Consider the following 121896-nt stretch of genomic DNA (forward strand, 5'->3'; position numbering starts at 1 on the left):
GCTGTCGTGCTGTGCTGAATTTCTGGTTCCCTACATGTGTCCTTGTGCCAGCACAAGCCAAGAGGCTCTGTGGGGTCATGGGCTGTGGAGGTGTGCTGAGCACCACTCCTGATGGGAATACCCCAGGGATGTTCTTCATCTGCCCTCCATGCTGCCCTGATGGCTGTGTGAAAACCGAAACAGAAGAGATCAGCCCCCCCTGGCATCAGCATTTTCTGGAATATCAGCCGGATTTTGTAGAATGCTCTTTTCTCCTCTGTTGTATTCCCTAGGGCCTGGAAAATAAATGGGAAAGGCTATGCAGATTCCACTGGGACAAGTGAGGTGGGTCAGGACATTTACATCAAAACACAGGGAAGATAGAGGCTGGAAACTCTGCTTCCACTTCCCTGGGGAAGGCCCAGATCTGTCCCTGGAAAAGGGGTGCTTTTCTATCTGTGCAAGACTTAAACTGGGAAAAAAAGATGCCCAGAAAGCCCAAGGGTATCCCTCCTGCAGTTACCAGGACTTGGAAATGTCTCCCAGCAGAGGAGTGAGTGAAGATGCAGAGGGAGAGATGATACCTTTCATTAAATCAGTGGAGCAGAGCAGCTGTGGAGCAGCAGAGCAGGAGCAAAAGGCAGGCAGCCCCTCTGAGGGGGGCAGGTCTGAGACAGAGATGGCAAACCACATAAACACAGTCCCTAAACACAGCCAAGCATCAATCTAAACGCTACAATTACAAAAATATTGCCCTTAACAATTTGAAAACGTCACTTGCAGGATGTACAATTAACCCTAAGAAATCAGCGAGAGAAAAACTGATTGGGTAGAAATTCCATAAAATGGGGGTCAACACCTTTTCTGTTTTCTCCATCAGGATTTAAAAAGACATAAAATCAGGGATATAAAGGCCAGCAGCAAGAAATAAGATTTTTTTTTCAGCCAGCAGTAAACAACACACATCTTTCAGAAAATGAGACATGTCCCAAGGAATTTGAAATGGATCATTGCCTTTCATGAAACATTAGATGTGTCTGGAAGTTAACACTGAAAATTAGAATGCAGAGAATAGACAGACCACAGAAAAACATCATTAAGTGCAACGTATTTACTATCCTTTCACAGTGGGAATAGGAGCATTATTGTTTAGGTAAGTGAATGGAAATTCAAATGGAAGACCAGACCAAATCTACCTAGTTTTGGTTTGGTTTTTATAACAAGATGAAATTTCCTGCAATGTCCTGTATTACTATATTATGCATTACTGCCTGGAGGAAAGTTTCTCTCTAAACAAATAGATGAAAATATTTTGAGAGAGATCACAAAGGAGCTTAGAGCAATGAGCAAAAACCAAATAGACAGTGTAAGCATGATTAATTTGTTTCTGCCTGCTTCTCCATTCAGAGAGGGATGAGCTGGGGAAAACATGGTTTATTTGCAAAAGGAACAGATTCTTATCACGAAGAGAATGGGGGCAAAACTGCTTTGAATTATTTTTGTTGTCTTTTGTGCAACAAATTCTCTGACAAAAAGATGTAAAACTTAAATCTCCCGCATGCTGGAATGCTCTCACATTGCTATTTCCAGCAGTGGGCTGTGCCCAGATGCCTTTGTTCTCCATATCTCCCTTCCCCTCTTTGTGTGCTCTTTATTTATGTTTTTCTACCTGTTGGATAACAAATTATTGTGCTACATGAATGGGAAAGACTGGATCTCTGATAAAGGGCTTAGATGAGAAGAGATAGTGCTGGTGGCTTGTTCGATGAGGTTCTTCTTAAACAATTTGTGCCACAACAGGAGCAGCCTCAGGTTAACAGCCTTTTTTGAGTCTCAGACATTGTGAATGGTGCAAAGGTGAGGGAGATGAGGCTGGGAGGTGAAGGCTCTCAGGACTCTGCCCTCCTGGCCCAGCTGAGCAGGTGGTGGGTGGTGCTGAGGGGTCAGGGACCCATTGCCATGGTTCAGCTTCTCAACCTGGTTTTGCTGCTGAACTGGAGGTGTAAGAACCATGCCCTGAATGCAGGAGCAGGAGCTCAGTGGTTCCAGGTGTCCTACTTTCCACCCACCCCTGCCCTCATTAAGGAGAAGCTGTGCTGGATGACTTGAAAACACTTTGTGTACGGCCTGGCAGGAATTTTCCTGAATCCAACCTCAGTTTTGCTGTGCTGTTATTTCTGGGTGAGCAGTAGAGATGCTGCTTCTCCTGTGGCCTTCCAGGGTAGCAGCAGCTCCATCTCCCTGTTCCTCAGGGGGGACCCAGCCTCAGCTCTGTCCCAGCACAGGTTCTCCCATCTGCTGCCATCTCCTGTTGTGCTTTTCTGTCCAGGTTTGTCATAACCTGGCATTTGTAATGACAGTGAGCACTGCAAATTTATGTGTGCTTTGGATTTCATAGGGATCTGGTGTCATTTTGGTCTTTTTTAGAGCTTTGCTACTCTGTTTTGTCCATGAGAATAAATCCTGATTGTGTTGATGATAAGTCCAGCAAGGGCAGCTCCCAGATGAGTGGGAAAACATGTAAACATCAAAGATTTGGAGGAAGGCAATAGATTTTTCTCAAGGTTTGTGTGATTTTATGAAGTGCAGAACAGCAGTAAAAAATTTATTTTAAACTATAGTTAACCTGTGTGGCTGAGATGAAAAGAGGTTGAATGAACCAGCCACAGGACTCTGGGTTATGGCATTTCTGTTCTTCAAATCACAATATAACCAGCTCTAAAGAAAACAGAAACACTGAAAACAGTTTTCTGGGGACAAAGTGAATTGCTTATTGCTCAGCTGTGGTTTAGAGGTTTGCTCCCTTTTCCTTCCCCCATTTATTGCTAAGTTATGTCTTCCCTCCTGGTAATTCACAATAAACACCTCAGGGATGGAGGGAATGATTGAAAAAACATGAAAACGTTGAAAAACCTTGATTCACTGCCAGCAAACCACCTTCCACTGCAGTTAAATATCTGTTTGCATTTGAATATTTGATGGAATCTGGTCGAACTCAAATGAAAGTGTTGCTGGGAGAGAGATAATGCTCCGGCAATCTATAGTAATGATCTGAAGTGGTGCCATTTACAGCAATGGCCCTGCTATGGCTGCTGCATTGTTAATGAGACCACAGAAACACACAGAGCCCATTAATGATGGGGAAGAGCCTGCAGGGAGATGGGCACCCGCAGCTCCAGGGGGCCCTCAGCTCCCATCTCTGTGCCAGATGTGGAAATTTCCACTCAGCCCCTGGCACAGGGATTGCCACCCACTCACCCTCCCAGCTGGGCAGCATCCCTAACCCATTCCCCTGTGCTGGGATTACTGAAAACCTGGTCCTTCTGCAAGGGCCACAGCGAGGAAGAAGTTGAAAGGCAGGATTTCCTATCTCTGATGGCTTCTGAAATGAGTTTGCCTGCAAACCACTAATCCCTGAGCTACTAAACAGCTTCACTCTCCCATACTGTGACAGTTTTCTCTCCTGCTTTTCTCAAACAGCTACCACAGCCAAGGATGGATCAGTTATAGATTCCCTCACAAGATATAAAACCCTAAACAAAGTGAAAAACTCACTTGACTTAGTGCAAGATTCTAAGATTAAACCTGGAGCTAAAGCTGACCCAGAAGTCATCTCTGAACTCCTGCAATGGCTAAAGATGTGAATCCTTCACTTCTAAGCTGGGTGAAATGCTAGAGGTCTGGGGAAAGCACAACTGGTGAGAGGACAAATGGTGCCAAAATTCTTCCTCAAAGAAAAGAGGAGCCAAAGGAGGAGGGTAATCACATCTTTTGAGCAGCTGGCTTCAGTCCAAGGGAAAAAGAGATGTAAGGCTGTCACCACTCCCTGCAGCACTGCTGAGGGGGTATTGGCAGGGAGAAGAAAGCAGGCATTGCCTCACAAGCTCACCTTGATCTTCTGAGTAATTGCATTTCCATGAAGTGTCACTTCTTGCTGGCCCACAGGTGTTCCCAGCTGTGTTTCTGTGTTTGCTGCCTGAGCACTTAATACCCCCTCAAAGGGGGGGATGTGGAGGCCCTTTCATTGAGCTGTTGCCAGGCTGAAGGGAACAATTCTCATTTCTTCCATATTTTCTCCCTGCCTCCATTCCATGTGCAGCACCTCCAGTTAAATTGCTGGGAAAATACGGGAGAGGGGGCTCTGCCCACTGGGTTTTTGTTATTGACACTGTAAATAGATGGGGGGAGTTTTCCACTCCAGCTTTCCCTGGAGTGGGGAAACTCCCTTTTCTCCTGCAGGAAAGGATTTAACCAGCACAGAAACTGTCCAAAGGGAGATGCTCTTACCTCACATGGCAAAGAGCTGATGCTATACCTGGAGAGACAGTCCATGTGTAGGTCACTTACAGATCTGCTCCTTGAGAGGTTTCCCTGTGTCTTCTTCTGAAATATCAGGCTCTGCCCCTCACCTGGCATGGAATCTGACATGAGACAGGTCCTGCTCTAAGCTGATCCATTTGGGCACTGGTTTCCAACAGTTGAGATCTGCCATCAGAATCAAAGAATGACATTTCTTTAGCAGTGACCATTTAAATCCAAATTATTTATTCAGGGAATTTATTAATTTAAAGAAGAAATCGTAAGTTGATCAGAATCTGAGAAATAGCTTTCCCTCAGGACCTGCAATACTGATCTCAGCCTTGTGCTGGCATGTGGGGTGTTTATTCAAGCTTGGCCCTTGAAAAGGGTCACCAAGCCCCTGTCCCAGGGTATTTCTGTTTGCTTTCAATTGCAAATGAACATTGGAGAAGGACTTAATCTCCAGTTTGCCTTGTAGAAATTGATTTATCACTTAATAAAACCCTTGCTGTGATGGGGAGAGAGCAGGCAGAGCCTGAGCAATAGCTCCATTGTGCTGTCAGTATAAATTAGAGCTAAAGATGTTACTCTTTAACTACAAGCTTTGGGGTGTCTGTGTTTTTTTACAAGTGCAATTTTCAGCTGACAAAAGGCATCTTGCACAACAGATTCTTTCCTGTTTAGGTCTTCATCCCACACAGTTTTCACAGCCCTGCTGCCCTCTGAATCTCCTGCAGGCAGCAGCATGCAGAGAAGAGGGGATCAAACTACAGGAGAGGCAGAGTGTTTTCTGGAAATTGTAGTGCACAGCTATTGATGATGATTATAGGGAAAGGGCTCATTGATTTACACTCTACTTTCTGAAAATCTGAGGTTTCAAAAGAACCAGGGAAAGGAAAAAGTAATAAACTTAAGACATCTGTCCTTTGTTATTAGAGAGGATAGAGCTGGTTTCAGGTGTCTGAGGGAGTCATGTTAAACTCCAAGACAGAGTTAAGTCTGAAGAAAGAGCTTTACTTCTAAAGTACAGACCAGCTTATTTTTCCTAGGCTCTCACCGCAGCCTGAGTAGCTGAAATCTGGAATAAGATTGCATCAGCTCTGTAGAGATGTCCTGAAACAAAGGTTCAGAGTCAAGAGTAAGAGCAGGGACACATCTGGGTTTCATCATTTGGGAATTGCCTGAATGTGCTGTCAATCTCCTCCTCTGTAAGGAGACCAAAAAGATGACACAGTGAGCAATGCTCAGTCAGTAATACTGAAATACCAGATTTGGATAGAGGGAGTGGTATCAGCTCTATCTAAAGCTGAGAGCTCTTGGTCTCCTGCCTGACTGCAGATGGAAGGATCCTGTTGGCACAGGTTGGACATCCAAGGGAACGGGGAGTGTCACAGTGACAGCCTGGTGTTTGTGTGCAGAGGAGCTGAATTAATGTCAGTGGTGGCTATCAATCAAGGAGGCCAGGCCTAGCTCAGGGATTTCCATGTCTCTTTTTAATCCTGCAGCTTGTTAACATCAGTTTTGTCTTTTGCATTCAGCTTCTGAGAAGCTCCCATGAATTGTAGATTCCATAATTCCTGATTTCCCAGCCCAGGGCTCGGAGGTGGCATCAGCCAGCCTGTAATTCCCTTGGCATAAACAGAAATTCTATAAAATAATTCTTTTATTTAATATTATTAACCAGGGCTTATGGGGTTAACTTACTATGGCAGAAAAACTCAAAGAGGAGAGGAAGATTTATTTATAAGTTAACATTTATATATATATATTCATTAACTTGCTAGAATCTATATTGGGAGCCTTTAATACGTTCCTCAACAGCTGAGAAATTTCTGTTCAGCTCATGAATTCATCAGCACAGTGAGTGATAATGAGCCTTTTGCTGTAGGATGCAAATCCTACAGCATCCCTGCATCCCTGGTGAAGGAGGGACTGGGAATCCAGGCTCTCCCTGATTCTAAGGCTAGACTGAGAATGGAAATAATAAATTAACCCCTGTCATTTTTGCTAAATGTGTCTGTAATGAGTCATATTCTATTTGAAAGGTAAAAGTATTTTAAACAGAAACTAAAATGTGGACCTGATGTACTTAATTACTGTTAATCACAGAAGAATTAGGACTCATCAAAGGTTTTCTATAATTTTGTTAAATATTTCATACAGTCTGTTTGCTCTGGCAGGACAGAGAACAAAATGTTAGGAATATCTTCCAAGTCAACTTCTTCTAGAAAACAAATAATTGAATTTGCAGATTTATTTGCCTTTATTTCACAGTACTTTTGAGATATCTTATTTCACTCCTTACTTAATTCATTTGTAGCAACATCTTTTCTTTATTCTTATAATTATTCACATCACAGTGATGGTGGAACTATTTTACAAAACCACTTTGGTTATCTTAGTCGTGACTTACCACAACTTTTGCATATTCTAATCTACAAATTAACATTTAACAAGCATTCAAAGGATTTTATACAAATAAAAAAGTAAATATGTGAGGGTGGGGTGTTTGTGTGTCAAAAGTGACTTGCTTTGTATGGAAGAAAGAGAGGGCAGAGCTGCCCAGAGTAGCAGCCTGTCAGCAGCACCAGTTCTTGCTGTTCTGACCACTAGGGACCAAGATCCTCCAAAATCTCACTCTCTTTCTGTCTTAATTTTCAAACAAAATACAAATCTATTTTTTAAAAAAAAAAATTATACTGGAGAGACAGAGATTTATGTGCCAGTGAACACTTTGGTATTCTGCACATGGAAACACTGACCATATTCAATTTTTTTTTGTCTTGAAGGTGAAAGAGATATTTTCTTTTTTGAAGTTCCCCATTGCCTTGAGAACACTTAACAGAAAATTTCCCTCCTTGCACTAATAGGACAGACATTTCAAATCTATCAGCTGAAGGGAAGGCTGCAATCTTTCATTAGCAGCTGAAGAATGCACCACACCATCCAACTTCAAACATTCTGTTAAAAATATAATTAAGTCATCTTCTAAGTAATAATAATAATGATATCTTGTATTTTCCCAGATGCTTTTATCCCTGCAAAGAATATATTTCAGAATTCACAGACCTCCTCCTGTCTCCCTTTATTAAAATTAATGTTGAAAAAATGCCATAGCTGCTTGGATGATACATTTATTTATTTATTTATTTATTTATTTATTTATTTATTTATTTTTGTGGCCAGCCCACACACCTGTGGCATCTGTTCATCTCCTCATCCCAGCTCCTCTCTCCCTCCATTCCCTGGGAAAATGATGCAGCAGAGCAGGAAAATCAATATAAAGTATGCCCCTTTCTACTTTGTTTATTTATTTGCTTATATCTTTTTTAAGAGAAGTTAAAAAAAAAAAAAAAAAAACAAAAACAACTCTGTCTCTTTCTTGGTTGTGCCTTATGAGGGATTTTAAGGTAATCTTTCATCAGCTTTCCTTACCACCACAGGAAAAAGTCTCCTTCTCTTGCATCCTTACTTCAGGCAACTGAAGCATGAAATGGGAAATCTCATCTGCAGTGGAGAGCAAATGTGTCACCTTATTTATTAATTTCGTGATCAGCTGAAGACTTTGATTTATTGGACAAGCCCAGCCAGAGTGTTTTTGAATAGAAGCAAGAATAAAGACTAGCTGTGGAGAAGGTTGCTGAATATTTTCTTTTGATTATTTACACAGAGATGCAATGAGAAATGTCATTTAAAAATCAAAAATAAAACCAGTACAAACCCAGAATCCCTTATGTTTTTTTCCATCCTGTGGGAAGTTTTTCTCCCTTTTTCTTTGCCAAGTCTCTCATCATGGCCTTGGTGCCTTCACATTCCAGGCCATGCCTCTGCCTGCAGGTTGTGGAGTGCTGTACCTTGGATCTGTTTGATTTAGCTAAACTTGGCTGCCAGCATGATGGGTTGAGACCCTGGAGTCCTGGCTTCAAGGTGCCATTGGCAAAATGAGCAGAATTTAAAATATTTGCAAAGTGCTGTGAGCTCTCAGGCACTCTCAAAGTGCCTGGTATTTTCTTTGCAAATGGCATTTGCGTGTATCTGAACATTTAAAATCTTGCAAGAGAAGGTGAAGTCACCTCAGCCAGGCAGGAGAGAGACTGAGAACATTCATTTCACTGCATTTGGGAAACAGAATACATAAGCACTATCTTTCAAAAATTTACATTTTCCTCTTTCTACAGCAAACATACACTGAACCAGTTTCATGTAAATTACTTTAAACTTGCAATAACAGCAATATATCCAAGAGAATGGTGAAGGAGTTCCTTATACAGTGCTGGAGATGGAGGTCTCAGGTATAAAATCAGAAGAACAATAAAAGTACAGAGGTGGCCCAGGCATGGATGTTGGCTGGAGTGGGTGCATGTCCCAGAATCATGTTCCTACTTCATTTCCCCAGGGCTGTTGGATGGGTTTTAATTATGAGTGGACATCTTTTCCTGCATCTGATCTTCATCCAGATGCTAATTCAGAGAAATATTCTGGTCTGGTTTCTGCAGGGGAGTTGGCTAAGATCATCTTGACAGCCCCTCGTGGCACTGTAATCCATAAGCCTTGCCAATAAATCACACCATGGCTCCAGTCTTCCCTGTGGAATCACACATGCAAGGGGTGTGATGAAGAGGATCAAATCTAGCCCTGATCTTTTTTCAAAGCTCCCCTTTTAAGAGGAAATGCATATAATGAGTGATTCACCCACCCCACTTGACCCAGCGTTTTATCAATTAGTGGGGAAGCACAGACTGTCCTGTCGGATGTGCACGTATGCAAATCTCCTCTTTTATTCCTGTAAGGCAATTAAACTCAGAGGTATAAAACAATTATGCTATAAAGTTTCCTTTTTCCTCAAGGGAAAGCCTGTGGCATTTAAAAAGCACATATTTAGAATTTTAAAGCCATTGTTTTTGGTGATGTTTGAGGGATGTGTGGCTAGAGAGTTAACTGAGTTAGATGGCATCAAAAAGAGCAGGAATGAGTCCCTGTTTGACAGCTTGGAGAAAAACTGTAAATGTGAGACATAATTTATATGTATTTTAAAAATTCAACAACAACAGCAAATAATTCAAGGGACTCTAGCCAGCTGGTCTTCCTTCTAAAACTGGATACAGCAAGCAGGAAGTCTTTGCACAGCAACGATGACATGCAGGAGCCTTCTCTATAAATTTACACATTCATCAAGCCTTTGTGGAATAATGAGCTACAATCTAGCCAGCCCGGGGCAGTCTGCTGTAATTGTTATGATTTGTTTTCAAGATACAGTACAAATTCCTTGGTAATCTTTCCTGAATTTTAATAAGGGGAAGGGAAGGCTTAATTAAAGGATCCTTTGTACCTTCTATGGCAAATGGCATCTGTGAGTGCTTCATTCTGGGTCTTATCTCCATCGTGCAGCCCCCAGCTCTGCCTTTGTGCAGGGTGCTGGAAACAGACCCAAGGAAGGAAATACCCCTGCTGAGAGGGTTTTGGGAAGCACGAACCACTTTGGCATCTTCCGTGGAGAGGCAAGGATCAGAGCCCTTTGATCAGCCCTGATGCATTAGAGCATTTATTGAAGATAAATGACATTTATCTCCAGACAAATTAATGGCATTTATTTCAAGACAAATTAGGCAATACCCAGTTTACATATGAAAGAATCACAAAACTTTTTTTTTTTCAAGAGATATATATAACACAATTGACTTCTACCAAGAGCAGTCCCTGGTGTCAATAGGGACTTTTGTGTGTTACTGTAAATGGGCTTTTATTTTCACAATGAAATAGGGAAATGTATCTACCAATAGAAGCTGTCAGTAAAGAGGTGAGATTCTCAGATGCAGCTTTGTACAGGCTAAATTGATAATTTATTTGGAAATAAATCCTCTTCACCCACAGTTTCAAGAATAAGCAACTTTTATGATAGCAGTTCGTAATTAAGGCTGGGTGCCCCAGCTTACAAGGGCCTGAAAATCCAAATAATAGGATGGATTTCTTCACTAGTATGACCCAGAAAATTGCTGGGATTTCAGAGCAGGATGTGTCTGAACACAGGCATAAAGAATTCAAAAAACTAACTCTCCTTGATTTAATGCAGAAAGAGCAAACACCAGAGGCATCTCATGGTGCCTTTGCTCCCTCCTTGCAAGTATATATTCTTATGTACCTTTTGCTGTAAGAAATTCAAAGTTTGGCCAACATCTCATTCTTACTGTTCAATGATGCCTGGTGTAGCTGTGAAAGCTCTCCTAATTTCCTCTCTTTGTTACATTCCTACTCCCTTCTTTCCTATCCATCCATCCTGTATGCCTGTGGGCTGGGAAGCTGCTTTGGTGGGGATGCTCAGCTCTGAGTTCTTTCCTGCCCTGTTAATCCCCCTTAGGAGCAGGCAGGATGTGATTATTAATCACTCACTGTAGAGTCAGGAATGTAATCTCTAGATAACATCCATCCCACTTAAGCCTGCCCTTAATGCCAGTTTTTGGAGAAATGTCTTGGGACTATGTGTCTTCTGTTACACCTTGATATGATCACACAGGAAACCTCATGGGAGTGAAGAGAAACTCTGGCAGGCCTGATAGCCAGGCTTTCATTTCTGTCTGACTGCACACTGGTGTGATGCCATTGCTTCAGCTGATGGGTGTGTGAAAGCCTGAGCTGTGGACAGAAGGGTTAATTTGTTGAAAGATTAATTAATGCCCTTTGTCTTTTTCCTCTCCTCTTTTTGTCCATTTGCATCAGAACTCTGTCAAGAAAACTGCTTTCCTCTACATCTGGAAGAATTCAGTTTGTATTTTATTTCTATTGCACTTTTGTGTCCTTCCAGCTCTGTTAGCATAGATCAAAACAATCTAGGAGCATGTGTTCCTATCAGATTTAATGTGTAGACTTTCTTAAATCTCTCAAAAGACCTTTCAGATCTAAGCCTACATTTAAGTAAGTAATTAATTATTGCATAGCCCTTCCAAGGAAAACACAACTTGTTTTCAATTTAAAGTGCAATTCTGGCTCTTTTGAAGTCTCCTCTCTGTTCATTCCAAGCTAGGGATTGTGCAAATTTGATCTCAGACTATACCTGTCAAATCATCAAAAGGCATTGGCGTGTCAGGAAGAGTCTCCAGTTCTTCACTCACCTCTGTGGAGTTCAGGGAATTCAGCCACACACATCAGTGTGTGCAAAGCACTGAACTAAAACCTTTCCATAAAACACTTAAAACACAGTATCTTGCCTAAAAGGACACAGCCTTCCTATAAAAACAGGGGGAGAACATTTAACAGATCCTCTGACACTGTGAAATGTCAGGCAGGGGCAGGAGGGAGTCCTTGGGGAGGGAGAGGATTTGGAGTGAAGTGTTTCTTGTCCTGGTTGGTGAGTCAGGGACAAAAGCCGGCAGTGATTTTCTGAAGAGAGGAGGTGTCTGTGATTCAGCTGTCATCTTCTCTGTTCCTGGCCACCCAGTGCCCTGACAGGGCAGGGAAATATTTCCCAGCAGAGCTGGGGTGAGATATCTCTTTGTACTGGAAAACTCCACAGCTTGTCATGCAGTAAATGGAGCTCACCATGCAGAGCATCACCTGCTGCCAGCCCAACAGAGGCACCAGAGCAAAGCACAGGAAGCCCCATAAATACACAGAAAGAGCAGAGGATGAGCATGGGGCTTGTTGTGTTGGTTTTTGAAGGACAGGGTGTAATTCATCACTTGGGGGCAATCGTGAGAGGGATGTTTAAATTCCTCAGAGAGCACAGAACTTATAAATAATAATGAACAGAATAAAATGCAAATGGCCTGGAAGGAATCAATAGTCATGAATGAAATCAGCCCTCAGATCCTAATTGAAATGAAAATGAGATGCATATTCAATACGTGCTTAATAGAATATACATGATATGAGCATCCTGAGCTAATGAACAAGATCTCTCCATCATGCAGATACACACAGGCAGGACCCCCTCCTAGAAGAATGCCAATAGATGCACCCAGCCTCACCATACCTCTGTGAATTGCTATGTATATATACATACATATTGAGGATAATGGAAACAATGAACTTTTAACCTCTGCTAGGTTTCAACAACAAACAACCACAAAAAGAGCAGCTGTTGTTTCTGAATATCCATGAAACAGTGATAGGTTTCTGAATATCCATGAAGCAGGGCCAATTTTGCATATTGCTCCAAAATTAATTGAAGCTTTTGTTTGTGTCAGAAATAGCACAGAATAAAGCCAAGGCTTTATTCTCCTTTGTATTTCAAGCCGTTATGCAGTAGCTGATTAGGTGCCCACATGCTAATTGCTCTGGTTCCTTGGTAGCCCTTCCTAGGACCTCACTGACCCACACAGAAGAGTGGGAGCTGCTGCTCTTTGAGTCTAATTACAAACAATTGAATTATTTCCTGCAAGAGGCTGAGCTGGGGATCTCATCTCAGCAGAAAGCAGATGTGCACTTCTGTGGGAATGACTGGCCCTGATATGCTAAACACTGGCACAATCCCTTGCAGTAAGAAAAGAGATCCCTGCTTAAAACCAGATTTTTGGTGCTTGTGACTTGGAAGGACGAGCAGCAGAGACAGGAACATCAGTGTCCTTTGCTGCTGAAATGCTGATTGCCCTTTGCCATGCTGGGTGCCTCACCCAGAAATACAGAATTAGACATTCTGCTCTTGGGATAAAAACCCAAAAGACAAGAATTCTAATTGGAATTCTGCCACAGTTCAACCTCTCTGCCTCCAATTCCTCATCTCCACCCCACATCTGTCCTGAGGGTTGAGTGTTTAACGTTGCAATGTTTTGAAAATGTTCTAAATGTTTTGTGCTAAATCCTATCTGAAAGTACCTAACTGTTAAACAGATGGAGCATTTTTTATTGCTTTGCAAAGCAAATGTCATCTGTATTGAATTTCTTGCCTTGTCTGCTAACAGAATTCTTCTCTCTGATTTTATTTTTCCATTCCTGTGGAGACTGGGTTGCTGAGGAGGGAGCTGAACACAACAATTTAAGGGCCAAAAATCTATTTCTTGCTTTAGCATCCAGTATTAATGTTACTGCCTCATCACCACTGAACCAGAATCTCAATTGAATGTCAGACTGATGAGGTCTTTATCCCAGACCCATTATTGGATGGAAACACATTCTTTGAATCTGCACTCTATGACTGGATGGGGGCACTCACTGACAGGGAAAAAAATGTGTTCTGAGTGTAGCAGAAAGCTGAAGTAAAATCATCCCTCCCTTAACACAGCCCAACAGCTCTTCTGACTCACAGGAGGCTTTGCCAAGGGCCACTCAGCTAAGGGCCATTGAGCTGCCATAGAAATCCCTGTGGGTTTTGCTCATGGGAAAAACGGCTGGAAATGATCCCTGGTGCAAACTGCACGAGTGCAGCTTGTGCTGCTGGCCCTTGCTGAGAGCTGAGCACAGGAAAATGCCTGCAGGGAGCAGGGCAGTGCTGTCACCCACCTCACTCTGCCCTGTCCCAGCATCTCCATCCTCAGACATGAACACAGCACCCTGGGGGGACCTGTGACCCACAGCTGTTCTCACAGCCAGCTGAGTAATTCTTCCTGTTGTATTCCTTTCTCTTCCAGCAGATGGTTGTCTGTAGCTGTTCCTTTGCAATTTTCCTCTTTTTTAACTGGCTCCAGGCAGTGGAAAGCCAAGAAAAGGGAGAACATTGAGATGATGGACGTGTCTTCATCCTGCCACCCTGCTAACCAGACCTGGTGCACTGGGTTCCAATCCTTCCTCCCTGAGACCCTGCAGCCCCTGCACCTTTGAGCCTGGGAGGACTTGAATCTATTCTAGGCTGCTGCTGCCAGGTACAGATGCTATCTGTTAGGTTTTACTTTCCCAGAAATTCTCCTGATTCATAAAACATTCAGGATTGTGGACCCCTGTTTTGTCTAATCTTTCTTTCCTGCTGTGAAGCTTTTGGCAGTGGAAATGTGCATGAATGACTACAGAGCTGATCTTTATTAATATCTTGGTTGGCCAGAACATTGTTGGATAAGCCATGGATAGTCCTGGGGAGTCTGCAAGGCATTAGGAAGTGATTTTCCAGATGAGAAAGAAAGAAGGAAGGAAAAATCTGTTTTGAGCTATACACACAAATTTCCATGGATGCAAAAAAAAAAAAAAAAACCAACCAAAATGGAGAAGAATTAATTCAATTAAAGAGCATTCAACTTAAGCCTTGTTTCGGGAATTTTTAAGTGATAACTCATGTAGCTACACTGCATGGAGTTTCCTTGGAGTTTTTTTTTCTTTGTGTTTCTTTTCCTTAAGTAAGACAATCCCTCAGTTAAAAGGAACAGAACTCTTTGAAATAATTGTTGAGAAGTAATTCCTCTTGCTCTTCTCCTTGGGGAGCAGCACTCCAGGGTGGATGCTGGTCCCAAAGCAGCTGGAGACATCTCAGCTCTCAGGATGTGGCTCTCAGCACATCCCTTAGTGCTGGCATGAAGGAGAGAACTACACACATTGGAGAATGGCTTTGCATGAAATACAGTCACTACTCAGCTGAAATTCCCCTCCTTTTTGGCATATTGAATATTCACATGTGATATACACTCATACATCTATTTCTAAATCCACCTCATACTACTTAGAATAGGGGCAGGAGTCATTCACCTTATACACAGAGGTTGAGGGAAAGAGGATTCTGTGAGTTTCAGGAAAAATTCTTACAATAAAACCTGATCTGGAGTCAGTAAAACACCCATAATTGTCAGCCCTTCCTTGCTACTGGCCCCCTTGTTCTATTTCTACACTTTGTATGAGGATTATCAATTTTCCCTCATCTTTTGGAAGACTTTTGTTGCAGTGACAGTATTAAGATCAGTTTAGCATTTGTTATGCTGGTTTCAGATTTTTTTTAAGCACAAAAGAAATTTATTTTAAACAGTAAAATTACCAGATGGGAAGCTAATTTAATAAGTTGATCATATCTTTTCATTTTAATTAGAAGACTGCACATAGAGCTGTCTTCTTGAAATACAACCTGACACAACTGCAATAATCCTAAACTGCCAGATCTGATATTGTTTTCCAAGTAGGAACTAAAGAGTACTTTAATTTCTTTAAAAGTACATTGGAGAGGATAACATTTCATTGACAAAGGCATTCTTTAAGGAAGACTGACTCAGGCACTACGAGACATGGAAAGTGAAAAAGTTAAAACCAACTGAGTTTAAAAACTGTTATGACCACCAAATGAAATAAGCAAATAGAAACTGCAAAGGAACAGCCCAGTTTTGCCACCTAAACCTTTGTTATTTTTCTATAAGCCATGGGTAGAATGCTACTGCAATTCACAGAGCTTATTTTAATATTCTGCTCTGTCTACACATATTTCATGGGCTGGAGTAACTGGGCTTTATCTCAATATTATCAAGGTCTTTCCATCTTAAATATAGTGTACAAAACCCAGTGACTGGAACTGAATACTGTATGGAGAGAATAAACACCCACAAAATTTCACCAGTATCTGATGAAAATCAAGATGTACCCTCTGGAGAAAAGATTATGTAGACCAACCCCCAAACATAAGTGAATGTTCTATTTTTACATATATCTGCTTCCTAACTCTGTTTCCAGTGAAGGAAATAATAAAATATTTTTTAAATTCCATTTTTATCCATGAGAACCATCTTGGAAACTTATTAATGGACAGGAAATGTTGGTCAATAGTAATGTGTTTAAGAAGCACATTGCATTATAGTCATTTTACCTGAGTTTAGGTTAAGATTTTTAAGCCACCGAAGAAACTATTTCTCACTCTTTTCTTGTCAGAGATTGAGTACCCAGAACAATTCAGAGGGGAGATAACATTTGCCGAGTTTAACATAGGGGAAAGGCTGTGGTAGAACATTTCACAGGGAAGTTTTGGGTAAAGTTGCCTCTAATTTTTTTGTGTAGTGGAAAGAAAGGTCCCCACCTCCAGATATGTTTGAGTTACAGGGACAACAGTGATTTTATCAAGAGGAAATGGGAGCTAGGGAAATATTCCTTGTTTCTAAATAAAACCATTCATTTTTCTCCCACCTCCTAATGCATGGGATGTTGTCAATATGAAATATTATTCTTCAGCTGCCTCAGCATACGTCTGCTACACAAGCACTTTCTTGGCTTGATTTCATTTCAAAGCCCATTCAGACTCTGTTCTCCCTGTGCTATAGTTCTGTAACTGATTCAGGTTTCAAGAAATATTTTGCTGTTTTCCCTCAAGAGTAAAAATCAGAGCTGGGTCCTGTGGGCAGTAGCAGATTTTCACATGAGCTAGAGCCAAACCTTAGGGTTCATTCCACACACACACTCTATTGTAAGAATTTCTAGCTTGATTGAAACAGGCACAAAAGCATCACCTACACCTGTCATCAGCACAGCACTTATCTAGGAAGAAAGGCTTGCAGATGAAAATGATCCTGGGAATAATTGCAAATCCAAGATGAAAAAAAATCAAGTGACCTCCTTTTAAATACCACAGAAACATATTGGCAAACCTTTACCGTTAGACTGGAAAATAAATATCCACCCACTCATGGTCAAATTTCAAATGAACATGATCTAACTAATCAATTTTTGTTTATTTAGCATGCTCTAACTACTCAAGTAAATCTAAATTAATGGCATGAGTAATTTGATTCATTTAAGACCTTGCATTTCCTTTCCTTATGCTCTGCTGCTCACTGCTGTTTAAATGAGAGCAGCCAAGCCATTTTCTTCTGTGGGCCACACAGACAATACACTGATCACCAGAATTTGGGTCCCAGGTGCCCTTTTCAGAATTATCCTCTCACATGCGGCATAGCCAATGATTAAATGTGCCAGATAGCTTGGAGCTCCAGAATAATTCAAACCTGAGATTTCCAGCAAAGAAAAAAAATCATGTATACAAAAGAGAACCTACCCAGTGCTATTCCCACCAGTGGGAGAGGGAACAGGTTAGTTTGAGGTTAACAACAAGGCTTTGGAGGCCTTGGCATGTGGCATAAATGTCTTCTGGCACACAGCTGAGCCTCTGGGCTGTTCCTCAGCCTGAGTGACATGTGATGTGTGCTCCTGCCTCTGCTGGAATTCATGCAGTGAGACATTGCTTACTGGGGATTGCACTGGAGCTCAGTATGCGTGGGATCGATTTTATAGGGGCTGAAGTTTGTACCTCACAGTGAAACCACTACCTGATAGTGGTTTGTACCTCAGGGCCTGTGATTCCTTCTTTAATAATCAGCTCTGCTCTCCTGCAGGCCTCCTTCCTCCTCACAACACACAGAACTCCCCATGTCTGTCCTGCCCCATGAATCCACATGCTGTGATGGTTCTACACATGCACAGTTCATATCTACTCCACTCTTTTCTGGGAATATGGTTCTGATACACAGGGTGACCACAGCAGCTTTCTTTGCTGTATAGCAGGTAATTTGCGTCAGCCTTTGTCTTAAGAGCCTGGGGCTTTACATGCTCAAAGCAGGTTTGCTTGGCAGGAATTTAAAACATTTCTTATGTCTTGCAGGAGTTTTTCCACTTACAGTTTGCTAAAGTGGGGTCTAAGGAAACAATCACTCCATTTTGACGACTCTTGTTTAAACTGGAGTGGTCTTATAATCCAGCCCATTCCTGTCAATCCACACTCATGGATGAGATCCTAAAGTCCACCTTCCACCTCTCCTCACATATCCTGCACCCCTGACACTCCTCTCATCCAGCAGCTTCTTCAAATAGTTAGAGGAGAGGGAGATGGAGAGGGAGGAGGAGAGGAGAGCTCCTCCACAGACCTGGGCACCATTTAACCCATATCTGGGGTTTCTGGCACCCCTGTAACTCAGTTATTCAATTAGTAACCAAGAACAACTGCATTCTTCTTTCATCCCGTGGTAAAGAAGGCTGGTGCTGCCTGTTGTAACTTTATTTATATCTTACCTACACCCCCCTGCTCTCTCTCACAAGCAAACCAAGGAGCAAGCTGGAGGGTTCTGCATGGAGAAAGGGAGTTCTTCAGGTAGGGGTTCTGATAATACTGTGTCACTACCCAGAGAATATCTCTTAGAGCCTGTCTTTTCTCTCTCAAGAGGCTTTTTTTTGATAGATCAGGCCTTTTTATGGAAAGAGAACTCTTTTCACCTCAAATTTTGTAGGTTTTGCGAGGCTAACTTGGATCCAAAAGGGAAAGAAAAAAATTACTTCCACCAGAGTATTTCTGGGAGAGAGCAGTCACCCTCTGAGTGCTCTCAGCAGCTCTGTCCTCTCTGTGTTGTGCTTAAAATTGCTCAGCAGTGAGGGAAATTCCTGGAGCCTGGACCCCTTAGCCCAGCTGAAAATGGTGTGAAAGATGTGAGGGTGAACAGGCAGGAGAGCAGGAAAAGGCAGAGGGGTTTTGGAGCAGGAGCAAACAGAGCTGTTAAAATGGCATATTTTCTAACTAGCCACAGAACTGCTGACTCTGGTTTGGATTATTGTTCCTTGCCTTCCATGAGCACTAATAGGCTATAAATAAACCCACAAAACCTTACTGCCAGGGAAAGCTAATTTCTGGTGCATTTACTGATGTTTAGGGCTTTCTTTTCACAGCAGATGAAATCACTGGAGTGTTTGCTGTGATTTGGTGTATAGTAGCTTAAATCAGAGCTTTGCTTGGACCAACTCCCAGCCTTCTCTTTGTTGCTGGATCAGGGATCTTAGGGTGAATTTGCAAGGGGCCAAAGAAATTTAGTGCCCACACTGACTTATTTTGGTCATCCAGATGCCCACATTAACCTTACAAATGCAAACTTTTAAAAAGTACACACTGTTTTCAGAAAGAGACTTACTGAACAGACTTCTAAACCAGGGAGATTTTTTTTCCATGGTATCTTACTTGAATTCTTCCTTTGGATTTTGGTCTGTGCAGCAGGGGAGGGGTGCCAGTGCTGAGAACACCTGAAAAGCAATTAAAGGCAGCAGCTGCTGAGGGACTGCTTCTTTATTGCCCTCCACTGAAAAGGTTCATGGAAAACTATTTGCTTTCCCTGAGCTGCTGGAGAAAATGTTAGACAAGCTGTAGCTCTGTGCAGAGGTTTGTGCTTGCTCTCACCTCTCGCATCCGTTTGATATCTGAAAATCTATTGACAAATTATTTCCTATCTGCTTTTCACACTTGCTGGATTCCTGGGATGAGAGAGTCTTTATTTCTTTGCAGGGCTGCACTACACTCAACTAGATTAGAAAATGTTACTTGCTGATAGATTTTTTTTCCCCTTTTAGCTGCCTACAGAATGCTATACCGAGGTGCACTGAAAAAAAAAATAAATTCCACACCAGAGATATGATTTTTCTATTAACCTTCTCACCCCAAACTTCTTCAGAGACATTAATTTTTCTCTCTGGATTTCTATAGAATTTTTCCATAAAAGCTGAAGAAGTTTGCAGAAATCAGCCATTCTTAAAGGAATTTCTTCATGCTCATATATTTATACATTGCTTTTAAAATCAGATTCCTTTTAAATATACAATTCTACTATAGATGAGGCCTTGTGAGGCTCAGTTGATATATTACAGAGCCCTTCATTACCAGGCTTTGGTGAAACCCAGCTCTGCTGTGTTACTGGTACAAGCTGCAGGAAAAGGCATCCAGGAGCTGCTATCACAAGTGGTTTTCTATAGAAATCTGGTGTTTAACAAGAACTGGAATGGTAAAGGAAATGGTGTTTTGGGGACTGGGATTCACCAGCCCATGCGGAGTGAGTCTGCAGCACTTCTTGGTCGAGTTCACCAGCAAACCAGCCTGAAAAACACCACCACTGGTATGAGCAGGGATGTGAAGGCAGCCACAGTTAACCAAACTTTATGAAGTATAGAAAAAATCCATTTCATATGCAGATCTGCAGAAGAGTTCATCCCCATTCCAAAGGGAGAGTTGCCACATTTTGATTGCACCAGCTCTTGAAGAACAATATGTAGTGCTGCCATCAGAGAGGTGTTTGCAATCAAACACAGCCTAATGCAACCCTGACTCTTGGCGTTTTTGTTTTCTTTCCCTTCCCTATTCTTTCTCGCACTCTTCTTTGTGGTTTATTGTGTCCTTTCAAGCATTAATTTCACAACAGATAAATAAAATTTCCTACTGACTGGGGTGCAATGGCAATCAGACCAGGATTTACACTTCCAGTTTAATAAAACCAGTGAGAATGATTTGTTAAACCAATGCAAGAAAAATGCAGGAGGGGAATTTCAAGGATCTCTCAGTTCATGGGCATGATTGCATGAGATGGAAGTAATAACTTTGATTTCTTCTGATCTAAGCAGTGTTCTTGTGACCCTCACACAGTTACAGTGGTCCTACATTCCTTCTTTATAATGGATTGATATTTATTGCCTAGGATTTGGGATTTTTGTCCTGAAATCTGGAGAACTATTAATTTGAAGATAACTTATGGCTACACATAAATCTAATTATTCAAGACAGCTTTCAGTAAAGGGCCAATGTGGTAATGACTCCCTTAAATTCTGGCTATGAGTTTGAGCAGGCTGACTTATTTCTGTTCTGTGGGCACCCAAAAAATTATTAATCTTACAGCAACGGTTAGGTATCAATGCTTTGTGCTGTTAACTATTATATTAGAAAATTGGGGATTCAGAAATCTCTCCAATTATTAGTGGTTGCTATGGAGAGTGGACTAGACCATGATTTTTACCAATGTGGATGTGTTTGACTTCACACAACTTTCCTTCTCCCTGGTGTGTTATTGATGGTGCTCTGTTGCACTCATTCTTCAGAGAAAAAAGTAATTCACCAAATAAAAGAGTTTTCACTGATGTCCACATTTCATTGTGTTGTAATGCTGTTATTTTCCCCTTAAATTTTATCCATCCTTTGTCTAGTATATGTGGGTCTTTGTGGACAAGCACAGGGAAAAAAATACTCTGGAGACTCTTCAATCTTCCTTAGTTACAACAAAGAGCAGAACTGCATGTAGGGGCTGTAAGGAGGTGTGTAAAAGGGATCATGATTTGGCAGACAGAAGCCTTGATAGGTTTTCTTATCCCTGTGCTTTTAAAAAACTTATTTCCTTTAAATCTATCCCACACCCCATCCCATGGCAGCTCAGGCTGCACGAGCCGACAAACACAGACCCTGTTACCAAGGCAGCAGCAGCACACAGACACCCTGCTGCTACCATGACAGCAAATGTTATGTGGTTTAAATATATATGTATTTGTTTGTGTGCACACATCTGTCCTGGCTTTACGCCTAAATCCCACAAGTCAGTGCCAGAAGCTGCAGTGATTTAAGACCATGGAGTTAGGCTGGATGTAGTGAAAGCTTAAGTTTGCTCCTTGATGGGAACCCTCTTATCCAATTAAAACTGGGAGGGCAAGGACAGCCAGAAAGCCAGGAGATCAGACAGATCATCCAGGGAAAAGGAGTGCAAGTTGTCACTCTCCATCACAGCTTCCCAGGCAAACAGGGCCAAATCCTTGGGGCCACTGTATCCTACAGGGAGTCTCCCAAGTCAGGGTTCTCCTTGGCCATCTCCAAGAAATTCCCAACAGACAGAGTAAATACTTTTCAATTTTGCCCACAATCCAAAAGGCTTGTTGCATGTTATGTTTTTGTCCAAATAGATACAAATATTGCCCCTCATTATCCACAACCCCTGAAATATTGTGGGTTTTGATTCTTTTTCCTTCAAATAATTAAGCCTGTTTGCTGTTGGCAGCCATCACATTTGCCTATGTGAAGCCAAGTCTTTCCAAGTTTATTAGATCTACTATTTCCAAGAAATAGTTTTCATAAGCAGAGGTGCCCATTAGTTCTCCAGCTATTTCCTGTCTTATCCCCAGGTTGTTGCCCATGCCAGATTCCCATGCAAGGGTGGTCTCATGTTACAGAAAAAGCCTCCTTTTCTCTGGAGAACACCAACTTCTCTGACCCCACACAGATATAATGACGACTTTAAAACACAGAGTGCAGCAATTACCCATGCTCGTGTCACAAATCAGGTCCACAGAATTATTTATTGTCCCTCTGCTTTTAATTTTATCCTTGTTCTGCATCTTATAAAGGTCCCTGTCATGCTGCCAGTGTTTTGGTGCCTGTTATTTATTTTATTTACTGTTGAAAAAATGAAAATATGTGTAAATCCATAAATAGCTAATACAAGAAATATTGCTTCTGTGACATAAGTCTGAGTCTTTCATGGCTCTTGCATCAAATGAATGGTCCAATGGGTCAGGCAGCTTCAGCCAATCTCCCAGCACCCATGACATTTAAATATAATTTAGCTTTCAGGGTTAGGGGGGAAGAGGGGAGGGGAAACTGAATGAGTTATGAAAATACAAATTAAACTGCATTACTATTGCTTTACAACAGCCTGTGCCATATTAAATAGCTGACATGTCTGTTCCAGGACCTTGTCTTGTTACTTTTACATTTATGTAAACTTACTTCAGTTACAAAGAGAGCAGGAAAAGAAAAATCAATTGAAACAGAAGACAGAGATTTAATTTAGCTGGGGGAAAATCAGATCAAGGAAGGCAAATGATGAAGATAAAAGTAACCCCTGTCCCAATGTAGAGAGAGAGTGGCTGTCTGATGTTCATTAGAATTAATTAACAGCATTCTGCTCCTCTGGGACCTGGGGGGTTGAGGAGGTTGGGATTTGCTGCTGTTCCAAGAATGAATTAGAAACACAGACCAAAGGAAAAAGGAGCCAGGGGTTCTCATCATTTAGGACCACAATGGGTTAGTGGATCTAGATGTGGATGGACAGAAGTGAGGTGGTTTAAGCACAGCCCTTCCTCACCACAGCTGGGGTGGAAAAAGGCAGTGACTGATGGATTATTGTGCTGACAGTGTACCTGGGAAAATAAGGTTTACGTGATCTACACTGTGCATGCAATGTCTGCCTCTGCCTCTGTAAAAATCATGATGTCCACTGGCTGATTTGAATGAGATACCTGAATAATCTCAAAAGATTTTAAGTTCCCAGAAGGAAATAGTGTTTAAGCTCCCAGAAGGAAATAGCAGGTAGAAAAGTGTTTGTGTCTATGTTCAGGCTGATATTGGGAATGAACTCACATTCCTTGTGAGACACTAGAGAGCCAACATTAGACAGAGCTATCATTAATATCCCAGCACTGCCAAGCCCACCACTAACCCATGTCCTTGTGCCACATCTACACCTCTGCTCAATACCTGCAGGGTTGGTGACTTCACCATGGCTCTGGGCAGCCTGTTCCAGTGCTTGACAACCTTTGGTGAAGAAATTTTTCCTCATATCCAATCTAAACCTCTCCTGGCGTGACATGAAGCTATTTCTTCTTGTCCTGTCCCTTGTTGGGTGGGAGGAGAGCCTGACCCCCCTATGGCTACACCCTCCATTCTGGGAGTTGTGACACCAAAAAGGTCACTCCAGAGCCTCCTTTTCTCCTGGCTGAACCTCCCTCAGCTGCTCCTTATCAGACTCATGCTCCAGTTCCTACACCAGCTCCATTTTCTCTGCAGACTCTCCAGGCCCTCAATGTCCTTCCTGTAGTGCAGGCCCCAAACTGACCCCAGGATTGGAGGTGCAGCCTCACCAGTGCCAGGTACAGAGGGACAATCACTGCTCTTGTCCTGCTGCTCTTGTCACACTGCAGCTCACACAAGCCAGGGTGCTGTCAGCCTTTTTGGCCACCTGGCCACACTGGCAGCTCATATTCAGCTCCAATCCAGATGATTAAACCTGGGATAATCCAAATACCAGACACAAAATGGCAGGAAAGAGGTTTCGTGAATTCATGTGGGTTTTATGAATTCATGGGGGTTTTTTCCTCACATCTTTCCCCAAGAAGTCCTGCCAGGACCCTGTGCCCACACTTGGTGTGTGCCAGAGAGAGCCAGGCCAGGAGTGTGAGCAAACCAACAAATTTGCTTCCAAAAACACAGGAGGCAGCTGAGTGTGGAAGGACACAAACTTTGTTTGTTTGGCTTGGATTGGAAAGGAAGGCTCATTTTAAGCTTCACAGGGGTTTTTTTTGAGGGATGGAAGAAATCAGCCTTTACCAAATGCAGGGAAAAGCTGGCTTTTCAAAACCTGGAGAGGATCAGGGCCTAAACAAACAGAGCCTCTGAAATTAAATCATGCAAATGTACTTGACAGATTCCCTGTTCAGAAAATGGTGCCCAAGAACAAATAGTTCTTTGGCTGTTGAAATGTTACAGGGTATTGGCAGCCTAAAGAAATGAAAATAACCCCCTGAATCAAGATATTCTGCACCCCCTGAGCTGCTGTGCTCCTGCCCTGTGGTCATGGGGTGGGACCACTCTCAAGGTGGTGATGACTGAATGATTTATGAAGCCCCTTTTTCAAAGGATGCATTGAAAGGTGCATCTGTGTAGCTGATCCCAGCCAGCCATGGCATCAGTCTCTGAAGACTGTTCCACATGTTGCCTGTTCATTACATAAAAGCAGAGTGTGGGCCACTGGAGTCTTTATTTGCTGCCTCTCCCTGCAGTTTAGAGAGGGGAAAAATGTGAGCAAGGTACATGGACTGCTCAATTCAGCAGTCAATAATATTCAATAATATTCAATAATATTCAATAATAAAGCAGAGACCAAAGGGGATGGGGACAAACCAGAATATCATGTTGATGTCCTGCTTAATCTGTCCCCCAAACCTGCTGCAACCTCAAGACTCCAGAACTCATCCTTCCAGGTAAGCAAGCTGGTTCCATTAGATTAGGAAGATATGATGCTGTTGGGAAAAAAAGACCTCTTCCTTAGGATCATTTGGCCATGGAACAACATGCATAAAAAGTTCCTTAGCAAGACACTGACTTGAAAAGCAGGAAAAGTAGGAGGAAGGAGAAAGAAGCCTCTTGGACTGCACTCTGACAATCTGAAAATTCACCAGGCATTTCGACTATCAAGCTATCCCAAAACACATGAGCAGTGTGAAGCATGAAAGTAGAGCTAGATCTGAATTTGATGGGTCAATATCTTCAGTGATTTGATTGCACTAAATTCAATCTTTAGTTCAGAGAGGTGACACAGAGCTGAAAATTGAAGCTCAGTTACTGAAATTGAGTCTCAGGAAGGCAAGAAAGCAGCAAGGCATAAAAGGAAAAGAAAATAATTTCTTAAATAACTTCCCTTTAGATTCTTGTAGCTAAAGCCAGTGTTTGCCAAGAGATAATCCATGCATAGCTCTGCCTCCTTTGCTTTGGGAAGGGACTCACTGGGGCCCAGACTTTGAAACCCCAGCACTCAGCAGCCAAGTATGGACTATGTTGCTGAGGAATTTCTTTCATGACTAATCTTGCTGGCTGTTCTGATAGCAGGGGGAGCCCTTCCCTCCTTGGGGGAAAGGAAACTCAGCCTGGGCCATGATTTGCACACAGCAGGACCCTGAGGGCAATGGTCAGTGCATAGTAGTGTGATGCCATGGAGATGTTCACCTACCAGGGGCAGGTGCCCACTTGTCACTGGGATGGAGAGGGAATGGATTGAAGATAAACAGCTCTCAGTGTGTTGGCAGAGACTCCAGCCAAACTAGGGATTGTCTACAGGCTGCTTTAATTTCCAGGACTGTCACCTATCTGGGAACATTTGCTCTCCAGGAGCCAAGGCCATGGCTCTGTGTGATCCTTGGAGCCAGCTCATGTCTCAGTATGAAGAGTCCTGTTTTGTCCTACGAAAACATAAAATTTTGGTCTTTCCTGCACTCAAAAATATTCAAACAAGAGAAACTCCGAGTTCAGCCCTCTGCAGGAGCTTTGGGATTTCCTCCCCTCCCTGGGAAAGCTCTTGCAGGCATGGTAGAGATTATCAGTAGTAGTTACAACAGTATTTATGCATTGTATTTTAAAACATTTTGCTTGAAGCATTCTGCAAAGAACCAATATTACGGTAATAAGCAACAATTTAGAAATGATCATCAAAGTGGAAAACCAAGATAGATATAACATAAAGAGCCAAAGGGCATCATTAGAAGGAGGGGGAGGCTTCCCTTTGGAATGCAGCCATGATGCAGAAAATGCCTATTCAGAGCTAACTTTCACCTGATCCTTCCTCCCTTTGAGAAAAATGTGCATTAGAATTAAATGTTGCAATTTCTATGTTAGAATTCAGAAAGCAAACACCGCCATGAGCTTCTGCTTGTTCTGAGATCTTGTTAGCCCTGCTTGTCTCCTCTTATTCCTTATTCATCTTTAACAGGTTGTAAAGGAAAACACAGCTCTCTTGACTGCACCAGGGGTCAACAATATTTTCTGCTCTTGCTTTAGTGAAAGATCAGGATTTTCATGGACTTGGACCACAATTCTACTGTGTATGACCACACAGTCGAAAAGCAGTGACACAAGCAGAGAAGAGCAATACCTCTAAAGTATTATTATAGACACAATTTACCATGCTTCTTATGTTACTGTGACTGTACAGATTCTTACAGCAATCAACACTTTTTATTAAAGCCCATTTTTAAGAGAACATTCATTTTCACTGGAGGGAAAAATGTCAGACATATCTGTTTTCCTTAAAATCTGGGCATATTATAAAAAATACTTGGAGTCCTAAAGGAGAATATTTTAATTTTCAGCTGGAAAATACTGACCCAAGTGTGAAAATATTTGTTTCATACAGAATAGGAAAAAAAAAAAAAAAAAGTTTGGTGAAGTCTTTTCCTCTGGGTCATCTTTACCAGGTTACTGCTACAAGCTACATTTTTTTTTTCTTTTTTTCTTGACTTCTCTCGGACATCCCTTCAAAATTCTGCACTTTCCCTGGAATTTCCCATCCCTGCAGTTTTAACTCCACTGTGCCTCGATGCAGCAGGAGCCTGGCAAAGCCCCAGAGGCTGCTGCTTTGGGGCAGCAGCTCTGTTGTGCTGTCAGCTGAGAGTCCTCCCACCAGTGATGATCTCTTTCTAAGGCAGCTTTTACATCAGTTTGTAGGTGAAGGTGTCCTTCACTCTGCTATTTACAAGGTTCAAAGATAAAACATTTAATATTCTCATCAAATTTCTCGTTTCAGACTTCTCCAAGCTTCACCCAGTTAAGCTGAACTGGGCATACAAACTATTCAGTTCATGTGAAATTTCTGATAGAATATACAGGTTTTTTTTTTAAGAACATGGAAGATGGGACAACCATGACACTAATTATTTTGCTGCTTAAGCATTCTTCCTGTTTACATGCTTTTGTCGTGCATTAAGATTGAGGGGTTTTTTAGCATTTTGACATTAATTTTTAACTATTTTCCCCAGAACCACACACAAAACCATCTGTATTATAAATCTCCTTTTTGTTTCTAATATATTTTAAAATTTCTGAGTTCTGAGAGATGTGGTTCTCCCCTTTTGATTCTCACAGAAGTTTTTCACCATTCTTGATGGGATGATTGATCTCACCTCTTATTTTTCACATGATCCATTGTATGGATATATATATAATGTGCACATATACATTCTATATGTTTAGTTTTGGGCAGCTGGCTGCCAGTGAGATTCCCTTAGCCAAGGCTGTTGGGGGGTGGCTCTGGCCTCATCTACTTGAGACAGCAGCAGCTCCTCAATTTTAGGATCCTATTTACCTCTGCTGGACTGTGTCTGGTATGATTGAATTGTGCTGGTCATTGAGTAAATGGTGTAGATAATTTCAAAATCATTGGCAGAACATCTTCTGGAGGCACCAAGGCTGATCCTTTGTGAGGCAGCAAAGGCATCTCTGAGTGCATCCAGGACTCTTTGCTGCTGATCCAAGTGGCTGAGCACATCCCTGCCTTTGAGAGCTCGATGTGGGAGGCATTTGGGCTGGCAGGCAGAGCCAGCCCTGCCACAGGGGCTGGGGAAGGCTGACCAAGAAGCCACAGGTTCCCCCGTGCCACATTGTCAAAGGCAATGTTCCCATTTAGTTGCTCGCACTCACTGTCTTTCAAGCCTCATTGAACCCCAGCAGGGGTAAAAAAGCCTCTGTGACGAATGTGATCCTCCTCTGCAGGACAGAGACGTTTAGAGGATGTCACTGCCACCACTCTGGCTGGGGGTAAGGCTGAAATAACTCCTGTCCACCCCATGATGAGAACAGGACGGAGGAACGCCGCTAACAACAGGCAGCCGTCAACACTCCCAGCTCTGCTCTGAAATGAGGCCACTGGGCTGCCTCTAAATCCTGCCACATGTGGGTGTGTGGTGCTGTGAGCTGCAGGTCTCTGGGCTGTCTGGAGCAGTGTGGGGCCCTGCAGCTGTGCTGCCCATCTCCTGCTGCTCCTGCTCACAGCTCAGCTCGCTTTATGTGTGACATCATTTCCCCATAAAGAAGGGCTGATTGTAAACCCAGATGGAAATGGATTTGCATGAAATGCACTTTAATTAATTAGCTAAATGTTTGCAAAGTGCTTTGAAGATGTAAAACTCCATACAAGTGTTCAAGGGTTCTAATAATAAAATAACAATAATTAATTTCCTCAGGAAGCGTGTGTACAGCATGTGCTCAGAATATTCCTATCCAAGAACATAAAAAAAAAAATACCCCACTTTACCTCTGACATTTTATTGAGGACTGAGTACGGCAATAAAATAAATTAATTCATTTATTCATCCATGGAGACTTCAGTTTGGCTCTAGTTTAAAAAAGAAAATAGCAGCCGTAGTGCCCATTAGTCAATGTGACAGAACAGAAGTATAATTTACAGCAGTTAAGCAAGACAGGGCTGTTTAGCAACGAGGCATCTGATAAGGGGACCAAGTATCTCTGCTTTCAGTTTTCCTCTAAAAGCAGTAGGGCCCTGCAATAAGGTGGCCTGTAGTGGCTCAAAATCTGGATGTTGTTCTGACTACATTAAATATGAAGAAGCAGCAGAAACCTGGGCTGTTACAGATGATTTTACACATTGGTCCTGGATGGGGTCTGGGAAATTCTGCTCCCTTCCCTTGGAAGAAGTGTTCATTTTGGTGCTTGCATTCCTTTGGATTTGATTTCTGCAAACATTTGGTCAGATTTCTGCATGCAAGAAGTTAGTGAGATAAAAAAGCCATTGCAAAAGCTCATGCAAATATGCATTTACCAGAGGATTTGCATCTCCAGCCAAGGCTTCCATTATTTCAAGGTCTTTACAGCAAACCTTCAGCTCAAGAGTCAACCTTCAACAACCTTCCCTCCCTGTGCTGCACCACCAGGATTGTGTTCTCTAAGGAAAACTGGGCTAGATCATCCTCACTCTGAAGGAAGAGTTGACAATGCAGTGCCCCTCCTTCAGCCTCCTGACAGCTTTTCCCTTGAAATCACTGAGACTTGTTAATTTACCCGTGACATCCCACCAAATGCATCTGCTGGAGCAGGTCACCACAGAGACTCGAGGGCAGGGCAGAGAAGATCTGAGGATGGGCTGATTTCCCCCTGCATTTTTCAAGCTTTACACAAGTGCAGAGAAAGTTTGTGTCATTAATCAGTAGCTTATACCCAGAGCATTAGGGATTTTAAAGCTGAGGAGATAATGTGACAAATGAAAAAAAATGATGTGAATTAGCAGAAAACTGACTTTTCCCCTTGATATTAATTCATTTCTATGGCAAGGGTGCACTTTCAGAGTGCAATCAAATTCATGAAGAGGTTTTGATGGATATGGAGAGACAGGAAAACACCATTTATCACTTGGAAAAGCTTCACAAAGCACAAGAAGGGCCCCTTTATGGAGCCATAACTGCAGGAGATGTCATCTGTCAGGGAGCTGCACGATGGCTCTCCCTCCCCAAGTGGGGATGGGCAGATTGCAAGTGAGGCTTTAAACTTCTCTCCAGAGCCTCAGTTCAGGAGTTTGTTTTAGTGTATTTTGGAAATAAAATCAGACAAGAAAAGTGGAAGTTGGGCTGCTTTCTACAGAGGGACTCTGCCACCCAATTCAGCAAGGAATTGTGCGAGATTCACCTGATTCATCTGTCTCAGAGCAGAGTTTTATGACAAAAACCATCTGTTTTGTTCCCTGTAGTTATTATTATATAACAAGAATCACTAAATGAGACACTCAAACAAAAACAAACCTGTGCTTTATCTCCATGCATTTAAGCAGATTGAGTGAGAGCAAGTGATTTTAGATGTATCTCTAACCTCCTTACCAAAGCAGGGAAGATATTCATGCTCCACCAGAAGTAAAAAGAATCATTCAGAATAGGTGAGGCCAGCTATTTTTCCCAAATACTTAACTGTTTGCCAAAACCTGGAAGAATATTTGACAGTCATCAGCATGAATTTTCTTGAAGAGGATGCCTGGAGTAAGTAGAAAGACCTGAAGATTTTAAGCATGCAAAACTAATGTAACTTCACCCTGACTCTGAATTCATCCTGCTTCTGGAGAGAGGCAATGGGGAATTTGTAATCTCCATACAATCTCAACACCCTGACTGAATAAAAAGAACACAACTGACCTGCTGCATTTGACCATTATGTTATTGAAAAATTCCCACCTATGAACTAAGGGATTTAGCCCTTGGAAAACCTACTTGTATTTGCAGAGCCGTTTCCTGACCTTTTCTGTAAGCCAACGTAGTCGTGAGCAGTAAGATCAAAGGCCTGATGAATGTCTGATGCGAAGAGAAAAGAAAAGGCTTCAGGCTCTTTCCCTTAGAGACTGATGAACACTCATTTCCAGTTAATTTAATAGGGTATATGCTGAAAAAGGGACTCCTGTGTACAGTACATTGAACACAATCTCTTATATTTTCTCTGCTTAAGTGGATGGTCTGTTCTAGTGAGCCTCTATCTTAGCAGACACTAAATATTATGTTTGTCAGATGAATGTACCTCTTCAGGAGCTCAGTTTGCAGGCACTGAGTGCACTTCAGAGGGCAGATGTTGATTCAGAATGCATACAGAAACCCTGCCTGGTTTGGGACAAATGGGAGAGGTGACCTGAGCCTCCAGTGAGGTAAACCAGCCAAATTTAGCTGATTTTGGTGCAGCAGCAGTGACTGTGGTCTCTGATGATGCATGCTAATTTCCTGTGCTTGCAAGATGGTGAGCAAGGTACAGGGAAGGGAGAAAGTTCTTAGAGGGGAATGGGGCATTTTACTGCATTTTACTGCAGTAAGTAATTACCAATTTAATTATTTCATATACTCTCTGCCTTTGATGGTTATCATCAACATACAAATACTCTGCAACAGCATAATTTCTCTGGCAGCAGCAAATCAAATGGTGATTGAAGCCATCAACCTTGTAATCTGTGTCCCTGCTTCTTTTGTCAGGTTCCTTTGTGGAGCTCAGGTTTGTGTGGATCTCTCCCCTAAATCCACTGAGCAGAGTCAGGGCCACAAAGCAGACTGTTCTCTGTTCTTTTTGGAGCTTAAATGAAGGTTGGAAGAGTAATAGAATGTCCTGCATTGGAAATGATCCACAAGGAGCGTTGTTAATCTATTTCATTGTAGCTGGGATGGTCGGGGCTGTAAAATGGTCCAGTGCTTAACTGCACTTTTATAACCCTGTACAGAGACAGAGTGATGCCAGAAAGCCTCTGCATTTACCACTGCAGAGGAGGAGGAAGGAGACAGGCTCCTAAAAGTGCAGTTTACCAGGGGAAGCTGCAGCAGCTGTATCTGTGCTAACACCAAGCTCTTCCCTCAAGTTCAGCCTAGGAGTCACCCTCCCTTTTTCCTGAAACTCAGACAATTCTACATTGGATCAAACACATGTGAGATGCCACCAGGCTGGTCTCTGACAGCTGGAACAGCTCCAAGGATACTACAGACTGCTTCAATCCTAGCAGATCTGAATTGCATGAGGAGGAACTGAGAGCTTGCCATCGTTACCCTCTGCAAATCAGGACTGCAGATGTCCTGTCCTGTTCACTGCTATCACTTCAATGTTCTCTTATCCTCCATTCTGTTTTCTCTTGATTTATTCTGCAGTCATGAGCATTTTCTTGCCACCTTTCTTCTCCCTGGATCAGGGTAGAATGTGGCCCTGGCTTTCAATAGCCACCCTACCCCTCAGGATACCTGCTGTGCCTCACAGGCACTGTCCCTGTTATCCAGCTAGGACAGAACTTTGCCTCCAACCTGGAAAATGGAGGTGCCAGCAAAATGAGGAGCTGCAGTTCTTCTTCTCTCTAAATCCCATTCTTGGTCTCAGTGGTGATAAATCAGTGTTTAAAACACTTTAGCTTTTCATCATCCATTAGAGTAAACATCCGCTGCTCATCTGTTTTCCTTCTGCAGGATCATTGTCTTCACCATCGGAATTAATTGATTTCTTTGTGTTGGGTTGGGTTTCATAAGAAGACTAAATATTCCCAAGAGATGAAAACATGAACTGAGTGGTGTATGTGTGTGTGCAAAACAGATTTCCATCTAGATAAAGGCAAAGTGAGAGTTCAATACAGAGCTACTGTTATAGTCCGGGAGACACAGGAAAACCACAAAATTGCCCGATGTGCAATATGGGAACAGGTTGCTCAGAGAAGCTGTGGCTGCCTGACCTTTGGAATTGGTCAAAGTTAGGCTGGATGTCCCTGCCCATGGCCTAGATAATCTCAGAATGTCCCCTCCAACCCAAACCAGTCTGTAGTAATATGGGGCCTCTTAAGTAGGTACAGAAATATTTATTTTATAAATAAAGTAGAAATCCATGATGGAAATTAAATTGTTTGAGAGAGATCAGACAACAGACAACATAAACCTTAAGAAAACTGAGGAATTCTGGATGTCACTCATGCTCTCCCTTCTGAACCATGTTATCATCTGAATGTGTAAGAAAACAAAATCTACAACAAAATAAGCTTCAATCATAAGTCAGTGAAGCTGAGGGGTCAGCAGGTCTCTCAGTTCCTCTCATAATCAAAACCCATAAAGACAAGGAAAGTTCCATTTCTGTCCAGTGAAATGCCATTATTGTGTCTGACAATGACAGGTTTTGCATACACAGACACACAATGTACATGCACACGCATACAAAGCTGTTCCATAATAACAGGTTTTCTGGCTTGGTCTCAAAGCTGACATAAATAAGACCAGGAGCTTCTCTCCTGCTATTTTATGGACTGTGAATAAGATTGCACTTGTCCTGATGATCCTTCCATTTGGCCATCATTCCTAACCATCAGACAGAGTGCCCTCACAAAGAAAGGACATATCCATACCCAGGAGTCTGTCAGATGGAGTCAACACATCACTCCAAACATACCCACAGTGAACTAACACATATTTTTCTCCCTTGTTTAATTTAAAATAGTTTTTCTCTTTCCCTTCCATTTTCACCTGCTCCCTGGATGGAAATTGCACTGCTGGGAAGGCAGGGACACCAGCTGCTCTGTAGCTCTCCCCATTCATCTCTCTTAGGTCCTGAATCACTCAGGTGCTTTTGTGATGCTTTTTGTGATAAGCACCTGCTTGAATCCATCCTTGTTCAGTGAAACATTTAAAACTCATTGTAAGCCTCACTGACATCAAGCAGAGTTAAACACAGTTAATGCCATACTTAAAATTCAGCCCAGTTGTGTAGTGCTCTGCCAAATCATTATTTGGCACTGGATAGCAATGCAGGCCTAAGTGACCTCCAAAAGGCTGCTCATTATAGCTTTTTATAGCAGTTAGAGGCAAATGCTTTAAGGTGCAGTTAAGGAAATGTACCCAGCTTCAGGTCTTTGCCACTCACAAGCAAAAGTTCAAGGAAGCTGAGAGGAGAAGGTTCATTTTGTTCTCCAAATGTGACATAAACTCTGAGGAATAAATGCACAGAAATGCTGCTTTTAAAATATTGAGGTTAGCAATCACTCCCAGCTGCCATAAAAGCCAGAAAATTTCCATATGCTTCATTTTAGCTGCCTAAAACCTAAACTCATGTTACAAAACCTGAAGGTAACTTAGGGATGTTTGCTTGTAGCTGCCTACCTACAATTTCCAACACTTGGAGATTCATCATCTAATAAAATTATTTGAGTGGAAACCATTCAGCGCCTCAGTTATGTTCCTGACTTTTCATGACCAACTGAGATAACTCATCACTAACACAAGCAGTGCATGTGCACATCAACACCAGCAGGAACAGCCCCCTTGGAGGGTGTGCAGTGGTTATTTATGCCAGAGAACAGGGATTGAGGAGTCCAAAGCTGTACCTACACCATCAAGAACACAAAGGCACTGAAACTGCCTGACTCTGCTCTACAGAAAATCTGTCTGAGCCATCTGCTCTCCAAGAGTTTGAGGACCAGTGCACAACTGGAGTGGCAATGCCTAATGGGAGGTGTCTAATGGGCAGATGAAGAGAGCAAGCTAAACAGCTCAGTCTCTGACTATTAAAAGCTGGCTTTGGTTGGACTGCTTGCCTGAACTGCCAAAAGTTCAGCTATTAGAGGGCTCAAGATGCTTATCTAAAAATAGGTTTAGGGTTTTTTGTCAAATTTCAACACTTTGGTTCTTTCTAACCCGCTATAAAATCTGGCTGATCTTTGGATCTGCCTGGAGCCCTGTGAAGATCAAACTAAGGCAATGAGAGCCACAGAAAAACAATAGATTTAGTGATGGGAAGTATTCAAGCCTCTCATTTATTTTCTCTGAGATGCAGCCCCTGGTACTGATCTCTAAAGGATCAGTATCTCTAAAGAATATCTCTAGAAAGGATTTCTTTAAATAATGTCAACCAGAAGCATCCCAAAGTTCTTTCAAAGTGCAAGGAATCTCTCAGGTCAGATATTAAATGGAAGAAGCAAGACCTCAGCTCCAGCCATGCTGTCTGCAGGCAGAACCCCTCAGGTGCCACTTTTTCCTGCTCTTGAAGGAATTTATGCCTTGAAAGAGCTCCATTGGAGCGCAGCTCCTCTGCCTGGCAGTACACTCACCATGAGCTCAGCAGAGGTGACTCTGCACCATTCCCCTTGTTCACAATATCTGCTGAGATGTTTATATTTGGCTCTGCCTGTGTGCGAAACCCCTCCCCAGCCAGGACCCTGCAAAGAGCGTTGCTGCAAAGCATCGGTGGAGCTCCAAACTGGTGAGATGAGTGGTGAGACAGGAGGCACAACCTCCACAGGAGGGAAATGACGACAACACAGCTTGTGAAGAGCGGCAGATGCCACCCTGCTCACCCAGAGCTTGCCAAAGAGCTGGTTTGTTTGAGTTCCCTCCACTGCCTTTTTCCACGTACGTGATTGCTCATGCACACAAAGCCAGTGAGTGACTGCACGGGGATAAACACACACATGCTCCGACCCAACCACACCCTGCTCCTTCTGCCAGCTGGAAAAGGAGGGCTGGAGTGTTTCTTGTTTTCCCTCTTTCTTACCCCCACAGAAAAGTCTGGGATACAAACAACAACCTGTACAGAGAAGATAGAGCGGTTTAAAATGGACAAAAATACCTGAAACAATCTCATTGCTTTGCCCAGGAGGAGCTGCTATTTCACTTCAATGCCTGCTGAAGTGGATGTCTCCCTTAGTCTCAGCAGTGATTTTCGTTCCTTAATTAATCAATTACACATGTAACTGTGGTCCATTAGCAAGGCAGATGACTGTCTTCAGATGCTGATTACTGGTTTCGGAAGAGCCCAAAAATATTTCAGTAGGATGAATAAATTTCCTCTATGAGGTTTTAATGGGACCATTTAGCTTTTTTTTTTCTTTTTTTAAAAAACAAGAACTGAAATGGGTGTAATAAACCAACTCCACCTACATGATACACAGGGGAAAAACAACAGGCCCCAGTTTTAGACCCTGTCTGCACTTAATTGTACTTGGAAGAGTATATAATGGAGGACTAATGGTACCTATGTGTTTAGCTCACTTAGCAGTGCAGAGGGGATGATTTCCTATACACAGTATAGCACTTTGATTGGCTGTTTTATAAGATAATGATCAGGACACATACATTAGTAATAGACTGCCATGGCTAGTATGTCCTGAGTTATAAACCCCAGCTGGTCCTGGTCATAATTATTAATAATAACAGTAATCTGCATTTCTAAATCATATCTGACCCCAAGAGCTACTGTTTATATAATATACACATTGCACTAAGTCTAAGTTCATAATTGTATAAATATAGGGGTATTATTTCAGTATGGGGACACATTTTCAAAGAAGAAAGGATTCAGTTCTTAGAGTAACTCAGTAACACAAAATTACAGCCAGGATTTCAGTACTTAATTTTATGATATCTTCCCATAGTATGCACATTGTGCCTGTTCATTTCATTAATCCCGTATTGACAAGAAGAGCACAGGACTTTGATTTTAAATCTCATCTGAGAGTCTGAAAGCCTCTCTTCTCTAGCAGCTGCTTGCCCCTGGGTCACTGCTACTATTATATGATGATTTATATTTACATATTCTGCTTGGAGGTTGCATTGTATTTTCTTGCTCCTGTTTTTCTTCCTGACACTGAGGATAAAAACAGCAATCAACATGGGACATCAGCAAGGCCTCACAGCTGGCCCCATCCCCATTACCTTCAGCCTTTCCTAATGTTTCACTGATTATTTTCCAAAACGAGAGGCTTAAACTGTGAAATTCCTGAAAAATTAGTTCTGAGCTCAAACGCTAAAAATACACATTTCATGTAATGCTGGAAAGGAGACAGGGTGATCCCCACTCTATGTTTGCCAAAGCATCTCTGAAATCCAAATAAATTAAACTTCTTATTCAATCAGTGTTGCCAAGTGGATGGGTACAAGCAGCTCCAGTGGTGAACAAGTAAATTGGCTGTATTCTGGGATTTATTCTGGTAGGCTTTTTACTTGGAAGGGAAGCATCACAGCCTTTTATTCCTGCTGGACCAGTGTCCTCCATCCCCCCTGGACACATCTGCAGAACTCCTGGTGCTGTCCAAAGCTTTGGAGTCAACTGGGCTTTGGCTCCTTTTTCCTTTAAGGATATTTAGATTCGACTCAGGAGTCAGAAGTCAGGAATACATGGATAAAACATCCCCAAAGCTGGGATAAAGGCAGTAAGGAGCAATTTGCATTGTAAAGAAGTTTTATAAGTATGCAGCCTATTAATAACTGCCTCCACTTGTGACAAATGTCACTGGGCTGATTTGAGCTGCTTTGGAGGCGGCACAGATACAATTATCCGTCACCCCGGAAGATGCTCTCCAGAAATTATTCACATTTGAAGGGTGTTGGGATGGGGATTTCTTTTCTTTTGTTTACCTGATGAGCAATTTCAACCCAAAGGTCCTGCTTTTTAAAGGTTTCAGACTCAGGGTTACTTCTGCAGGGCATTTACATCTCCCCAACCCATCAGCTCTGTTGTGCTTTGTGTTGCACAATGTTGAAAGCAAAACATGAAAAGAATTAGAAATCAGTGGAGAAGATTTGGGCATTTGGGCAGCTGTGATGGCCAAGGAAAAGGTTGCTGTGGCACCTGGAAAGACAGGAGTCTGTGAGCCTTCTTCAGAGAAAAGTTTTGCAATTACCTGGCCCTCATCATAGTTTGACACTTCTGAGCTATCTTCTACAGAAGAAGTGCTCTGACTGAACCCAAGACATTTGGAGGAGAAAACAAACTCCCACACAGGCAGAAAAATCGCTGTAATTCACCTGAGAAGTCACTCTCAGCAAAAAGCCCATGAAACAGATCCCATTACCCTGTCCTCAAGTTGGGAACAAGGGGATCAGAACTGGTCACATCTCTGGATGTGGCTGTATGGGGGAGCTGTCAGTCCTCAACACTGCATGAATCACGAAAGTCAGGCAGCAAAAATCAGCAGTGAACATTTCAGCTCCCTCCATCTGTCCCTGCAGATGCACTGCAGAGCTCCATCTCCTGCCACCTCCCAGGGGCTGACTCTGCTCATCCCCAGTCCCATCCTGCAGCAAGCTGGGGTCTTGCTGGAATCAATGAACTTGGTTCTTTGCAGGAATTGGCTTCCAAACAAGGTGTTGTGCCAAGTGACCTCACACCCATCCCAGTCCAAGCAGGGACCTTAGGCCAGGGGAATGGTTTTGTGCCCAGGGACAAAGGCACCAGTTCCTCACTGACACCCAGCCCTCCACACCTCTCAGCAGTTCAAGAGACAGCAATGGCACAGTTACCATCACCTTCACATTTCTGTTTTGTTACCTCCAGTACAAATATCAATTACACTGTCTGACAAGGAGAAAATGAAATTGCAAAGTGTTAGGCTGCAGGTATTTAGGCCAATGATTGGGGCTGTCTTTAAAACACTGTAATGACACCATCCTGGATGGATAAGAGAGAGATGGGGTATTGTGTGCATTCCTACACTTTGAATTTAAATTAAAATTCGCTGTGATTTAAGATGTTATCTCCTTTGAAAGTCTATACTTTCCTTGGAGAGAATAATTATTCTCAGCTAATAATGTGAGTTGCTAGGCTAGTGATTAGTGTATTTGCAACAGGGTAAATTTGCTTCTTATTGATGAAGACTCAGGTGCGTTATTTACTGTCTGATAATTTCAATCTGGAATTAATCTTTGGCTTGAAAGGACACCTATTCTTTAAAGCTCATCATCCCCTTGCCCTGCTTTTGCTTATGTCTTCAGTTTTGAAGGTACATGTTCATGATTTGCAGAAGTCATTACCAAATGCTTGGAAGTCCACCAGGCAGGTTACCTAGATAATTTCTTTTACGAATAGTAATAACAACATCAATAAATAAAGCTAAATCATGCCCAGAGGAAAACAAAGTAGTCAATTGTGAGTTGTGCTTGCAAAGATTGGTAGTAAGAAGGTAGCAAGGTCATAAAATAAGCAGGCAGCATTATCCCCCATGTCCCATTTTGAAACCAAATTAATCAGGCCACCATCCAAGGACTTTACTCATAAATGTGATGCCACACAACACATTCTTGTTACAGAGTCAAAGGGGAACACAAGAAATAATAGCTCAGGGCTATGACCACTGAGTAGTTCAGGACAGAAAATTTAAGTGCTTTATTCCTTAATGAGCACAAGGGCAGACATCAAACTAGACCAGGATCCCTAGGTGCAAACAGAAAGATGGAGATTGTCCTCCACACTGGTTTAGTGCCTTGTGCAGTTATTCAAGAGCCTATTGAGAGCAGGGTCACTGCACTGCAAATGTCTGTGGGACAAATATTTCACCTCGTGCTCATTCCTTGTCATGCAGGAGGAAGCCCTGGCTGAGTAATGCTCAGCCCTCACTCACCCCTGCCATTATCTCACAGACTGGGGGAACTCATTCCCAATGATTATGTTGCTGATAAGGGAATTCCCAGGACTACAGTGGCTGAACACATTGGATTTACATAATTGTTGAATTTGCAGGCAACCCCAACAAAGGAAGCGATGAGAATCTTGACTCTGCATTTCAGAAGGCTGATTTATTGTTTTATTATATATATTATATTTAAAGAAAATTATATATTAAAATTTACTAAAAGAATAGAGAAAGGATTTCATCAGAAGGCTAGCTAAGAATAGAATGGAAGGATAATAAAATCTTGTGACTGACTAGAGTCCAAGCCAGCTGGGCTGTGATTGGGCATTAATTACAAACAACAACATGAGACCAATCACAGATGCACCCGTTGCATTCCACAGCAGCAGATAATCATTGTTCACGTTTTGTTCCTGAGGCCTCTCAGCTTCTCAGGAGAAAACATCCTAACGAAAGGATTTTTTCATAAAATATGTCTGTGACACATAATCTTGCTTAAAAATCAGCATTTCATTTGCATCATGTCACCAGATTCCAACTGCATCAAGCAAGGGAGGGTGCCTGGGGAAGTCACACCTGAAGAGAAAAAAGAAAGCCCAGAGAGAAAAGGAGACAGAAGGTGATTTCCCCAGATTTTTCTGTGCTGTGAGACACCTCAGAGATCTAGTTCAGGAAGTCTTCTCCTCCTAAAGCGAGAAGGAGCTGACAGCTTTTCAGTGAGCCACACCACCACCCCAATTTTCATTCAGAGAACTTGCCATCCACCCCTCCACGAGCCTGGGACCTGCACACACAGCAGAGACCTGGGCTGAGTCCTTTGCACCCTGACCAGTGTGGTACTGGGACAGGACTGGATGGGGCTTTAAACAACCTACTCTTGTGGGAGGTACCCCTGTTATCATGAGATAATGGTCAGAAAAGGGTTTGGGTTTGAATTTGGCGCATTTTTTGGGTTGGATTTTAACATTCCCCTGCTTAGTTTTCCCATCTAGATTTCCTCTTCTTTATGAAATCCTGTCTCTAAAGCCTATCAAGGCAATATTTCCTCCCCAGTGGACACTGGAATGTTGCAATAATCATGTTCATGATTTAGGGATACACTTAACTTCAGCCTTGAACTCTTCTGTGGTTGATGTGGCCTTCACCCAGGGCTACCTCTTTTTTTCTCTTTAACAAGATTTTCTTCCCACAAGTTTTATACTGAACCTTGACCTGAGGAGACAGGGAAAATGGTTATTTGGGAGCAAATGTGTAGCATTTACAAGGAAAAGCTGCTTTAAGTGACCTGGAGGAAGGGCATTCTGCAATACCAGATATAAATGTCAGCAAGGACATGGGATAATAATGGCACTCAAACCCAAAACCTCAGAAAATCTGTCTGAGAAGGTCTCTCAAGCCCATAAAGTCAGGGTCATCCCACACAGAGCAAGAGATCTGTCCCAGAGACCACACAAAGGTGACACTATTCCTGTCCTCTTCCAGGTGGGATGCAAAAGGGGACAGAGTAACTTGGCAGGGTCCCACAGCTGTGCCAAGCCAGGGCTGCTCAGAACTCCTTATGGCCTCTTTGGATAGGGTCAAAAGAGGGCTGTAAATAGTTGTTCTGAAATATTTATAGGCCTAAGGGCTCAGTACGAGGCTGGTTCCTTCAGAGCAGTTTGTTGTTCAGGGGTCGAAGGGAAGGAACAGGGTTCCTGGGAAGATTTCAAAGCCCTTATCCTAAATAGGAAAGGATGAAAGAGCTGAGTTTATCATTCTAAGATGCGTTTTGAAGGGCTGAGCACAATATTCTTTTCCCATTCTGAAGCAGGCGATTTCAAGGCTAAGAAAGGGAGAAAGGACTTCCTCTGGAGAAATCTTACAAACTTCTTCTGAAACCCCAGGACAGGAGTGGATCCTGCTCCTGTGCTGGCCATGGCTCCACTGCTGGACAGCCTGCAGCCCTGGGAAGTCACAAACTCCCTGGAGTGTGCCTTTGCTGTGCCAGGGTAACAAAATCAAGGAGTGAAGCCACTTGAGATCTGGTTTTGGTTTCCTTGCTATTAGCTCTGCTTGTATTTAATGAGTAGCTCTTTTGTTTATTTTCTATAGAGAAGGAAAAACTTTGCAGGGAATTCTAAACTTGTGGTTCTCAGAGGGAAAACATCAACACAAAATCCACACAAAATGGTGGACCTCAGCTGTATCCAGATGTGGTGGGAGTGAGCTCCTAAGGCTGGGGTAAAGCCCTGCTTAAGAGGATCACAAGCCTCAGGTGGGGCTCTGTGGGTTCTGGAGGCTGTGGGCAGGACAACTGCAATGTTGATTTTACTTGGTTAATTCCCAGCAGGATCAGAATTCTGATCTGAGTCATCCATATAGGGAAAGCATCAAGGGCTTGTGGCCTCCGGCTGTTTTTTGAGGTGATAAGCAAAGCACTTAGAAATACCTGTGTTGTCCCCTGCCTTACATTCCTCACACAGAGATGTGGGAGGGGTTCACCAAACCCCTCTGTGGCGAGAATTCTCCTTTTCATAGCCCAAATTTTAACTGCAGAAAATTCTGCCTTCTGGAGAAGGAGGAACTTACGAGACAATGTTGGTGACACCTTGTCATGATCAGCTGGGCTGGAGACCTTGTGCACAAAGCCCATCCCTGCAGCATCTCAGCAGGCTGCCCCAGGAGGCACCACTGCTGCAGCCCTGTCCACAGCTTTTCTCCTCTACCTGCAGTCTCTCCACATTACTACAAGGAATCTACATCTCCCCTGGAGAACACTCAGGATGTGCAGGCTGAGAAAGCTTGAAAACCATTGCACCAGCCCACTGAAGCAGAAATCCTTATTTTCTCCCCCATAATTACATTTGCTTTGCTTCAGCTTTGCAAAACTTGCGTTCCAAGAGCCTTGGCATTAGTCAGAGCTGTTTGTTCCCTAAACTTTTGAGTCACTGCTTTTTTCTGTTACCTCCTTTTCCCTGATTTCGCTGAGCTGTGTCTGATGGCAGCACCTTGTCTGTCTGATGGGGGTCCTGGGCACAGCCTCCAGCAGTCACTGGTGAGCAGAGACCAGGCAACGTCGTGGGCAACTGCTGCCATCTCCTGGTCTTCCAATCCCCCAAAAAGCTCGGGCATCATCAGTAAGGTCAAGTGCAATAATTTAGTTTTACATATAAGTGCATACGTGTGCATATATGCGTATGCACATATATGTATATAAACATACATATATGCATATGTATATATGCACACATATTTTTGTAGGTGAAAAAAGAAGTAACAATAAATTTAAATTTGACTTTTGTTATTTTCAAATAGTACTATGTGGGTTAGTGCAGTAATAAGTCTGTACACTTAAAATGTTAAAAATTGTATATAATCCCCCTAACTGTTTGCATTGGCCATGGTAGCTGAAGGTTCTGCAGCTAATTCTCCTTGCTCACTGAGAATGGTAAAAAAATATTTTAATAGGATTTTTTCTGGTTTATAGTCACCTCCTCACAAAAACAAAAACAAAACCAAAACCAAAAACAAAAACAAAAAAAAAAAAAAAACCAAAAAAAACAAACACCAGACTTGTCTGATAAGGACAGACTCACTCAGTATCAGACCCAAAATCATTCCATGGTTTGTGCATTGGCAGGCTGCTCAGTTTCCAGCAATTGCTGCCCCAAGCTGGCAAAAACAAGACTCCATTTCCCTTCCACAAGGACCTGGCCAAGTTTTGCCCTTCCCTTGTCTTTTCAACAAATGTGAACTCAGATTGCCAAGTTTATTCTCTATTTTTAAAGTCCCCAAATTAGGATCTGAGATACAGGAGCACTGATTTGCCATCTTACCATAACCTGACTCAAACCACATTTCTAATATGAAATCACTTCACCATTCAGAATCATCACTCAGACCTATTTCTGGATTTATTTTGTGGCTGCTAGGAATGCCATCATCCCCAGCCTTCTTCCTCCACCAGGTAACCTTCTGTGACAGCTTGGATGAACCTGCACATCCAGGGAATCTGGGTCATTTCTTAGTAGCAATGAGAGTCTGTGCCAGAAAATCCACATGATGATGGTCAGGGCAGGAACATCAATGTGGAAAAGCAGGAACACAGATTTGCAAAGGTTTTCCTACCAACCAGCCCATCCTATGTGATCTCAGGCAGATGTGTCATGTAATCCTGCTTTTAAATTCCCTGTGCCCTACTTTAAAATTAGTCAGGGGTTTTTCTGCACTGTTTTTGTCAGCAACCCTCTCTGAACACTCAAATATGGGATTTTTCTGCTTACTGAGACTTCAGCCTTATGCAGAATGTCAACCAGCCTGGAGTAAGAACAACTCAAAAAACACCTGCAAGGCTTTCAGTGCAAATCTCTGACCTTTATCTAAGAACTCACTTTGTAGAAAATCCTTTCTGATGGTGTTTGCTGATGCAGGTTTTCCTTCAGGCGGAACACACAGAAGGGCTTAGGGGGGGTTGACTCCATAGCTCTGAACTCTGCAGCTGGACAGGAGCATTGCAAAATTCACAGCTGGCAGCTCCCACCTGAGACCAGCCCTTGCTGATTCCCATCTGAGACCAGCCCTTGCTGATTCCCATCTGAGACCAGCCCTTGCTGATTCCCACCTGAGACCAGTCCTTACTGATTCCCACCTGAGACCAGTCCTTACCTGTTCCTACCTGAGAGCAGTCGTTAGTGATTCCCACCTGATGCCAGCCCTTACCAACCCCATTCTGCTGCTGGCTCTGAATCACCCAGTGAAACCCCAGCCCAGACAGGTCCAATGGGACCCAGCTGAACCCAAGCTGAAGGAAAATTCTGGTTCCATCCCCTGATGATGGAAATACCTTCATGGTTTCTTTATTACATTTCCCATCTCTCGGGCTCTTTATTTCTCATTTTAATATTACCTTTAGCATGTTGCAGTGGATGTGATGAGAGGACGAATCCCTGACTTACCCAACAACTTTTCAGCACTTAAATTTCTTAACACCAAGCCAGAGCTGACTCAAATCAAAACCCTTCAGTGGGCCTAGGACAAGTGAGATTGCTGCATTTAATGTTTTACATAAAGAAACTCTTGCATAAGCCCATAGTCTGGCAGCCAGCCTCCACTTCTTGTGCCATGAGCTCTTTCCCTGTGCAGTTGCTGCTGTCTGTATCATTGCTCTGAGAGCATGGCCTGGACAGTCAGATGTATACAAAGAGCTGCAAATAGAAAGAAAGAGCTCACATCCCCAGAAATGCATCTGAGAAGGGAATTTACTGTGGTCAAAGGGTGTGCCAAGCCTCAAAAGCATTCCTTCTTCTTTGGGGAGGCATTCCTGTCACAAAGCAGAGTTTGGCTTTTTGGTCTTGCATAGCATTTGAAGATATTTTGTGCTTCCTCCTATCAGAAAATGTCTCAGGGTAAAGATTTTCTCGTGTCCTGTGTTTGGTAGTGCATGGTGCGAAAGGATTGTGATAGAAGGCAGACTTAATTGAGTTGGGATTGTATGAAAGGAGGAGGATGAACAAGTAGCAAACATCAAAGAAAGCCCCTACAGTGTCAGGGTACAAAGTTACCCAGTAGAGCCCTTGTGAAAAGGCTCAAAATGTTCATTAAACACAAACACTACAAGAGCCATTCTTTTTCTTCCAGCCTTTTAATGTGACAGAGAGAACAAAAACAAATCCATTGGAACAGCTGCAATTTCCAGTGACGACCAGACACAGATCAAATAAAAAAAATAAAAGAAGGTTTAAAATGAAGAAAAGGAACCAAGGGACTGGAATTGGCTATTTCACACACAGAGTTGACAGAACATCTAAATGAAACTTTCCATTAAAGCACGACACCAGGTGTTATTTACAGTGGAACTTGCAGTGTGTGTACATTTATACAGCACTAGCATCACATACAGCAAAGAAATTAATTTCATTTTGTTTCCTTCAGAGTTCCCAGGCTTGATTCTTCCTAAAAGCAGCATTTGCTAATATAAGGGTGAGAAACTGAGGGAGAAACTTAATGCAAAATAAAATACATAGGGCTCAAATCTACAAATAAACCTAAAAATACCCTCTCAGGTTTTGTGACTCCTTTGGAAAGTCAAAGGACATGAGCAGGGAATATAAAAGGACTCCTTAAGAGCATCAGAGAATACTCTGCTGTTGGAGGTCTCAAAGCAGGACCTGGAAGGGACCTGGGAATCTGCAGATGGATGCAGATGAGCTGATGCTCAGCTCCATGCAGTCCTGCTCTGTGCCCTTGTGTGAAGGCAGCCTTGGGGCTGGACCACTCCCAGGCTTGGGGAGCATCCCTCAGTGCCCCTCCAGCATCACTGAAGGACTTCAGGATGCCTGAGCACTTCCCAGAGTGCAGAACCTCTGCCACTGGATGTGGGTTTTCCAAGACTGACCCTCCTCATAATCCAAAAGATCCCATACACCACCATTTGTGAGTCCCACAGCATTTCAAGGAATTTCAGAGTGATGTTGTAATGGGCAAGGAGGGGCTCACCCCACCCAGCACAAGCTGCAGCCACCACCTCTGGGATGTAGCAGAGCCAAAGGCAGCAACAGGAGCTGTCCTCCACAGCTGGAGTAAATAAATCACAATACCACAACCTGGTAAATCAACAGGGAACACAAGGAGGCAGAACTCTTATTGTAACACCACTGGTCTTTAATAATAATACCAACAGTGCTTGGTGTTCCTATAAAAGCAGTGTCTGCATGCTCAGAAATTCAGCGGTGGATCTCTCCCAGCTGAAATCACAAAGCCACAGCAGGCCAGTTTGGGTTCCCTAAATTCACCTTCCCCACGCCACAGTGTCCCTGGCTAAGTGGCTGTCCTGCTGTGCCACACTGCATGAGGAGATCCAGCTATCCTCTAGAAGAGATCTTTGGGATTTAAGGCAAGCCCCCTGCCTTGGTCCTTGCTCTGTGTCCCGGCTGCAGTGAAGTTCACAAATCCATGGAGATGGTGCTGTGCGGAGACCATCAGGGGAGCCGTGGTCAGCAGGTTTCTGTGTGGATGGTCCAGTGTATCCCAGACAGAGACAGATGTGGGCAGGGGAACTGAGGGAGATGTGCTGGCCCTTGAACAGTAGGGGCAAGGCTGATTTTACGGCAGAAATTAAGCTGAGCCATCAGAGGAGGTGCCTGAGGAGAAATCTTCCCTTGCCTGAGGCTCAAGGATCCATGACTGAGGCTAAGCCTAGCAGATGGCCAAGGCCTGAAACTGAGCCCAAAACAAACCCCAGCCCATGAAGAGGAGGCTGCACCCAGCTGCTGTTCTGCCCTGGAGAGAGCAGTGTGACACCTACACTGATTTACACCATGACAAAGACAGCAAATAAGCACATTGGGAATATTGCCTGAGCCTGTCCCCACTGAACTGGGTGGGATGTGCCAGCCCAGGTGTCACAAATGCAATGCCTGAGCTGGAGCTGCTGCCCTGGATCTGTCTGTCCCTGAAGGAGCAGGACTGTCCAGGACAAGCCATCTCCAGGGTCCCACACATTCCCTCTGCCTTTCAGCTGAGAACCATGGCAATCCATTCAGTCCAACCCTAGGTGTGTCTCTGCTATGTGATGGGAGCTCTCCTCAGCTTTTCCTTTCTTCCTTCTCTGCTCGCTGTTGTCCTTTATCTCAGGACAACAATCCTTTATCTCTGTGTGTTTGCTCTCTCCTGTTGGTCACAAACTCCCAGGGGTAGGAGCCTTGTCCCAACACATCCAATATCCCTTTAGCACTTAAGTGACTGACCCATGGATTTTAGGGTGCAAAGAATTTCCAGGTGACACTGACAATGAGATCCCATTACTCTTCACCTCGTCCCAGCTGGTCTGTGGGGTAAGGTTTAGCAGCCTGTGAAAGAACCATTTTGTAAGGAGGAAGGGTTTCTAATATTGGATAATATTTCCTAATATTACCTTGTCATTTCTATCTCCTCATGATTTCAATTTCTTCCTTCTCTGGAAATTAACAGGGACGTTTTGCAAAATAAATGATTTCATTAATGCCACTGCAAAATGTCAAGGAAGAACAAAAACAGGTTTGCTGTGAGCTTTGGGTGACATGTAAATAGGAATGTTATGCAAAATAAATATTTAGACAAATAGGTTCTAGTTTCTCAGAGCTGCACAAATGAATAATCCAGAAAATGAAACAAAATTTCTCCCCCTCTGTCCAGTTGCAATGTGGCAATTGGCAAGCACAGCCCAACAAAATGGATGAAGCCTAAAGGTCATGGTGACCTTTTGTGTTAAAATACATATTTAAACTGTTTCTCATCATGCAAAAGGACCAGATATTCTTAGAGAAAAAAACCCACATTCTGGGCTGTGATTCTGAACAGAAGCTATGAACTGCTGCCGAAGGACATAATTACATTCACTCCTACCTTAGAGAAGGAACCTTGCTGTTTTGAAGACAAATAAAATAAATAATAATAAAAAAAGCCTAAGCTACCCATAAAATGAAGAAATTATGCATAATAAGTTCAGTTATTATAGCAGCCTGTGATTTCATCAATTTCATAAACTTCAGAATAAAGGTCAAAACTCTCAAGCAGCCCATTGTAGCCTAGCTGATCCACGAGTGTTTATCCCTGATTGACACAATGATAAAAGTGATGCTCATTAGAGGCTTTTGCCTCATTGGCAAGGATTTGCTGCTTGTGATCTGAGCCTGCTGTGTCCTTCAGCAGTGCCACGCTGAGTCCCACAGCTGCAGCCTGGGCTAAGTGCAAGGGGCTGTGCCTGTGCAGCCAAAGGCAGGGCTGTGAGACATCACTCCTGCAGGATCTCAGCCTAGCCTTGCTTGGTTTTCTTCAAAAAAAAAAAAAAAAAGCCAAAAAAACGAAAAAAAACCACCAAAATCCAACAAAGATCCAACAAAAGGTAAATGAGAAGATCACCAGAAAAAGTACAAAATAAAATTTTTGTGTCACAGAATATCCTGGTTTGACAAATTAGCTGCACTATGTGGCGGTTTCAGATCAATTCTGGTCTGCTGCTGAGCTTGTTGCAAAGGGTATAATTAGTGTTATCTCATCCATTGTGAGCACTGGTGTGTTATTGAGCAGGGTGCTTTTCCTTCTGGTTTCCCAGGAAAACACACCCCAAAATACACAACTCACTTTGCCTCTAGGTGCAACAGGACTTAAGTGGTATGATAAAAAGGGCACACAAATTTCAGAAATGTTCTCCACTGAATATCAAGCTAAACTGTGCCACTTAATGGGGAATTTAATGTTCTGTACAGTGAAAGCTTGCTGTGTGCATTCCCTGGGTAACAAGTTAAATGGCTTTAAGTAACTGTGCTTACAGTGTTTCAATGAGACCCAAGTATATTAGAAAATCAAGCATCATATTCTTCAAATAATATGGCTAAAATGCTGGTAAATTCACAGTTACCATTCTCTAGGTATTAGGCAAAAATCCCCTATTTACACTGGATAATATGTACACATTTGGTTTGTGGAATGCTCCAATATCATATCAATTTCTCCTCTGTGAAAGCTGTAAGGAAAAAACCCTCTTAATCATTATAGAAATATATATTCCCAGCCACTAAGACATTTAAATATTTGGTATCTTGATGTAAAGAGCAAAGTGTCACTGAGTTGGTCGTGACTCCTGATAAACTTGAATTACTGGGATTTGGTTTTGGTGCCACTCTTAAAATCCTCTAAAGGGTGCAGAAATTAGAAATCCTAAATTTTAATAGCTGATCACTTCAATGGGTGTATGTAAGTTTGCAAGGAGGTGTAAATACACACATATATGTATATATATATAATTGTTTAGATATTTCTCTTCCACAGCAAGAAAGTGTCTAGTAATTCCCTGTGCCCAAGTGAAGACAGTAAAGGGCTTTGAAGTTCTGAGTCTTCTGAGACAGCTGAGCACCCACCCTCACATCCTCGAGGATTCAGGACTCTCACTCTTCCAGGGTGGAGTGGTAATCCCAAAATCAAAACAGCTGGGGCCAGTGGGCACATCTGCCACTGTTAGCCCTATGGCTGGAGCTCACCTGGAGCAGGTGTGTTACCTGCCCTGCCTGGATGCTCTGTGTGCCTGAGCACAGCTGGATGGCTGGGCAGGGCAGGGTCTCCCAGCTGGGCAGGGCAGGAGGGTCGGGTCTGTCCTCCTGTCTGTCCTCCTGTCTGTCCTCCACGCGGGCACGGAGCTGCTGTCTGCCTCTGGTGTCCTTGCAGGGGGATGGACAGGGACAGGGGGGGCTCCCAAGCTCTGCAAGGGGTGTGTGGGGGCCGCATGCACCAGTCGTGGCTGTAACAAGGTCAGGAACGATGGTTTTGTTTAAATCCCTGCGGGTTGTTCTTGGTTCTTCTTCCCCTTGCTTTGAGGTGCCGACGGAACAGCACAGAATGAACGTTTTGGGTTTTCCAGACATGGATCTTTTTTGTTCTTCTCCTACACCTGCCCCCACCCCCCGCAAGCCCCCACGGCCTCTGTTGCTCACATCAGGACCTGTTCTCGAGTCTCTGGCAGGCGCAGAGCCAGCAGGCCACCCCCAACCAGGGCGGAGGAGGCCAGGAGGATGGGAACCACCTTGGTTATCCCTACGAAGGAGGAGAAGATGGAGTTCCCCAGGATGGCACCAAACTTGCAAAGCCCATTGAGGATGCCAAAGGCTGTTGCCCTGTGGGGAGGAAAAGCAGAAAGCAATGGTTGGGAGGCAGGTTCTGGCACAGCTACAGAAGGTTTGGATGGGTATTTTTGTGAATGCTCTTATGCTTCCCAGGCTATGCTTCTAGCAAGTAAAACTGGGTGGAATAAATCAGTAGATAAATAGATGCAGCTGTTTTGTGTGTCTGTGTGAATGGGAAGAATGTCTGTGTGCACTCATTTCTCCTTTTCATCCTACCTTCTCCCTAGCTCTAGAATGGCCCACTCTGTCAGCCTCTGCCCTCCCCAAAGACAGGAGGACAAAATCTGCTCTAGATCTCCTCAAAGCTCTTCCAAGGGCTGCCTGGACTGGATTGTCACCAGAGACCATAGTTCTCCTCTAAATTCTGTTTCACCCAGCAGCTAAAAGTCCACTACTTTTAATGTACAGCCCCTCTCCTTCATTTCTGGCTTGCCCCAAGAGTCTGAAAAAGGCAAAAAGGGGCTTATAATAATATGAGGAAAGATTTAATCCAGAGAACATTGTCCCAAAGTCTCTTGATCTTCCCCATGTCCCAAATCACTCTGTCTACATGGTTTTCTCCAGGTTTTGGATTGGAGGGCTGCCCCGGTGATGAGGCATGATGAGAGGATGGGGATGCAGTGTGAAAGGCCAGACCTCCATGCACATCCATGGAAATGACAGAGTACTTCTTTCATTTTAGAACTAGTTGATCTTTAAGGTCCCTTCCCACCCAAACCATTCTGTGATATCATGATTCTCTGATTCTTCGATTTATCAGCCCATAATTTCCATATGTCCACGTGATCCCTGTGTTCAACCTGCCACGCATGCAGAATTATGCTTGCGGAATAGCTCTGTTCTGACCCAGCACCACACAGCCCTGAAGGACTGGTGAAAGTGAAATAAATAAAAATACACAGCTTTTTTCGCTGGGAACCAAGAGGACTAGGCCGAGGGTGGGGATTGAGGGAGAAGTGTTCTGAGCACCTTTTGTCGGTGGGGTAGAGCTCCACGGTGATGACATCCAGGGCGTTCCAGGCGGCGATGCTGGCCCCACAGAAGAGGCACTGCCAGCCGATCATCGCCGACTCGCTGTTCCCGAAGAACAGGAAGAAGCAGCACACGGCTGAGATCAGCATCGAGCCACCTGCAGGGGGAAACCAACAGGAAAACACTGGCACAACTTGTTGCCTGGTTGTACTCTTCCCCTGACTCTTGCCGCCCTGAATTTTTAAGATTTTCTAAGCCTTATGATGCTTGCATCCTTGTAGCAAACTTTCTCACACACTTTCTGTAAATAGCTTATTGTTTTGCATTCTTTTATTCTTTTCTAATCTGATAGACTGTTGGTTTGTCCAGTGTCATTGGAGAGGTGGCACTGTCACCATTTTTTAAGATTTTCTAAGCCTTCTGACGTTCGCATCCTTGTAGCAAACTTTCTTGCATACTTTCTGTAAATAGCTTATTGTTTTGCATTCTTTCATAGAAAAAGAGAAATTTGATAGACTGTTGGTTGTTCCAGTGTCATTGGAGAGGTAGCACTTTCACCCTCCAATCCACTGTCACTGTTAGAAAATTATAAATGTTAGAGTCAGAAAATAAACTTCCCTTTTCTTCACCCTGAGAACAGTGGTGTTTGCGCTCGTGTTGTTTGGTGTCCTATAGCCCCAACAGCTGAGCAAATACATTTGTTAAAGATGGCTTTCAAGTGATGGCATTTCATCCCAATAAGTGTTAAATCTCTGAGGATCCAAAAACACCTTGATGCTGCCTATCTGTCATTCTCTGATGCTGGAAACCAGCCTAGAAATGTTCTCAAAGTCCACCTGATCTTGCTGATAGTCCTGCTTTACAAAGACTGGGAAGACAGGCAATTCCAGGCAGGTTTCCAGCATCTCAGACTTCCTGATGGACCCAGGAAGAGGAGAGGCAAGTAAACATGAAAGTCAATGAGGAGGAAGCATCACTGTGAAAGTTTTTCAACTTGAGTTTCTAGTGATAAGCTTGTGCGTTTCATATCGTATCGCTTGACACATTTCTAGTCCCAATTAGGATAATTTACAGTCACTTGTATGAAGCACTTGAGGTCTCTTTTAATTATAAGAACATCATTAGATTTCATGGCACATTTGCACAGGAGCCATAATTTTATGAACATCACCGAGGGAGAAAGTGAGAGCATTCATGCTCAGTTAGGCACAGTTCAGATTCAGAAATATTAATAGCTACATCACTGCTTTCTACCCCATTGGGAATTTTCAACTGAAAGATGAAATTTGGGAAAAAATCAAACTATTTTTCACCAGAATGTTCTTTTATCACTGAAATATCTCCATTTATTACCAGGAAAGCAAACAATTTTCTCTGTTTGGTGGTTTTGGAGTCAATTTAGCACATCATCCAAAATAATTTGGATGTTGAAGTGTAACTAAAATGCTTCAATTTGGACATTATGTTGCATCTTGCCACTGCAGCAGTGGCCTGCCTATGAAAAGCTGCTGTGCAGGACTCCCTGTCCCCTTCTTCTCCAAGGTACAAGGCCAGACTACATCCCCACAGTGTGCTGTGGATATTCCCCCTGCTGCAAATGCCCAGCCCAGCACTGGTCAAGGCACTAAAAGATCTGCTGATTTGCACAAGATAAAGTTTGGCAGAACGTGATAAAAACAAATTGAAGCCCCAGCAAGGCGCATAACACAAAGGAGAAATTCAGTTTTCCTGTTAAGCTGACCAGAAATAATATGTTCCACAGAGTGATACAGGTGGGATGCCAGAAGGCTCTTTCGATTGGAAATTCCATAGTGAAGCGTTTCAGCATGTCATTACTAATTTTTGTCCTGTTCTCATCTTTTTGCAGGAGAAATAAGCATTTAGGGCTCCAGCTGTCATCTCAATTCCAGATGAAAATGCTGAAATGCTGACATGTTTGCAGGATGGACAATCTGATTCTCATTCAGCTTCCTCTAATTTATTTCTCACAGACCCTCTGGTTTGTTTGGGTCTTTTTCAAATTCACCACATGAATGCTCATTTTCCTTCAGTGTAAATTCCTGAGACAGTAATCTTGTTCTACTTTAACCTGTCTGAAGGTGAGGCTGAGCTAAACCTTCCCTCTGTTCTCAGAGGAGAGAGAGGAGCTCAAGAGAGTGATTCATCCCTTAGCCCAGAGCCACATCCCTGATTTTATTACCTTCCTTTGGCTGTCCCTCAGGGCATGATTCCCATATCATGGGATGAGATCAAGGTCTGAACCCTGGAGGCTGCAACACCAGCAATTCCCAAAGTATTCATAAAGCTGATAAGGTGATAACTTCATAACTTACTCCCATGATGCTAAAGTGGGATCCTTTCTTGGCTGTGACATGGTCAGTTAATTTACCATATGGTCTCTGAAGCTGCTTGTGCAATCATTTGAAAATCAGACAAAGAACCAAAAGAGGGAACTCCTAGGCTGTCAAGCTGCCACATCAAATAACCTTTGTGAATATTCATTGCTACGAGCAAAATGTTCATTTATTTATACAGAGGCTTTGGACTTCAGCAGCAACTCAACAGGACTAAGAGCTCCTTTTTTAGCTCTGACCCTGATTTGCTGAACACTGCAAAAACATGCAGGATTTGACACAAAAGGCAAAATAAATTACAAAAAAAAATGTCACAAACACACAGAAAAGCGGGGTGAGGAGGTGGGGAGTAGATCACTTACTGCCATGGATCACCTGCCTGACCCTCTAGACTTTATCCTCTGCTCCTTTTGCTTTGGGGATGACAAATTCACACTGAGCAGGGCTGTTTGCAGGGCTGAGCTCCACCCTGTCCTGCCCCATCACCACCATCCCCACTCACCAATCATCTTTATCCTCCCGACTTTGTCCATGAGCAGAGCAGAGATGATGTTGCCTGGAAGCACGGACAGGCTGCCCAGGAAGCTGACCAGGTAGATGAGGAAATCATTGTCCTCCTCAAAGTCGATGTGGCAGCCTTCCTTCTCCTTCATGAAGGTGCTGTTGATGAGCCTGCAGTTGATGAATTTGTGTTCGTAGAGATCTGTGAGGGAAAGAGGCAAAGGCTTGACCCTGCTTGGCTGAACTCTCCTCATACAACAGCAAGGACCAAACCAAAGGCCCAAGAGAAGCTTCTCATCCAATGGAAATGGCCAGGGAATATTTATTTCAGTGGAAATTTATTAGAGATGCAAACTCCAGCTGAGTCTTTGGCTCCTGGCACATGCAAGCTCATACGCTCCTTTTATTTTTGGAGTCACCTGAATCAGTATCCCCATGCCACAAGGACAGGGCAATGCAGGCTTTGGTCCTCATAGCATTATCATTTGTTCTTTATTAGAGTAGAAGTTAAGAGCTTTTTTTTTTTTTTTTATAGATTAGAGACTTTTTAAAGTGAATTTTATTAGTGCCTTTTGATACAAATTAGTGACTTATTTTACTGCTGATGATCTTCAACTGCCAGTGGATTGAAATTATATTCTAAGCCAATTTTACTGAGTAGAGCTGTAAAGTGCTGAGAATTTTGCCATCACTTTAACCTGCCTGAGCACAGAATTTGGCGTTTCCCATACAGCACCCAGAGACACCACAAGCCATGGGGTAAAAATCACTGATGGAACCATCTGAGGTCTCATTCCAAATGCATCTCACTCTTTTCCTCCAGCATCACTCTCATTACCCAGCACACACTCAAGCACACAGATCCCCACCATCCTTTCTCCCAGAAAGCAGATAAAATAGTTCTAATAAAATAGTTTCCTGATAAAAAAAAGTTCCCAGTTACAGAAATGACACCGCAGCAGGAATCCCATTACCGGTGTTATAAAACACAGTAGAGATGATGGTGCAGTTTTCAAAGAAGGTCTCAGTGGATCTCACATCTTCAAAGTAGCAATCCTCAAATAATGAATCCTCAAATCTCACCTCCTTGAATTTCATGCCAATAAATCTGTGGGGCAGGAAACAGAACTTCACTCTGTGCTTTCTGATATTTTCTATATTGTATAGGTGTGCAGTGGCTGTTTCAAGAGACAGAGCACTAATTCTAATTTCTAGTGTCATTTACAGAAAAGGTGTTGCTTCTGTGTTTTATTAGGAGGGAAGGGTCTGAAGAGTATTTTTTTAGAAGAGACATGGATCTTATAAGATTTGTGCAGTTTCTCTATTCCTCACAATAATCACATCTGAGAAAATGTGCTTCTAAAGCTGAGGGGACACAAATCCTCTCGTGTTCAGTTGTAATCTGTCTGAAGATGATAGAATTTCACTCAATGCAGGGCATTTCTTTCATAAGCTGACCTTGCTGCTTTCCTTAGTCTCCCCCTTCCTCCATCATAAATAAAACCAGACATTATCAGGAGCCTATTGAGCCATTTGGTGAAAGGTTTATGACAGTTGTTTAAACTCAAACTGATTTTTTAAGTGAAAATGCAGCAGGGATTCTGGAGAGAGTGGGGAGATTATCTGAGTTCTGCTTGTAACCATCTCTGTTTGAGGTTTATTACTTACCATGTAATGAAAACGGATTTCACTAAAAATAATAAACTGTGTCAGGTGATTGATTTCTCCTCTGATGGGAAGTGTGACATGTCTGACCTGGCTGCCTGAAGGATGACACAATATTGATTTACCTGTGAGATTTTGCAGGAACACTGAGAAGATGTATTAGGTAATGCACAGACATGCTTAGGAGATGTAAGGAGCTATTAAGAACAAGCATTATTGCTCCAGTTAAAGAGGCCATGACTGTCACCAGATGAAAAAAAGCCTTCTAACATAGACTCTGCAGCTTAATTGAATTGAGCACTTTTAACACAGCATAACGTGATGGTTGTTTACACCTTTAAATGAGCACTGCAGGGCTTCTTGACTGAGCCTACTAACAGAAATTATTAATGCACAAATACCACCAGAAGATTATTCAAGTGTTTTGCTCCATGTAGAGGGTCTCACAGGTTACAGCAAAAGTTAAGCTGTTCTGCATTTTCTCAGTGATGTATTTATCCTTGTAATGTATTTACTCCTAAAGGCTGTTAAAAAACATTTTCCCTCCTGCAGTTTGCTTTCTTAACACCCAACTTTAGAAGACTCAGAGAGCAATGGCCTGGTGATCCATGGAGTTTTAGCTAACAGCAAACACAGCTGTAAACCATTCTGAGATAATTTCTTTGCATTACTGCAACATAGCTTGATGAGGTTTTGAGTATTTGAAATGGAGAGGGCCAAGGTGGGAGAATAGTGATTTACATCAGTTTTATGTCTTCAGCCAGCCAGTGCTGAGTATCCTTAATTCTCAATGAGGTTAGTGAAAATTCAGCACCTCCTGTAGGCATAGGAAAAATGTCCCCAGTCTCTAAATTTGACCAACATCCACTTCTAACCACTTTCTTTTGTGGGACAGGAATTGTAAGGCTAGGTTTGCATCATCAAGCTCAGCTCCTTGCTGCAGGGAAGGTGTATAGAAGGACATGAGGACACATGTTGGGGTCCCTCACAAATGTATATCAAATATATAACAAGGAAATTATTTCTGAGGGGATTGGAACAAGCTGGCTGGGCAATGGGATGTGGTTTCAGCTGTGAAGATTAAAACAATGAGTGTTTTGTGTAACATTGAATATAGGGATTTTGAATGGTAGTAATGGAATGACCAGGCTTTACACTGCTGTGGAACATAGAGTGATTGGGGACCAGGCTGGATGCAGAAGGAAAAACAAGGCCAGCCCAAATAGGAGGACACAGGGAAGGAAAGCAATGATGTTCTGCTGGAGCAAATGCACTGACTTCAAAGCACTAAAAGAGAAGGTGATTCATTCATTTTTCGGGAGACAGTGACTGCAGTGGGAGAAGCACCCCAGCATGGCCATGGCCCAGCTTGCACTAATGGGCAGCAGGATGGAGACTGGGGTAATTCATATAGAAGACTTCAAGAAGAAATAGCTTTTTATTTTGGAAATCCACCAGCAATTTCATTACCAGTGGCTGCCCAAGCCCAGTAGATGTCAGTGTGGGCTAAGGCAAAAGAAGTCACCTCTGCATGCAGGGCTGCCCAGCACGGCCAGGGGAGCACTTGCTGCCCTGATCCCAGCTCAGGGCTGCTGGAAGCAGAACTCCTCACTGGCATCCCCTGGGTTCTGCAGAAGTCAGTGATAGAGGCAAAGTAGGTGGGAAAAAATGATTAAAAAATATTTTGTCTTTCAAAACCTGCTCTGGGACTTGAGAGATTTAGATTGAGTGTCCAAAAGAACAACAGAGAAGTTCAAGTTGATGGAAAATGGAAAAGAAAGAAAGAGCTTTCTACAAATTTATTTCAGTTTGAATGCATCAAAGCAAATTCTTTTCACTTACTTGTCGTTCCTGTATTCCCCATTTCTATGGATCTGGTTTTCCAGGGTGAAATTGAAGGTGAAATGGGACACTTCTTCCTCATCAAAGATCTTCACCCGGGAATCATATGCCTCGTCTTGGAAATAGCGGATCATGTCAGGGAACCAGACAATAAGGCCATAGTAACTGCAGCAGGGTTGGGAGACACATCAGGACACAAGATTCTTCCAAAGACCCACTTCACAGCTTGTAAACTTGTTAAACTCCAAATGTGAATGCATTTCTGACACAAATTCTTGCTCAGTTCTGACACAGGACTGAGCAATTTGTTTCTGCACTTTAAGCACCCTGTTGATCTCAGAAATAAATTGGTCCATTCTCCTTCACTTGAAGCAGGACAATTCATTTTAGTTCCCCTTGGCTGGAGAATATAGAAATGTTCTAACCTTGCTACCCATTAAATTAGCAGAGAATAAACAAACTGGCTTGATTTCTGTAAGTGTGCAATTCAAGTGAGAGTTAGGCAAAATTTACCTGTAGTTTAGACTTAGAATCCCCTGAGTGGTTTTGATCTAGACTAAGGAACAGCTGAGAGTCTGGTGGGGTTTTGTCTTTTTTGTTAGTGTGGACAAGATCAAATGAAAGATCTAAAGGTGAGAAAGTCAATCTATTACTGTGCTACCAACCACTTCTCAAGTCCTGATTTGTTCAGAGCACCTTGTACTTCATATAAAGCAGTAGATTGATCAATATTTGTAGGACAGCAAGGCTTAGTTCACAAAGGCTCTTTAAAATAAGACCAGGATTAATTTTGTAATAGTTTATTTACACTTGTAAATAAATATTCAGACTCTGAATAGTGCTTTAGCTTCCTGAAAAATATAAAGAAGTATCTTCCTTACCTTAAGGCCATTGTAAACCAAACCACAGCCAGCATCAGTGTGTTCATCCTGTACTGGGCTGTTAAACAATATAGCACGTTGTCCCAGACCTACAAATCCACAAGAAGGAATTAGGTGCCAGGACACCCCAGCAGACACTTGACAGCTTAATTTCTGAGTGCATCATAAACCTAATGTCAGAAAAATGGGTTCATTAGAGGAAGGTCAGGTGTGTGGCTTATATTCAGTGTTTTTTTCAAAATTATATTTATCGAGTAAATGGCTTACAAAAAATCACTTATTCAGCTCAGTGCTAGAGTACTTGATCTGAGACCTTTGTAATGAGCTGGAGTGCATGGTCAGGGCTGGGTATGAGGCAGTGTTTCTCTCAGGTTATATCAGCAAATGTGGATATGAGATTGTTCTCAGACCCTCTGACAACTTTATCTTTTCAAATATATGTATGGTGTCAGGAGTGCTTTCAAACTGAGATAGAAAGCTCTCTGAAGAGCAGAAGTCCAAACACACCTGGCACTTTAGGAGGTATAAGGTGAAATCAGGTAGGGATGAAGCCAAGCAGGAGGCAAACCAAATTCTGCTCTTGACTCATTGCAGAAAATGCTGCCAAGAACATGAGGGGATGCAACTCCTCAAGCTCTTATCTTGACACATAAGTATAGTAATAGTATAGCATCTGCATTGCTATTAAGAAGGACTTTCCTTTATTTTCAGCTCATCCTTCAAGACTAGACGTTCTAGCAATGTTTTCCACAGTCCTACATGGGCATTAGGTGAGCAGCATAGCAGGTGTGAAAGGTTAAATTAGCTTAGAAGACAATGCAATATTCTTAGAAGCTTGGTCTCAGCAGGAACAAAGAGCAAGCACTTTCTGCCTCCACTGCAGGTGGTAATTCCACTTAAGGCTTGGGGAGAGAGAATCAATATTTATCTGCCCAGAAGGAGAGCCAAGTGCTTGGGGCTGTGGCTGCTCCTGGAAGCCCTGCACTGCTGGAAGGCAGTGATGCTCACAGGGGCATTTTGGAGCCTGGGTGACAGCATGGCAGCTTGCACACATCTGCACAGAAAGTGCACTCAGATTACAGCTCTTTGCAAAAACCAGATATTCTGAGGTGGGAGTCAGGGTTTTAAGGCAGAATGACCTGAAGCAAAGAGGCACTGGAACACTGTGTGAAGTTTTTTTCTCCTCTTTACCTGTTTTAAAGTAGTCGTGATTCTGACCAGCCACCGCTGGTACCAGGTCCCTGTTGAGCTCTGGATTTCAATAAATTCATCTACTTGCTTTGGAGTTTTGATATAGGAAACCTAGAGGAAAAAGAAAATAATGGAAAAAATTAGACTGCAGCTTCTATAATTGATCTTGGGTGGATTTAAATTCCACTGTTTTCTGGGCAATGTTTCCACCTAATAACCCCTATTATTTTTTCCTTCAAAGGTAGCATTAGCAATTGAGCTCATTGATTTAATTACAGCAAAAGAGTATTAACAGAAATAAGCCTTGCTTCCTTCTTTTCATCTATCCCTTCATCCTCTCTCTATCTTCTCTTCCGTGAAATATTTTAAGTACATCATGTCCACTTCAATCTTTCATTTGCTGGCTAATGTACCTGTATACTATCCTTATTTCTCTATCTTCAGATTCCCACTACAAATCAGGACTCAGAAAATATACTAAAAACTGTCTCCAAGATCAGTCACTTGTACTCAAACTGTGTCCTCAGGATTTCATTCTTCTAAGACAACTAGCAGGAACATTTCTCATTCAACATCTTTTAAATACCACTGACAGAACTTCTATGACAAATGAATGTGTAGATAGGAATCTTTGCAGCTGAAAATGTATCCTGCCATCAAGTGAGCCCACACAATGCAACCAGTTTGCTTCACCAAAATAATCTGAATTTTCACTGCTGAATACCTGAACTGGACTGCTCAGGAAAACTTACAAATGTATACCAGAAAATATTTACTTAGCAAATTTAATTAAAGGACATAGTAAAGGAAAACAGAACTGTTTGTAAACACACGGAGGAGGCGAAAATCTGCTGAATAAATTTCTGAGTGTGAGCGAGCGCCTTGGCTCAGCTCTGGAGTCTCCGCATTCCTCTTCCTGGCAGTGATTAAATGTCAGATCTGGGAGCTGTCCCGTACAGGCTGACTCACCACAAACTGACAGCTTCTGGCCTGTCAGAAAAGCACAAACCCTGGCAGTTTGTGCCACACCAGGAGCAGTGATCAGCCTCCTGTGCCAGGGGTGTCAACGCATCTCGGCTCAGCCTCAAAGTGCGGTGCGAGCTCAGCTCTTCCACTGCAGTCACGGCTCTGTGGCATGGAATAGCCAGCACTAATGGGGGCTGTACAGCTGCTCCTCCATTCTCCTACTCACCTCAGACTCTCACAGTGCCCTACTTTGGGAGATATATATATATATATATATATATATATATATATATATATTCATATATATTTATATTTGAGATTGATTTCCCAGCTCGGCGTTACAGCAAAGCCGGTGATGGATTTGAAGAAAAGCACTTCTCACCTTTGCTATCAGGGCTTGCATTACTCAAATGGTTGGTAGCCTAAAAATAACACATGCTCATTAAGATCCTACATGAACCTGCTTGCAGTTGTCATGCTCAGATAGGAAATTTTATTTTCCTTGAAGGATCACTCCCGAAGGGCACAGTCTCCTGACAGCCCTTCTGAACATGGAGTGTTGCTTTCCTTCTTGATCAAAAATACACGTTTCACACACAAGTGTATCTCCTTTTTTCCATCTTTTAAAAGCATCTGTGCTCTCATCTTTAAAAGAATAAATCAAGAGCTCTTCCCTGGCTGGCTCACCAGGATTTTAACACTGAATTATAGTAATTTGCAGCTAACCCCAGCATAAACCTTTCCTCTGATTTTACTGTTAACCACTCTGCTGGTGTGACCTTTTTCACAACAAGCAGCAGGCCAATGAGTAATAGCCACTCATCCCACTTTCCCTTGGAGAGATTAAAGACTGGATATGAGGCAGGTGGAGTTGGGAAAGCTCATTAGAAAGTACGTGAATTTTAATCAGACTTTGATTAGAAGCCAGAATGGAGAAAGGAGTGACTCAGGTCTCCCACATGGCTAATATGTCTCTTATTTTGTTTTAGTCTCTTAGAGCAAGCTAATTAAACACATGCATAATTGAGAAATCACTGGTTTAAAGGATGTAGAATAACACCAGGAATGAAGAGTACTTGCTGCAATTGACATATTTGTCTAATTCTTGGAAAAACAGACTGACATCTAAGCTTAAACCCACAAAATGTTTCTCAGAATCCATTTTCTGGTTGCTGGGGGAGAGATTACATTGAAAGAGTCCCAAGGAGAAATAAAGTCATGCTGTGCTGCACTAAGGAGGGTATGTCCAGCTTTTCTTAAGCAATGGCTTTGCTCAACTCACCGTAAACACCCTCTCTGGCTCGCCCTTGGCACGCATGTTGGTGTCATGGACTTGCTTGAGAATCATCCAAGCTTCATCATGTTTACCAATCTGAAAACACCAAAGAGAAGGAAAGCAAGTGTTCAAGCTGCCAGCTCTGTAATTTGTCAAAGCACAGAGAGAAAGCAATTCTAGAGGTCCAGCATAGTAAAGAGGCACACAGACAGCCTGGGCTGCATGAAACCCAAAGAGCTGAAGGCATGGTTGGTATTCACAGAGTGCAGCATCTCTGTGCTGGAGAAAGGAATTGTCCTAAAACTGCCTGAGGCAGAAAAATGGTCAGGGAGAGAGCTTTAAAAACACATAGAAGAGGAGATGGATGAGGAGAACTGGACTCTCATCCCACTCTGCTAAAGACTTGCAGGCTTGAACTATGTATTGCTACATTTCCCATCTGTGGAGATACAGAAATTTGCTTAAGATTTCTGAGCTTTAAGTATTTTACTCAGTGAAATGTACTTTACCCTTTGCTCTACCACCAGGATTCAGCAGTTCCATGCCCAAACTCTGTGAGATGTTTTCAAAGTGCCTTTGTTGGACAGATAAAATTCTCATCTCTCACTACCTTCCTTCTGTACCGCATGTGGCAGTGACACACTGATCATCAGTGACTGACCCCACAGTCTGCAACCTTTGGGGTTCAAGCAGTCTGTGGAGCTGGGGTAGACACACAGGAGTGGCTTTGCCTCTGAGCTTGTGCTCTGTGTGTTTGATGGGACAAAGACAGACAGACAGTGGCACATTAGGGACCCGCCATCCTCTGCAGGTATCAGAGATGAACCACCTTACCTCCAGCAAAAACCGTGGGCTTTCAGGCATGAATTTCAGCGCCACCAGGGAGGCGATGCAGGGCAGGGCACACACCAGCACAAAGACTCTCCAGCTGTGGAAGTGGTACTTGGTTCCCATACTGAACCCCCAGCCTGGAAACAGCAAGAGCCAACAAGTGAAAATACTGACCAGGAGCTCTGAGTTTTCCTCTGCTCAGAACTTTGCAGCTCTGTATGACATGAGGGCAGGTTGAAAGTTTGCTGTTCTTAGTGCTGGTGGCTCTTGGAGGCTCGATAGCATGCTCAGTGGATAGCAGCAAGTTTATGTTCATTACAGAAATCGGAGCATGCTCAGGCTCTGCCTTTTAAAAACCTTCTTTTGTCTTTGAGTTTAGAAATCACCAGTGATGGGAACAGCTCAGAGCAGCTGTAGGCAAGTAAGGCTGGAAAATGGTGCAGGAATAAGGGCCATAACTGATTGCTTCTCAGTGATGTTAGTGAAGGTTTACAAAAGTTAAATCCTTGATCTGAGAGGCACTTTAGAGACAGCTTCTTCCCATCTCCTACATCACATATGTATTTCACATTTCATGGAAGTGAGCGAGAAAAGCAAATTTATTTTTTTTCCAGACCTACAAAACCTGAGCTGGGGTTCAAACTTAAAAACATCAAAATCCTAATCCTGCATTTGAGATACCCCTTCTCCTGCTTTTTTCCTGGTGTTTGACCAAGTTAGGTGTTCCCCTGCTAAGAACTGGAAAGTACAGCCTCATTCTCTTGCATTGCTCCATTCACTCTCCCTAGGCTCAAATCTCATAAGGAGTGTTAAAATAATTTTTTTCTCCTGTAAAAATTTTATTCACATAATAAGGAAATCATCCAGCAATGGGTTTTGCAGAGGTCTCATCTGAGCCAGTCATGGTGTTCTAATGATTTCACAAAGTTCCAAAAGAGTAGGTGGAACACTGGAAATCAAAAAAGAAGCTACAAAAACACAATATCAAAAAATAATCTGAAAAATAATTGTAATGTAAATATCTAAGGGCTTTTAAAAGCAAATGTTGTTGCAGGTAATAGAATTATTTCTACCTGAAACCACTAAAGTAAGTTCACCTATTTCTTCCAACAGTCTCTGTCACATCAATCAAAAGCATGAATATTTCTTTATACTGAATGTGCTTTAAATGTGCTAAAAATGAAATGATAGATAGGTAAATGTTAGTGGTTTCCTTTGTGGGTTTTGTGAACTGTCCTACTTTCCTCAAACAGGATTTTGCAAACAGCTGGTGTCACTGAATACTGGGGGAATTAATCTTTTCCAGTAGATATTTGCTTCTGGCGTTTCCCTAAGTGATATACACAAGTTACAAGGAATTCCATGCTAATGCAGACTTTTGCTTCTCAGAGCACAAGTAAATTTCAGTTTACAGCCATCTACTTTTTCATTCCCACTTCCAGCTGAGGGCAGGGAACCCATTCCTCTCCTGCACCCATTTAGGCGAAGTCAGGAGTGACTTCAACCCATCACATGCTGGGCAGGTGTGTCACAGGTACACAGCCCTGACATAAGGGAAAGCACATGTGCTGTGCTCACTGCTGTCATCCACAGCATCCAGTGATTCCCTGATTAAAGTTGCTTATTTTTGATAACTGGAGCAATTTTTGCCATATAATCTCAGTCTATATTTTTCCCTGAATGAGCTGACATTTAGATGAAGAGCTCAGGCTCCAGCAGTGTAATTCAAGGGATGTATTTGAGACTTTAGATGGAAAGCAGCCCCATTCAGTCCTATCTACAGCCTCAATATCCATCAGTCAATCGTACAGTCAATCTATAAGACCTTCTGTGAGCACTTCGGGTATCTATTTATTTTCAGTGCTATTTATGCTGGGATGTGTAAGAACTGTCACTACCTGTGCAAGGGTTTGGGGTGGTGTAGTGGTGCAGGAATGTGGTGGTGTAGAAATTCAAAAGCACAAATTACCGTAATGTGGGATGATGCTCCAAGCCATTGCTGAAGCATAAATGCCACCAATCATCCAGAACATGCAAAGCCAGCTCAGGTGTTCCCCCCTCTTCTCACGAGACAGGAATTCAGAGAAATAGGCAAACACGATGGGGAGGGTGCCCCCAATACTGAGGAGAAAAAACAGCACGTGAGAAAAATGAGAGTCAGCTTCGATGTGTTTGTGGAGACTTCTGAGGAAAAATGCAAATCTCTCTTTGGGTGGACTGGCTTTAGACGTCAAAGATGAACAAGATCCTTCTCATGCTTTAAAAGCTGAATTTTCTGTATTTTATACAAACCCAGAGTAATACCCTGCTCTTTGCTTAAACATCTCCTCTTGTTATTTCATGATCATTCATTTTAGGGAGGCAAAATACTGGCAGCCAGTGTGAACTGCTGAGGATCTCAATGGAGGCCTTGGAGGTGGGCATTTTTCAGTCTCACCCACATTTCTGCACAATTTGGGCAGTACCAGAAGGACATCAGTGAACAAACTTCCCCACCATTAGAGCTCTAATGGTCAAGAGTGAGATAACACAGCCACACATGCTAAATGGCAATGCCATCCTGACTGGGCACCAAGGATGCATCTCCTGAGCACCTTTCCTTGCCCCACCCCACACATCCACACTGCCCAGCTGTGCTGGGGCTGCCCCAGGCCAGGTTCACCAGGTACACACCCGAGGCCTGAGATAAGGCGGCAGAAGAGGAAGAATCCGTATCCCTGGACGAAGGAGGAGAGGAAGGCAAAGGCAGCATTGATTGCAAGTGATATGATGAGGCATTGCTTCCTTCCCAGTTTGTCAGCGAGGCCACCCAGCAAGACAGCCCCCACCATCATTCCTAAGTAGACTATCAAGCCTGGAAGGGAGAGAGACAATCAGCTTGTTAACGGTGGAAATAGTACACAGAGTAGAAGGAGATTTCAAAGTGCCCATGTGGCAGCTGATGTTGTCCTGGCATATTGTGCAATAAAGGAGAGATACTCCTAACCACCTCAAATCTCAGAAACTCTGCCCAAATTTTCCCATCTCGTGCCTGAGAGCTTGCATCACTTGAGGCAATATGGACAAACCCTCATTTGACCAGCCCCACATTTTTCCTTCCCAACCTCGCCGCTCACATTTCCCCCGCACGTAAGCAATGGCCAGGCGTAAGCAGCTTAGGACGCACGTGTCCCAGCTATGTGCCACCAACAATACAACAGAAGTCTGATGTCTTAACTCCTCTGACCCCCCTGAGCGCAGTGGGACGGAGGATGTGTAGGGAGAGGCTCTGTCAGGCTGCTGTTTACGCTCGGAAAGCTGCGAGAGCAGAGGGGCTGATGAAGCATGGCTAAATCTCTTTGCAGTGTTTCATCTCTTTCACTCTCTGCTTTTCCCAGCTGTGTCTGAAAGGATCAGTCTGTTACCCAGACTCACCTCGTGTAGCTCAGCTACTTCCTTCGTTAGTGAGCCAAGATCTGGTGCCTAACTAAAGGACAGCTTACTCAAGAGTGCAGTCTTGATTGAAAATTTCAGGAGAAGGGAGAATCTAGGGCTTGTCTGGACAGTTTGCTCTATAGAGTTATCTCTCTAACATTGTTAAGAAAGAGAGATTCTTCTTTTTAACCTGACTTCACTAGATTTTCTGCTATGGGGTCCTCAAAGGCAGTCTCAATGACTCATTTAGTGCCAGGCTGAATAGAGGAGAATGGGTTTCTACCTTGGGTAGTCTCCCTGTACCCTGCTCAGTTTGTGCTTGCCACTCTCCTGGAGAACATGGCAGCTGTCCTTTGCTCCTCTACTGCCACTGCTGCAGAAGATCCACAGATTTTATTGCCTTTTTTTTATGCAGGTACCAGTGTAAATAACACTAGTTCATAATGCTCAAATGTTCAGAAATATATTTTTCATTTATTTTATCTACTTTCCACATGTAGTTCAGAAGAAATTGGTTGCAACCACAGCTTTTCCTGAGGAGCACAGAGGTACAAAAGGCTGCTCCCTCCTGCAGCATATCAAAGCCCATTGACAGGGTTGTAGCCTGTGTCTATAGGCTGCACAGTCCTGCTGTGGAGATCCTGGTGGGGCCTGACCACCACTGGATGTGATCCAGATGGGCTGAGCTAGTTCAGGATGGAGAACATCTTCTTGCTGGGAAGCAGAACGTTCTGCTTTCCCTGCAGTGCAGGGAGTTCTTGAGGGAAAGGGATGATGCTTGAGGATGTTTGGAGACTGGGGACATGTCAGGTTCAAGAGCCAGCTGAGCTTCCTGCATCCCTGGCCTCAAGTGAAGGCATTGGATGCTAAGCAAGTAAATACACTGCCTTAATAGGAAACATTCCTATTCATTGATTGAAGAAATACAGCTAAAAGGAACATTTTTCAGGCATGGTTGACTCTTTGGAAGTTCTTTCCTCACCGTGAACCAAGTTTGGCTTCTCTTGCGAGCCAATGCCTTCCCCAGGTTCTGTTCTATCAAATACACTTGGAAAACAAGGTGGCAATGAATGTTTTTGTAATTTATTAATGTTTAAACAAAACAATCAGTCTGGTGGCTGAAGGCAGCTCTGTGCCATCCAGCTAAGGGCTAACGCAGAGTTATCTGGCAGCTGATCCCATCTTCCTTTTGACTGCAAATGCCTGCACTTGATTCAAAATGCATTACTAAATTAAAAGCTATGCAGCAGAGACCCATTGCAGGATTTGAAGGACACTTGTGTCACATTGATCAGATGGGGAAAAGTTTGGATTTCTTAAATCTCTCTATTCCACAGTGGGGTCACCTATCTGTGAGTGATTCTTTTCAATCCACATTATGTCTGAGGGGCAGGATTTGTGTGTCAAAGGCAAAAAAATCTGTTCTTGTCTATTAAAAGCCTTGGTACCAGAACTGTGGAGCTGGATTTGGCCAATTGGAGCTGGATTTGGCCAATTTTACCTCCACCATAAGCACCATTGGCTCTGTGCTACCAATCCTTGCACTCCATGCCCTACCCTCCTGATCCAAGCTGTCCTGGTGAGGAGATCTGAAGGTGTGTAAAGGTTTCAGGTATAAATCTCAAGAGAAGTTACAAACACATCTCAGAGTCTGGGATCTCTATTTCTATTAACTTTGACCTCCAGCAGGTTCACTGAAGTGCAAATTGCAAGGGTGAGCCAAAGCAAAAACAGCTTCAGTCCAAAAACTTCCTGGAGGAAGGATCTTAATGCAGCGCTGGGTGGCTTAATGCTTTTACCCTGGCTCCTGAGCCACATTTAATGGAGCAACTCTGATGGCAGCCAGAGGAAGGAAGTGATGATAAGCCCTGTGTCTACTCACTGGTGCATCACAGCCACCCATCTGACAGTGAGCCCTGCCAGCACTGCCAGACCCTGGGGAGGAAGAAAAAATGATCTGCCAACTTTTTTTTTTCTTTTTTTCTTTTTTTTTTTTTTTTTTCAGAGAAAATCTCTGGATGGCAGATGTTCATCCAAATCCTCTTAGTAATGGAAAATGTCCTGGGTCAGGAGGAGGTGGAGGAGATTGTTACTGTGTTCTAGCTGGTGTTTTACTGCAGTCACTGGTGAGGGGCAGCCTGTTTTGTCTGGCCAGAAGAGTGGGCTCAGTGTGGGATGTGGCAGTGCTTGAAACTCAACATCAAGAAGTGGAGCTGCTTTTGTAAGCAAACCCATCAGATTCTGACTAAGGAGCCCAAACTTGGGATGGAAAGGAAGATTGGATCTCTGCAGCACAGCATCCATCACACAGTGAGCAGACAAACCACAGCAGAGCTGTTAATGTCACAAACTCATCTAGAGAATGTTGCTTTAATTAGTTATTGTATATGATAAATCAATTGATGCATGGTCCCTCAGAAATTTAAAACAATAAAAATCTGTAGTAAAGAAAATATCAGGGACAACCAGAGACTGTCTACTTGGCCAGGTTTTGAGGGAAGGATTCTGGTTATGGAAATATGTGCTTCAGGGTTGAAACAAAATCAACAGAACACTTCCTTATGATGGAGAGGTCTTTTTTTGGTGAAGACTGCATGTTCTGGCCAATGTAATTAAAATTTGGGGGTAGCTGCTATAGAACACTCTGTCAGCTGATGGATCTCGGGACCTAGGGTGCAGAACAAGGTCTGCCTTGCAGATTGCTGTGCCCTGGATTGACAACAAGGTGGCAGGGACCCAGGGAGAAATGGAATATTTACTCAAACTGCCTCTTTGCAGAGAGAAAACTTTCCAGAGAACACAGTGATGGTCGCTACCTCTGAAAAACATCCAGCTCATGTCAAGTAAACTAAAATTTAAATTTTAAAATTTAAAATTTGGACCAAAAAAAGTGACCACAAAATGGTGTTTCTTTTCCTGGGCTAGTTCTGTCCACCAAATATTCTACAGTACAACATTACAATGGTCTGCACCAGAAGCCTGACTTCTAAACTTGGCTTCAAACCACACAGACTCAGACTGTGCTAGGAGGGATCAGCCTCCCAATTGACACCTAAGGTGCTCAGATGAAATGTTAAGGGCAACTCTGAATAAGCCATTATTTGCTGGCTATTCCACAAGTCCTGGAGCATAAAGAATGCCTGTGGGAAAGTCTGCAACAGCCTCCCCATAAAAGTGGTGGAAAACCAAAGGGCTTAAATTCTATGAATAAATTTTGGGTTATGACTCATCCATTGCTGAAGTTATAAGGAAAATATGTGACCACTGACTGGGCTTATTCCCACTAGAAAAGGGGTAACATATTTAGCATTTTCACACTGAGAAATTTATTAGCCTTTACTGAAGTTGTGTGCTCTGTATCAGACAGGAATTTGAAGTTAAAAGTTCTAGGAATGAGGAAAGGAATATACTGCAGATACAGTATATGGCACTGGGTGTGTTAACTGTATTTTTACTACTTCAATATAAAGTCAACTTCTAAGGGTTTCAGAAAAAAAAAACCAAAAAAATTCAAGGTTTACCTAAATCTGCATCACAAGCATGAATTTTTCCTATTGTTAGTTAATGGGATTAAAGTCCTTAAAGAAGAGGCATATCTGAAAATAATCCCTTTAAGGACAGGACAAAGACTTGTGGCATAAATAGAAAATTTGAGCTTTTTGAGCCAAATAGCTCACTGAGAAGAATTACTTCCAGAGTCCTTGGGGCTGTCAGGGAGGGGAGGAAGCTGCCTGGGCCCAGGGTTGTCTCTGGTTTGCATGGAGCCAGTAACCACAGGAATGGGAAAGCTCCCACCTGACTTCCAATCCCAGGCCAATACCACTGCAGCCCTATGGTAAAAAAAAAAAGAGGCTCTTGAAGAGGGAAAGCATTTGGACAACAGTAAATTATTAGGACCTTGTATATCTTGTAGTTCAAATTGTAATAAAACCAATATTAAAATACTGTTACTGGTATTAGGGATACACCTCATGGACACAAAGAAAAGTTTGTGGGTCAGGACTGGAAAATCTGGGGGATGGATGTGGCAAGGCAGAGGATCCAATTGTCAGTAATTAAAAGAGAGAAATAAAGTCGTGATCATGCTGACTCTCTTGTACCATAGTGATGGGAGGGTCTTGACAGAGGATGAGCTAAAGGCTGGTGGTTCTTTTTTCCACTCTTCCTGCAATTTTCAGTCTGCTCTTCCTAGAAGTTTTATTAATGCATTCCACATGAATCAGCTTGACCTTTTACACAGAGCTCAAAGGAAAGGCTCATCCCATTGCACTCTCCTTGTTGGTTAATACGAGCAGTGAGACTCCTTCCACAGCCCACACCTCTGGCACTGGCAAGGGACTCTGCCACGGGAAAGGCAGCACTCCATTTTGGGAGACCTGCGTGTGGATTTTGGGCATTTCTGGCTGCTGGGATGGAGGGGGCTGTGCAGCTGGAGCCGGGGTGAGCCCGTGGGGCTGTGGCACAGCACGGGTGAGGCGAGGCACAGCCGGGCTGGCGTGGGTGGTGTTTACACTCAGCTGGCTCCACATCTCCCCATGGGACTTGTCCAGCACCACAGTGTTCGTGGCACCATCTGGCTCTCCCCACCCAACCCTTCTGCTAAAGCAAAGATTTCAACAGAGGAAGCCAAACAAATCCTTTTCTGTCCAACAAAACCTCCTCAAGCTGGAACGCATCAGATGAAATTCCCAGAGTGTTTACAGATGGGGACGCAGCCATCCATCCCCAAATCAGACCTACACAAAATGTGGGGTGTTCTCACAGCACAAAAACAAAAACACCTTTATTTTTTTCCCTATTGCTCATGGTGATGATGCTGCTTGGGTTGCACATTTTCAACCAAAAGCAAATTTGCAGCCAGGAATCCGTGCCTGACATGGGCAGGTCTCATCAGGGTGTGTTGGGGTCCATGGCCATGGAGGAGCAAAAAAGGCAGCAAATAACCATGGCAGAGCAAGGGAGCCATGGCTGGGCTTGTCTGTGCTCAGACAGAGGAAATAAAAATAAAATGAAGTGGAGAAAAGCCATTGAGCTCTGCAGAGGGGATTAGGATTTACTGTCATATCAGGTGAATTCAGGGCAATGAGAAGCTGCAACCAGATTTTATCTCAGCTGATAATAAAACATCCTTTTCACACAACTAAAAGCAGGCATGTTGTACACATTCTATTTAACCTGACTCACACAGCCAAGCTTGAGTTGCTATATAAAAGCATAATTACTTATAGGATCTTTTTTACTAGTTTTTTTAAATCCAGCATTGGGAGGTTAAGAGTCTGTAATATTACATTCTCCTTAAAAAAATTATCATAAATCATAAATCATAAAAGGGAGAAGGGAGCCTGAAAAAGCAATTTTATTCTCAGCCCTGGTGTAGCTGTTTTACAGTTATGGGCAAAGCCCTTAAAAATTTCCTTGTCTCAGTTTAGTGAACTGTGAAATGATGATAACACAACTGCAGCTCTGGGATCTGCAGGGCTGATGCTTTAACTGTGCCCTGAGTTTTTTATGTGCAGGATGTGCAGAAGTTTAAAATATTACTATGTCATTATCTTTTATACTTGTGTACTTAGTACCCTTGCAAACATAATATTTAGTCCTCTAAGAAGTGATTTATAGCATGTAAAGATATATATTTATAGAATATTTCTCCAAATAATGATACTGCATGCTTTTCAGCAAATATAAACTCTTCAAATTATTACTCTTTTGATTATCCTTAGCATATTAAAAAGAAAATGTTTCCATAGTCTGTATCATACTGAGAAGGAATATTCTGTCTCAGTAAATTTAATAATTGAATTATTATTTTGACTACTGCTGATAAAAGCTCAGCAAAGCTAATCTCTCAAATAAATATGTAAAAATAAAGTTGTTACATGCTACCAAACTTATTCTTAACAACTTATATTATAAGTTGATTAAATCAAACTGTTAAAATATCCATACTGTTGTTTCTTTTTTTTTTTTGTTGGGTTTTATTTTTGTAATACCCCTGAAATCATCTTTAAAATAACATTTCTCATAAATGAAAAACCCCAAATACGTATTTTGTCCCACTCAGGATATTTAGGGCTAAAATAGCTGTTAATTTGCATCTGATGGTGAGATGTTTATTTTCAGAATGAAATGTAAACGTTTTCTAAGATGTGTCATATCCATTTCACACATTTCATGAAACACCGTGGGCATCTGTTTATTTGCAATTTTTGCATAATTTGGCCATAGTTTGCTTGATATTTTCCCATGACTGCTTTCCAAGGGAGAAAAAATATGCAATATGCAGAGTGTTTAATGCAAAATATCCTTTTAACAGAAGCTGAACTTCACTAAATTGGTCTTTAGGAGGCATCTGCTTTATCACTTTTATTTGTCCCTTCCTATTTCTGCTGGAGTTTGATTATTCACCTGACTTATTTCCTTGTTTTTTCCCTCCTGGCCTCTCTTGTTATGGCTGAGCCCTTGTGTGTTTAAAAGTTAGCAGCTGCCTGGAAGTGACCTTAACTGCTCCTGGGAAAACCTGGTTGTGTTTCCTTAGCAAAAACTGGGGAGATAATCACTTCCTTGGGAATAAACACGAGCTTATCTGTGGATGTTTATTGGCACATGGGGATAAGGCAAGGGCCAGTAGCTTATGTGTGGATAATATCCCTGCTTCCCTAAAACCATGGGATAACTTGAGGGAAAGCTGTGCCTGCCCTAATCACCCCTCTGCTCATCCTGGGCAGACACTCTCATGGACAGGATGAACATCAGAAATTGAGGTGAAGGCCCTTTGATTGCCACCAAATCGATCTCCAAGTGTAATTGAACCCTGATCAGTGTGCACTACCATAGAGCACCAAGGGAATGGATTCACAGGGGGAGATGAGCTTGTCTTGGACACTCTGAGCTTTGTGGGAAATACATTTTTTTCTAGCTGCCAGTGGATGTGAGCTGCAGCTATCCTAAGAAAGATTTTGATGATTTTCTTCTTGGCTCCATCAATAGCACTTCCTCAGCCTTCTTCTTGAGAAGCTATCTGCTGTCCTTATGCCCCAGCTGCTGAGAAAAGAGATGAAACCTTCTTGCAGGGGCAGTACATTCCCCTCTCCAAACCCAGAGATCTGCACTGACCCCTTCCTATACCCTTCAGCAGCCCCCTACCCACCCCAGGCTCATCACATTCTCTTTTCTTGATGCCCTGGGTACTCATGACTCACATCAGAGCACTGCTGGGCAATGTGAGGCTTCCCAAGCCATGCCTAATTCATTTTCACAAAGCCATCTCACAAACCTCAGAGCCACAGCAGAGAATGTCTAGTAGACAAGAAAGGGAGTTTAACAAATTAACTGGACTGAATGGACTGAATCAGAGACCTGCCCCGTATACACCACCAGTCAATAACAACTGCATGCTGCCATGACCACCCACTCTCCTCCCTGCCCAAAACTAAGATGAACCAGCTTTTATTGTTTAAGAAAAATTTTTTGTTTTCCCCTCCCATAACGAAGTAATTAAATAGTTTGAATACAAGCAGACTGACAGCAGATCCCCCAAACAAACAAGCTGAGGACAGGAGAAATTGTTCTGCAGAATCAGGTTCTCAGAGGCTGTGTTTGAAAGTGGGCAGGAAAGGCAGCAAGAAGAGTTCTCTTCCCCTCATTAGCAGTCCCAGATTAGCTCTGGCAGTGCGCAGGAGGCTGGAGCTGGGATTGGATACGGACCCAAATGTCTCCTTGCTTATTCAGAGCTTATCAGAACACCCTGAACTTTTAGCCTGGCAAATACTGAGCTGGAAAAAGCAGAACGTGCTCTCTGGGGAGATTTCGTGTTCATTTTTACCTGTGGTTGGGCCAGAAATACTTCAAAGATAGATTTCCTTGTGACATTTGAAGTTTTCTCATTCAGGAGCCTGCCAGAGTTTGAGCTATACAGAGGTAGATATTTATGGGGTCAGAGTTTCAGAAAAATCTCAGCTTTCATAGAGCCACCAAAATAAATGACCTGCTTTTCAAAAAAGGTCTCATCACTAAAAAGACACCAAGCCTTGTGTCCCACAGGGAGCTGGCGCATTCCAAAGTCCCTTTGAAATCAGGATCTAATTGTGAGAGATTTGCTTTTAGATATCTGACCGGAGATATTTCAAGCTAGAAATTTTAATGGGTTTGTGAAGCAAAAAAAAGTTGGTAAATTCTTTAAGGCACAAAAGTCGGTACAGACCTGGCTAACTATAGAAAGAAATATCCTGATCCTCAAGTTCAAAGAAAAAAAGGGAGAAACAGAAAAGTGAATATGACCTCAGTACACAAAGAGGAGAAGTTTACATAGGGATAATTATCTATTGCCTTTGTCACACGAAAATAATGTCAACAGAATGGACTCAATGGCTGGGGTCTAATCCCAAATGTGCATTTTCCTGGAATCAGGCAGGGCTTCTGGGCCAGCATGTATGACCTAGAGTCCCTGATGATTCCCTGCAATCCCAGTACATGTCCATCAAGACACACTCTCTCCCTCCCAAGCAGTTATTCCAAGAGTTATTTTATTTCCCTTCCAGATGCTCTCTCCTATTGTGTGGCTGGCTCTCACTACAGACCCTGCTGGATCCTGTACTGATTCTTGGAGATCTGGGAGGCTTTGCTGTTTTGGCTGATGGAATTTGGCCTGCCTATTGTTCAAGGGGAAAAATAGTTCGTCCAAACCTTTCCACCCAGTCTCGGTCCCAATAAACCACTAAGCTTTGTATTTTGACCTCAGGGAGATGTTGGTAGTGATGCAAAAGGGATGTTGCCAGTAGCCTCAGCTTTAATCTTCATGCTGCACTTTAATTGCATCCCACAGACCTAAAAAGAAACCTCCATTGACTACCTCTGATCCAGGACATATGAGCAAACTGAGAAGTTAGCAGGCAAAAGGAACTGAGTGCACAGTTGATTTGCCTGTTGGGACTTTGGGCTGAAGAAAAGGGAAACCTGTAGTTCCTAACAGCTTTGAATTTTGAATCACTAGATCTACCTTTAACTTTTCACTTATCTATCCTTGAACACCCCTTGAAGTTTTGCCCTGTGGACCTGCAGACTGTGAGCTGCCTTGCCCAGATCCAGCCCACACTGAGCAGACTGGCACTGGGGCCATAGCACATTCTGGTACAATTCTGCTGCTCATCAGCTTGTGAGCCCCTCCTGAGTCAGATCCACCCAGGCTTGACTATGCATGACATACAACACAAGAAGAAAGTCATCAGAAGATCCTGATATCAGCTGGTCGCTGAAAAAGGTGTCCAGCTACTTCTGGACTAGCTGCATTAGAAGAGCTGTTTGCCAGTGGCACTTACCCAGCATCCCTTTGTTGGAACTGGACAAGCACATATCCTTCTCAGCACTGGGAAGAACAAATCCAACCACAAACACCTCCACCCCATCTGCCATCAGTGCCAACCCTAAAACGAAGAAGAGAGTCCACTGGAAGCGTCCGTGGCCACACTCCTCAATGATGTTCTCATACTGGTGGGCGAGCTGCTCCTCGTCCTCCATCCTCTCGGCCATGAGGTCAGCACGGTCTCTGTACTCATCATCCATGGCAGGGGCTCGCTTCTTCTGCTTCTCTTTGATGTCATCTGGGTGTGGGATCCCTTGGTACTCCCCCTCATAGACCTCATCATCCTCGTCGTGGCCTTCTGTGACATCACTCTGGGCGTCCTCGTCCTGCGCGGGCTCATCCCCGCCCCGGTAGTAGCCATCATTGGGTGTGTCATAGCTGCCATCCTGGTACCTGTAGTCATCTGAGACCTGGTTTGTGTTTCTATATCCATCATCCATTCTGAACGGAGAGTTCTAAATGCTGCAGGTCACTGTGGAGATATTCTGAGATGGGTGTGGGTTTGTGCAATTCCTGGTGTCGGTTACTTGAACATATCCTCTCTCCGCTCTTTGGAACTGATGGGATGCACAGCTTCCCAGGCTCAGAAGGAGAATTATATATAAAAGTTCTCTTTGACAGAGCCTCACGCAGCTTTTGGTAATGCTTCACTTTTCAGCTGTCATTTGTGACTCGCTGGCTCCTGTGCCTTGGGTGAGAAAAGCTGCTGTCTGGGGAACAGCGAGGGAAGAGCAAATTGCACAGCCGGGGAGCTAGGAGGACTTGGCAGGTTTTTCCTGATTCATTGTGGTGCTGAAGGTCATATCCTGAGAAAGAGGAAACAATAGCAATGAGACAGCAGTAAGCTTGCAAGCACACATGCACTGAGTTTAATGCCCAACATTTGGAATATGTGCTTTTCCTTTGAAAAAATATGACGACGGAGGAATGCTTTTGCATCATCAAAAACCCAAAGCCTCAGAAAAAACCAGAGCATTAAAATGTACCAAGTTCAGTGGGAACCCAAAGTAGAATGTAAAGTACCATGTGGTCCCAATTTCCGTCATTCCTGGAAGTCCTGCCTCCCATATGTGGTCCTGCTTTCCATGGAAAGCAGAACAGCACTGGGCTGGGTTGCTGGAACAGATCTCTAAGGTTGCTAAATATGTTTCCATCCATCTCCTCAGAGTACACTCATCCCTGGTCCCTACAACTGGCTAGCATCATAATGAGACAAAATATGATCTTGGTTTTATTTTTTCATCCAGATCCCCGCATTAATTTCATTTATTGGCTTCTTCTTTTCCCTAGTGTCTCTCCATCTGTATCCCAGATGCACAACTGGCACAAAGAGTCTGCCAAGTCACCAAAAGTCACAGCAAGCTCTGTTCTCCCCATATCTAAACATCAACAGGGGATGATTTTCACAGAGAGCAAAAAAACAAAGCTAATACAGAATCACTGCTGTCTGCAGGGAAAACCAAGAAAAGTCAAGACACATCTAAACACACAGTCTTTTCTGGACACCTGATTTCCGTTATTTTGCAGGCAGTTTCCAGCCAGCTGGCTCTGCAGTGTTCCCCTGCCTCACACAGCTGTAGACACAGAGCTTGGAAGGAGGAGCACATGGGGAAGGGAGTGGAGTCACGCCAGAGCAGCCAGCACAGCGTGGGCATGCACAGAACGTGGACTTTGCTTCAAGCTTTGAGCTACTTGCCTAAATAAAGTGCAAATGAGGTTTGGATTGACACGGGCAGGCACAAGCCTGAGGATGTGTGGGTGTTGTTACCTACACAGTCAGTTGACCTATAGAAGCGCACGCAAACGCATGCACTGTAAATAACAGTGCTATATGCAGCTGAAGTGACTGCAGAGGAGACATTCAGTAGCACTCTCTATAATAAAATGCTCAGAGGGGCATCACTCCTGCTGCAAATGCTGTGATTTTCTGGCAGCCCAAACGCTCAGGGTAAGGAAGGAGCAGTGGCCTGACTTCTCTGCATGGATTAATGGCCATGCCTTGCCTGTGCTGCTCATGGAACTGCTCCAAGGAACTTCATAAAAGCTTCCTCTGCCCTTCTGTTTATCTACCTGTTTATCTGTGGACCATAATTACAACACAGCCTCTGCAGAACCTGCCAGAACCTCTTCCTTTTCTCTGCTGTTTGTCACTACATTCAACGTGTTTCCTCTTCCCTTTCTTTATGCTGAATCACACTGTACAATTTGCATCAAGTGAAAAAGGCAACATGGCATTCTTCCAGGGCTCAAAAAGAGTGATCAATAAAGCAATAGAAAAAAAAAATTAAAAATTCCAAATGCATTCTGATAAGGCTATAATGATCAGGAGTCCACAGTGCAGGGAGGGGTAAAGAGAAGTATTTGCATAGGCACCAGATTTGTTAATGTGCAGGGGAGTTAATACCTCTGACAGCCATCAGAAGCACTTAAGTGAGTTCCACAGCTTTTGTTTCAGTGCTGGAGTGTTACCTTTATTGGTTAAAAAGTCCAAAATTACTTTTGAGTCTCAGAACTCTCTCCCAGTCCTAAAGTAACTTTCTTGATTACACAAAGTTCTGTGTCACGACTGAACATTGTGTTCTCCAAGGCGGTAAAATGTAGTTCCCCAGAGACATATTTTCTTTTGAAAAGTAGGGGAAGGAGCCTTTTATTTAAAGAGAAAAAACAAAAGAACAATATGTGCAAAAGAACATTAGGCCTTGCTTTGGAAGTCTTTGAGAATCATCTGCTGACAGGTCATGCTTCAAAGCAACCTCAAATGTTGGAGCAGGATGCACAGTGACCTCACTGTGTTTGTCCCTTTCTGGTTGCCACAGAACTGAATTGAAAACTCGTTTTAGGAAACAAAGTAACAATAAGACTAATGATCAATAGCAGAACTGATCAGACTCTCAGCCTCCACAGACCTTATCTCTCTTTTCAGAAGGTAAAAGTATGTTCTTAAGTGCTGGAAATCTTTTTGTTCTCATTTAAAAGCTGCTGAGGCTTAAAGCTGAGCTCCTTGCCTCCCACAACAACAGGACCAAAGATCACAAACTCAGAAAAGACCTATTGAAGCATCCATGCTCTTTCACTGACACACAAAGTCTGGCATTTACCAGGTGGAATCATATCTTGGGCAGCCTAAGAAATAACGACATGAGCTGATGAGTCTCACAGACCGGTGAGAGTCACCTGTATGGGGAAAACAAATAATTCAGAGAAAAGGTCATGGCAGAAAATAGTGACTGGTTTCCCATTCAGTTTGTAGATGGATATTTTCTGGGATCACCCCAGGAGAAGGGGCAGCGCAGAGAAGCAGGCTATAACTTCAGAATGCTACACTTTCTATATTTCACACCACTTGTTTTCTTTTTTTGCCACATATGCACAGGCTGATTCACTCCAGACCTGATTCTTTAACACCCTTTCACTCAAGCTGAGCTGCACTCACTCATTAACAGCCCCATTTAGCATTTAGACGTGAAATCATGATGTGTCATAAAGATGGCAGGCTTGGGTTGCTATAATTACGCTTCACAGTGATCCATGAGCCTTGAGACAAATATACACATCTCCCCAAGCCCATTGTAGCAGGGTGGGTGTCAGCCTCTTCTCCCAGATAACAGCATAACAGGAAACGGCCTCAAGTTGTGCCAGGGGAGTTTCAGACAGGAAATTAGGAAAATTGCATCACCAAAAGGGCTGTCAAGCATTGGAACACTCTGCCCAGGGCAGTGGTGGAGTCACCACCCCTGGAGGTATTTAGCAGAAATGTAGATGTGGCACTTGGGGACATGGTTTAGTGCTGGGCTTGGCACTGCTGGGTCAGTGGCTGGACTTAATGATCCTGCAGTTCTTTTCCAATCTAAATTATTCTAATTACAACCCTTGGCCCTTCTAAACTGCCAAATCCTTTTGAGACACACAAATGAGGTTTAAAGACACAACAAATATCCGGCTCCATAAGGCAGGGTCCGCAGGGACAGGAAGGCAGAGGCAAGAAAAGCTTCATTCTGGGTCTGCCCAAAACAGCCCATTAAACTGAGTGTTGGACACAGAAAACCTGGGATATATCAGAATTCAGATCCTTTCCTCATTACTTTAAAATACACTATGCACCATGCAGATTTCTTGTAGTCTTTAGCTCTTTAGTTAGCTCAGATGTTGCATACTTAGCCAGGAATTCAGTCATTTGAGCTCTGCAACTTAAAATAGGAACCTGAAGCCTTGGATATCCTCATAATAGAAATGGTATCTAGTCTGGGAAAAGGGATGTTTAAAAAAAGGAGATGAACACCAGAATTTGCCTCTCTGAGGGGGCATATGGGTAAGTGTGGCATGCTGATGGGATAAACTGGGGTGGAGGGCAGCAGAGCTTGGAGAGGATGAAGAGAAGGATGATTTTCCTGTGCCTGGTACTAAATGAAGAGAGCCCAGGGCTTGTCAGAGAGCTGAGCTCTCTCAGAGGACAAAATTCATGTCAAATTAGTGAACAGGGTAGACATGAGAAGGGTTTTCCATGAAATATTGCACCTTGGGGCATGATGGAGTTTCTGGAAAAGCAAAGAGAGTGAGGATGCTGCTTTGTGGGAGCACAAGCCGTGGGTGCACACACATAAATGCAATATGAATGCACATCCATGGTGAGGATCCAGCAGGGACACAGAGAGCCAAGGCTGGGAGCTGCCTCCCAGGGCCTTCCTGCAGGCTCAGAAAGGGAGAACACTCAAAACCAACAGCAGGAGGGAGAGGTTATTTGAGCACTAAGGAGAAGGAGCACGACAGGGACACCATAAAAATGCTTTCAAGGGATTTTTAGCATTCACCAGAATAATCCCTGTAAAACAGATGGCAGAGCAGTTTAATATTCTGCCTGAAGGACGACTCCTCCTGCAGAACATCCTCACCCCCAGAGCTGCTTTCTGCTGACAGCAATGGGAAGGTGCCCAGATCCTACAGTGACCATAAGGACATTCTGCAGTCACAGAGCTGACTGTAAAAAAAACTCCTGAGAAGAAATTTTCCTTACTGAAAGGAGAAGGATGATTATGTAGGTAGGCTTCTGTGAAGTTCCAATCTCAGATTCTTAGGTTGCAATTGATGGATCTGCTTGTACACGTGAAGGGACAGATTTTTGAGGTGCCTAAGAAATCACAGCTCCCAGGGGAGCAGCACCCTGGATTTCAGCAGTGACAGCAAAATTATCAGACAGGCTGAGCACTATGGCAATGAGTGATCACTGAGCTGCTGGATTAGGTGCTGCAGGTTGAGCATCCTTTTCTTCTTGGCATCTCTGTGTCCCTCCAGACCTCAGTCCCTCCAGAGACATTCATTGAAACTCATTTTTTGGGGACACAAGTTGCCCATATATGAATATATTAAATATAATTAATAATTAATATATGAATTAATATATCAATATATATTATTATATTATATATTAATAATATATTATTATATATTATATATTATAATATATTATTATATATTACATTAATATTATAATTATATTATATATTATATATTATATAATATAGTATGATATAATATAAATTAATAATATAATATATGAATATATATTAATATATTCATATATGGGCAACTTGCATCCCCAAAACTTTAAACCTTAAATACACCAGAATTTGTTGAAAAGAGGTCTCTGTGCTCCCAACTTCACAGTCCAGAAAGGTGCTCTCAGGTCTTTGTCAGGTTTTCCATGAAGACTTGCAGTTCAGCATTTTATTTTTTTTAAAACTAATAAAAATGCTATTTTACCTCAAAGTAACTTTGAAAATTCCCCTCTTTCTAGGTAGCATAAATAATAATACTAATAAATTTTTAAGTCTAAAATATTAGACTGCAACCCTATAATTCACAACAAAAATGCTTTCACATCAGGTGCATTATAAATTCTTCATCTTACACTGTAGAAAGTTGCCCTTTTCATTGGCATTAAAAAACAAAAAGAGGTGCATGGAGATTTGTTTCAAACTGAAAAAAATATTTCATTTAAAAATGCCATCCTGTCAACTGCTTGATCCATATTTTATTAGAAACATTCATTGAAACTCTTGTTTTCCCCTAAAAAACCCGGGTTTGGAAAAATGGCGTGCTTTTACCAACAAAAATTGTAACAGGAACTCTGATTATGCTCTCATGGATGTAAAATTATTTCAGGTGCACCTTTAAGAAGACAATATAGAGAAATATGATATAGGAAAAGTAATCCTGCTATTTATATGCATCTGACCTCTGTGAGGTTTTCTCCCACAGGGTTCTGATTATGGTTAGGGTGGTTTTGTTTTTTTTTTTTTGGTGTTTTTTGTGGGTTTTTTTCTTTTTTGGTGGGGTTTGGTTTGGGGGTTTTTTTTGGTTGGATTTTTGTTTGTTTGTTTTTTGTTTTGGTTTTGGTTTTTTTATTTTTATTGGGTTTTTTGGGTTTTTTTGGTTTTTTTGTTTTTTGTTTTTTTTTTTTTTTTTTGTGGGGGGGAGTCTACATTAAAATTGGTGCTGCAGCCACACAATTCAACATCCAGAAGAGAGTTGAGCAATATCATCATTCTCCTGGACAGATGGCAAAGCTGGGATCTTGGCAAGGATCCTGCAGAGGGAAAAGCAGCAGGATGGATCTGAAGAGAATTTATATGTGAGGGAAGGTAGAAACAGGAAATGAGGGGGTTTTAAATACAGAAAGGTAGAAACCAAGTGAAATTGGAAGTCAAGAAGCAAGAACAGGGATTAATGGTGTAAACTGTGCTCAGAATAAAGGAGGAAATGGCCAGGGAAAGATGGAAGCCCTGACATATTATTGATCCACAAACAGTGGAAAAAAAAAAAAGTGTTGTAATAACAGTAGCTCTTGCTTTCATATCCAAGGATTATAAATGCATCTGGTGCCATCCCTGTTAGAGATCAGCCCTAAGCCTTATTAATTCTTGCTTGACTTTCTGCATCTCTCCTTCATTGCCAAAATAACAGGAGAAAAGCCTCAGAGCACAGGACTGAAACAGTTTTGGAAGATTTTGGCTGTGGAAGACATCACTCAGTCAAAACAAACCAACCCAAACCAACCCAACCCACACCAATGGTGGTGAAACATTGTTTAAGGGGATGATTGTATCAAAATAAATCATCTGTGTGATTTAATCAGCTGATGACCTGGTCTCTTGTTTTTCAAATACAGTACAGCCCTTGGGATGAAAGTTTATACACGACTCTAGACAGGTAAAGGAACACTGTATGTATCACTAGGAAAAAACATCCCTTCTGATTCCTCTCCAGTCTCACAAGACTGGAAGTAAAATTTATCTGCAATTAATATCCAAAAGAAATCATGGTCATCAAGCATTCTTGAAGGAGAACTATATCACAGACCCATTGCAACTGGAGCAATATCAGATCCAATATAATTTCTGAGGTCTCTTTTCTGCTCTTGTTCCAGAGGGACAAGATAATCAAGGAAGGTATATGGCTTTAGACATAATCAAGGAGGGTATATGAGTTTAGTTTTCTCACTCAGTGACATGGTAGCCAGAAGCAAAAAGGAGCTGCTTTGCCATCAAACACAACAAAATTACACAGCCAATATATGTTTTTCAGGTGTAAAATTATGTGTTAATGGCTACAACAATTAACTGTGGCTGCAAACACAGGAGGCTAACTGGGTCTGGGCAGCAAGAGATTAAAAAATCAAAGTCTGTAGCAGAGCCTACCTTTTAAAAGAATTTGCTTTGAACTGTGGAGAAAGAGTGGTCTTTTGTTGTAGCTTCAGAGGAGAACACTGTATTAAGTGAAAACTAAGGAGAAAACTAGTTTCTCCTGAAACTTTTTTTTATTATTAAGAAATTGTCTGATAGATATGTAACACAGGTTCAAAAACTCCCCACGGAGCTTGTTAAGCAAGCTATCTGTGCCACAGATTCTGTGAAGGAGAGCAAAATATTTGAAAGTCATTGAATTGAAATCAGCTGGTTCAAAGAAATGACTTTCAGTAGTACAGATGGCACCTACTGATGGCACCTACTGATTGCTCCCCTTCAGCACAGGTAGGACAGGTAGGGTAAAAGTCCTTTGTGTAAAAAACATTGATTTGCTCACAGATGCTGCCAGGGTCTCTGGAACAGGATTCATTTATTCACTGCTCCAACACTGTAGGTTGGAAAAGATTGGTGCATGTGCAGTCCTGGTATATCAAGAAATGCAGGGAAACCAGAGCTGGAGTATTTAGTGAGTTACCAGCAGCCCTGATTAATTATTTAGAGAAAACATTTTAGTTCAAAATTCTCTGCTACAGAGTTCATTGAAGTTCTCCTACAGTTTCTGGATAATCTCTATTGATCTGTGGTGGGTTTTACACATTCCCAGGCAGGTGCACACTGTGTGTGTTTGTTCCACCAGGAGAAAATATTTATTGCATTATCTGATCCTACACTCCTGCATTACACAATGTTCTGTGAGGAGAAACTATTGTCTTTGAAGCTGAATCATTTACAGCAGCCCTTGGATTTGGAAGCAGAGATGGAGGGGATATAAACACAAATAGTTCTGTAGTTTGATTGAACTGATTTATGCTGAGTAAGAGTCTGGCTGCACTGCTCCAGTGCCTTTACATTTTTTCAGTCTCGCCCATCCCACTGGGGGAGATTTCTGGTTTCCAGCACATTGCACACTAAAATGCCATTGCCTTTTGTGGTGGTGGTGGCAGTGACTCACAGCAAAGTGGCTGTAGGCAGAACTCAGCTTGTAATCCACTATGTTGTGTTATGAACTAAGGGACAGAAAGTCCCCCAGACTGTTAGGAGATTATACCCTCAAGTCTGATACTGTGCTGGTGCAGATGCTTTAAAGGTCATATCTAAGACAGTGTGTGCTAAGGCAAGCTGGCACAGCAGACATGCAGCAGATGAAACAAGGAACAAGCATCAGTCAAGCAGAATAAACAGCTTTTCTGAAGTTAGGGACACAGACTGGCAAGTTGGGTGTTCATGAGATAGATACAGAGAGGAGTGTTTAACAGTAGGAGTTGGAAAGCAGCAGTTCAGCAGCACATACCCATATAAGGAGGGACAGACTCCACATTAGGATCCCAGAGAAAGGCCATAAAAGGTCAATTTGACAAGCTGAATATGGATAATGAGTTGAGACAGATGGTGTAAGAGTATGGGAGCTAATAAATAATGAACAGACTCGCTTCAAGGAGCAGACACGGCAGAGAGCTTAGTCAGAAGGGAGGTGGTGAAGGGGAAAAGAACAAAACCAGGGAGGATGGAGGAGAATCACAGCAGGAGGACTGGTGGCAGAGGAGTGTCTGCTTTTATGTGCCAGAGTTTTGTGGAAATGAGAATTTACCCAAAGAAAACTAAGAAACGCATATGGCTGAGGTGGAATTTGGCCATTTTACTGAGAAATTACTCACATTCTCTGAACTTCTAGATATCTATTTCCTTTTCTCCTCCTCTCCCATTACCACAGCACCTAAGCAGCCTACAGTGTTCCCAAGTCCCATCAAAGGCTGGGAAAAACTCTCAGGTTTGTTTATCACATCATGACTTGAGGCAGAGAGAGAGTAAAGCAGTCTGAGCATGGAAATGGAAATGGAAATGGAAATGGAAATGGAAATGGAAATGGAAATGGAAATGGAAATGGAAATGGAAATGGAAATGGAAATGGAAATGGAAATGGAAATGGAAATGGAAATTGCTGTGTGCTGTCCCCCATATTCCAGGGACACTGTGGACAAGCAAGGTGAGGATTTATTCCCATCTTCAAACCCAGCTATCCTTCAAATGATGACCAAGATATAGACAAGCTTTTCTGCCCCACAAACATTTTCCTTCATGTGGATCTGAGGCACAAACCCCAACTTGGACACCAAGTAATACTTAGTGGTGTCCCAATGTAGATGCAAATAAAGGAGCTTTCCCAAAATCACCTTGGGGGAGCCATGTCAGAGCCAAACAAACACCACCTGTTTCTATTTCCTTGTCCTTTTAAATATCATCATGAGCTAGAATCTTTGAGGGTTTACTGCTTATTAATAAACCAGCCTCTCATCAGCATTGCACCTGGCAGTGTAAACCAATAGGAAATTGGATGTTTATTCAGAAACAACAGTGCCCTGGTGCCCTTTCATGAATTTGAGATTTTCTACGTGTGTTTGCCCTTGGACAGCTTATTAGGTTTAACCTGACTGGGCTTGGGGGCCCTGACAAGCTCCCAGAGAGGACTGTAAGCAATAACCTTGGAAGGAAACTGTTTGCAATTCAGCAGATTCTGCTTGTGTCAGACAGCAAACATCCCTGATTAACTATAAACTGCTTAGCTCACTGGCAAAGATGTGCCTCTGGCTACAAAGGGGATTTTTGTTTCATCACACTTGCAACCTGAGTTATTAAATAATGAGCTGCTTAATTAACTAATTCATTAATACATGGCTGTGATGAATAGATTTGCTCCAGTGACAGAGCCATGAAAGCAGAAAAGCCCTGAGTGATTTCTAAGTACTGCTTTCTTTCAGGAGGGATTTTATTTGAGCAAGTATCCTTATTAAACACCCCTTTCCTTCTTTTTCCTGCCTCTACCTAACAGAGCAGCCTTGAGGTCTCTGTATCTGTTTGCTCCCAGGCTCTTGTTCTTTCCTCCTTTCTGCCCTGCTCCCCTTTTCCTTTGGATCCATGCAGATTTTCAGTGTGTTGTGCCCCAAAATGACCCTTTGAGCTCCCACACTGCTGTGGCCAGGGAGCCTCATCCTCCCCAATCTCAGATGGGAGGTGACTTTCAGGTTCTGATAGAAACCCACCAGTTATTGCCCACGATCACCTTCCCATTGCTGGGGCACCAACCAACCTCCCCAGTCCTGGAGACAAAATAATTTACTGCACCCCAGGGCAGCCTTTGCAGGGCTGTTATCTCCTGTTTGCTGTGCTATTGGAGTGTGTTGAAAGGAGCTGTAGCAGAGACATTTCCCCAATAGCTCTTTCCCAGCCCAGGATGCTCAGGCATCACTCTCTCACACAGCTGCTCACCGGCCCCAGTGAAGTGTACAAATGCAGTGGCCATGCCAGAATTCTCTCCTGTTCCCAGAAATTCCCCTGCAGCCTGTCACAAACACAGCCAACCTTATGCTTCCATCCTGCCCTTTAATATATTTGATCGCTGGGTTTCCCTGCAGGGCTGCCCAATGATCAAGGCTAAAGGGGCTCAGTTATTATGAGATCAGATAAAAGGGTGGTTCTCAGACCAAATCCAGCCTCTTTCCTTTCTGCATAAGACCTACAAAACAATTGTGTTGTGGCCTCAAGGGCTTTCAAAATTGCAAATGTACTGTTCATTATGCACCTTGCCTGTGGAGAAATACAACTGCAAGCAGAAGCAAATTCAAAGAGACTCCTTTCAAGGTTAAGTGGCAGGGAAAATACTGGAGCATTGCCTTTTGCTCCATTCATGTTCATGGCATTTTGATTAGTGATTAGTTTAACCTTTTTTTTGTTTAAATATGAGACACTACTGAGGAGACCTGAACCTTGTAGCAGCCATGATCATTCACCAGATTTGATTATCACTATGTGCCCCACATGTATCACTGCAGCACAAACAAAACATACCCACAGAGTGATGGCTTCTTCTGCAAGGACACAATTTGCAAAGCCTGTCTGAGCTGCACCTTGAATATCTCAGATTCTCAGATCTTTGAAGAACCTGCTTTTGAAACCAGCATCTTGAAGAAAAGTCATAAAAAATTGCCATAGGGCCTGAAATATGTTGGCATTCACTTACCAGCAAATTTACACATAGCAACTCTACTTTTATACTTATGTTTTTATACTTATGAAGGATTTAGACTCAAAAGAGCACCCAGCAGTATTTCTGCACCTGCAGAAGAGAAGAACTGATAATTTGAGCATGTGTAATGGGCCCCTTAACATTTTGGAAAGTTGGATTGCCTGGCAGTGGTTTTTTTCAACTCTCATTCCTTTTTTGCTCCTGCAGGAGCCTTTAGGATGGGTCTTTGCAAGAGGAGCTCATTTACACAGAACCTTAAGCTTGGCCAATATTCTGACAACCCAAAGCCATGTGGCTTTCAGCTGTGCCATGGGACATTTGCTGTCTCACAGCCTTCTGAAATGATGTTTATGCCTCTGTGCAATAGAGAAGGGAAGGAGGAAAAAACTGCAAGAGGATACTGCAGGAGCCGAAGAATGAGAGAAAGCAACAGCAGAGCATGAGATTTAGGAAAGGAGGCAGATCAAGGCAGGGGATGGTGAAGGCTGCAAAGGTAGGGAGAGAAAAAGGCATAACAATATCAGTCTCAGAAATTAATGCTGCTTTGATCCAGTAAAAAGAAGAAAAACAAACAAAAAACCAGTTAGGCTCAGCACTTCATAGCAGTGACAAGGTTCTGCATGTGCTTCCCAAACACACAAATAAATTCCTGCATTCTGGCTGGACATTAATGATGAAAAAGCTCCATCTCCCCAAATCATCAGGCTGTAGCACTATAGCCTGTGTGTATGCAGAGAGAAAATCCTCAGCATCACCTGCCGAGGCAGGAGAAGGATTGAGCTGTTATTTATTGCTCACTGTGACTCATGCCTGTGGGCAGGGGCGCGACAGTACAGATGGGAGTTAAAATCAGACTGCCAGCAGGGGGATTTATGCCAGGAGAGTTGAATCCAGGCAACTTCTGCTTATGTTCTACCTGGAATTTCTCTGTAAAATATGAAAAGAGTAAAAAAGAAATTGAAAAATACATGGCTATGCAGGTATTTGTTAGGACTCAGACAGGTTTGGTTAGAGGAGAGATGGCTTAGTGACTTGGGAAACACCAAGAACTCTGTACAGTTTTCTCTAATGCCTCAAATGGCTCAATCACCTAAGGCAAGGCATTTAGTTACCCTTAGGTTTAGTTCTTCGTCTGCAAAACAGCTGTAATAACTTGTTTTCTCTACTTGTCAGAGAAAACACAGGCAGAACTGCAAAGAGAACCTTGTACCACTGGTGAAGAGCTCAAAAATTCTGGATTTCAGATTGTCATTGCCAAGACCATTGTGATGTTGAAATAATGCTCACAAGGACAGAGTCTCCTGTGAATGACCTTCAGTGTGCTGTTTCTGATCAGAATCAAGAATATTTGCAGCATGTTTCATAGCTCTCCTGTTTGTCTCATTTCAGCCCTAGCTAGAAGAGACATGCAAGGACTCCAAGAGTCATCAGACTCCCTAAAAATGAGAAGGAAACTGAGAAAGATGCTGAAGCTCGAGCATCCCATGCAAAGGAAACACTCTGGCTTTCAGAAGTGGGGAGGGGGCAGGTATTTTTTGACCTGCACCACTGTCCCTGGTCCAAGTGTGCTCCTTCCTGCAGATACTGAAGTGAGGGGCACCCCTCTACCTGCTCCCAAAATCCAGACTCTTTGACCCAGCTCAAGGAGCTGTACAGCAGAAATGCCAGCTCTGGACTCCCTGGAAGGGAGTTTAGTGCAGGAATATGGCTTTCAGCAAAATTCAAGATGCAGGGGCCATCATCATCTTCCTTCCTGCTGGGAGTCTGGGACTGGCCTCATGTACATGTTGGCTGGTCTCCACTTGCCCTGAGCCTGCTTGCAAAGTCTTGTTTGGTAAAAATCCAGGCAGCTTTTCCCTCAGCCCTCTCCACACCTCAGTTGGAGCACAGCTCTTGGTGTCAGCAGGAAATTGAGGGTCTGGGGTGGACCCTCTGCTGCATTTGGCCCCATCTGAGCATTTCATCTGTCCCTGTGTCACTGTCCAGCTTCCAGCCCACATCCTGAGCCCAAACCTTGCCAAGCTCCTCAGGGCTGGTTTGGCTGCCTGTCCTTTTGAGGGTCATTTTGTCAGCCCAGAGCTCCAGGAGAGCTGGCCATGCTCTGTGTGCTGCAGAGCCAGGCACAACAGGCCCCAAAGAGCTGCTCTTGAACAGCATGTCAGGGACTGGCTGCCAGGATGGGGCTCCAAGTGTCCCCCTTTTATTAAGATTTTTTCTTTTGAGAAGCTTCAGCTTCTCCATGTTTTGTTGCTTTAGAAAGTAGTTTCTTATTAAGAATTGTTTATTTAACATGTGAAATTGTTTTTACTTGATGACAGCTACTTGTGTTGAAGCTGTGAGCAGTCACAAGATTTTAATTTCTTTTAGCTTTTCGATTAAATTTTTTTATTCTTTTAGTTGAGTTTTAATATATATTTTAAAAAATATAATATATATAATATAATATAATATATTATATATTATACTATATATATAATATATAATATAAACATATAATATATACAATATATATGATATATATAATATATGAGATATAAATTAATATTATATAATATATATGATATATATTATATATTATATGACAGATGACATATGGCATATAACATACAATACAATATATAATAAAATATAATATATAATATATAACATATAATATATAATATATAATATATAATATATAATATATAATATATAATATATAATATATAATATATTATATATTATATATTATATATTATATATTATATATTATATATAATAATATATTCGCTTTCTGAAACACAGAGTCAAGATTCTCATCTCTTCTCTAGTTAGAGTTGCTTGCAAATTCAACATTTAGTGACCCCGAGTGAAAAACATTACCACACATGGGGCTTTCCTCTAGCCCCTGCTTTCCCAGGCCTCACAGGGGAGCTCCTGAATTTGGCAGCCTGGGATGTGCTGTCACACTTGCTGCTGCTGTTCCTCCCCACGGGGCTGCAGAGGTCCTGCCCTGTGCCCCAGCATCCCAAGCTAGACATTTCCCTGGGCTCTCAGTCCTGGGTAGCAGTAACAGGAAGGCTGTGGAATGTTTTTCCCTTCACCAGCTACTCTGGGACTATTGACACAGAAATGACACCAGGAGATAAAGTGATATCTCAGCAAATGGCTTCTGCTCCCCACGGGGAACAGAGAATTACAGTCTATCACACCTGGAGGAAAGACAAAATAAATCCAAGGCTAGAAGCAGCAATCCTGGATGATGTATGGGAGAAGTGGAGTGTGAGAGCAGGTGTCCTCCAGATGACGAGCCTGGGGGAATTAGCTGGCAAACTTCAAGGGGATAACAAATACTGCAAGGCAGATAATGTTAGTGCCTCTTCAGGGGAAAAAGGATAGGATATCCCATGTGAAGAAAGTGGCAAGGAGGTGATGACCAGAAGTTATTTATCAAAGTGTAACCTCACACTTCCCTGTCAGGGAGCCAGGGAATTTAAAAAAAATTTTAGTAAGACCTTATCTCATAAAATTTGGTGTCTGAAAGGTCTGTCCATTCTCTACAGAGTGTAGGTGACAGCTTTACCTGCTTCCTAAGTGTCCCCTGCCCAGCTGTCCTCATTTAGGCTCTCCTTCCAAGATTCTGCAGAGATCTCTGTTCAACACGAGCTGCACAGTGCCTGAATTTGGGGTACCAGAGTTTGATGCAGACATGAGAGGATTGCTGTCTTGCAAGCAATGTACCATGAAAATTCACTGTGAGATGGGCAGGATTTTCTCAGGGAAATAACTCCCCTAATTGTTTTGAAATTACTCTCCTCCCTTGCTGAAAACAAAGGAAATGTCTCTCCCTGAGGGTTCCCAATCTGTTGCTGTCTCTGAGTGCTGCAAACTGTGGGGGACTCCCCTGTGGGCAGAGCTGGGTGGCAGCAGTGGTGCCACTCACTACAGTGGAATGCAGACACAGCAGGGCTTTGTGAGCCCAGGTTCATCCTGATATTCACCTGTACAGCCCCAAGGCTGCCTCAGTGCTGCTCCTACAAACCAACAGCCAGCCCTGCTCTGCTCCTTAGGGCACCCACCTCTCCCAGCCTGACTAAAGCCAGTCTGACCCCCCCTGGCACAGGCAGGGAAGTTTTGTCTGACTTTTCTCTCTGCCTCTCCCATTTGTGGCACTCTGCAGGACAGAAGCACTTGTCACAGACATATTTTCTGAAAAATCCTTTCATTAGGATCTTTTCTCCTATGGAGAAAGCTTCAGCTTCTCCATGTTTTGCTACTTTGGTATGTGATTTGGAGAACTGCTTACCCAGTGTGTGAAATTGTTTTTACTTGATGACAAATGAAATGACAACCACCTGTGTCGAGGCTGTGAGCAGTCACAAGATTTTATCATTCCATTCCTTTCCTTTGCTAGCCTTCTTATGTCTCCTTTCTCTTTTTTTTTAGTATAGTAATATAATATAATATAATATAATATAATATAATATAATATAATATAATATAATATAATATAATATAAATATAAGACATTATATATATAAAATATATTTATAAATAGATTACATTATATATATATAAAATATATTTATAAATAGATTACATTCATATATAAATATACAATATATTTAATATAAATTATATATCTTATATATAATTTATATTCTATATATAATTATAATTTATATAAGTATAAGGTATTTTATATATAATTATATATTGATATATATCTTTATATATAGATAATATATTTAATATAAATTATATCTATTATATATAATGATATTATCTATAATTATATATATTTATATTATATATATTATAAATATAATATAATATAATATAATATAATATAATATAAGTATCATAAAATAATATGAAACCTTATGAAACACAGAGTCAAAATTCCCATCTCTTCCCTCATCCTGAGACTCCTGCAAACAGCACCACAAGCACTGAGTGTGGTCTCTGCAGCAAGGGGTTCCCCTGCAGCATGACATCATGCACAGAGCTCCCTTGGCTCGGGGACAGGGCTGATTTCTTCTGGTAGAGTAACCCTGGCTGCCAAGTGAAGGCAGAGCTGCTGATCCTCCTGCACAGCACCCTCAGCACCTGCCCCAGCCACAGAGAGCTCCTGCCCAGGCTGGTTCCCACTCCCACCTGACAAATCACCCACTGTGCTGCCACAGATGGCTCAGCACTGCTGCATTTCTGCTAAACATGGCCATGGTTTCCAGCTTTCCTGTCCTCTCTGCTCCTTCCTAGCTCAGTCATTCTGTGGGATTTATTTTTTTTTTACACATTACATATACTTTTTAGGAACTTAGCAGTGACTTTGGCTCATGCTGCTGGTCTGTTTGCCCCCGAGCGGTGTCTATATTCAAAGGGTGCTAAAAATCACCTGTGCTTTGCTGTAGGAGACCATGTGAAGAGAAAGAGAGAATTGGAGAATCTGAATCAGCCCCCTGAGCTGTTTGACTCTGAGAGGGGTAAGATCAGAGGATATTTAATTAGGTTCCTAATTACAGCAGGTATTAACTGCAATAAAATCACCTGTGTTGGGATCCCAGAGCAATGTGAGCTGGAGATTTCAGAGATATGCAATGCATAGATACACACAATTAGTCCTTTGGCTTGAGGCCAACTGCACTATCAGTGGCTGAAAATTTAACTCTAATGTGTCATTTATTCTTTCCATGATAAAAGCAATGTAAAGGAATCACACATGAACACAGATGGGCTCAAATACCATCAAGACCCACTGTATTTCAATCCTAAAGTAAAATCAAAATAATAAAAAAATCGGAGTCACTATTGGAAAGCCTTTCTGTTACTTGAGGAAAAAACACCTCTCTTTTCTGCATCCCTTCCAAAAATCCACAAAAATCCCCAATCCTTCTGCATCCCTGCTGAGAGGAACAGACATTGTTTCCTCCACATGATTCTGACTAAGAGCCCAGGAAATGGGGAATCCATTAGAAATCAGGGGAATAATTTTGAAGGTTAAAAAATCAATCTGTTTTCTAGTCTTTGCTTGTTTGTTTCATCAGGCTGATAACATAGGAAGAAGTATCAAAAAATAGAAGGAAGAAGCATCAAAAAATAGACTGGTTTTCTATGAAAAAAGAGGTGTTTTCTATGAAAAAACAGGTGCTAATAATGCTTTTTTTTTACATGAGTAATACTTGAGAATTTGGCTGGTTTTCCCTGATTCAGAGTTCTGTAGTGGCTTCAGGAATTATTAGTATAAATGGACAAATGCAAACATTTGCTTCTCAAACATTTCTAATTTGTCCAGAACAGATCCCTTTTCTTCTGAGAATTAAATTTTTGGATGAAGATTCTTTGACCAGAGGGAAGGAACAGGTACTTCAAAGAGAAGGTGGGGAATTTCTCTTTTCCATGAACCCATTGGCTTCTCTGGGTGGTACAAAGGGACTCTGCAGCTGGACCCAGCTCTGTTGGGACGTTTGCAGCAGATGCCAAAGTCTGAAATTCAAACTGATGCTGATGTTTAGACAAAGCTTAATGACAGCAACATTTCAGGGACTGAAGGACAGCATCTTGAGGGGATAGACAGAAACCTCATCAGCAGGGCTGCTGAAAATCAAATTGCTGGCAGAAACCTGCAAGTGTGAGCCTGCACTGGCTGTACCACTGAGCCAGAAGTTTTAAGAGACCTTTCTTTAACCCTTCTATGAATTAATGATGGAAAAGACACCACAGCATGGCAGGAGGGGGTGAGTGCTGCTGTTGGTTTCCAACTTGCACAGGGTGTGAGGAGCAGCTTGTTCTCTGCATCAGCCCAGTGGCAGGTAGATTAAACATCAGGTGGCACCTGGCTGCTGAAAAAGAGCATCCAAATGCCACCCAGCATTAAGGGGATAAGGCCAAGGCTGCCAGGAGTTGTTAAATCCAGGGAACTTTAACTGTCTGTGTGTTTCTCTTGAGTCATCGCTGCTTTTGCAGTGCAGGAGCCCTTCACTGCAGGCAGAGCAAAGTGCTGCAAGCCTCAGGGAGGGCTGAGGCTGATGAAATATAGATGGGAGCCTGGCAGGCTCCTTGGGCTGGGTAAATACATGCACAGTAATTGACTCCATCTTCAAGCAAGAAATGTTCTGCATAAGCATGCAAAACAAGCTTGCTTGGTAAAGTGTGATATGCACATTTGATCCAGAAATCACTGAGGAAAAAAAGAAGAAAACCTCTTTTCTGTGATGAGTAACTGAGTAGTAACTAACAGGTAACTCCATTTTCAACCTTTCCCCCTTTTTACTCCACCTATTTTCCATATCCACTCAGAAGATTCTATCTCTGATGTCCTATAGAAGAAGAATCTGATGAAAGCAGATGCAGCAGGGGCACAAAATCCCAATCCAAAACACTCCCAAAGAAAACATCTGCCTACCTGGAACCAGCAGGAAATGGAGCTGCTGATGCACAGATCATGCCATGGCCACTGCCAAAATGAACATTTGGTTACAGCTCTGTTCCAGCTGCAAGGACAGGAATTCTCACTGGGATGCCCTGAGTTCATGCAAACCTGTGAAATTACTAAAGGCTTTGATTGAGGGTCCTGCTTGTCCTTTCTATATCAGCTGGATCCTGGGAGATCTCTGCCTTGATGTGTTTTATCCACACATGACTGGTCAGAACAAGCCACTGCTTCTGCAACCACAGTAAATTAATTATTTCTAGGCACCTCTCGTGTTTAACTGGATCTTCCTCACTTGGAGCAAGCAAGATTTTCCCTTCCTAGTGAGAAGATGAAACCTGAATGACCATGCCTGTCAAGGGCAAGGCACAAGTCCAAGCATGAGCCGGATGGATGTGAAATGCAGCCGTGCAGGAAGATTCTGAACTGAAATCTCATGTGGATTGAACCTCATGATGGAGTCTCACAGTGGAAACAGCAGAAGAAATTCCTGCTCAAACAGGAATTTGAAACATTTCAAAACAGATATTGAAAATTATTTTTTCACTAATTATTTCAGCAGGGATGAAATTCCTCCCAAACCCACTCAGCTCCAAGCTGCATCTGTGGACAAATTAGTAATGCCCAGTATCCTATATCTGCCCACTAATTAACTCAGCAGCCGCTGCCAGAGTTAATCAGGGAAGCAGCTCCATTATCCCCAGTGCCCCCACAGGGCAGGGATCCACCAGCTGCCACCTCCCACGTGCTGCTAAGGCAGGGCAAGGAGCTGCTGTGAAAGGCAGGGCAAGGAGCTGCTGCTTTTGCTGCTGTGAGAGGCCACTGAAGCCCCTGCAGCTCCCTGGGTATCTGTGGATATCCCTGGGTGTCCATGGGTTGTCGCAGACATCTTTTATGAAAAATCCTTTCCTTAGGATTTTTCCTCCTGAGAAGCTGAGAGGCCTCAGGAACAAAATGTAAACAATGGTTATCTGCTGCTGTGGAATGCTACAGGTGGATCTGTGATTGGTCTCATGTGGTTGTTTCTAATTAATGGCCAATCACAGCCCAGCTGTCTCAGACAGAGTCCGAGCCACAAACCTTTGCTATCATTCTTTGCTATTCTATTCTTAGCCAGCCTTCTGATGAAATCCTTTCTTCTATTCTTTTAGTATAGTTTTAATGTAATATATAGCATAAAATAATAAATCAAGCCTTCTGAAACATGGAATCAGATCTTCATCTCTTCCCTCATCCTGGGACCCTTGTGAACACCATCACATCAGGCTGGGCATTCCTTCCCATTTGAGTGAAAAGTTGTGCAGCACAAACTTCGTTTTCTTCCTTACTTGCTGTGCATTTCTGCTGAGCCACATGGGCTCAGATGCTGTGAGCCTGCCAAAAATCATGGTATTATTTCATAGCACATAGGAGAGGAAGAACCCCTCGACAACAGCTAATTAAATAATTACAGTGAGGTCCTGCATTTTTCAGTACACTGTTGGGAGATGGAAATTCTGATTGTTTTTTAATCAAACAGCTTATCTAAATCTAGTAGGAATACAAAACCGTTTCAGAATTTGATTTTTAAATGTCAAAAGAAATATTTTCTTTTGGAAATCTTCCAGATGGAATATTTCCCAGTGCAAAAACTTTTCTTATAATTATGAAAAAATAATGGAAATTGAAGCACTAGTTGCTCTGAAAGAATGGAAAAGATGCCAAAATCATAGCAAATGACTTTCACTATGAACACATATCCCATTTTAATAGAAATCTTGATTTTTAATTTGATTTCAATTATGTTATGGACCACTTCCTTAGGGCTATATATTAATCCAGATTTGCTCAGATGAGAACCCATCCATCAGCCCTGCTGTGACTATGTTCATCTAATCAAATGCAATTAACAACTGTCATGAAACACTAAAAAACCACTTACAAACTGCTTAATGACTCCCATAAACTGAACTGATTCATGTAATTTTTGAAATCAAGTTTCAATTAGGTCCAAAGAATAATGAAAATGCACATTCTGCTGTGGACATATCACCTCGGTCTGAGCAAGGAAGATAAATAGCTCTTTTTTCCTTATCATTGGAAAAAAAAAAAATAGCTGCTAAATGCTTTCTTTTGTGTAGCAAATGTTGGCCAGTGCACTCAGGCTGTGAGTAAGCAAAGCTTTGCTGGCATGTTTACTCACAGGCATTTCTAGATTTCTCTCCCATAGGATGCAACCATCAAACTCTAGAAATATTTCATAAAATGATGACAAAATCTGACCTAATTTATAGATAAAACAAGCAGAAATCAATTCTCAGTGATGATTATGTATTAAAATAAATGCAGTCCAGTGCAAGGGCTAAATTCCCTTTGCAGGAAGGATGGAAATCCTCTCTCCTTCCTCTGTTGGAACCTCTTCATGACCCAGAGGGACCAGCAGCTCTTTACCCATCCTGTCCTGCTCCTCCAGGCTGGATGTCCTCCCTGCCAGGGCTGCCTGGTGCTTTCAGGACAGATTATCCCCCATCTCTGCAGATTACAGCAGCATTTTAATCAAGTTGATATCTTTTCTCTGTTTATACTTACACTAATGAGATCAGAGACATTTCCCCAAAGTTTTCCTTTGATCACAGGACAGATTTGCATGCCTGTTTTGGACACTCAGACAATGAGGGCAGCTTTCCTGCTGAAATGTGTCTTTTCTGACAGCATAAAGTGACAGAATGCCTCAGGCCAAGCTGTGCTGCTGTGACAGTCCCTGCAGTCACAGCCCACAGATCAACCCTCTCAATCTCTCACACTTTTGGCCTCTGCCTCTAATTCCTGCCTCTGCCTTTATCCTATAACCCATCACAAATCCCTCTCCTCTCTCTGCCTGCATTTCCACCATCCCTGGGTCTGTCCCAGGGTTTGGGAGCTGAGCCTGGAGCAGCTGTGTGCTCACACAATCTCAGGTGTTTTCTCCCATCACAGCCAGCCTTGGAGCACCCGCAACAGCCTCTGGATGCCACCAGGTCTTGTGACAGCTCAGCCTGACCCCCATCTGCAATCTCCACCTCCCTGAGCACTCCCACACCTTGGCTCTGGAAATGAGGAGCCCAAACCCACGTCCTGATGGTGCCTTTTCATTGAAACCCACAGAGCTGTTTTGGGTCTGTTTGTATGGGATGGCCAGATGTACTCAAACAGGCATCATTTCACCAGCACAAACTTGTCCTCACATCACTTCATTTTCATCCAGACAGAAGCTTTTCAAGCAGCAGCAAGGAAACCCTTTCAATATTTAATCAGCTGCATGGCCTGGAACAGCAGGGACCAGCAGCAGCTGCCTGGCACAGAGTGGGTGAGGGGGGATGAGGGCTCTCATCCTCACCAAGCCTCTCTCCATCCTCAGAACTTGCCTTCTCTACACGTTTGCTCTGGAGAAAGCCAAATGTGAGCCCTGTTTCAGCCCTCTGCTCTGGCTGTGACAGCTTTCAGACAGCATGGCTTTGAAGCACCACATTTTTCATTCCTCCCTTCCACATTCCCTGATGCAAATCTTCCCAGGTGTAAATATTCCTTCCTTTCCTACTGATAGCTGGGAAATTGCTGTGCTCAGCACCCTGCAACTGCGAGTCAGCAGGACTTGAGCTCTCTCCCATTTCTTTCAGGTTTTAAGGCAGGCAGGGTGTAAACTTTAGCTACAGACAAGACTTTGCAGAATTTGCAAGGGGTAAAATCAGGCTTTTCCTAACCTTTCCTCATTCCCTTAGTGCCTGTCCTGTGTGTGTCAGAGGGATTACAGGAGTTGAAAGGACATTATCTGTCGTGGCTTGGCTGTGCAGCATTCAGCACAGACTCTGTTGGTAGCATAAATAAATTTATAAAATTTACTTATATAAAGCATATAATGCTTCATATGGTGATAAAAAGCATTTATCACCATATGCTTTTGGTGGTGTTTTTCTTCTTCTTTTAGATAAGGGTGTTTAGGGTTGGTTATTAGTATCTATTTTATAGATGCTTTAGGAGGATAGCTTGGAAATAAAGCCTTAAGGAGGGACCCCAAAGTGACCTGCTGTAGTCATGCCTGACTTTCCAAAATCATGTCACAAAACCAAATGTTTTATGATCAGAAATGGTCTATAAATGTTTCCAAGAGCCCCTGATCTCTGCAAGATCCCAGTACCCAGCACCGTCTTAGCTCCTAAGAACAAAGGATCCTCTCTTGCCAGAACTATAAAATAGATACTAATAACCAACCCTAAACACTCTTATCTAAAAGAAGAAGAAAAAAAAACCCACCAAAAGCATATGGTGATAAATGCTTTTTATCACCATATAAAGCATTATATGCTTTATAGAAAAAAATTCATAAATTTATTTATAAAATAAATAAATATATAAACTAAATATAATAATATAATCTATAATCTATAATCTATAATCTATTATATATATTATATATTATATATTATATATTATATATTATATATTATATATTATATATTATATATTATATATTATATATTATATATTATATACAATATATTACATATTACATATTATATATTATATTAATATATATTTATAAATATATTTATAAAATAAATAAATTTATTATTTATTTATTAATAAATAGTAAATTACTGATAAATTAGTGATAAATAATAAGTACAAGACTAATTAAAATGACTCTTAATTCCCATCCTCTGGCTCTGAGAATGTAAAAAGGCATTCCCCATCTTCCCAAGGGTGTCCCAATGTCAGGGCATCACCAGAGTCCCCAAGGGCCAGCGTCTGGCAGTGGTGACAGCAGGATTTGTCATGCATGTGCTGGAGATGGGCTCCCTGCTCCTTCCATGCTGGTCCCAGCTTGCCTTGGCTCACCAGGGGCTCTCAGCCTGCACCAAACCCAGCAATTCTGGGGCTGAACTGCAAGAGAAAATAGTCCTCATCTCCTCCTCAATGCCAGCAAGTCTGACTTTTTCAACAGCAGCTACACATCAGGAGAAGAAACCACTGGGATTTCTCAATCTGGGTCTAGGAATAAATCATTTAACACCTCATTTACACAGGCTTATAATTAATGCACGCTAGATTGCTGCAATGAAACAGTCCTGATGAAACATCTGAAATGTACTGGGTTGCAAATGCATTGGTTTGGGGGTGTAGAAGGACAAATGAACCCCCCCCCAAGAAATGGCTGATCCCACTGGCTCCCACTCTCAGTGGAAGCAGATGAGAGGAATTTGGGTCAGATTTCCTCCTTTGTATGGTGCTGGAAGCATTTGAGAACCAGCTGCCATTTTGTAAAAAGCCCACACCTCTTGTGGCCACACATCTTCTCTTGCTTCCCATCTATCAGGTGAGAGAGAGCCCTGGACTTTGTGTACAGAGCAGAATTATCACTTTTTTTTTTTACTGCATTAGAAGGTGCTATATCTCTCATAGTAGCCCATCTAGGTCTTGTTCTGGTATAAAGCCAGAGAAATTTTACTTACTTTACTGGATTTACAGCCCTGAGAATGACATCAGGATCCACTCACCCAGGATAGTTTATAAATCTAAAAGAACTTTTATCCCTCAGTAGGAACTTTTATCCATCTGTGCAACACACCCTCTGTGCCAAGTACAGCTGGAGAAGAATTTTGCAGGCTTCCATTCTTGTCTCCCAAACCCTCAATTATGCCCTTGGAGGCATCAAATCTGATCTGCCTCTAACCTGATTCCCCAGATGTGCTGCTCCCCATGGGAGTGTGACTCACAGGAGCTGCAGGACAAGGATGGAGGATCATGACTGCCTAAGGAACTGCAAAATAAGTGATGTTCCTCAAAAATTTCACCACCACCTCCTCTATGGGCTCTCCTCTGAGTGTCAAGGCAGACAGGAGACACCAGGAGAGCCCTGCATGCCTGAGAAGGACTCAGATAGGAGTTCAGGAGGTCAGGAACCTGTAAGCTGCAATAATTACAGCAGTTAATCTGCAGCAGCCTGACCACCTGCCACAGAGGGCAGGAGAAGTGTCCCTTGGAGGAGGCAGGATTTTCCCTGCTGCCAGAGGGATGTGGTGGGAGCAATCCCTGAGACACCACTTGTGTCCTGGCCTTCAGTTCACCTGCAGAGGGCAGGAGGGCTGTGGAGCCTGTCATGTGCACAAGCAGATTGGCTCCCACAGCCCTTTCCCCAGGTGAAAAACATCCTGCAGGGATCTGTTCACCTGTCACTTTTTACAGAACACCCCACAGGGGTTATCTCCAGGCCGGGAATGGGAAAATCTCCACATTGCAGTGCTGCTCAGAGCACACCATGCCTTACTCCCAGCCTAGAGGCCAAGGAGCAGCTGCTGTGCTGGGAACCGGGCCTTGGACAAATCCATCCATCACCCAGCTGGGAGCTGCTGAATTCCAGATTCCTGCAAACTCATCTTCCATAAGAGCTGCTGTGAAGCCCAACAAAACACCGAGTTTGGCTGGAAATAGTGAATCAGTGAGAAATGAGCCCTCACAGCCCTGCAGCAGCTCCTGGAGGAGCCTGCCCAGCATCAGACCTGACACATACCAAGAGGTGTCTTGGAGCTGTACCTGGCTTCTCTTAGCCCATTCTGATGTTGCCTGGGTCTGGGATTTGAGAAATCAGCAGCCCTGCTGGCTCCTCCACATCACAAGTTTGTAGATCTTGATTGCATCCCTCTCTATCTGCTATATCTCCAGGTTTGACACACAAAGATGAGCACCAAACATCTCTGAAGACCTGTGACCCCTCCAACTTTAATGAGGGAGATTAGAATACCTACAGTGCTCTCACATTTCAACCTCCTCCAAGCAAGAGAAGCTGTAATTTCTTCTCCCTCCCTGGCATTAGGGCAGTCAGGAACATGCCCAGGTGAGTTGTCACCTTAGATATTGGAGACTCTCTGACATCTATTTGTAAAGATTCCCTAGGACAGTACTAGAAAAACAGAATTGTCCTCAAAGTGGCCTGAGCTCCCCAGCTCCCTTTCTCCAACTAAAATCTCATTCATAAGAGGTTCCTCCCTCAGTTTTAACCCAGCTCCTCTTTCAAATTCAGCACAGCCAAGGCCACCTCAGCCAATCCCACCTTCCTTCTCCCCTACACCAGTGAGTTTCCTCTGCCATAACCCTGCTCACTACGTCGTGACTGCAGGGGGAGAACTCACAGGCTGAGCAGATGGGCTGTGAGGGAGGAAGGCCTCACTTCAAGCACAAATAGCTGCTGGGAATTTAGCAGATGTGGTAAGAAAAACCTGGAGAGACAAGCATGAGGTGACAGGATTCCAGTTTCAATCAAATAATGTGGAAGTCTCCCTTGGCAAGGAAAGGTTTCATCTTCCATCTTCTTGATTGCCTTGTCTTGAAGAGATGATGACTGATGCCAAGTGCCATCAAAGGAATCATCTGGAGTATTCTTCATTTAAGATCCTATATTTCTCCCTGGCCTCACCAAATGGATTTTTTTTTTCACAAGGGAAATCCACCCTTTATAACCCAAAAACACTAAAATTCAATTAAAGTCATAACATTCATTAATTCTGTACCACATTCCATCCTGTTTATGTCCAGAGACAGAGCTTAGGATCAGTCCTTCACTTCCCCATTATCAAATCAGGATGGCTCAGGAAATTTGGAACTTTATAAACATCTCTATATCCAGCATATTGTAATATTCATTTGGCCCTAGAATTTCATCTTGGCAGAAGCACCAAAGTTATCGCAGATGGGTATGAGGTTTTTTTCTTTATAAATATTACAGAGCCATTAATTAAACAGGGGAAATTAACTGTGCCAGGCAGCACAGATGCAGAGGGACAGGAAAGCACAGTCACCATTGGCCAGCACCTCAGACTGAATGAGTGCTCACAACACCAAACTGACAGCAGAGACACTCTGGCATCAACATTACTGCAGGTTTTAGAAGAAAATTCAACAAGAAAAATAATTTATAGACATTACATAGACATTACTGGTGTTCAGAAGCAATGTTCCAGGTAACATGAAGGAATTTCAAACCATGGTATTTTGGTTAAAGCACGCAAAAGCTGTCCTGTCTAAGATGATTTCCTCATATTATCAACCCCCAAATAAAACAAACTGGGCAATTCCTGCACCCGCACTTTTTCCTTCTTGCCCTGTGCTGGGATTTAGTCATGCAAAGCCCCTTCCAGTTCCCTGTGTTGTCTTCACCCTCTGCTAACCACACAGATTTAGTGAAAAGGTTGTCCCCCTGCACACACTTGAAACAAAACTCCAAGTCAAAACCTGCTGCTGAAGAGAGGAGGATCTTTTTCTTTAAATATAATAAAACTGGTGCTTGAAATGTCTAGGTTGCTCTAAAATAATCACAAACCCCAAAGTGACTTACTCTCATTGCCACAGCATCTAACATCAAAGAGTAGGAAATGTGTGAGTTTTCAGCAAGTGGAGGTTTCTGCATGAATACATCATGAGAGGAATATTTTTATAAACAAGTCAGCTCTGAAATGTTCTCCAGAACTAGTTCTAATTCTGCTTGTCATACATAAATCTAGAAAAAAAATGGTTTGGTATGCCCAAATCCTGCATCAGTTTTTGTGTGAAACACAGGTCTGTCAAGAAGGTAATATCTTTAAACCTGTTAGAAAAATTGCCAAAGCTCCCCCGCTACATTTCTCCTTTTTTTTTTGTTATGTACAGACCTTTGCAGATTCAATACAGCCAGATTGCAAAGGCTGCTCTTAGGTTTATTATTCCCTGATCCTCTTTAAACAAGGGCCCTAAATTCATCCCTGGTATAAGAGCTCTGCTGTCACTCAGCTGAGATGCAGGACACCTATTTTGAGAGTACCGTGAGACACTGACATGCAAACCTCTCATTTGGAATAATCCCATGTCCAGGACATCAGACAGCCCATGGTCCCCACAGAGTGTCCAGTGAGACCCTCTTCCTTCCAAATTTATTTATCTGCATATTTATATTTATATAATATAAATATGCAATATTTATCTGCACCTCTTGGCAGAATTTAGGGACTGGCTTCAGTGAAAAATGCAGACTTTAGGATGGAGATAGTTGATCAGCTAGGAAAGTTGAGAGGATTTATGTATCAGCTCAGGGGCAGCAATTTATGAATTGCTTCCCACAACTCCTGCAATAACAAGCACAGGGCAGAAAAAGCAGCATTCAGGTAGGAGCTCACATAGGACTACATGGAAAATATCAGACCAAGCTGGAAATCACAAGGGAAAAAAGATCCAGGGTGGGCAATGGATCTGCCTGTGAGCGAGAGCTGGACTGCCCAGGCTCACACATTGATCTGCTTGATTCCCAGCCTCTCACTTAACAGTAATTAATTTGCTTTGATTAGCATTGACCCCTGGAAAAGCTTCACTACAAACCAAACGAGCTCCACTGGTATTTTTTTCCTGTCTCTTTCCAGCTCCCTCCTTTTGCTTTTCCACCCCTTTAAACCCTATTTCTTCTGCATCTGCACTGATTGCCCAGAACAGGACCAAAGAGAGAAAAGCATCATTGCTTACCAGAACTAGGAAATCTCTCAGCACATCCATTCACCAGCCATTTCCCCTCTGCCCAGCCCGCTGAGCTGCTCCTGCAAGCTTTGCCCCTCTCTGCTGGGATGCCACAAGCCGGAGATTAGAAGCAAATGCTCTGCAAGCCAAGCCGATCATCCCGCTGCCAGCGCACCCAGGTACTGAGGCAGGAGCGATGGAAAAGCCCCTCAGCCAGCAGAAAACACCAGTGCAGGAACACACACACACCCCCAGGCTCTGAGGAGCAATGGGAGAGAAGCAGGGAGGGAGGAGGAGAGCAGAGCAGATGGGAGGGGGTGGCTTGGGGAAACCAGGCAGCGGGCGATGCTAACGTGACAGATGTGTTGACTTTTAAGTTAAACAGGAAATTGAGGATGTTCGACGCAGGAGGAAAGACATTAGCTCACATTAAAGGCAAAGACTTTCCATGGTCTTTCACTTTGCTTTCTCTCTTTCACCCATGCTTTCTCCAGTTTCCAGGCAGAAACAAGCCACGGTTGATACCCATCCTGTGTGTCTGGGCAAGGCAGGAGTTGACACAGAATTCCCCATCCTGTTCCTCAGACTGTTCTTTAATTCCCTCTTCAACTCAGGCTCCCCTGACATTATTTAAACAGCATCCTCTAGATGATATGAGTAAAAGAGAGAATGCTGAACAGGAGAACAAGGCTTTCAGTTTGTCCCAGTTTTGGGCAGGGGAAAACACAGGGTCAAAATCCTGATTTAGCTTATGTAGGATAAGCAGCAGAGAGTGGAATGAATTGATTTAAATGCAGGGGAGATAAAGTGACTTGGTGCAGTCAGCTTCCCCATTAATAAACTTGATTTTTTTCTACAGACCAGACAAGGCTGACCAGGCTGAGTCTGGGGGATAAGAGCTGTACTGTGAGGGTTCATAGTAACTCCAGGGCAAGGTGGCTACATGTCTAGGCAGCAGTAAATGTGAAGAGAATTGGGGAAATCAAAGCCCACTGATTTCTTAGTTACAGCCTGGAAAACCAAGTGAAGGAAGGCAAACCACTCTGGCTTAGAGCTAGACCCCAGCTTCTAGAGGTTAGGGCAGGAAGAGAATGGCCCCACCACAAACCCGTGGACAGAAAATCAGCTAGGACACAAGGACTCTGTTCCTGTTTCATGAGCTGGTCCTCCCTGCTGGCTTTTCCCACTGCCTTTGGCACAAGAAGGAAGAACCCCCTTGTCATCCCTGTGGAGCTGGGTGTCAGCCACAGCCCAGCCTGCACAGTTGAGCCTTTTTCCTTCATCTCCCCACCAAAACTTTGTCTCTAGACCCACATGTAGATGGTCTTCTCTTCTGTACATGAACGGGCTCTCAGGGTGAGATTAGTGACAGGGCTCCTTTTATTTCTAGCAGCTGTGCATTAGGTAAAGAACAGCAATCTGCTATGGGCACTTGCTCCACAATGGAGTGAAACATTCAGGTTTTGGTGCAATCTAGCCTGCCTCCCTGTTTGCATGCCATTCTTCCCCACCCCCTCACTGTCCCTGGGCTGTGCTCTTGGCCTCCCTTCAACATTTTAATGGAGTAGTGACAGTGATCCATTCCCCCTCCAAACAGATGAACCTGACTTGCATGCCCAGATTCCCATTTGCTGAGCCAGCCCGAGCAGGAGGGTTTGGAGCATCTCCTCGGATGGATCAGCTGCAGCTCCAAAAGCATCCCTTTTTCTGGTTAGAGGAACAGCTTGGAAAAGTCTAGCAAGGATATTACACTTTGGAAAACTGCTGCCTCGGGTCTCTTGTCCCTCCTCCCGCCTGCTGCCACGCTCCTTGTCTCTGAAATTATTTATAAAGCTCCGTGTTCTTTCCTAATTGGGATGTTCCCTTTCCCCCTTGCACGTCACTCCTGTGTCACTCTGTGTCTGGGCCCCTGGTGACCTCTTGGAGTGCTTGGCAAGGCTGGCAGCAGCCAAATGAGTCATCAGCAACCTGCTGGCATCTCCCTCCCTCCCTCCCTCCCTCCCTCCATCCAGCCACAGCCCCCCTGGCTCCCACCGAGCCTGGCTGCAGCCAGAGAGGCCTGGGGGAGTTTAAAGCTGTCTAATCCCCTGGATAATTCATGAAAAGAGGATTACCCATTCTGTGCACAGCCCTTAACCTAAATAGAAACCAGCCTTCCCCTTGCACTGCAGCTCCTGTGGCGTGGAGGTGTTTTCCCTGCACTGCTTCCCCATCCCATCCATCTTAGGGGTTAACTCTGCTCCTGCTCAAATCTGGGACAACCTGGTTCCAACCCATGGAGCTACAGTGAAACAAAAGTGGGTTTTGTGAAGCAGAGGTGAGACTGTGCTCTGTGAGCAGCAGCAGGATCAGTGCAGACTCATCCCCAGAAGCACATTCTCTCCCTAATAAAAGGCAAACTCCTTGGTGGGGTCCTGCCCCAGGACTGGGCTCTGGCTCACCAGGGGCTGGGTTATCCCTGCTGCCACAGGGTACAGCCAGAGAGATGGTGAAAGGGGAATCCTTAACATGTTACCTTTCCTGCATGCAGAGATGGAGGGATAGACTGATGCAGGAGGGATTCCTGATGGATTCAGCAGCTTCCTGGGAGACCACAGCAAGCCTCACCTCCCTCCTCATTTTCTCTCTCCTCATTTTCCTGAGCCTGTCTCCTCACCTGCCTCTCATTTTCCTCCTCTCCTCTTCCCCGGATGGTGAAATGAGGTCTGACCCAGCCACCACAGGCTCCCCTTTCCTACAATGCCTTTTTTTTTTTTTCCCTTTTTGGCAGTTAAAGTCCTTATGGAGACTTTAGTCACCGTAACATTAAAGCATTCATTAGCACAGGAGTAATTCCATAATCTCTTCAGAAGAGAACAATTTCAGAGGTTCAGCTGGAAAATCAATTTGCCAGCTTGACGATGCAGGAAGAGGATTTTTCAAGGCTGGCTTTGGCTTCCCCAGCAGGACTGCTATCAACCCTGGGGCTTGGTGGCCAGGAAGAGGCCACCCACAGCAGCTCTGAGGGGAGGTGGCAGCACCTGGGGCTGTCCTTTGGCTCAGAAAAGGAAGGGAGCTGTGGCAATTGCAGGATGAGCCTCAAAACCAGACCTGTCTCACCAGGTTTTGCCCAACATTGTGCAGCACAGGTGGGACAGCATCACCATGGGTCATGGGGAATTTCCCTGCCTTTTTCATCTCTCATACTTCATTTCCCCAAAGCAGTGCTCCCAGCTCAGAGCATGGAAGGGATGCATCTCAAGCATCCTCTGCCTTTTCCCTGCAGTTACAGGCTGAACTAGACTCTTGCACCTCCTGTACCAAGTACCTGCCCATGTGCTCCTCCTCTCCTCATGGAATTTTTCACACTTTGTGCTGTCAGAAGCTGGGGCCCTCACCCTGCCTGCAGGCACACAGCCAGGTTGGCAGAAATCATCTGCAGGTGCAAGGCTGACTTTGGGGAAGCATGCAGCTCTGTGCTTGCAGGCTGGGGGCTGCCTCAGAACCTGAGTGGGCTTCCACCCCCAGCTCAGCTCAGATCCTTCAATCAGAAGTTGTCAGGTACCAGAGACTTGCATTTAAAGATGTTCCAGAACACAAATAGGTGCAGAAAGCTGCTTCATGGGGCAGAGCTCTCAGAATTTGGCAAGCTGAAGTGGAAGGCTGTCTCCTGTCAGCTGCTCTCTGGTTCTGGCTTTGATGCTCCCAAAGGGTTCCCCAGCACCCACATTGCACAACTGCAAAGTTGTGTTAGGAAAACCCAAGGTGTCCTTGCAGACCTGATCTCCAGCTGAGTCCATGTGACAGTGGTGACATGCTTTTGACAGCAGGGCCACGAGGAGGAGGAGCAGCAACAGGAGTTATTTAGGACCTCTTGAGACCCAGGGCCCCGGTGTGGGTGCTGCTACCTGTGGTGGATCTCTTACAGATAAGGGAGAATTCCCCTCCTCCTTCTGATGGAAGAGGGCTTTTCTATTGTGGATCAGAAGAAGCCATGGATGCTGCCTCTGCTCCCACTCCTTCCTGCAGGCTGTCCTGTAGTCTGACCATAGACATCCCACTGCATGAAGTGTTAGGGCCCTGTGTCATTTAGGGCACAGGCCCTGAGGTGTATTCCCAAATGAGCAGCGGAGCTTGGGCTCAGTGCCTGGGGTGATCAGTGCAGAGCTGTTATATGCTCAGTACTTGGTAAGCAAACCAGAGAATTAACCCTTTTCCTCTCCCTTCCCCCAAGTGATAACACCAGGCACACAGAGGAGATATGAAACAGCAATTTTTATGCCATGTCAGACACTTGACTTTCTCTCAGCCTACCAGAAGCTTCTACTCTGACTCCTCATGGCAGGAGTCCCCCATAAGCTCTAGTGGGTGCTTACAAGTTTCCAACCTGAACACAGTCAGGGATCCCCCTCAGCACACACGGAGCACTGCATGCTCCTCCCCTGAACATTATCACCATCAGGCTGTTACTCTTCTCCTTTTTTTCTCCAGATGAGGTCATCCCTGACAAGTAATATCCTTGCAGGGCCACTTTTTGCCCATTATTTTAATGGGATCTTGGTGTCATGGATCATATTGCAGCAGCTTGACACGTGTAATAAAATTTTCCCTTGAACAACACTTGTCCTCCAAAAGAAAAACAATCCCTGCAGAGATGTGTGCCTGGGTGTGCTGTGGGCATGCACACATGCACGGGAACTTGTCACCACAGCACCTGCATCCCACCACAGCCAGAGAGCAGAGAGTCAGCCCTGCTTTCTCTCTGTGGGTTCATCTAACCCTTCCCAAGAAGGGAGACTGACTGCAGTTTTTATTTTTAGCTGCAGCTGGGCTCTGGTGGAGAGGAGGGTGAAGGGAGAACGATGGCAGTGGGTGCAGGACAGCTCGGGTTGTGCACACAGGTGTGGCACACTCACACTCACAGCCCAGGGTGCCACCACCACCACCACAGCCCTGCAGGGCTCCATGGGGACACCACAGCCCTGTCCCCAAACAAAGAGCTCCTCCCTGTCCCTGACAGTGCATCCTGGACAGAGCACGCACCAGGAGCGCTCCGGTGCAAACTGCTCAAGTTCAAACTCTACAGCGCAGCAGCTCTGGGCAGAGAGCGAAGGCAGCACAACGGGGCTGCTTTAAATCATTCCCAGCTGCCCCGACCCTTCAATCCCATCGCACTGACCCAGCCCCTGCACCTCTCTCCGATCCATCCCAACTCAGCCCCTGCGGCTCCCTCCGATCCCATCACACTGACCCAGCTCCCACCGATCCATCCTAACTCAGCCCTGCAGCTCCCACCGATCCATCCCAACTCAGCCCTGCAGCTCCCACCGATCCATCCCAACTCAGCCCTGCAGCTCCCACCGATCCATCCTAACTCAGCCCTGCAGCTCCCACCGATCCATCCCAACTCAGCCCTGCAGCTCCCACCGATCCATCCCAACTCAGCCCTGCAGCTCCCTCCCAACTCAGCTCCTGCTACAGCTCCCACCGATCCATCCCGACTCAGCCACCCACTCCGCGCCCTTGCGCATCTCTTTTTCACCTTTTGTTTGAGTTTCTTTCCCGTGCCCCGGCTGTCCCCGCGTTCCGGGGGGCAGAGGAGCTCCTGTCCCTCACCCGGCGCGGCCCCGGGGCGCTGCGGGCGGTGCGGGCGGTGCGCGGCTCTGCGCTCGCATCTCCTCTAGCACTGATGCAGTCCTGCCGAGCGCCGCATGCCAATGATGCAGCCGCGGGGATGCCAGCCCAGGAGCCCCAGCGATGGGAGGGAGGGAGCCCAGCGTGTCCCACCTGCTTCCCTGCGCTCCCCAGCCCGGCTGCGGAGCGAGGGGAGGCAGCGGAGAGAGCGAGGAGCTGCACAGCGGGCAGGGAGAGAGAAGCAATGCTTGTGTAATTTCATCACGGTAATAAAATCCAGCCCAGAGTCTAAGTGTTGCAGCTCTCTAGCAGAGTTCTTCATTACACGAGGGATTTTTTATTTTTTTTTGGGTGTGTGTGTGTGTGTGTAATTGCTGACATGCAGGAATGTTTCTAGCTGGAAGCAGAGGGGAATACCAGCATGACTGAGCATCCTTCATCTCTCCACTTCATTTATTATTAGACCATTGCTACATTTGAGACCCCTCTCATCTCCCCAGGCCATGATTCAGACAAAATTCTGGGAAAAGCCTGTTCTGTTTAAAATTCCCTTGTGTTTATAATTTGTGATGTCATTTCCAGGAGAGTAGCAGGAAAAATCCAACTGTCCATGCAATTTGGTGCTGGAAAGAGACCATGTGGACACAGCAGCATGGAACACAGTCTGCCCTGGAAATCCATCCCCACCATTCTGTGTTATTAAAAGAGATAAGCAGTAACATGAGGAGGTGTCTTACTGAGGAGCAAAGCCTGCAGCTCCTCAGGAAACCTTCCCAGTGCACATGGGGGCATGTCCATACCCAGCAACATCTCTCCATGCAGAGGTGCCCAAATTAGTCCAGATAATGAGAGCAATATTTTCACTGACAGATTTTCATTGCTGCTTCTCCTAACCTAAAACTACAGAGCAGCATGGCTCCACAGGCTTTTCAAAAACAAAACAAAGGCAGATTTACAGGGCAGCATGAATTCCTTATGCTTGAGCAGAGAAGTGGAAGTGAAACCCCAGCCAGCCACCCTGCCTCTGTCAGCAGGTGACATCTGGAAAGCCAATTTCCATCTCTGTGCCTCAGTTTCCCCACCTGTAAGCCAGCACTGGCACTACTGGCCCCTCCAGGCTGTATAAGCACTAGACACTGTCACTCCCTTGCCTGTTTCCAGGGTTCCTCCAGACACATATCCCACCTTTCCTCCCTGGCCTGTATGTTACTGCACCCCCTCAGCCCACCTGATGTGAATCTCCAGCTCAGCTGTGCTTGTACTAATTGACAGCATTCCAAATGGGGCCTGTAAATTCTCTGTTTATCTGATGGCTTGCTGATACGGTTCCTGTGACTGCACTGGTGGCATCGCTTCCATAAGGAAAAAGAAGTAGGTGATTAATTCAGACCTTTTTTTTTTTTTTTTTTTTTTACACCCACTCATAAAAATTGGAACTCGAATCTGAGGTTCAGCTTTATTCTCTCTTGCACAGTACATTAGCTTAATTGCATTTTGTGTTTGGTACAGCACACCAATCACTTTGATGTGGGAGCACTTCATAAGTCAAATTATTACCAGAACTCCTGCACATTACAGGCCAATATCAAGGCCTTGGCAAAGCTAAAAAGAGCCGGTCTATCACCATGCCACTGAGCACTGCTTGCTTGCCTGTCACTGCTTCTGTGGGTCGTCCAGCTCATTAATAGTTCAAATTCCTCTAATCACAGGAGCTCTGTTTGCAGGTGTCAGATCCATGCCTGGGTCATGCTTAGGAAGAAAAGGGCTGGGGCAGTCCTGGAAAGGGTTTGGGGTGGAAAGGGCTTGGGGCAGTCCCAGCTCCATCCCAGGGGCTGTTGGAGGGAGGCTGCTCTGCCTCATGTCCCCTTCCACTTGCAGGAAGGATTGGAAGAGAGGAGAGACATGGCAGGGACACTGGGGGCTTGTTTCCATTCCCAGAAAAGTCTCTACATCCTCCTATTGTTTCCCATGCAGCAGAGATCTAATTCAGGTAAACGTGCATTAAACCTCACTGCAGAATGAGCAGAGAGGGAGGCAATAAAGCTGGGAGGTGTTCTTTGCTAATGCATTGTGATTATCAGAGTTTCTAATTACCTCTGCACCCTCCTGTGCTCCCTCTGTTAATCACTGCTGCCCGTATCCAGGTACCTCAGCCAGGCTGAGCCATTTTCCCTGGTGCCAGATGGTGCCAGCAGGGACCCTCGTGGGCTGCCTGACATGCAAGGCAGCAGGATGGGGAGGCCTCACATCTTTCTGTTCAGGAGAGCACATTAACGAAACCTGCAGCAATCCGCCTGCCTCGGAGCCGCAAGGAGCTAGTGGAAAACAAAGCAGAGCTGCAATGAATAAGTGCCTGGCATGGAGATGGATAAAATTATATAAGCTCTTATATCCCAGGGAAATAGGGAGCTGTGCAAAGGCTGATCATGAAGGTGTATTAACCGACACAACTACACAGGCAAAGAGAGCTTGATCTAACACCATAAACTCACTGAGCGCAGTGGAAAGCTCACAGATCTGCTGTGAAGCAGGGTGGGATGGGAGATCTGGCCAATCCATGTGAATGGAGCAGAGCCCCACAGTCAAGATCAAGCCATTTTCCTCTTTTATCCCACCTCAGCAGTTTCTCTTTTGCCTCCCTGCATGAAGCAGACACCAGGGACCCTTGCACTGAGGTGCAGAGCTGGGCAAAGCAGGGTTCCCTCCTTCAGCAGCGCTCAGATGCTGTGGGGAAGGTGCACAGAGCAAAACAAGGAGTCAAGTGGTGAAGGAGCAGCCTCTGGGATGGCTCACAGGCTTTGGAGTGAAAGGAAGGTAATTAGAGGGAAAGCAGGACTCTAAAAATACACAAACAATGCATATTTCATGGCTCTGCCAGAGCCAGGCTTACATGCCTGGCACTTACTGTGAGAGGCACTGGGTACCACGGGGTGCTGTGGGACCAGGGGAGGGTCACTCAGAGCTTTCAGGGTGGTTTTAGGGCTCCCTTCACACACAGACACACAGGCATGGGGGGCACACACAGCACTCACACACACTCGAGTGTCCCCCTGATCCCTCCTGCACTGTCTGCATGAGGAGCCCCAGCTGATCTGTCCTTGGAGGTGTCCATCTCCTAGCAGGAGCCAGAAGGAAGCAGCTTTCATGCCTGTCAGGGGTTAAACAAGCCTGAGGGGCGAGGATTTGAGTCTGGCTGGGCAGTGCCACCTCTCAAGGTGTGCAGTGACAGCAGGCTGGTGGCTGCTGCTCCCCGCTGGTGACAGCTGGCCAGCCACAAACAGCCCTTACCTCCCCCTCCTTCCACCACTTCTGCTAATGAAATTTGCTTACAAAAGCCAGAATCTAGCCTTAATAGAAGGGAAAGTGCAATATTTGATTGCACCTTCAATTATACCTGATAAACAGGATTAGTAATGCAGATAACAAATACAATGTAAAGAGCTCTACAGGTATTAAGTGTAATAATTGGTGTTGCTGCCTGATTGCTGGCAGGTATAGATAAAATGCTTATGGAATCAATCTGGATATCAAAAAAATAGCTGTCTTATCAAAACAATAGCTGTCTGTCCTCTGTGCTGTGGGTTTACTATGAAGGGATTGTGTTGGCAAGATCCAAAAACAAATTAGGAGGAGAGAGCACAGGGCAAAGGGCCAGAGCCACACCATGCCACATTGCCAGACAGGGACATGGCTGCTACCTGGTCTGGGGGAAAGTGAAGTGGGGGAAAAAGAGTTTTACACTGAATACACAGCTTGAAGTGGGGGAAAAGGGTTTTACACTGAATACACTGCAATGTGAAATCTGCAGAGGTCAGGGTTTGGCTCTGTGAAAGGTCTCCATGCCCCAGTTCAGGTGGGGTGTGCGGATATTCACACACAGCCCCCACTGAATGGGCCCTGCTGCTCAGTGCTGCTCAGGAGCACAGCCCTGGCTGGCTGCTGTCACTCCAGCCCTGCCACCCACCTTGTCACCAATGAGCTGCAGAAAAGGAGAGATCAATTACTGAACGTAGGAGAAATGGGGGGAAACACCTCAATGCATTTCATATTTTCCTCCAAAATTATGAGCTTTTCTAATTATGGCTCTGTTTCCCACAAAGCATAATAATACCTTTTTCCCTTAAATTAGCCTGTTACTTTCTGCTTGACAGGAGCTCCTGATTATCATGGCAACCCAAAGGGCTGCACAGCTCCTGGAAGACCAGGAAATGCCAGCACCACCTGTGCTTCTGAATGCTGCCCCCATTGCCTCCTCAGAGAGGCGGTTCAGGATGCAAAACACAACCTGCATTTGTGCCCTCCAAGCCAAAGGGGCTCCTGAGCTATCTAAAACCCACATGACACCACTGATGCTGAGATTTCAGGGCAAAAGTGCAGTCATTGTGGTGATATCAACTTACCTGAGCTGGAAAGCTGAGCTGGAGAGGCTGCACCACACCAGAAAAATAGGAAATGTACATTGTGGTAAATACTTTGCTGTGAACTATTTGTGGCATAAAAACTTCAGTTTTCCAAAGAGTTCTCAAAAAAAAAAAGAATTCTTAAAAGGTGCCACTGGTGTGTGCTGTGACAGGATGTGATGGGGATGTCATGTCAGCTGCCATCCACCAGCAGCATCGTGGCCTGTGAGCTGTTCAATGTCTCTAATCCAGCAGAAACCATTCTGTAAAACAGTCCTGAGTGAGAAACCACTGGGACTTTGGCAGGTCTAGGTGTGACGACAAAGCTAACGAGCACAGCAGGACCCCCAGCACTGGACTAAATACATCACATAAGAGCTGCATCCTCCAGGTTCACCCTACACATTTATTTTTTTTTTGTCCCCCTTTCCCCCTCTCCTTCTCTAATGGTTGAAAATCCCTAGTACAAGCACAGTGAACCATTAAAGAGCAGCTCACATATCTCTTTTCTTCCCCTGTTTTCATCTTTCAAAATGAAGGAATATATTGTCAGGTTAACTCTGACTTTGCAGGGCTCTAATGAGTTAGTCAGAGTTTATTTATGTGGAAAGGATGAATGGCTGCCTACATGTTAATAGCACAATCATCAGCAAACCCCTCAGCATTAATATTTCATGTCCTTTGTTACGTGCATGCCTGGCTGTTATTCAGAGAGGGCTGAGTCAGGAGAGCAGAAACTGCTGGGAATTGAATAAGCATTATTTGTGGGATTTCTCTGAGTGGAAAATGGAAAGTAGAAGAGATATTGTTTTTATGTGTGGCAGGCCAATTGTCAGGAAACTGCATTTCTGGATAATGTATAATACATGCAAGGAACTGCTGCAATGGAACTCTGGGGCTTTTTGCATTACCTGATTTCTTTATGTCTAGGTATTAATTGTTAGGTTTATTATCCTTGCACATTCATAGCACAGTCTATCTCCCATCTTTTATCTAGATTTCCTACAAGTCAGACAACAAAGTAAAATAAAGATGTGAATCCTGCATGATTAGCACTTCTTCTCTTTTATATACACAGACAAATATATTAAGTCTATATATAATATTAAACAAATATTAATCTTAAATCTGTTCTTCCTCTGCACCCACTGTGATGGAGCTGCCAGTTACAGATGGTTCCATCCTGCTCTCCTATACAGAACAGATTATCAGCAGGGTACGCCTGTACTTCAATTTAAATTGCCTATAAATGCTCCACTAGCAAAACCTTTCCATATTTCCATGATTACTCTTTAACTATAGCAAGTGGCCTAAACCTGGTGTACAATACTCATAAGATCTGAGTGATTTTTTGAACACTCTGATAGATGTGGGCATCTAAGGGATAAGAAAATGTGCTATATTGCATTACAGAGAAATTAAATACGAAGCTGTAATTTCAGATGCAAAGGCTCAGGTTTCAGCTTTTTTCTTACTCGTCTGGAAGAGCCTTTATTCTTGAAGCTCTGCTTTCTGGGGAATTTCCTTGAGGGAAGCAGAGGGGCCTCTCCCTCCTTCAATAAAAGGCAGAGAAAAGAGAAGCTCTGTTATTTTCAAACAAAGTCACCTTAGCTGTTCACTGTCTTTGCTTCTCATCCTCTGCACAAGGTTGCTTGTAGCAAAAGGGACTTTAGTGAGTTTAATGGGCACAGGACAGAGGGCACCAGAGCCAGGCTGCTTTCCAGCAATGCATCAGCAGGGGGAAAGGGATGGGGAGGTGTTTCCATCGAATGCAACTGGAAATCCTGTGGGAAAATAAAGAATTGCTGACGATCCTAGAAACACCTCAGGTATTTGCACCACTGGGTGGTGGTGATGATACCTTGCGGTATCATCAGGCTCGATGAGACTTGGTGTGAAGTCATTGGGCAGAAACCAGGTGTGAAAATGGAGAGAAAGGGGAACATTGCCCTGAGCAGAGGTGAAGAGGAGGAGGAGGAGGAGGAGAAGCAGAGAGAAGCATCGCTCTGAAAGCGCAGGGAGAGAGAGCGAGGAGCCAGCGGCTGCGAACGGGCGCGCTGCAGTGCGGAGCCGCCTGCGGCAGGGGGCGCCAGAGAGCTGGGCGGGCGGACGGACGGACGGACAGACGGACGGATGGACGAACGGATGGACAGACGGACGGACGGATGGATGGACGAATGGATGGACGGACGGACGGACGGATGGACGGACGGAGAGACGGACAGACAGACGGATGGATGGTTGGATGGACAGACAGACGGATGGACGGACAAACAGATGGACGGACAGACGGACGGCCACTGCCGTGGCCAGGGAACCCAGAACTCCACACAGACTTCGGAAAATTCGTCAGCCTCCTAATAACTCCTGTCTACCAGCAAAAAGTTAATAAAAGAATGCAGAGAGTAAGAATGCAGAGAAGTCACAAAATCTACAGAGCACTTGGTGTAAAGAGGTGAGATGGCAGCTGGCTGATGTGCTGGCAGCATCACACACTGGGGCAGCAGAGAGGCACAAGTGGTTATTTTTCATTCTAGTAGTTATTTTATCCTGTAGTTATTTCAGTAGTTCTGTCGCAGCACCCAGGTGTCACAGTCCCCTGGGCTCACCCCTGAGGAGCTGCATTTGCCTTCACAGAGCTGCCTGGAGATCAACTGCAAGTGTGGGCCAGCAGATGAGCTACTTCGAAGAAGAAAATGGAGATTTGCTTTCCTAGTTTCAGCCTGTTTTGGTATAATATCCATCCTCTATAATATCAAAGTTACCTACAAACATAATGATGATACATCTGTATTTGTGTCTGCAAATTCTGATGGAACTGTTAATTGTTAACAATTCTGATGGAATTGTTAATTGTTATTCCTGTTACCTGCAGGTCCTTCAGGAAGTCAGAGGTGCAATTCTGCATTTGCTGATCTCCAAAGCCCCACAATTTACTGACCTCTGACCTTTTCCCAGTTTTATTTCCCTCTCCTCAGGATCCAGCTGAATGCCAGTTGCACATGCATGTGTGCCTCCTAACAGGAATTCCCCTAGAAGAGATTAAATAGAGCCTCCTTTCATACATCCCCCAGGGTAAAACAACAAGGAAACCCTCAAGCTTTTGTCTTTGCAAAGTGTGTGATGGCTCTTTATTGGAGTTCATGGAGAAAACACACACTTTGGGAGTTGCATGACTTGTGTTTGTGTCCTCTGCAGCTACATGTAAAACCACAGTGTCAGAGGGTCTCACCAGGCTGTGGGACAGGTCAGCATGTGACCTCAAACACCCCGGGCAAGACACACAGGGTCACCTATCCTCAGCAGGGATGGGCACACAGGCTTGCTTGATGCTAATAAAGATGTTTCTGTGTTGTCCAGCTGGAAGCAGGAGTGACTGGATGCCCCACGAGAAAACTGGCTCTCATGTGATTTCCAGATTGTTTGTTTCATATCCCATAATCTGAAATCACATTAGAGACAGGGCCCAGTCCTGCTCTGAGCTCCTGGGGCATCCAGTGGCTCGCTGCTCCTGGCCCAAGCTCACACAGATGGCTTCTCTAAACACAGCTGTGCAGCACTACTATGGAACAACAGCCAAGATCTGTGTTCAGTGGAAAACACAGAGCTGGAATTGTTCAGCAACATGCAGAAACCTAAACTGAGTAGCTAAGAGATGCCTGAGTACCACCCGAGTGTGGTGGGATTGCCAGGGCACTGCAGATTCAATTTCTGGCCTTCTTTTGAGCTTCCAGCAATCCAGTGCATGAATTCTCAGAGAGGTGGGAATGGTGCTGCAGAGCAGGGACACAGAGGAGATGGGGGACACTGTCTGTCCACCTTGGGCAGTGCCCAGTGCCCCTGCTGCTGCTCCATGTGCACAGTGTGAGAGAAGACAAACATGCAGCAAATGTAAACTCAACTTCTTTTCTCTTTTCACTCCCTCTGCAAGCATCTTAGCATCAGTTACCCCCCTGGATCTGCTCCTCTTGCTGGAGCAGCTGCCTTCTAAGAGCTGAGACTCTTCATTGCCACACAGCCCAAGCCCTCACCAGAAGGAAGCATCTCACCCTCATCTCCAGCAGGGACGAGGTGCCAGCCAGTCAGCAGCCTCATTAGTCTGAGTCCAGCCTTGTCCCTGCTTTGTTTGCTTCTTCTCATGGCAACAGACAAGCTTCAGAGGTTTTTCACCCACTCATTTTACCTGATAACAGCCTTGAACCAGCATCTGTTTGCCTGCAGGCACAACTTCTCGCTGCTAGTTTGGACCTATTTCTCAGGAATTGTTGCTAAATGATATCACTTTGGAATGAGCTCCCAACAAGCTGTGTCTGTGCTACCTAAACTCCAAAACTCCTGAACCTTGCTGGTGTCTGAAGGCTACAACAACCAGAGATGTCAAACACATGGGTTTCATTCCTCATTTTGCTCAAATGGCACTAGGAAAAATGGCTCTTTCTTGTTGGAAAAAGCCTCTTCCTGGGGGCACAGAATGCAGGTGCAGGGGACTGCTCTCTGCTGACCCAGCTATCCCTGAGCCTGCCTTTTCCCTGCCCATGGGAAAGCTCCTGTTCTTCTCCCTGCTGTGGCTGGGAGTGCTCCTGCACCATGGTACATGCCTGGCACTGCTGGGCTGTGAGCTGACGGAACAGCAAAATGACAACCAAAGTCAGCAGATGAGCATTTTCTGGCTCACCCCAGCCAGCACTGATATTTGGGGTGCTCTCTCAGTGCTGCTGCACATTGCTCACCTTGCCCTGCTGCTCTGCTGCTGCTGGCACTGAGAGGGGATGCACAATGGAGACTTGCACTCAGCTCCTTCCTCAGCTTTCAGGCATTCAGTGTCATTTGACTAAGAAATGTGGCTATTTCAAAACCTGGTTCAAGCACAGGGAGCCCTGTGACTTCCAGTTTGGGCTTGGTTCTAGCAGAGCCTTTTTAGATTTCAGCTTCTCTGGCTGGTCAGATGTTAAAAGGGACCAAAGCGCAGCTCAAACACAAAAGCGGCAAAAATGGCACAATGAGTAACAGGGTTAAAGTTAGGCTGGGTCAGAGCTGTAGCTTGGTCACCACCCAGACAGGGCTGAGCTGCAGGTGTGGACCTGCCTGTCCCTGTCAGGGGGGATGCTTGCCCACAGAAATGCCACATGGATGCTGCAAGGGGACATCAACCTCCCTAGGGTTGTAGTAGTAGGTTGTAGTAGGAGAAACATCAAGTATTGAGATAGTGTAATTTTTAAAAATTGGCACAGAGACCAGTTGAACACCACAGACACTCTTTGAGCATCACTGAGTGTCCAAGGCCAGGATGGAGGGAGCTTTGAACAACCTGATCTACTGAAAGATGTCCCTGCCCATGGTGGGGGCTTGGACTAAGATGATCTTTGGGGTCCCTTCCAGCCCAAGCCATTCTATAATTCTGTGATCTGTGTTGAGTCTGGATGTAGTTCAGCCCAGCTAAAAGCACCAAGGGTCCCAGCTCTGGTCACAGCTATCTGGTCACAGCCTATCTCCAATTTTCAGCACAACCCAGCATCACACTTTAACTCTTGGTTGCACTGGCAGGCTGTCATCCCCTCACACTGGTGTTATTGTAAAGGAGTGATCAATACCATTTTTAAACACTCCTCTGACATGTTTTGGGCCTGACCATGTTGGGTGTGGGACCAAAGACAAACACAGCCACACTCAGACACACACTCCAATGTGCAGACACCCTCCACAACCTCATGTTTCTTGCTGGCTGATGAACAAGGGACCAAATGATCTGAGGGAATGTAACTTAGCACCAGGACCCAGTGCAGCACAAAATCCCACTCGGTGCCAAGGACTTGTGATTTATGCCTTTGTTTCTGCAACAACAGACAGAGGCATAATTTTTTTTTTTTTTAAAAAAAGGAGCTTTGCTGGATTTTCCATCCCCTGCCGAGACACAAAGCCGAATGGCAGCCAGTATTCCCAGCAACACCCACGGTTAAGCACCAGTGCTGCTGCCAACTCCTGCAATCTTATCACAAGCACCACAGAGTTTGCTTTCCTTTCTTAAAGCCCCAACTCCTGGAGTCATGGGATTAAGCAGGCAACTCAGCTTTTGATTTTAATAGCAGCTTTTATCCCTCACTGTTAAGAAGAAAAGCTTTTGACTGGGACAGGTTCAAACCTACAGAAACAATAAATAAGAGTATCTGCTTAAAATCTGGTATTTTTAAAGCAAATTTTTATTTGGAGAAAGAGTTTTGAATATTTTGGAGGGCAGAACTTGTCAGCAGCTAAAGGAGGCCCTTAAAGTGCTGAAAAAATTAGTCTCAGCTGAGAAGATGCTGCAAGGGGAAAGTAGACTTGGGTTTTCATTTCTTTATCCTGTCAGAAAGATCAGCAAAGGGAGAACATGTGGGTTCAGTAGCTAAGGCAAAGCACATTTTCTGTAAAGAAGCCAACATTAAATTTCAAAATGTTAAGACTGAGCCTCCCTAGAAAGGGAATTAAGCCCAGTAGATAAGCTTTTGTCCCAAGGTGAGACTGATGGATGGTTTTGATATATCAGTGCTGTAGAAGGAGAGAGGGATCAGCATCTTCTCTTTTGCAGCACTTGCTCCATGTGTTTCAGTTCTACTAAACTGTCTGAGGGATGGACAGATGTCCCCAGTGCTTGCAGCCCCCAGACCCACATGGGGGATCTGCTCTGGCTCTTCTGCTTCTATTGCAACTTACTTGGATCTGGAGCTGCATCAAATTTTGTCCTATCAAATGCCAAAAGCAACTTCAGTGTGAAGCAACTAGTTAAGATCAATAATTACTCAGATGCCCTCCGAATGGAGCCATCCACTCTTTTGCTGCAATTTTAAATAATTTTAAGTTGAAAAAGCTTGTATGATCCATGAACACATCTACAGCTTTAAGTGTAAAGTGGGATGCTTTAATAGACCACAGTGAAAATTGTTCCCATAAATGATGAGAAATGTTTAGATCAATAAAACATTTGTTTAGATGTCCATATGGAGAAAAGATACAGTCTGTTGCTCTTCATATTGGATTGATCCCACTGTGTTAAATTACAGCTGGCTACAGCCCTCCATCCTTTACTGCACAGCTTGACAAGCATGTAAAATATTCACACTGAGCGCAAAAATTTTGAGTGTCTGATCTCTGCATTGTCCTTGTCACTTCCTCCCAGCCAGGGCCAAATTAAAGGCTGTTTAATAGAGGCGGAGGCTTTGCTGCAGCCCTCCCACAAGCCTTTAGCCACGTTAGCCAATATCCTCCTGGCTGGCCTGTGGGAGGGAGCAGCTGGACAGCAGATGCAGGCAGCCTTCCACACGGGATGGCCTGTCTGCCACAGCCCTTGCATTTGGGCTTTATCAGCAGCTCTGGGCTGTTTATCATAAATATATAAATGCAACAGAAACCTGGGCTTAAGAGTAGCTGCCGTCTGAAGATGCCAGCTCTGTCCTTCTGAGAGGGTGACAGCAGTGACAGTGGATGGTGGCAGGAGCAGCCAAGGCACTAAAGGGGGTCTGGGAGCTCTGGGCGCTGTTTCCACCCAACCTGGGTGATGCAGCTGGTGTTTGCCTGCCTGCATCTCTCCTCAAAGCACAGCACAGTGCAGGCTCCTCCCTGTGAGGGCCACAGAAAGAGGTCAGGAGTGTCAGTGATAGCAGCTTTTAAAGCCATCTGAAATTCAGCAGCCAAAGGACTTGGGAATCAGAGGGATAATTCTGGGTACAAATGGATCTTGAAATTGAAGATATGAGTGTGAAAGCACTTCCCTGCACATGCCATTGCCCTGTGAAAGCAGGCAGGCCTACCACTCTGCCCATGGGCAGCTCAGCAGAGACATGGTGTGACCAGCCAGGTCCTGCCAGCCCCATCCATCAGTGGTGGAAGGAGGACAGCCCTTGATCTCCACTCCACTTGAGCCTCTCCCACCAATGATGGGCTGGGGGAGCAATAAGGAAGAGGCAGGGCTGGCACCCTAATCCCTGCCTTGAGGCACAGCGCTGATCCTGGCCTGCCTGGCA

General features: G+C 43.7%; 1 protein-coding gene across 2 annotated transcripts; it reads right to left on the reverse strand.

Annotated features, from left to right (window-relative positions):
• Positions 1 to 44933: 44933 nt before the first annotated feature.
• Positions 44934 to 109627, reverse strand: SV2B (synaptic vesicle glycoprotein 2B). 2 transcript variants are annotated; one of them, XM_059482263.1, is made up of 13 exons: positions 109408 to 109627; positions 75177 to 76026; positions 65119 to 65299; positions 64415 to 64566; positions 62449 to 62582; positions 61621 to 61710; positions 59373 to 59483; positions 58182 to 58270; positions 57301 to 57465; positions 54768 to 54901; positions 53795 to 53995; positions 50936 to 51095; positions 44934 to 49957 (listed from the first exon to the last, which is right to left on the reverse strand). In XM_059482263.1, exons 2-13 carry the CDS (start codon positions 75658 to 75660, stop codon positions 49774 to 49776), a joined length of 2085 nt encoding a protein of 694 aa, XP_059338246.1. In that variant the 5' UTR covers positions 75661 to 76026; positions 109408 to 109627; the 3' UTR covers positions 44934 to 49773. The 2 variants fall into 2 exon arrangements, with proteins under 2 accessions (XP_059338246.1, XP_059338247.1); XM_059482264.1 differs by lacking the exon at positions 109408 to 109627 and adding an exon at positions 103896 to 103962.
• Positions 109628 to 121896: the final 12269 nt, after the last annotated feature.

This window comes from Ammospiza nelsoni, chromosome 14 (genome assembly GCF_027579445.1).
Source record: "Ammospiza nelsoni isolate bAmmNel1 chromosome 14, bAmmNel1.pri, whole genome shotgun sequence".
In the NCBI taxonomy this organism is placed as follows: Eukaryota; Metazoa; Chordata; class Aves; order Passeriformes; family Passerellidae; genus Ammospiza; species Ammospiza nelsoni.

Excerpts from the sequence above, each read along its gene's own strand:
- SV2B (XM_059482263.1), bottom strand. The coding sequence starts at position 75,660 with ATGGATGATGGATATAGAAACACAAACCAGGTCTCAGATGACTACAGG. Across the intron at positions 65,300-75,176 it reads TTCCAACAAAGGGATGCTGG|GCTTGATAGTCTACTTAGGA; the intron begins GTAAGTGCCACT and ends TCTCCCTTCCAG. Across the intron at positions 57,466-58,181 it reads TGGTTTACAATGGCCTTAAG|TTACTATGGCCTTATTGTCT; the intron begins GTAAGGAAGATA and ends ACCCTGCTGCAG.